This window comes from Ascaphus truei, chromosome 14, assembly GCF_040206685.1.
Source record: "Ascaphus truei isolate aAscTru1 chromosome 14, aAscTru1.hap1, whole genome shotgun sequence".
Taxonomy (NCBI): domain Eukaryota; kingdom Metazoa; phylum Chordata; class Amphibia; order Anura; family Ascaphidae; genus Ascaphus; species Ascaphus truei.
In genome coordinates this window covers 15,973,718-16,092,258 of record NC_134496.1, presented here as the reverse complement: position 1 = coordinate 16,092,258, position 118,541 = coordinate 15,973,718, and the positions used below count along the sequence as shown (strand labels likewise).

General features: G+C 49.9%; 3 protein-coding genes and 1 long non-coding RNA gene across 6 annotated transcripts; 2 read left to right on the top strand and 2 right to left on the bottom strand.

The window, feature by feature from the left end:
• Nucleotides 1–18,222: 18,222 nt before the first annotated feature.
• On the bottom strand, nucleotides 18,223–26,780 carry FOSL1 (FOS like 1, AP-1 transcription factor subunit). The gene is made up of 4 exons (XM_075569828.1): nucleotides 26,607–26,780; nucleotides 24,051–24,245; nucleotides 21,156–21,263; nucleotides 18,223–19,640 (listed from the first exon to the last, which is right to left on the bottom strand). The coding sequence occupies exons 1-4, from the start codon at nucleotides 26,760–26,762 to the stop codon at nucleotides 19,179–19,181; spliced, it is 921 nt and encodes a 306-aa protein (XP_075425943.1). The 5' UTR covers nucleotides 26,763–26,780; the 3' UTR covers nucleotides 18,223–19,178.
• Nucleotides 26,781–40,108: 13,328 nt separating this feature from the next.
• On the bottom strand, nucleotides 40,109–45,878 carry LOC142465663 (uncharacterized). Its single transcript, XR_012787942.1, has 2 exons — nucleotides 45,608–45,878; nucleotides 40,109–42,413 (listed from the first exon to the last, which is right to left on the bottom strand). It is a non-coding gene; the product is annotated as an uncharacterized LOC142465663 (long non-coding RNA).
• Nucleotides 45,879–56,571: 10,693 nt separating this feature from the next.
• LOC142465662 (transmembrane emp24 domain-containing protein 10-like) lies at nucleotides 56,572–63,747 on the top strand. Its single transcript, XM_075569827.1, has 5 exons — nucleotides 56,572–56,925; nucleotides 58,619–58,739; nucleotides 59,009–59,082; nucleotides 61,947–62,073; nucleotides 62,767–63,747. Exons 1-5 carry the CDS (start codon nucleotides 56,746–56,748, stop codon nucleotides 62,886–62,888), a joined length of 624 nt encoding a protein of 207 aa, XP_075425942.1. The 5' UTR covers nucleotides 56,572–56,745; the 3' UTR covers nucleotides 62,889–63,747.
• A 5,423-nt stretch (nucleotides 63,748–69,170) lies between these two features.
• Nucleotides 69,171–112,731, top strand: CTSW (cathepsin W). Of its 3 annotated transcripts, none has more exons than XM_075569826.1 (11): nucleotides 69,171–69,329; nucleotides 91,142–91,196; nucleotides 92,132–92,245; nucleotides 93,255–93,394; nucleotides 96,820–96,916; nucleotides 101,923–102,003; nucleotides 108,103–108,219; nucleotides 109,928–109,992; nucleotides 110,079–110,169; nucleotides 111,659–111,717; nucleotides 112,541–112,731. In XM_075569826.1, exons 1-11 carry the CDS (start codon nucleotides 69,294–69,296, stop codon nucleotides 112,649–112,651), a joined length of 966 nt encoding a protein of 321 aa, XP_075425941.1. In that variant the 5' UTR covers nucleotides 69,171–69,293; the 3' UTR covers nucleotides 112,652–112,731. The 3 variants fall into 3 exon arrangements, with proteins under 3 accessions (XP_075425941.1, XP_075425939.1, XP_075425940.1); XM_075569824.1 differs by lacking the exon at nucleotides 69,171–69,329 and adding an exon at nucleotides 90,126–90,429; XM_075569825.1 differs by lacking the exon at nucleotides 69,171–69,329 and adding an exon at nucleotides 90,129–90,429 and having other exon boundaries at nucleotides 91,145–91,196.
• Nucleotides 112,732–118,541: the final 5,810 nt, after the last annotated feature.

Below are 118,541 nucleotides of genomic sequence, written 5' to 3'. Positions count from 1 at the left end.
TATAATTTCCCCCTACTAGAAATGCCATATACTTCCCCTGTAAGAAATCCTATAATTTCCCCCTATTAGAAATGCCATATACTTCCCCTATAAGAAATCCTATAATTTCCCCCTACTAGAAATGCCATATACTTCCCCTGTAAGAAATCCTATAATTTCCCCCTATTAGAAATGCCATATACTTCCCCTATAAGAAATCCTATAATTTCCCCCTACTAGAAATGCCATATACTTCCCCTGTAAGAAATCCTATAATTTCCCCCTACTAGAAATGCCATATACTTCCCCTGTAAGGCTGCGTCCACGCTGACGCTGAGCGTGCTTGGCGCGTTTACTTGAGTGGATGTGAATCTGGACGGCGACGCTCGCTCGTGCACATACGCTCTCCCAAGCTCGGCGCTTGGGGAGACAAGGAAAATTGATTTTGAAGCGCGCTCAGCAGCAGTCAATGCACACAGCCACACACACACACACACACACACATCACACACACACACACACACACACACACATCACACACACACACACACACACACACACACACACACACACACACACACACACACACACACACACACACACACACACACACACATACACACACACACACACACACACACACACACACACACACACAGAGTTGGTGATGTCACCGCTCTGAAACATGAGCGTGCTCAGCGGCAGCATGGCCGCAGCCTAAGGAATGCCATATACATCCCATTGTACACTATGAGACACCTTAGGGGCCTTGTTCTAGTGACAGACCTGGACTTTTTCTGACTAAATTCTACTTTGACTTGGGAAATTTTGGAAAACAACGGCCCGATCGGCAGATGTAGGTTAAGCCCCCAAAGACCACCGTCAAGGGGTTATATGGTGGAGTTCTTTCACTGTATGGCAAATCCCATAAATAGTATGTGGCTGGTATAGGAGATTTTATTGCTTTCTTACGGTATTGTATTACTTTCCTCTGCCACCAGAGGGAGCGTCTGTACTAAGAGATGGCTACACAGGGATAAAGGATAGGTAAAGAGATATAGAGACAGGTAGGTAGATAATGAGAGAGATAGACAGCTAGGTAGATAATGAGATAGAGATAAGGAGATAGGAAGATATAGACAAACAGATTAGCAAGAGAGAGGGGAGAGAGCAATCAGATAGGCAGATAATGATTTATCTCCCTGTTTGCTTTCTCTCCCTGATAGGGAGAGAATCAGAGATACATAGCTAGTGAAATATAGATAGTAAGATATATATATATCACTATCTATGTATCCCTACCGATATATATATATATATATATATATATATATATACAGTGTTCGACAAACCTATACATTTGCTCGCCCCAGGCGAGTGGATTTAACCCCCGGGCGAGTAAATATTGGCCCAAGCAGCACACGTTTGGTACTAGGTGGCGAGTAGATTTTTTTGTGTGGCGAGTAGATTTTTTGGTGATTTGTCAACCACTGTATATATATATATATATATATATATATATATATATATATATATATATATATATATATATATATATATATATATATATATATATATATATATATATATATATATGAATTATAGATAGAGTGATAGATAGATAGAGTGAGATTATATATATAGAGAGAGGGCGAGTGATATATAGATAGAGTGAGATTATATATATATATATATATATATATATAGAGAGAGAGAGAGAGAGAGAGAGAGAGAGAGAGAGAGAGAGAGTAATATAGAGAGTGACAGACAGTTGGACAGACATACATATAGAGAGTGAGATATAGATAGAGGGAGATTGTTGCAGGGTACATGCAACTACACACGCAGGGTCTCTTGACAAGGCTTATTTATTGATCCTTAAAAACATACAGCACACAAAACAAAATAGCTTCTCTTCAGCAGACAAAACAAAATAGCTTCTCTTCAGCATGGCAAACAAAGCAGCTTCTCTTCAGCATGCAGGACACAGACAGTTCATAAAACATGTACTTTGCAAACAGACCTTATAGCAGTAATCTCCTCAGTATTTCAGTCCTCTCTCCTGACCAGCTAGCCTGCATGTGTGCACAGCCTGGGGGTTTTAAAACACCTTGATCATGCAGCTGGGGTCAGACTAATTAAGATGCCCTTCCCAAATTAACCTCGTCACTGCTGCACTGCAAGCCTAAACATAGGTTTGCCAGGTATATGGCTGGTGACGTTCATTCACCTTGTCACATTCCTCCCATGTTAGTGTGTGGCTGGGGCCACGCACGGCTGAAGCCCGATCATCCACCCCTTCTCTAGAAAAGAAGTCAGCATTTGCATTTTCTTTTCCAGGCCTGTGCTGAATCTCAAATGAGAAGGGTTGGAGGACCATATACCACCTAGTCAATCTAGCATTGGAGTCCATACTATTTAACCACTTCAGTGGAGCATGGTCTGTCACCAGAGTAAAATGGACTCCTGCCAGGTAATGCCTCAAAGCCTCGATTGCCCACTTTACTGCGAGGCACTCCTTCTCAATCACTGAGTGTTTTTTTTCCCTCTGGAACAATTTCCTACTCAGAAAAAGGATCGGATGTTCCACTCCCTCAAACTGTTGTGACAACACTTCCACTAGCCCTATCTCTGATGCATCGGTTTGCACTACAAAAGGCCTGTTGAAGTCTGGGCTTCTAAGGACGGGACCCTCTTATAGACACCTTTTTATGTCCTCAAAGGCTCTCTGGCACTCCCTTGACCATATCACTTGTGTAGGGGCACACTTTTTTGTTAGTGGGGCTGCAACTTCCGAGTAGTTGGGGATGAACCGCCGGTAGTACCCTGCTAAACCCAACAGGGAGCGTACCTGCGTTTTTGTTTGGGAAGTCGGAACTTCTTTCAGGGCAACTACCTTGTTGGCTAGTGGCCTTACTTTTCCACCTCCCACTGCATACCCTAAGTATTTGGTTTCCGCCTTACCTAAGGCACATTTCTTAGGGTTGGCTGTGAGCCCTGCCTCTCTTAGAGATTTGAGGACCGCTTTCAGCCTATTTAGATGGGCCCGCCAGTGTTTACTATAAATGACAATGTCATCTAGGTAGGCTGCGGCATAAGCCCTATGGGGTCTCAGCACTTTATCCATGAGTCTCTGAAATGTGGCTGGGGCTCCATGCAGTCCAAATGGCATTGTCACAAACTGGTACAAACCCATGGGAGTGGCAAAGGCTGTTTTGCACGTGGATTTTCCTCTAAAGGAATTTGCCAGTATCCTTTTGTTAAGTCCAGAGTGGAGATATATTCCGCGTTACCAAGGGCGTCAATTAACTCGTCCACCCTTGGCATCGGATATGCGTCAAACTTGGATACTGCATTGACCTTTCGGAGGTCCACACAAAATCTTATCTTCCCATCGGGTTTAGGGACCATAACTAGTGGACTACACCACTCACTGCATGATTCCTCAATCACTCCTAAGTGTAACATTTCTTGTACCTCCTTCTCTATCAGAGCACTATGACTTTCAGGCAACCTATAAGGACGGGAACGTACTTTTACCCCAGGTGCTGTCTTGATCACCTGGGAAATTAAATTAGTTTGCCCTGGCAAATCAGAAAAAAACATCATGGAATTGTGTAATTATTTCTAACAAGTCCCCTTTTTGTTCAGAGGACAACGGTCTAATCATTGGGATTTTATTGTCACCCACGATGTTCTCCCGTGGGGGCTGAGGACCCAAATCCGTTTCCTCCTCCACCGGGTGGATGAATAGAGACCGCTGCATCTTCCAGGGTTTCAGCAAGTTCACATGGTAAATTTGTTTACCCTTCCTGGACCCTGGTTGAGCGATCTCGTAATCCACATCACCCGTGTGGCGGAGTACTTCGAATGGGCCCTGCCATTTGGCTAGGAGTTTGCTCTCACAACTGGGTAACAACAACATCACCTGATCTCCTGGGTGAAACACTCTCATACGAGCATTCTGATTGTAATGTCTCTCCTGACTGTCCTGGGCTGATCTAAGATTCTCCCTGGCAAAATGCCCGACCACATCTAGGCGCTTCCTAAGGTCCAATACATATTGCAGGGTATTCTTAGAAGGGGACCGCTGTTCCTCCCAGGACTCCTTTAGGAGGTCTAGGATACCCCGGGGTTGGTGGCCATAGAGCAGTTCAAATGGAAAGAATCCCGTGGAGGCCTGGGGAACTTCCCGCACTGCAAACAGCAGAAAAGGGAGAAGTTCATCCCAGGCTCTCTTCTCTGAATCTACAAATTTTCTCAGCATCCCTTTTAGAGTTCGGTTAAATCTTTCCACCAATCCGTCAGTCTGTGGATGGTAGACCGATGTCCGAACAGACTTGACCTCTAGTAATTTTAAGACATCCTGCATCAGTTTAGCCATAAAATTTGTACCTTGGTCTGTCAACATAACCTGGGGAAGTCCAACCCGTGAGAACAGCTCCAACAACTTGTTGGCTACTTGCTTCGCCGTTGCTGTTCTCAGGGGGAACGCCTCAGGATATCTTGTAGCATAGTCAACTATTACAAGAATAAACCTGTGTCCTTTCGCAGAAGGTTCTAGGGGTCCTACCAAGTCTACCCCAATCCTCTCAAAGGGAACTGACACCAAGGGTAGAGGAACCAGAGGGGCTGGTTTTTGTCCCTTCCGACTAGTTAGCTGGCACTCCGGACATGCTGCACATAACTTAGCAATATCACTATGCATCCCTGGCCAATAGAATCGAGATGAAATACGGTCCAATGTTTTATCCCTGCCAAGGTGACCACCCCAAGGGACAGTATGGGCTAGAGTGAACACAGATTTAGCAAACGCCTTGGGAACCAATGTCTGTCTGGTGACCTCCCCTGTTTGTGTCTGCCTATTCACCCTATACAGGATATCATTTGATAATTCAAAATGGGGTGCATTCAATATCTGCTCATCAATTTTTACCACCTTATCATACTGTCTAGCAAGGACTGGGTCTTCCCTTTGCCTCTGGCGAAAATCATGGAGGTATAGGTCTGGTAAATCTCCAGGGCCCATATCCCCCTCCCGCTGGCCATCCCCAGCCATCACTTGTGACTTCTGGCTACTAGAATGGTCACCTTGAGACCCAGATTTCTGCAACCAGTCCTGTTTGTCAGAGCGTCTTTGCTTCTGAGTCTTTGGAACCCAGTGTCTACTGGGAAAAAGGTCTGCCGAGAAGGGGAACAGTTTGCCAGGGTTCTCCTGAGCCATAGGATAAGGCTCCTCGTGAGAGACTGGAGCCATTAGGTCCAAAAAGAAAGGCCAGTACCGGCCGAGCACAACGGGGGCAGGGAGCCAAGCAGCGACTCCTACTTCGAGGTAGGCCTCCTGACTTTTTACCTGTAGCCGGATTTTGGCCGTCGGATACCGTTTTACATCGCCGTGTATACATTCTATACTTCATGGAGAGTCAAAAGAACACACGTTAGGCGGTAACAGTTCCTGGAAGACCAGAGTTTTCCCAGAGCCCGAATCTACAAAGGCCTGGACGTTTTTTCCCCCAACCTGGGCTGGAAGTAGCCAGGGCTTGTAATTTTCTCCAGTGAAGGCCGAGGCGATGGTCCTGCTGAATAAACAATCCATCTGTGGACAGTCCACATGCCGGCGGCCTTGTTCTCCGCAGGCGGAACATGGAGAGGGTTCCCTCGCAGGAGGAGGTCGTGGATAGCGCTCCACTGGACCGGATACTGGAGACCAGGCATCTGGTGGGTCCTGTGGGCGACGTCCTCGGAAGTTCCTCTCATTTGGCGACAAGCCGACATCAGGAAGAGGATGAGGGTCTCGGCGGTGCCCGGCGTTTTGACTTCTTCCTTGTTGGAAGGACTGCTCCTTTCGTGGCACTTGGCGGTTGCGTATGGAGGGGCCGTAGTTTCCCCGTTGTTCCAATCTCCCTCTTTGGGTCTCCGCAAGTGCTGATGAAGTTGGATCCGTCGGGTCCAGGGCACTCGCCTGATCCTCGGCCCCAAGGAAGTTCTCAACAAGTCGGACCGCCAAAGCTAGGGTTTCAGCAGCATCACGTTTTACCCACGAGCGTGCGGAAGGGGGTATTATCTGTAGGAACTGTTCCAAAACAACTTGCTCAAGAATTGCCTCCTTAGTGCGCTCCTTGGGTTGTATCCAGCGAGTACACAAGTCCAATAACCGCTGAGTGAGGACCCGGGGTCTCATCTTAGCGGTGTACTTCAGGTTCCGGAACTGCTGCCGGTAGGTCTCTGGGGTCAGACCTAAGCGATCCAGAATGGTGGCTTTTACTTGTCGGTAGTCCATTGCCTGATCTGCTGGGAGGCCCTGATATGAGGCCTGGGCTTCTCCTATGAGGAGCGGGGCCAAAGCAGTTGCCCAGCGATCTGCAGCCCAGCCCTCAGCTTCAGCAACCCTTTCAAATGTCAGTAGAAAAGCCTCTGGATCCTCGTTCGGAGCCATTTTCCTCAGGAGAACCGGGGGTTTGTTTGCAGGTTCTGGACTGGCAGACCCCTGGAATTGGGTTAACAGCCTGGCCATCCGCTCATCCTGTGCTGCCTGCTGCTGCAATAGTCTTTCATCTCTCTCTGCTTGTAGTTGGGCCTGCTGGCACAGAAACTCTTTTGAAAATTCTTCCATTTTTCTCATTCTTGTGTGTGTGTGTGGCCCTTTTACTGCAGGGGCCTTTCAAAATCCCGGCACTTCTGACACCATATGTTGCAGGGTACATGCAACTACACACGCGGGGTGTCTTGACAAGGCTTATTTATTGATCCTTAAAAACATACAGCACACAAAACAAAATAGCTTCTCTTCAGCAGACAAAACAAAATAGCTTCTCTTCAGCATGGCAAACAAAGCAGCTTCTCTTCAGCATGCAGGACACAGACAGTTCATAAAACATGTACTTTGCAAACAGACCTTATAGCAGTAATCTCCTCGGTATTTCAGTCCTCTCTCCTGACCAGCTAGCCTGCATGTGTGCACAGCCTGGGGGTTTTAAAACACCTTGATCATGCAGCTGGGGTCAGACTAATTAAGCAGCCCTTCCCAACTTAACCTCGTCACTGCTGCACTGCAAGCCTAAACATAGGTTTGCCAGGTATATGGCTGGTGACGTTCATTCACCTTGTCACATTCCTCCCCTGTTAGTGTGTGGCTGGGGCCACGCACGGCTGAAGCCCGATCATCCACCCCTTCTCTAGAAAAGAAGTCAGCATTTGCATTTTCTTTTCCAGGCCTGTGCTGAATCTCAAATGAGAAGGGTTGGAGGGCCATATACCACCTAGTCAATTTAGCATTGGAGTCCTTCATACTATTTAACCACTTCAGTGGAGCATGGTCTATCACCAGAGTAAAATGGACTCCTGCCAGGTAATGCCTCAAAGCCTCGATTGCCCACTTTACTGCGAGGCACTCCTTCTCAATCACTGAGTGTTTTTTTTCCCTCTGGAACAATTTCCTACTCAGAAAAAGGATCGGATGTTCCACTCCCTCAAACTGTTGTGACAACACTTCCACTAGCCCTATCTCTGATGCATCGGTTTGCACTACAAAAGGCCTGTTGAAGTCTGGGCTTCTAAGGACGGGACCCTCTGATAGACACCTTTTTATGTCCTCAAAGGCTCTCTGGCACTCCCTTAACCATACCACTTGTGTAGGGGCACACTTTTTTGTTAGTGGGGCTGCAACTTCCGAGTAGTTGGGGATGAACCGCTGGTAGTACCCTGCTAAACCCAACAGGGAGCGTACCTGCGTTTTTGTTTGGGAAGTCGGAACTTCTTTCAGGGCAACTTCCTTGTTGGCTAGTGGCCTTACTTTTCCACCTCCCACTGCATACCCTAAGTATTTGGTTTCCGCCTTACCTAAGGCACATTTCTTAGGGTTGGCTGTGAGCCCTGCCTCTCTTAGAGATTTGAGGACCGCTTTCAGCCTATTTAGATGGGCCCGCCAGTGTTTACTATAAATGACAATGTCATCTAGGTAGGCTGCGGCATAAGCCCTATGGGGTCTCAGCACTTTATCCATGAGTCTCTGAAATGTGGCTGGGGCTCCATGCAGTCCAAATGGCATTGTCACAAACTGGTACAAACCCATGGGAGTGGCAAAGGCTGTTTTGCACGTGGATTTTCCTCTAAAGGTATTTGCCAGTATCCTTTTGTTAAGTCCAGAGTGGAGATATATTCCGCGTTACCAAGGGCGTCAATTAACTCGTCCACCCTTGGCATCGGATATGCGTCAAACTTGGATACTGCATTGACCTTTCGGAGGTCCACACAAAATCTTATCTTCCCATCGGGTTTAGGGACCATAACTAGTGGACTACACCACTCACTGCATGATTCCTCAATCACTCCTAAGTGTAACATTTCTTGTACCTCCTTCTCTATCAGAGCACTATGACTTTCAGGCAACCTATAAGGACGGGAACGTACTTTTACCCCAGGTGCTGTCTTGATCACCTGTGAAATTAAATTAGTTTGCCCTGGCAAATCAGAAAAAAACATCATGGAATTGTGTAATTATTTCTAACAAGTCCCCTTTTTGTTCAGAGGACAACTGTCTAATCATTGGGATTTTATTGTCACCCACGATGTTCTCCCGTGGGGGCTGAGGACCCAAATCCGTTTCCTCCTCCACCGGGTGGATGAATAGAGACCGCTGCATCTTCCAGGCTTTCAGCAAGTTCACATGGTAAATTTGTTTACCCTTCCTGGACCCTGGTTGAGCGATCTCGTAATCCACATCACCCGTGCGGCGGAGTACTTCGAATGGGCCCTGCCATTTGGCTAGGAGTTTGCTCTCACAACTGGGTAACAACAACATCACCTGGTCTCCTGGGTGAAACACTCTCATGCGAGCATTCTGATTGTAATGTCTCTCCTGACTGTCCTGGGCTGATCTAAGATTCTCCCTGGCAAAATGCCCGACCACATCTAGGCGCTTCCTAAGGTTCAATACATATTGCAGGGTATTCTTAGAAGGGGACCGCTGTTCCTCCCAGGACTCCTTTAGGAGGTCTAGGATACCCCGGGGTTGGTGGCCATAGAGCAGTTCAAATGGAGAGAATCCCGTGGAGGCCTGGGGAACTTCCCGCACTGCAAACAGCAGAAAAGGGAGAAGTTAATCCCAGGCTCTCTTCTCTGAATCTACAAATTTCCTCAGCATCCCTTTTAGAGTTCGGTTAAATCTTTCCACCAATCCGTCAGTCTGTGGATGGTAGACCGATGTCCGAACAGACTTGACCTCTAGTAATTTTAAGACATCCTGCATCAGTTTAGCCATAAAATCTGTACCTTGGTCTGTCAACATAACCTGGGGAAGTCCAACCCGTGAGAACAGCTCCAACAACTTGTTGGCTACTTGCTTCGCCGTTGCTGTTCTCAGGGGGAACGCCTCAGGATATCTTGTAGCATAGTCAACTATTACAAGAATAAACCTGTGTCCTTTCGCAGAAGGTTCTAGGGGTCCTACCAAGTCTACCCCAATCCTCTCAAAGGGAACTGACACCAAGGGTAGAGGAACCAGAGGGGCTGGTTTTTGTCCCTTCCGACTAGTTAGCTGGCACTCCGGACATGCTGCACATAACTTAGCAATATCACTATGCATCCCTGGCCAATAGAATCGGGATGAAATACGGTCCAATGTTTTATCCCTGCCAAGGTGACCACCCCAAGGGACAGTATGGGCTAGAGTGAACACAGATTTAGCAAACGCCTTGGGAACCAATGTCTGTCTGGTGACCTCCCCTGTTTGTGTCTGCCTATTCACCCTATACAGGATATCATTTGATAATTCAAAATGGGGTGCATTCAATATCTGCTCATCAATTTTTACCACCTTATCATACTGTCTAGCAAGGACTGGGTCTTCCCTTTGCCTCTGGCGAAAATCATGGAGGTATAGGTCTGGTAAATCTCCAGGGCCCATATCCCCCTCCCGCTGGCCATCCCCAGCCATCACTTGTGACTTCTGGCTACTAGAATGGTCACCTTGAGACCCAGATTTCTGCAACCAGTCCTGTTTGTCAGAGCGTCTTTGCTTCTGAGTCTTTGGAACCCAGTGTCTACTGGGAAAAAGGTCTGCCGAGAAGGGGAACAGTTTGCCAGGGTTCTCCTGAGCCATAGGATAAGGCTCCTCGTGAGAGACTGGTGCCATTAGGTCCAAAAAGAAAGGCCAGTACCGGCCGAGCACAACGGGGGCAGGGAGCCAAGCAGCGACTCCTACTTCGAGGTAGGCCTCCTGACTTTTTACCTGTAGCCGGATTTTGGCCGTCGGATACCGTTTTACATCGCCGTGTATACATTCTATACTTCATGGAGAGTCAAAAGAACACACGTTAGGCGGTAACAGTTCCTGGAAGACCAGAGTTTTCCCAGAGCCCGAATCTACAAAGGCCTGGACGTTTTTTCCCCCAACCTGGGCTGGAAGTAGCCAGGGCTTGTAATTTTCTCCAGTGAAGGCCGAGGCGATGGTCCTGCTGAATAAACAATCCATCTGTGGACAGTCCACATGCCGGCGGCCTTGTTCTCCGCAGGCGGAACATGGAGAGGGTTCCCTCGCAGGAGGAGGTCGTGGATAGCGCTCCACTGGACCGGATACTGGAGACCAGGCATCTGGTGGGTCCTGTGGGCGACGTCCTCGGAAGTTCCTCTCATTTGGCGACAAGCCGACATCAGGAAGAGGATGAGGGTCTCGGCGGTGCCCGGCGTTTTGACTTCTTCCTTGTTGGAAGGACTGCTCCTTTCGTGGCACTTGGCGGTTGCGTATGGAGGGGCCGTAGTTTCCCCGTTGTTCCAATCTCCCTCTTTGGGTCTCCGCAAGTGCTGATGAAGTTGGATCCGTCGGGTCCAGGGCACTCGCCTGATCCTCGGCCCCAAGGAAGTTCTCAACAAGTCGGACCGCCAAAGCTAGGGTTTCAGCAGCATCACGTTTTACCCACGAGCGTGCGGAAGGGGGTATTATCTGTAGGAACTGTTCCAAAACAACTTGCTCAAGAATTGCCTCCTTAGTGCGCTCCTTGGGTTGTATCCAGCGAGTACACAAGTCCAATAACCGCTGAGTGAGGACCCGGGGTCTCATCTTAGCGGTGTACTTCAGGTTCCGGAACTGCTGCCGGTAGGTCTCTGGGGTCAGACCTAAGCGATCCAGAATGGTGGCTTTTACTTGTCGGTAGTCCATTGCCTGATCTGCTGGGAGGCCCTGATATGAGGCCTGGGCTTCTCCTATGAGGAGCGGGGCCAAAGCAGTTGCCCAGCGATCTGCAGCCCAGCCCTCAGCTTCAGCAACCCTTTCAAATGTCAGTAGAAAAGCCTCTGGATCCTCGTTCGGAGCCATTTTCCTCAGGAGAACCGGGGGTTTGTTTGCAGGTTCTGGACTGGCAGACCCCTGGAATTGGGTTAACAGCCTGGCCATCCGCTCATCCTGTGCTGCCTGCTGCTGCAATAGTCTTTCATCTCTCTCTGCTTGTAGTTGGGCCTGCTGGCACAGAAACTCTTTTGAAAATTCTTCCATTTTTCTCATTCTTGTGTGTGTGTGTGGCCCTTTTACTGCAGGGGCCTTTCAAAATCCCGGCACTTCTGACACCATATGTTGCAGGGTACATGCAACTACACACGCGGGGTGTCTTGACAAGGCTTATTTATTGATCCTTAAAAACATACAGCACACAAAACAAAATAGCTTCTCTTCAGCAGACAAAACAAAATAGCTTCTCTTCAGCATGGCAAACAAAGCAGCTTCTCTTCAGCATGCAGGACACAGACAGTTCATAAAACATGTACTTTGCAAACAGACCTTATAGCAGTAATCTCCTCGGTATTTCAGTCCTCTCTCCTGACCAGCTAGCCTGCATGTGTGCACAGCCTGGGGGTTTTAAAACACCTTGATCATGCAGCTGGGGTCAGACTAATTAAGCAGCCCTTCCCAACTTAACCTCGTCACTGCTGCACTGCAAGCCTAAACATAGGTTTGCCAGGTATATGGCTGGTGACGTTCATTCACCCTGTCACAGAGATATAGTGAGATAGAGAGTGAGATATAGATAGAGGGAGATATATATATATATACATACAGTTGTGTGAAAAAGAAAGTACACCCTCTTTGAATTCTATGGTTTTACATATCAGGACTAGGGTTGCCAGGTGTCCGGTATTGAACTGGACTGTCCTGTATTTGGATTCTCTGTCCAGTAAAAAATGAGAGGTACTGTAATACTGGACATGTGTGTGTCCGGTATTTTCCTCCCTGGACATAGTGACCTGATGCACCTTTCGCCATTGAGTCCAGTATTTTTGGAGAAGCCACCTGGCAACCCTAATCAGGACATAATAACAACCATCTGGTCCTTAGCAGGTCTTACAATTAGGTAAATACAACCTCAGATGAACAACAGCACAAGACATATTACACCGTGTCATTATCTATTTAACAAAAATAAAGCCAAAATGGAGAAGCTATGTGTGAAAAACTAAGTACACCCTTACTGCTTCCACAGGAAGTAAGATGCGAAGTGGCAGATAGGTGCTGCTAATCAAATGCCCTTTATTAATTGATAATCAGCAAGTGTGACCACCTCTATAAAAGCCGAAGTTTTAGCAGTTTGCTGGTCTGGAGCATTGTGAGGTGTGTGCTAACACAATGCCAAGGAGGAAAAACATCAACAATGATCTTAGAGAAGCAGTTGTTTGCTGCCCATCAATCTGGGAAGGGTTATCAGGCCATTTCCAAACAATTTAAAGTCCATCATTCTACAGTGAGAAAGATTATTCAAAAGTGGAAAACATTCAAGACAGTTGCCAATCTTCCCAGGAGTGGACGTCCCAGCAAATTCACCCCAAGGTCAGACAGTGCAATGCTCAGAGAAATTGCAAAATACCCAAGAGTTACATCTCAGACTCTACAGGCCTCAGTTAGCATGTAAAATGTTAAAGTTCATGACAGTACAATTAGAAAAAGACTGAACAAGTATGGTTTGTTTGGAAGGGTTACCAGGAGAAAGCCTCTTCTCTCTAAAAAGAACATGGCAGCACGGCTTAGGTTTGCAAAGTTGCATCTGAACAAACCACAAGACTTCTGGAACAATGTCCTTTGGAAAGACGAGACCAAAGTGGAGATGTTTGGCCATAATGCACAGCGCCACGTTTGGTGAAAACCAAACACAGCATATCAGCACAAATACCTCATACCAACTGTCAAGCACGGTGGTGCCGGGATGATGATTTGGGCTTGTTTTGCAGCCACAGGACCTGGGAACCTTGCAGTCATTGAGTCGACCATGAACTCCTCTGTATACCAAAGTATTCTAGAGTCAAACGTGATGCCATCTGTCCGACAGCTAAAGCTTGGCCGAAATTGGGTCATGCAACAGGACAATGATCCCAAGCACACCAGCAAATCTACAACAGAATGGCTGAAAAAGAAAATATAGAAGCAGGTTTTTTGGAAGGGAGCGATTTGTAGCAGGAACACCCCAAAACAATAAAAAATACAAAAAAGTATTGTGCAGTATAATGATAAGGAGTCAAATGCAGAGAAGATCTTGGCTCTATCAATTGCCTACTTACAAGAGGTAAGTGGTAAAAACAGCTTTGAACAGGACAGTAGGTATGTGATGGACCGCAGCATCCGGGACCCAAACAGCTGGAGGTATGGAGGAGATCTCACTCAAAGCGGGGTTCCAGGCAGAGACCGGGTTCCAGGAAAAAAGCAAAGGGAAACCATAGTGTAGACTGAAGATATCAAATTTATAGATAAAAGCAAGGTATGAAATGTACTTACAATAAGTACATATAAAATGTACACATAACGTTTTCTTGAGGCTGCTGCAGCTGCTAGATGGATCCACTGCTGTTACACCTCCCAGGGAACCTCGCCTCGCAGATCTGCTCCTGAGGAAGCTGTGGTTTGACACAGCGAAACGCGTAGAGCTATCTCCAAAGACCTTTAGCAGCCTGTACAACTGCAGAAAAGCCGAAGGTGCCGAGTTTGCTGTTTTTCCTGCTGCCAGCCCCCGTGTGTTTCCAGACCGGAAGACGTCACTCGTAGCACCGGTTGTGACATCACACGCCATCCATCGCGATCCGGCGAGGTTCCCTGGGAGGTGTAACAGCAGTGGATCCATCTAGCAGCTGCAGCAGCCTCAAGAAAACGTTATGTGTACATTTTATATGTACTTATTGTAAGTACATTTCATACCTTGCTTTTATCTATAAATTTGATATCTTCAGTCTACACTATGGTTTCCCTTTGCTTTTTTCCTGGAACCCGGTCTCTGCCTGGAACCCGGTCTCTGCCTGGAACCCCGCTTTGAGTGAGATCTCCTCCATACCTCCAGCTGTTTGGGTCCCGGACGCTGCGGTCCATCACATACCTACTGTCCTGTTCAAAGCTGTTTTTACCACTTACCTCTTGTAAGTAGGCAATTGATAGAGCCAAGATCTTCTCTGCATTTGACTCCTTATCATTATACTGCACAATACTTTTTTGTATTTTTTATTGTTTTGGGGTGTTCCTGCTACAAATTGCTCCCTTCCAAAAAACCTGCTTCTACATATCCTTGAGGGGGAGCTTTACAGATTCCCCATAGGAAGGTTGAGAATTCGTTTTATGTTACACCTTATATCACCTTTATGTGCATTTAACACTCTAATCACTTTACACTGTCTGTGTACCGCCGGGCTAAGTCACTGGGTTCTGAAAAAGAAAATAATCATGGTGTTGCAATGGCCCAGTCAAAGTCCAGACCTCAACCCGATTGAAATGCTGTGGCAGGACCTTGAGAGAGCTGTGCATAAACAAATGCCCACAAACCTCAATGAACTGAAGCAACGTTGTAAAGAAGAGTGGGACAAAATTCCTCCACAACTATGTGAGAGACTAATAAATTCATACAGAAACAGATGACTTCAAGTTATTGCTGCTAAAGGTGGTTCTACAAGCTATTGAATCATAAGGTGTACTTAGTTTTTCACACATAGCTTCTCCATTTTGGCTTTATTTTTGTTAAATAAATCATGACACAGTGTAATATGTCATGTGTTGTTGTTCATCTGAGGTTATATTTACCTAATTTTTAGACCTGCTAAGGAACAGATGATTGTTATTATGTCCTATGTAAAACCATAGAATTCAAAGAGGGTGTATTTTCTATTTCACACAACTGTGTGTGTGTGTGTGTGTGTGTGTGTGTGTGTGTGTGTGTGTATATATATATATATATATATATATATATATATATATATGTATATATATATATATATATATGTATATGTGTAACGGTGTTTCTGGACCCTCCTTGACCCACCCAATCTCAGATTGGCCCCTGTGGTCTAACCGGTCCCCATTACATGGATATGTCTGGTGGTGCACCTGTTGGCTACAGGACTCCTGAGTCTCCCACATGATGGTAGTGGGGATATCAGCAAGACATGGGCTGAGGTAGTGTGCTGTGAGTCCTACCTATATCGAGTGCAGCGCCTCCACCCCATCAGGATCTCTGCGTCCGCAGGATTATGGATCTCATGAGGATCTCCTTCCTGGTGCCTTCCTCTGCTGAGTAACTCCACACTCACACATGAGGGTTTTGGGGAATAAGGGCATCTTTATTGTCAGGGTAGGCAACTGCCCCACACAGCGGTAGTACTCAGCCGCTCATGATTAGTCTGCTCTTCCCTTCAAAAGGTCTCGTCCTCCTAATGGAGTGGGGTCACCTCTCCCCTCAGGGAAATCACCACCTGTGCCAGGTCCCTGGACACCGTGTAGACACTCTCTCTGTGCCTGCCAGCCTTACTGCTGCAGACCTTGATCAATCTTCCTGCTTACTATAGAACCAAACTCTTCACTGCTAATTGCCAAACTTTTGGGCAGTGCTGTGTCTTATATAACTTAGGGAATAGCCACACCTCCTGTGTCACTAACAGTGGACGCAGAGTATGTTACCACTCCCCTGGTGTACATATGACACCTCACCAGGGTGTGAGGGCAAACCTCCATGATTGATGCTGGCAATCCTGTATACTTACCAGGTTTACTGCCAGCATGAGAGAGAACTGTATACCATTTTTAAACATGGCTACATATATATATATATATATATATATATATATATATATATAGATAGATAGATAGATAGATAGAGTGAGATATAGATAGTAATATAGACCGTGCGATATAGAGAGAGTGAGATATAGAGAGATAGATTTGTTGCCTCCTCCCATCCCACACCGCTTCCTAACTCTCCTCCTGCTTTCCTTGACGCTTTTTCCATTGTCTCAGAGGATGTATTGTTGCTGATCTCCTCTTCTCCCTGTACCACCTTCCCTCTTAATCCCATTCCTTACTATCTCCTAAAACCTCTTGCTCCTACTATAATCCCTATGCTCACACAGATTTTTAACTCTTCCCTCTACTCTGGTTTCCATCCTCCTTCAAGCATGCAACTGTGATACCATTACTCAAAAACAGCAAGCTTGACCCTATCTGTCCTTCTAACTATCGACCTGTCTCCCTCCTGCCTTTTGCCTCCAAACTCTTTGAACGTCTTGTTTTCTCTCGCTTGCTCCATTTTCTCAACACCCATTCTCTCCTAGACCCTCTATAATCTGGCTTCCGCACTGCTCACTCTACTGAAACAGCCTTCACTAAAATAACCGACGACCTCCATGCTGCCAAAGACAGAGGTCATTACACTCTGCTCATATTACTCGACCTCTCTGCAGCATTTGACAACGTGGACCACCCTCTTCTCCTTCACATTCTCCATACTCTTGGTATTCGTAACAAAGCTCTATCCTGGATCTCCTCTTACCTCTCCCATCGTACTTTCAGTGTCTCTTTTGCTAACACCTCCTCCTCTATCGATCTCTCTGTGGGGGTACCCCAGGGATCTGTCCTGGGACCCCTTCTCTTTTCTTTTTACACACTCTCCAGGTAACCTAATCACATCTTTTGGGTTTAAATATCACCTCTATGCTGACGACACACAAATTTACCTTTCAACCCGACCTTACACCTGCTATACAGACCAACGTTTCTGAATGTCTCTCTGGAATATCATCCTGGATGGCCATTCGCCGACTGAAACTTAACATGTCAAAAACAGAGCTCCTTATACTTCCTCCCTAATCTGGCTCTACTACCTCCTTCCACATTACTGTTGGAAATACGATCATTCACCCAGTAGCCCAAGCACGCTGCCTAGGGGTCACACGACTCCTCTCTCACATTCAAAAAGTTTCTAAAACTTGTCGCTTTTTCCTCCGCAATATCACAAAGATACGCCCGTTTCTCTGTTACTCGACTGCTAAAACTCTGACTCAGGCCCTCATTCTCTTCCGTCTCGATTACTGCAACCTCCTGCTGTCCGGCCTTCCTGCCTCTCACCTGTCTCCCCTACAATCTATCCTAAACGCTGCTGCCAGAATCACTCTACTCTTTCCTAAATCTGTCTCAGCGTCTCCCCTCCTGAAATCCCTCTCCTGGCTTCCGATCAAATCCTGCATCTCACATTCAATTCTCCTCCTCACTTTTAAAGCTTTACACTCTTCTGCCCCTCCTTACATCTCAGCCCTAATTTCTCGCTATGCACCATCCCGACTCTTGCGTTCTTCTCAAGGATGTCTTCTTTCTACCCCCTTTGTATCTAAAGCCCTCTCCCGCCTCAAACCTTTCTCACTGACTGCCCCGCACCTCTGGAATGCCCTTCCCCTCAATACACGACTAGCACCCTCTCTATCCACCTTAAGACACATTTGCTTAAAGAAGCATATGAATAGCACTGTGGATAATCCTGGACACATGATACATAAAGCTTGGCCCCCTGCAGACGCACTTACCTGAATGCCCTCCTACTGTCTCTATATGTTCCCCTACCTACCAATTAGACTGTAAGCTCCTCGGAGCAGGGACTCCTCTTCCTTAATGTTACTTTTATGTCTGAAGCACTTATTCCCATGACCTGTTATTTATATTATTTGTTATTTATATGATTGTCACGTGTATCACTACTGTGAAGCGCTATGTACATTTATGGCGCTATATAAATTAAGACATACAATACAATAGATAGATAGAAATTGACAGAGTGAGATATAGAGGGAGATATAGATAGAGGGAGATATAGAGTGACACAGACCGTTGGACAGACATATAGAGATAGATGAGTGAGATATAGGAAGATAGTGAGATATTAATACAGGAACATATATTAGCTAGAGAGACAGACCGGATCTGTGATTAGTACAGGATGCCGTGTGTGCAGTAATCACAAAAGCACAATGTTTTTATTTCTGCGTATTTAATTAATGTCCGGTTATCAAAATGTGCGTTTCCAGCCACAAACCATAACCATATAAAAATATCCTATTATAAATATAGAGAAACCCTATAATAACAAATATATACCACACGTATATCGGCTCTGCCGCTGACTTTACCTGTGACCATATAACAAAGGCCATGCGTCTAAATAAAACCCCTTATAGGGGAAAGCGAAAAGAATCCCTTATAGGGGAAAGTGAAAAGAATCCCTTATAGGGGAAAGTGAAAAGAATCCCCTATAGGGGAAAGTGAAAAGAATCCCTTATAGGGGAAGCAGTGTGATTTGTAACAGGGTAAGTGACTAAGATTTCACATAGGAAAAAGTGCATGGGATCCCTTATAGGGGAAAGTGAATAGCATTCCTCATAGGGGAAAGTTAATAGGATTCCTCATAGGGGATGAAATTAATGGGATCCCTTATAAAAGAGTGAATAGGACTCTTTATACGGGGGATAGGATTTGTTATAGGGGGAAGTAATTAAGATCCCCTATAGGGAATATGTGACCGATTTTGGGATTGGCACCTCTGTTAAACAAACAACACCCTATATCAGGAGTGGCCAACTCCAGTCCTCAAGGGCCACCAACAGATCAGGTTATCCCTGCTTCAGCACAGGTGGCTGAAACAGTGGCTCAGTCAACAACTCCACTTCTCAAGGGCCACCAAACAGGTCATGTTATAAGGATATCCCTGCCCCAGCACAGGTGGCTCAATGAGTGGCACAGTCAGCCACTGATTGAGCCACCTGTGCTGAAGCAGGAATATCACTAGAACCCGACCTGTTGGTGTCCCTGGAGGATTGGAGTTGGCCACTCCTGCCCTATATCATTCTCTTACAACTCAATGTGGAACTTGTAGGATGCTGAAGGTGGCACCCACCCCTGGCCCCGTCCGCCCATGTCCATCCTACAGAACAAACAGCGTGGGAGAGCTGAGGGATCCGGGGCTCTGCTCCCCACTGCTGCAACTGCTGCTGCTGCTGAGCCTGCGGTGGGCCGTGGAGCAGGACTCCCGGGGGCCCGGCCCGGTTTCCTGGAGACTTGGGTAGGTGAAGATTAAGTTTGGGGTAAACGGCGTAATGGACGGAGTCCTCATCAGGGTTGGGGTGTGGAGAGCCTCGGGCTCTAGGAGAGTGTCACTCAGCTGTATCCTGGGCAGAGAGGCTTTGGGGCCCCTAGCGGCTTCTTCGGGGGGCTCCTCCTTAACCGGCCTGGGAGGGTCCCCCCGCTGGTCTTGGCGGTGGGAGTGGGGCACCTTGCAGATGGGTTGGTGGGCTTCAAGGATGAGTTCCAACCTCTCCTTCTGCTTCTGCAGCTCGGAGATCTCCTTCTGGATGGAGCTCTTCTCATCTTCCAGCTTATCTGTCTCCTATTGGGGGGAAGGGGGAGCGAGGGGGGTCAAGGGTCAGCAAGAAGGATCCCCCAACCACCCTTTAGGTAACCTCCAAGGGTGCTCAAAAGTAGGATATGTATGAGAATATGTATTTGGTTTGAATCTCTTTTTTCCATGCTCTCTTTTCTGTCTGACGGTCTCCCTGTGCACTCTCTTACTTCCAGCCCCCTTGCTCTCACCTCCACCCCCTTGCTCTCTCTCACTGCCCCCTCGCTCTCTCTCACCTCCGCCCCCCTCACTCTCTCACCTCCACCCCCCTGCTCTCTCACCTTCAACCCCTCGCTCTCTCTTCCGCCCCCTCGCTCTCACTCACCTCCGCCTCCCCGCGCTCACCTCCGCCTCCCCTCGCTCACCTCCGCCCCCTCGCTCTCTCACCTCCGCCCCCTCGCTCTCTCACCTCCGCCCCCTCGCTCTCTCACCTCCGCCCCCTCGCTCTCTCACCTCCGCCCCCTCGCTCTCTCACCTCCGCCCCCTCGCTCTCTCACCTCCGCCCCCTCGCTCTCTCTCACCTCCGCTCCCTCGCTCTCTCTCACCTCCGCCCCCTCGCTCTCTCTCACCTCCGCCCCCTCGCTCTCTCTCACCTCCGCCCCCCCCCGCTCTCTCACCTCCGCCCCCCCCCCCCGCTCTCTCACCTCCGCCCCCCCCCCCCGCTCTCTCACCTCTGCCCCCCCTCGCTCTCTCTCACTTCCCCCCCCTTGCTCTCACCTTCGCCCCCCCACACTCTCTCTCACCTCTGCCCCCTCGCTCTCTCATCTCCGCCCCCTCGCTCTCTCTCACCTCCGCCCCCTCGCTCTCTCTCACCTCCGCCCCCCTCGCTCTCTCTCACCTCTGCCCCCTCGCTCTCTCACCTCTGCCCCCTCGCTCTCTCACCTCCGCCCCCTCGCTCTCTCACCTCCGCCCCCTCGCGCTCTCTCACCTCCGCCCCCTCGCGCTCTCTCACCTCCGCCCCCTCGCGCTCTCTCACCTCCGCCCCCCCCCCGCTCACTCACCTCCGCCCCCCCCCCGCTCTCTCACCTCCGCCCCCCCCGCTCTCTCACCTCTGCCCCCCCCTCGCTCTCTCTCACTTCCGCCCCCCTTGCTCTCACCTTCGCCCCCCCACACTCTCTCTCACCTCTGCCCTCCCTCGCTCTCTCTCACCTCTGCCCCCTCGCTCTCTCACCTCCGCCCCCCTCGCTCTCTCACCTCCGCCCCCCTCGCTCTCTCTCACCTCCGCCCCCTTTCTCTCACCCCCCTCTCTCACCTCAGCCCCCCCCTCGATCTCTCACCTCCACCCCCTTTCTCTCACCCCCACCCCCCTCTCTCACCTCCGCCCCCCCCCCCTCTCTCACCTCCGCCCCCTCGCTCTCACCTCCGCCCCCCTCGCTCTCTCACCTCCGCCCCCCTCGCTCTCTCACCTCCGCCCCCCTCGCTCTCTCACCTCCGCCCCCCTCGCTCTCTCACCTCCGCCCCCCCTCTCTCTCTCACCTCCGCCCCCCCCCCTCTATCTCTTACCAGCTGCAGATAATCGGTCAGTTCCTTCCGGCGATTCCTGCACTTAGCAGCAGCAACTTTATTTCTCTCCCTCCGCATTCTCCTCCTCTCCTCTTCTTCCGATGAGACCTGTGGGGGAGGCCACGAGGGTAACATTAATATCCCAGAATCCTCTAAGGCAACCAATGCAACCTCAGCTTAAGCAATTACTACCGTGTGTATATTTCATGGTGTAGTAGTGTGTGTGAGGGGAGGCTGGCACTGCCACTGCCCGCGCTGTACCTGTGCTGTGTATACATGTCATGGTGTAGTAGTGTGTGAGGGGGGGGCTGGCGCTGCCTGCGCTGTACGTGTGCTGTGTATACATGTCATGGTGTAGTAGTGTGTGTGAGGGGGAGGCTGGCACTGCCGCTGCCGCGCTGTACCTGTGCTGTGTATACATGTCATGGTGTAGTAGTGTGTGAGGGAGAGACTGGCACTGCCGCTGCCCGCGCTGTACCTGTGCTGTGTATACATGTCATGGTGTAGTAGTGTGTGTAAGGGGAGGCTGGCACTGCCGCTGCCAGCGCTGTACCTGTGCTGTGTATACATGTCATGGTGTAGTAGAGTGTGTGAGGGGGAGACTGGCACTGCCGCTGCCCGCGCTGTACCTGTGCTGTGTATACATGTCATGGTGTAGTAGTGTGTGTGAGGGAGAGACTGGCACTGCCGCTGCCTGCGCTGTACCTGTGCTGTGTATACATGTCATGGTGTAGTAGTGTGTGTGAGGGAGAGACTGGCACTGCCGCTGCCCGCGCTGTACCTGTGCTGTGTATACATGTCATGGTGTAGTAGTGTGTGTGAGGGAGAGACTGGCACTGCCGCTGCCCGCGCTGTACCTGTGCTGTGTATACATGTCATGGTGTAGTAGTGTGTGTGAGGGAGAGACTGGCACTGCTGCTGCCCGCGCTGTACCTGTGCTGTGTATACATGTCATGGTTTAGTAGTGTGTGAGGGGGAGGCTGCCGCTGCCCGCGCTGTACCTGTGCTGTGTATACATGTCATGGTGTAGTAGTAGTGTGTGAGGGGAGGCTGGCACTGCCGCTGCCCGCGCTGTACCTGTGCTGTGTATACATGTCATGGTGTAGTAGTAGTGTGTGAGGGGAGGCTGGCACTGCCGCTGCCTGCGCTGTACCTGTGCTGTGTATACATGTCATGGTGTAGTAGTGTGTGAGGGGAGGCTGGCGCTGCCCGCTCTGTACCTGTGCTGTGTATACATGTCATGGTGTAGTAGTGTGTGTGAGGGGGAGGCTGGCACTGCCGCTGCCCGCGCTGTACCTGTGCTGTGTATACATGTCATGGTGTAGTAGTGTGTGTGAGGGGGAGGCTGGCACTGCCACTGCCCGCGCTGTACCTGTGCTGTGTATACATGTCATGGTGTAGTAGTGTGTGAGGGGAGGCTGGCACTGCCCGCTCTGTACCTGTGCTGTGTATACATGTCATGGTGTAGTAGTGTGTGAGGGGGAGGCTGGCACTGCCGCTGCCCGCGCTGTACCTGTGCTGTGTATGCATGTCATGGTGTAGTAGTGTGTGTGAGGGGCCGGCTGGCACTGCCGTTGCCCGCGCTGTACCTGTGCTCTGTATACATGTCATGGTGTAGTAGTGTGTGAGGGGGAGGCTGGCACTGCCACTGCCTGCGCTGTACCTGTGCTGTGTATACATGTCATGGTGTAGTAGTGTGTGAGGGGGAGGCTGGCACTGCCGCTGCCTGCGCTGTACCTGTGCTGTGTATACATGTCATGGTATAGTAGTGTGTGAGGGGAGGCTGGCACTGCCCGCTCTGTACCTGTGCTGTGTATACATGTCATGGTGTAGAAGTGTGTGAGGGGGAGGCTGGCACTGCCGCTGCCCGCGCTGTACCGGTGCTGTGTATGCATGTCATGGTGTAGTAGTGTGTGTGAGGGGCCGGCTGGCACTGCCGCTGCCCGCGCTGTACCTGTGCTCTGTATACAGGTCATGGTGTAGTAGTGTGATCGGGAGGCTGCCACTGCCCGCGCTGTACCTGTGCTGCGTATACATGTCATGGTGTAGTAGTGTGTGTGAGGGGCAGGCTGGCACTGCCGCTGCCAGCGCTGTACCTGTGCTGTGTATACAGGTCATGGTGTAGGAGTGTGTGTGATCGGGAGGCTGGCACTGCCGCTGCTCGCGCTGTACCTGTGCTGTGTATACATTACATGGTGTAGAAGTGTGTGAGGGGGAGGCTGGCACTGCCGCTGCCCGCGCTGTACCTGTGCTGTGTATACATGTCATGGTGTAGTAGTGGTGTGTGAGGGGGAGGCTGGCACTGCCGCTGCCCGCACTGTACCTGCGCTGTGTATACATGGCATGGTGTAGTAGTGTGTGTGAGGGGAGGCTGGCACTGCCCGCGCTGTACCTGCGCTGTGTATGCATGTCATGGTGTAGTAGTGTGTGTGAGGGGGAGGCTGGCACTGCCACTGCCCGCGCTGTACCTGTGCTGTGTATACAGGTCATGGTGTAGGAGTGTGTGAGGGGGAGGCTGGCACTGCCGCTGCCTGCGCTGTACCTGTGCTGTGTATACAGGTCATGGTGTAGGAGTGTGTGAGGGGAGGCTGGCACTGTCGCAGCCTGTCCCGTGTATGAATGGAGGGATTAGTAGTGTGCCTGTCCCTATGAGTCAGCCATTAATGTGTATCCCGCTCTCCCAGCTGTGGTTTGGCATAGTCAGGCTCCAGCCTGCACCCTTTCCCCCCCTGACTCACCCCAGTTTATCTATGAGTCGCCTATCAAGTGTTTCCGACCCGTGTGTAACATGCTCAGCTCTGGCAGCCATCTTTTTTAACCGTATAATCTCCCTTTATAAATCCTGTGTGAGACGTCCTCTTCTCACAGAATAGGTCCACACTTCTCGTTACTCACATGTTCGCCGTGTCTCCTCCGCCCCACGCTCAGGACGCCCCCCATGCTTCGAATCACCCCGGGGCGAGGGGCATGGTAGGGTGGAAAGGTCAGGGGTCGCACGCTAGGCTGAACCATCCAGCTGAGGTCTTGACTTGATGTAATGGCGTTTAACGTAGGGATGAATGGACTGGAAGAGGTGTGAGGGGGGTATTTCTGTGAGAGAGAGAGAGAGAGAGGAGAGAGGAGAGAGGAGAGAATTAATATTATCTTAAAGAAGACATTTTTTATAGATTCTATACACATATAATCATTATTATACAGCGTGGCTTGTTCTTTCTTTATAGTGTAGAGATACTCATTATCATTATACAGCGCAGCGTGTTCATTATCAGCGTATATTTTATCCTAATCCCAAACTTCACTTCAAAATACCCAACTCAGATCATTTCTACTGGATCTCTTAAATAATGGCCGCCCTTGTGAATTTCCCTAATGAACACCTTACAGCCCCGCTCCTGATCACTGGGGCAGATTTCTTCCCTGATTTAGGGTTGATCCCTCCCCCAGACCCTAATGAGAGCGGTGTGTGGGGTATATTCTGTGGGGGGGGGGGGGTTTGGGGGCTGGATTTGCATCTCATACTGTGAGACGGACATTATAGATGCCAGACAAAAAGGTGTTATATGGCTGAGTGCTTTCTCGGTGCAACGCATGACATTGCAGGACAGGGTGTGTACTGTACCACAGTATATACGCTCCGGCATACACCGGGTTTAATACGCGACTGTCGTCAGCAGTGACTCATTCATTCAGGGATATATATTTTACCTGAGGCTGGAGGAGAACTTGCCCTATAAACACGCCCCGTAAAGGGACAGCGCTGGAATGTGCTGAAGGGCGGCGCAGCGGGTTCATTGGCAGCGTATTGAGATACTCAGTATTATTAAAGTGAACATTCTTTGCTGGCGCCTACCTGGGCAAAAATCCTTGTAACGAAAAACCGTAACGCGGGTGATGTCACGGAACTAATGGGCGCGCGCACAAAAACAGCAACCTAGGCTGCACAGACCTTGCATGCGCACAAGAAGGGGCTGTGAGCCGCACGCATGCGCACAAGAAGGGGCTGTGCGCCGCGCGCATGCGCACAAGAAGGGGCTGTGAGCCGCACGCATGCGCACAAGAAGGGGCTGTGAGCCGCGCGCATGCGCACAAGAAGGGGCTGTGAGCCGCGCGCATGCGCACAAGGGGCTGTGAGCCGCGCGCATGCGCACAAGAAGGGGCTGTGAGCCGCGCGCATGCGCACAAGAAGGGGTTGTGAGCCGCGCGCATGCGCACAAGAAGGGGCTGTGAGACGCGCGCATGCGCACAAGAAGGGGCTGTGAGACGCGCGCATGCGCACAAGAAGGGGTTGTGAGCCGCGCGCATGCGCAATGCTGCCGTCCTGTACCGAGCATGTTCATTATCAGTGTATAGAGATACCCCTCATTATTATATAGTGTGGCGTGTTCATTACCAGTGTATAGAGATACTCTGCATCATTATACAGCGCACCATGTTCTTTATTAGTGAATAGAGATACTCAGCATCCTTATACAGTGCAACGTGTTTATTATCAGTGTATAAATACTCATCATCATTATATAGCGCAGCATTTTCATTATCAGTGTATAGTTACTCTGCATCATTATACAGCGCGGCATGTTCATGATCAGTGTATAGACATACTCATCATCATTATACATGCGCAGCGTGTTCATTATCCGTGTATAGAGATACTCAGTCACCATCGTTAAACAGCGCAACATGTTCATTATCAGCATATAGACATACTCAGCATAATTAAACAGTGCAGCATTTTAATTATCAGTGTAGAAATACTCATCACTGTATAGCTATGTATATACAAAAAGGTATGTATACATGTATATATAAATAAGCACTAACTTACCTCACTACATACACGTAATATCTATATTTTATTGTTAAAATTTAAAAAAAATTATATATATATATACACATACATACACACTATTGTATCACCAATAATACAGTGTTGTTTATAAAGTTTTATATAATACAGTATAGATTAATATATCAATAATATATAAATTATATAGGAACAATATATGAATTCATGAAACATATGTCAATAAGTAATATATGAATTAAACATATTTCAACTAATATCAATAATATATTAATAAATATCACTGGATTAATATATCCCAATATACTAATTCATTAAACATGAATTTGTGACTAATATGTATATTATTACATCAATAGTATAGAAATACATGAATATAGGAATTCATTAAACATATATGAATTAAAATAGAAATTCAAATACCAATACTATATGATATTGTGTGAATTAATATATGCATGAATATATTCATAATATATGATTTCATATTTGAATTACTATATGAATAATACATTCCTTCATATATCAACAATATATTAATATATCAATAATGTTTAATAACATATACATAATACCAGAACTGAATGATATATCACTACTATATAGATTATTATATAGTAATAAATATATTAATAGCACAGACTTACCTGCTGTGTGACCTCATGGGGGGCAGGCCTGACACCCTGTCCCATACTTATTGCCCCCAGCAGTGGGGAAGGTCCTCTATGCGCTGGAGGTTGGGGGCTGTTGCTGCTATACCCTATATCTGGATCATAGTAAGTCCCAGTGAAGTCTCTGTACATTGTCTGAATCCTCTGCTCTTCTCTGTCTTACTCACACTGACTCACATAAATCTCTGCCTCATTCACTTTATGAATGGGGAGTCCTGGACCAAACAACTGCACAGTGCGAGGGGCATTAACCACCAACAACACTCTAGCCCTCCTTTTTAAAACCTACCAGCAATCCCAGCACACCAAATATTATATTGAACTAAAGCATACCGAAACCTTTCAGGGTCAATTATTTGTAAAAAGTGCCTTGTTGCGCTAGAAAAGAAAAATAAAGTTGTCATGCTTCCCCTATGGTGGACGAGGAGTTGGTACAGCCTGGGGATTACCCAATGCTGATGACGTACATGCCCATATATGGTGCAAGCTTCCTCCAGTGAAAGGAATACCCTTTGCTAGGAATTGATGGCTGTTATTGAACTCTCTGCTGTTTCCAGCGTGGAAAGGAAATAAAGGCCATTAGAAACAATAGTATAGCTACACAGGTAGAGAGATAAATACTTCTCAGAAATGATGCTTTCTATATGTGTAACATTCACACACATTGTATTATATATACATTCTCTTGCCATTGAATTGATGGGAAATCCCTGCAGTTTTCATGGTGTTTGGGATTTTTATTTCAGTGTATTTGAGAGGTGGCATTTTCCCTGAGTGGGTTTTCTGTCGCGACACGAGCAGACTGCATTTCATTAGAAACGGAGGTTTATTTGCGTGACACTCTCCCATTTCCTGCGGGTCACGTGCTTTTGCTTTTACACTTGACACTCGGTGTGATTAGTGTTTCATTTGATGTGCAGTGTGTGTGCCATTTCCCCCGTGCACAATGCTGACATGTTTTTATAGATGGTTTTATTTATTTCCTTTATTCCGTATTTTTAAATGTTCATTTAATGTCTCGAGAAGATTTTTATTTTTTTAATTGAGCAGCGCTCTGCAGGTCATTGGCAGGGGAAGGGTTAATGGCGCAGGTCTCTGGCAGGGGAGGGGTTAATGGTGCAGCTCTCTGGCAGGGGAAGGGTTAATGGTGCAGCTCTCTGGCAGGGGAGGGGTTAATGGTGCAGGTCTCTGGCAGGGGAGGGGTTAATGGTGCAGGTCCTTGGCAGGGGAGGGGTTAATGGTGCAGGTCCTTGGCAGGGGAAGGGTTAATGTTGCAGGTCTCTGGCAGGGGAGGGGTTAATGGTGCAGGTCTCTGGCAGGGGAGGGGTTAATGGTGCAGGTCTCTGGCAGGGGAGGGGTTAATGGTGCAGGTCTCTGGCAGGGGAGGGGTTAATGGTGCAGGTCCTTGGCAGGGGAGGGGTTAATGGTGCAGGTCCTTGGCAGGGGAAGGGTTAATGTTGCAGGTCTCTGGCAGGGGAGGGGTTAATGGTGCAGGTCTCTGGCAGGGGAGGGGTTAATGGTGCAGGTCTCTGGCAGGGGAGGGGTTAATGGTGCAGGTCTCTGGCAGGGGAGGGGTTAATGGTGCAGGTCTCTGGCAGGGGAGGGGTTAATGGTGCAGGTCTCTGGCAGGGGAGGGGTTCACTCTGTCCCGCTCTCTTTTCCTCTCTCTATGGACCCCCTGTTCCCAGCTGTCTCTTTCTGCTGTCTCACCCTCACGTGCGTCTGTCTTATTTCCCGTAAATTGTGACTCAGCTCTCCGTCATCTCATGGCACTCTCGTCTTAAAGGCACAGGGGCGTGAAGAGTGGGGGGGAATGGGAATAGGGAGCAGTTATATGGGGTAATAGGAGGAGCTATAAGGGGTAATAGGATGAGCTATAGGGAGGGGTTACATGGGGTAATAAGAGGAGTTATAGGGAGAGGTTATATGGGGTAATAGGAGGAGTTATAGGGAGCGGTTATATGGGGTAATAGGAGTTATAGGGAGAGGTTATATGGGGTAATAGGAGGAGTTATAGGGAGCGGTTATATGGGGTAATAGGAGGAGTTATAGGGAGCGGGTATATATACTTAGATTGTAAGCTCTCCGGGGCAGGGATTTCCTTTCCTATTGTCGTATTTAATCTTATTTGTTGCCCTTATTTTACTATAATTCCCTGTACTGTGTTGTCTCTCTTGTAAAGTGCCAAGTACAGCTGTGGTATATATCTATATATCGATATAGAGAGAGAGAGAGAGCGAGCGCACGCAATGGGCTTAGTTCTAGAAAGCTGTTACATGGAGGTCGTTACAAACATCACAACCTCTCACCTACTGTATGTTGGAAAGTGAAACCGCGCAGTTCTCTTGTGGTTTCCTTATTAGCCCCGTTAGTCGGTGCTGTGGTCCATCACAAATTCCAACAGCGTTTCATATGGTGCCGAGTGAAATTCCCCTTTTCTCTCCTGGATGAGAAGTGCATTCCATAATGATGAGGGTCTCACTCCTCACGGGAGATGGATACTCTGTATCCTCTTGAGTTTCTAAACCCGTGCCAAGGTGGATGAGTAAACAGAAGGGGAAACTGATGAAGGGAAGAGAGATTTGGCAGGAGGACCACGCGTGAGTCTGTTACATGGATCGGTACAAGAATATCTTTGTCACTTTTTCTGCATGCATTAACCTGCACGTGTCCTCATCTTAAGGGGGGCGGGGGGTCTCAGCTCTGTAGATCATAACTCTGAAGAGGTTCCTGCAGGATCTCAGCTTGTACACATTGGATCTCCTGGTCTATATTGAAGAGGTTCCTTCAGGATCTCAGCTTGTAGACACTGGATCTCCTGGACTATATTGAAGAAGTTCCTGCAGGATCTCAGGTTGTAGACGCTGGATCTCCTGGTCTATATTGAGCAGATTCCTGCAGAATCTCATCTTGTAGGCATTGCATGTCAATGTCTATATTGACAAAGGCCCCTGAAGAATCACAGCCTCTAGACACAGTCTCTCACGGTCTATTGTGAGGAGATTCCTGCAAGATCTCTCAGCTTCTCAACAATTTGTTTCTCATGGTCTCTATTGAAGAGGTTCCTGCAGGATTTCAGCTTCTAGACACTGGATCTCCAGGTCTCTATGGAGAAGGTCCCTGCAGGATCTCGGCTTCAGTATCTCATGATCTCGGGGGGAGAAGGTCCCTGCAGGATCTCATGATCTCTATGGAGAAGGTCCCTGCAGGATCCCAGTTTCAGTATCTCATGGTCTATAATGAAGCGGTTCCCGCAGGAGATTCTAGGCACTCTCCTTGTACTCCAACTAGTTTTTTGCATCTGAAAAATGTTATGAATAGGAGAGCCAGAAGAATGTTGTAATTAGAGATGTATTTAAGAAGACTTACAAATATTGTACTTCCATCTTGCAAGCATCCATAATATCTGTATTCTGTATATATACAGTTGTGTGAAAAAGAAAGTACATCCTCTTTGAATTCTATGGTTTTACATATCAGGATATAATAACAATCAGCTGTTCCTTAACAGGTCTTAAATTTAGGTAAATACAACCTCAGATGAACAACAACACATGACATATTACACTGCGTCATTATCTATTTAACAAAAATAAAGCCAAAATGGACAAGCTATGTGTGAAAAACTAAGTACACCCTTACTGCTTCCATAGGAAGTAAGATGCTAAGTAGCAGACAGGTGCTGCTAATCAAATGCCCTTGATTAATTGATCATCAGCAAGTGTGACCAACTCTATAAAAGACAAAGTTTTAGCAGTTTGCTGGTCTGGAGCATTGTGAGGTGTGTGTTAACACAATGCCAAGGAGGAAAGACATCAATCTGGGAAGGGTTATAAGGCCATTTCCAAACAATTTAAAGTCCATCATTCTACAGTGAGAAAGATTATTCAAAAGTGGAAAACATTCAAGACAGTTGCCAATCTTCCCAGGAGTGGACGTCCCAGCAAATTCACCCCAGGGTCAGACCGTGCAATGGTCAGAGAAATTATAAAATACCCAAGAGTTACATCTCAGACTCTACAGGCCTCAGTTAGCATGTTAAATGTTAAAGTTCATGACAGTACAATTAGAAAAAGACTGAACAAGTATGGTTTGTTTGGAAGGGTTGCCAGGAGAAAGCCTCTTCTCTCTAAAAAGAACATGGCAGCACGCCTTAGGTTTGCAAAGTTGCATCTGGACAAACCACAAGACTTCTGGAACAATGTCCTTTGGACAGACGAGACCAAAGTGGAGATGTTTGGCCTTAATGCACAGCGCCCCGTTGGGCGAAAACCAAACATAGCATATCAGCACAAACACCTCATACCAACTGTCAAGCACGGTGGTGGAGGGGTGATGATTTGGGCTTGTTTTGCAGCCGCAGGACCTGGGAACCTTGCAGTCATTGAGTCGACCATGAACTCCTCTGTATACCAAAGTATTCTAGAGTCAAATGTGAGGCCATCTGTCCGACAGCTAAAGCTTGGCCGAAATTGGGTCATGCAACAGGACAATGATCCCAAGCACCCCAGCAAATCTACAACAGAATGGCTGAAAAAGAAAAGAATCAAGGTGTTGCAATGGCCCAGTCAAAGTCCAGACCTCACACCGATTGAAATGCTGTGGCTGGACCTTAAGAGAGCTATGCATAAACAAATGCCCACAAACCTCAATGAACTGAAGCAACGTTGTAAAAAAGAGTGGGCCAAAATTCCTCCACAACGATGTGAGAGACTGATAAAGTCATACAGAAAACGATGACTTCAAGTTATTGCTGCTAAAGGTGGTTCTACAAGCTATTGAATCATAAGGTGTACTTAGTTTTTCACACATGGCTTCTCCATTTTGGCTTTATTTTTTCACACCACTACATACATAAGACTCTTTGCTAACAAAATTTGGCCCATGAGTTGCAAGTTGAAGAGGTCTATACTGAGAAGGTTCCTGCAAGGTCTCTCTTCTACACACTGTATCTAACGATTTATATTGAAGATGTTCCTGCGGGATCTCAGTCCGAGAGACCGAATTTATCAAGTTCCAAGTTGAGAAGGTTCCGGCAGGATCTCATAGACACTCTCAATGGTCAGTATAGAAGAGGTTTCTGCAGGATCTCATAGACACACTCTCATTGTCGGTATGGAAGAGGTTCCTCCAGGATCTCATAGACACTTTCATTGTCGGTATGGAAGAGGTTCCTGCAGGATTTCATAGACACTCTCATGGTCAGTATGGAAGAGGTTCCTGCAGGATTTCATAGACACTCTCTCATTGTCGGTATGGAAGAGGTTCCTCCAGGATCTCATAGACACTCTCATTGTCGGTATGGAAGAGGTTCCTGCAGGATTTCATAGACACTCTCTCATTGTCAGTATGGAAGAGGTTCCTGCAGGATCTCATAGACACTCTCATGGTCAGTAGGCTGCTGAGGTGGGGAGAGGTTGAAGGGCCGCAAGTAAAGCCCCCAGGCTGCCTGTTGCCCACCAATGTTCTCTAGATACTGCCTCTTATTGTCTATGTTGAAGAAACCCTGCATGATCTCAGCACTGTAGGCCAGGCTTTCTTAACTCAAGTCCTCAAGACCCCCCCCAACAGATCAGGTTCTCGGGATGTCCCTGCTTCAGCACAGGTGGTGTATTCAAATACTGAGCCACTGATTGCGCCACCTGTGCTGAAGCAGGAACATCCTGGGAACCTGATCTGTTGGGGGGCTGGGGGGGGAAGGGGTCTTGAGGACTGGAATTGAGAACCCCTTCTGTAGACCTGAATTACTGAAGAGGTTCCTGCAGGGTCTCCCTTCTCTGCTTCACTCCCTTCACCACCTGTTGGATGTGAGGTCAGTTGAATCTGGATTGGGACATGTGACACGGTGACATTCCTGCTCTACTCCCTGCATTTCTGAGAGCTGATTCATCTTTATCCTGCTGCCGACGTTATGACTCACTTCCCCAGAACCAAAGATTCAAAACACTACATGAAAGAGAGACATGAGAACGAGCTCAGTCTCTGCTTCCACCCTCTCTGTATATAAGGAGGCCCACCTCCTCTGTATATAGTGAGGCCCACCCTCTCTGTATATAGTGAGGCCCACCCTCTCTGTATATAGTGAGGCCCACCCTCTCTGTATATAGTGAGGCCCACCCTCTCTGTATATAGTGAGGCCCACCCTCTCTGTATATAGTGAGGCCCACCCACTCTGTATATAGTGAGGCCCACTCTCTCTCTCTGTATATAGTGAGAACGAGCTCAGTCTCTGCTCCCACCCTCTCTGTATATAATGAGGCCCACCTCCTCTGTATATAGTGAGGCCCACCTCCTCTCTGTACATAGTGAGAGCGAACTAAGTCTCTGCTCCCACCCTCTCTGTATATAGTGAGGCACACCCTCTCTGTATATAGTGAGGCCCACCCTCTCTCTGTATATAGTGAGGCCCAACCTCTCTCTGTATATAGTGTGAGCGAACTCAGTCTCTGCTACCCACCCTCTCTGTATATAGTGAGGCCCACCCCCTCTGTATATAGTGACGCCCACCTCCTCTGTATATAGTGAGGCCCACCCTCTCTCTGTATATAGTGAGAGCGAACTCAGTCTCTGCTCCCACCCCCTCTGTATATAGTGAGGCCCACCCCCTCTGTATATAGTGAGGCCCACCCCCTCTGTATATAGTGAGGCCCACCCTCTCTCTGTATATAGTGAGTGCGAACTCAGTCTCTGCTCCCACCCTCTCTGTATATAGCGAGGCTCACCCTTTCGGAATATAGTGAGGCCCACCTTCTCTCTGTATATAGTGAGACCCATCCTCTCTCTGTATATAGTGAGGCTCATCCTCTCTCTGAATATAGTGAGAGCGAACTCAGTCTGCTCCCACCCTCTCTGTATATAGCGAGGCTCACCTTTTCTGTATATAGTGAGGCCCACCTTTTCTCTGTATATAGTGAGACCCATCCTCTCTCTGTATATAGTGAGAGATAGCTCAGTCTCTGCTACCCACCCTCTCTGTATATAGTGAGGCCCACCCCCTCTGTATATAGTGACGCCCACCTCCTCTGTATATAGTGAGGCCCACCCTCTCTCTGTATATAGTGAGAGCGAACTCAGTCTCTGCTCCCACCCCCTCTGTATATAGTGAGGCCCACCCCCTCTGTATATAGTGAGGCCCACCCCCTCTGTATATAGTGAGGCCCACCCTCTCTCTGTATATAGTGAGCGCGAACTCAGTCTCTGCTCCCACCCTCTCTGTATATAGCGAGGCTCACCCTTTCGGAATATAGTGAGGCCCACCTTCTCTCTGTATATAGTGAGACCCATCCTCTCTCTGTATATAGTGAGGCTCATCCTCTCTCTGAATATAGTGAGAGCGAACTCAGTCTGCTCCCACCCTCTCTGTATATAGCGAGGCTCACCTTTTCTGTATATAGTGAGGCCCACCTTCTCTCTGTATATAGTGAGACCCATCCTCTCTCTGTATATAGTGAGAGATAGCTCAGTCTCTGCTCCCACCCTCATTTTATATAGTGAGACTCACCCTTTCTGTATATAGTGAGGCCCACCCTCCCTCTGTATATAGTGAGAGATAGCTCAATCTCTGTATATAGAGGTGAGAGAGCTCAGTCTCTGTATATAGAGGTGAGAGAGCTCAGTCTCTGCATATAGAGGTGAGAGAGCTCAGTCTCTGCATATAGAGGTGAGAGAGCTCAGTCTCTGTATATAGAGGTGGGAGATAGCCCAGGTTTTGCTCTCCCCCTCCTCCTCCGGATAACGTTGTATTAATGGTGACTTTGCAGAGTATTAATATTCATACCTTTGCCAAAGATACTTGGCTTGTGTAAAGGGGAAGCCCCACCCAGCACCTCATTATAACAGCGCGTTCCTACGTGAGCAATGTGATGCAACGCACAGCAAGCGTGTGCAGTATACAGTATACACCCCTGTAATAAGGACAGCCCCGTCCCACTGCCCCGTCCCACTGCCCCTTCCTGTGGGGGAACCTCTTATAAGAACACCCCCTTTATAAGAACAGCTCAGCAGTCCCAACGCGTCCCTTCCTATGGGATTAACCCCCTTTATAAGAACACCCACCCCCCTTTAAAAACATCTGTGTAATAATACTGAGGATCTCTATACAGTGCCAGTCACTGATAATGAACACGCGGTATAATGATGCTGAGTACTGTATCTATACGCTGATAATGAACACACCGCGCTGTATAATGATGCTGAGTACTGTATCTATACGCTGATAATGAACACGCCGCGCTGTATAATGATGCTGAGTACTGTATCTATACGCTGATAATGAACACACCGCGCTGTATAATGATGCTGAGTACTGTATCTATACGCTGATAATGAACACACCGCGCTGTATAATGATGCTGAGTACTGTATCTATACGCTGATAATGAACACACCGCGCTGTATAATGATGCTGAGTACTGTATCTATACGCTGATAATGAACACATCGCGTAGTATAATGATGCTGAGTACTGTATCTATACGCTGATAATGAACACACCGCGCTGTATAATGATGCTGAGTACTGTATCTATACGCTGATAATGAACACACCGCGCTGTATAATGATGCTGAGTACTGTATCTATACGCTGATAATGAACACACCGCGCTGTATAATGATGCTGAGTACTGTATCTATACGCTGATAATGAACACGCCGCGCTGTATAATGATGCTGAGTACTGTATCTATACGCTGATAATGAACACACCGCGCTGTATAATGATGCTGAGTACTGTATCTATACGCTGATAATGAACACACCGCGCTGTATAATGATGCTGAGTACTGTATCTATACGCTGATAATGAACACACCGCGCTGTATAATGATGCTGAGTACTGTATCTATACGCTGATAATGAACACACCGCGCTGTATAATGATGCTGAGTACTGTATCTATACGCTGATAATGAACACACCGCGCTGTATAAGGATGCTGAGTACTGTATCTATACGCTGATAATGAACACACCGCGCTGTATAATGATGCTGAGTACTGTATCTATACGCTGATAATGAACACACCGCGCTGTATAATGATGCTGAGTACTGTATCTATACGCTGATAATGAACACACCTCGCTGTATAATGATGCTGAGTACTGTATCTATACGCTGATAATGAACACACCGCGCTGTATAATGATGCTGAGTACTGTATCTATACGCTGATAATGAACACACCGCGCTGTATAATGATGCTGAGTACTGTATCTATACGCTGATAATGAACACACCGCGCTGTATAATGATGCTGAGTACTGTATCTATACGCTGATAATGAACACATTATAAGGATGCTGAGTACTGTATCTATACGCTGATAATGAACACACCGCGCTGTATAATGATGCTGAGTACTGTATCTATACGCTGATAATGAACACACCGCGCTGAATAATGATGCTGAGTACTGTATCTATACGCTGATAATGAACACACCGCGTTGTATAATGATGCTGAGTACTGTATCTATACGCTGATAATGAACACACCGCGTTGTATAATGATGCTGAGTACTGTATCTATACGCTGATAATGAACACGCCGCGCTGTATAATGATGCTGAGTACTGTATCTATACGCTGATAATGAACACACCGCGCTGTATAATGATACTGAGTACTGTATCTATACGCTGATAATGAACACACCGCGCTGTATAATGATGCAGTGTATCTCTATACACTGATAATGAACACACCGCGTTGTATAATGATGACAAGTATCTCCATACACTGATAATGAACACGCTGTGCAGTGTAATGATGCGGAGTATCTGTATCTATACGCTGATAATGAACACGCCGCGCTGTATAATGATGCTGAGTACTGTATCTATACGCTGATAATGAACACGCCGCGCTGTATAATGATGCTGAGTACTGTATACGCTGATAATGAACACACCGCGCTGTATAATGATACTGAGTACTGTATCTATACGCTGATAATGAACACACCGCGCTGTATAATGATGCTGAGTGCTGTATCTATACGCTGATAATGAACACACCGCGCTGTATAATGATGCTGAGTACTGTATCTATACGCTGATAATGAACACGCCGCGCTGTATAATGATGCTGAGTACTGTATCTATACGCTGATAATGAACACGCCGCGCTGTATAATGATACTGAGTACTGTATCTATACGCTGATAATGAACACACCGCGCTGTATAATGATGCTGAGTACTGTATCTATACGCTGATAATGAACACACCGCGCTGTATAATGATGCTGAGTACTGTATCTATACGCTGATAATGAACACACCGCGTTGTATAATGATGCTGAGTACTGTATCTATACGCTGATAATGAACACACCGCGCTGTATAATGATGCTGAGTACTGTATCTATACGCTGATAATGAACACACCGCGCTGTATAATGATGACAAGTATCTCCATACGCTGATAATGAACACACCGCGTTGTATAATGATGCTGAGTACTGTATCTATACGCTGATAATGAACACACCGCGCTGTATAAGGATGCTGAGTACTGTATCTATACGCTGATAATGAACACACCGCGCTGTATAATGATGCTGAGTACTGTATCTATACGCTGATAATGAACACACCGCGCTGTATAAGGATGCTGAGTACTGTATCTATACGCTGATAATGAACACACCGCGTTGTATAATGATGCTGAGTACTGTATCTATACGCTGATAATGAACACACCGTGTTGTATAATGATGACAAGTATCTCCATACGCTGATAATGAACACACCGCGCTGTATAATGATGCTGAGTACTGTATCTTTACGCTGATAATGAACACACCGCGCTGTATAATGATGCTGAGTACTGTATCTATACGCTGATAATGAACACACTGCGCTGTATAATGATGCTGAGTACTGTATCTATACGCTGATAATGAACACGCCGCGCTGTATAATGACACAGTGTATCTCCATACGCTGATAATGAACACGCTGTGCAGTGTAATGATGCTGAGTGTAGGGACCTGCGGGCTGTGCACACACACCTTAATATGTCCCTGCACATACTGTATTACCATGCAGCCCCATCACGCCCACATTCCCCATTACACAAGGTTCCTGGGTGACGCAGGTCTGAGTTCACATTGGCTAATAGAACCTTACCTCACCTTTATTATACATGGGAAAGTATCACGCCGCGCTGTATCATGTGACGAGTATCTACACACTGATAATGAACACGCCGCGCTGTATCATGTGACGAGTATCTACACACTGATAATGAACACGCCGCGCTGTATCATGTGACGAGTATCTACACACTGATAATGTACACGCTGCGCTGTATCATGTGACGAGTATCTACACACTGATAATGAACACGCCGCGCTGTATCATGTGACAAGTATCTACACACTGATAATGAACACGCTGCGCTGTATAATGATGACGAGTATCTACACATTGATAATGAACACGCTGCGCTGTATAATGATGCAGAGTATCTACACACTGATAATTAACACGCTGCGCTGTATAATGATGCAGAGTATCTACACACTGATAATGAACACGCTGCGCTGTATAATGATGCAGAGTATCTACACACTGATAATGAACACGCTGCGCTGTATAATGATGAAGAGTATCTACACACTGATAATGAACACGCTGCGCTGTATAATGATGCAGAGTATCTACACACTGATAATGATCACGCTGCGCTGTATAATGATGCAGAGTATCTACACACTGATAATGAACACGCCGCGCTGTATAATGATGCAGAGTATCTACACACTGATAATGAACACGCTGCACTGTATCATGTGACGAGTATCTACACACTGATAATGAACACGCTGCGCTGTATAATGATGCAGAGTATCTACACACTGATAATGAACACGCTGCGCTGTATAATGATGCAGAGTATCTATACACTGAGAATGAACACGCTGCGCTGTATCATGTGACGAGTATCTATACACTGATAATGAACACGCTGCACTGTATAATTATGCTGAGTATCTGTATACGCTGATAATGAACACGCTGTGCTGTATAATGATACTGAGTATCTCTATATGCTGATAATGAAGACGCTGTGCTGTATAATGATGCTGAGTATCTCTATACGCTGATAATGAAGACGCTGTGCTGTATAATGATGCTGAGTATCTCTATACGCTGATAATGAACACGCCGCGCTGTATAATGATGCAGAGTATCTATACACTGATAATGATCACGCTGCGCTGTATAATGATGCAGAGTACCTATACACTGCTAATGAACACACTGCACTGTATAATGATGTCGAGTAGCTCTATAAACTGATAATGAACACGCTGCACTGTACAATGATGCAGAGTATCTGTAGACCAATAATAAACACTATGCGCTGTACAATGATGCAGAGTATCAAAACACTGATAATGAACATGCTGCACTATATAATGATGCCGAGTATCGCTATATACTGATAATGAAACTGCCGCACTATACAATGATGCTGAGTATCTCTATACACTGATAATGAACATGCTGCTCTGTACAAGTCTGCCGAGTATCTCTATACACTGATAATAAACATGCTGTGCTGTATAATGGTGCCAAGTATCTCTATACACTGATAATGAACATGCCGCGCTGTACAACGATGCTGAGTATCTATACATTGATAATGAACACGCTGCACTGTATAATGATGCAGAGTATCTCTATACACTTTCAGCCTGTAGTGGTTAAGGTGAGCGTGAGAACATAAGATCACTGATATATTTGATTAACGACACAGTATCATTATGAAGGAAGAGCTGATAATGAGTCACACACACGAATGTTTGAAAGCCGCCGTTTTGTTTTCAGGATTTGGACCGGAGAGTCCTCCAGATAAACCGCGATATCTTTATCTCTGGGGAGTGAGCGGGTCCCACGATACTTGGGTACCACGTAGGTACCGGTGGGAAAGCTCCAACCCAAAGGAAACACAATGACCACTCACCAGTAAGTAGTCACAATGTCATCCTATGGGGCCATTGTATAAATAGCGCGTATAGAACAGCAGTTGCTAGACTGGAAATTATCTCGGGAACTGGGCGTCTAGCGCGGTTTAGCACTGGAAGACCCCCGGGTTCGAATCCTACATAGAAAAAAGGATAGGTGAAATTGGAGGGATTGGTGCCATAATATGCTGTAGCTCTGATGGCTGAGCCGTACTGGTACCCGAGCGTGTACAGGTCGTGGGTAGTAGGACTGACAAAGAAGCAGTTGTGGACCAAACAGCTGCATCACCACCATGATTTGGTGGGGATGGCAGATGGCCAGGCTTTAGCTCTGGAAAAGCCACATATATCCTTTGAAAAGGTTGAGTACAGGTCACCACTATAATAAGCTTGTCCAGCTCCCACTCAAGTGTCCACAAGTCCTCAATGACAGGGTAGCTGGAAGAAGAGGTCAAGATCTCAATTGCTGGTGAGAAAAAGCGTAAATAAGAAACACAGTCTGAGGTTATTTTGAAAACAGAATAACACGTGAATTTATTCAAGTCAAGTGCACAACGGAGACAGCTTCAAAACAAAAGCTCTCTAAACAATAAACATGGTATGCCATATATTTATTCCCTAAATCCTAAAAAGTGTCCTCCCTCAATGGGGGCTTGTGCGTCATTAATATTACCTCATTTTGTAATACATAACAATATTAAAGTCGATGTCATTTTGTAATACATAACAATATTGTATAACTACCTGTCAGCTAGAAACCATTCTGGGGTTAAATGGGATGTGCCTATTCTGCCACCTAGCAATATGTTGTGAGAATTGGTTCTACTGCAAGAATCTAAGCTTATCTCATGGGTTCTCATAACTTTTAGCCTGTCTACTCTTTTAATTTGAAGCTGATTGGATGAGGAAGAGTCAATAAATTTAGCTAGGAGCGAAAATATTCCCTTCTCTGCTTCACACATTTGTTTATACAGAAATGAAACACAGAAATTAGACTCACAAAGATAAGACAAGATGGCGGATTGAAATATTCACACAAAATGGCTTCATCCTAAATGCTGTTATGTTGTTATGCCAGACCCCCTAATATCTCAGCTTTGTCAGTCCCTCCTCTGATTCTTTAAAACATTGTTTTTTGAGAATTATTGGTATGATTTTAGTCCAGAAACACGTTGGGAGTCACAAGGGTGCTCCATCATCTCATAATTCTGCTTGAGGGTATAGGACAATGCACGAGGGTGCCTGCCAAATGTAGTCATAGTCTCGTATGGCGTTATAGCCAAATTCTTTTCCAGAGTTAGAACACTGTACTTGGCATCTTCTGTCTTCAAGGGACTGCTGTAGATTGGTTCAGCAAACAATGGCATCATGTCTGCAGAGGGGGTGGCACATTTGTGGATCATGCCTTTGACAAACGTAACACAAACATAGAAGACAACGAGTATCACAATCACACACATTACCTCATTCAAAAATTTCGCTCCTAGTGATCCTACCAATCCAGTCAGCCCCAAAGGGTCCCAGTCTGTGTCACCTTCCTTCCTAAGTCTTTCTTGAATTTCTTCTATCTTATCTAACTCATGTTGTACCTTGCCACTCTGATCTTGGATGAAAACACAACATTGTTCTTTAATTAGGGCACATACACCTCCTTTTGATGCTAAAATGTAATCTAAAGCCATTCTGTTTTGTAAGGCCATAAGCCTGATCTGAACCTGTTCTTGGTTTAATGATGAAATTAAAAACTACAAAATTAAGACCACATCCTTCCTGTAAATTGTTATCTGACTGAACATACATTTTTACACAGGTTTCATTAGTTGGTGGAGACACTTGACACATAAATTGATTCTTGTTCCTAGTGTGTGATACACCCTTTAAAGAGGTTCCCTTAAAAAATGGGAAAATACAGAAATTATACACATAATACTAAAAACCTTATTTTATGCAAGCAACCTTTCTTTGGATATGCTGTTGCTAGATAAAGGAAATTGCATCTATCTCTATCATCATATATTTTCAGAATCATCACAACATTCTATTACTGAGAATTGAGGGGGTTTGGTATCTGTGGAAGCGAAATGCATGATCCTCACCCCTGCACGCATTATATACATCATTCACTCAGAATATCAGAACAGACAATGTCTGCGATGGTCAACATGGCTGACTTATGATCCTTTCCTTGTGGCTGACACACCCCCTGGGTGACCCCCTCCTCTCGGTGGAGGTGCAACACACTTCTGGATCAAAGTTTAGCTGCACATGACACATACATAGAGAGTGATGAGTACTGCCAAAACACATACAAGAGCTTTCACAAGCCACGCTTCCAGGAAACCAATCCTCCCATCAAGGCTCAATTGTACATACACCTTAAATTTCTAACTTAAACACACTCTAAAGAATAAAAATATTGAGTCTCTGAAAAATGAAATGTTCTGATAGAAATCAGGATTTTATTGAGTCTCCGAAAAAATAGAATGTTTTGAGTCTTTGAAAAAATGAAATGTTCCTGATAAGATCAGGCCTCTGCCTGGTATCTTATTTTCCTCGTTGGTTAACGGTCAAAGTTTATGTCTCGTCAAAACGTTAACTTGATGTGGCTGTGCTTTAGGTGCCTTTGGTCTTTGGTGGAGCTGGAATGAGCTTTACTGTACTTTGGGTCCAGGGAAAGAACTCTTCCACTTTAATTGCTGTATTGGTGGTTAGTTTGGTCCTTTTCATCTGGGATGCAGAGCATGCTTGTTTAGGAACTACTTGACCTTTAACTCCGTCTCGTGTAGGTGCACTTTTATCATACCTTATGCCTAGAGAGACTCAAAAAATATATTAGTGGCATACAATACTTATTAATTGTTTTATTACCAATAGATGGTCCTTAATTTGTTCCTTTGAACTACTGATAGTCATAAGTCATCCCATAAGTGTCCCATAGGGAGATAATTTATACCTAGGAACAAATTCTTGTATCAATGTGTTTACTACTGTCTTAACATCCGCATATAGACAGAGGTATCTCCTATTAATGCTCCTCATATTTAAAACTAAGCAGCTAATGTGGACTTTACTGTACTACAATCTAAGTTCCTAAGGCTTTGGGCCTCAGCCATTGTCAAACCAATTGCTTCCATAATCAACTCTATCCTGTCTACAGGCCATATCCCTAAGACCTGGAAAACTACCAGAGCTGTCCCAATCTTCAAAAGTGGGGACAAAAACACTGTCTCAAACTACAGACCAATATCTCTTCTCCCAATACACACTTGCTCTCATTCATGCCTCACTGTCATCTCCTCCGATGCAAATGGTATCAACCTTTTCATAAAATACTAACTAACCTTAAAACTTGCCCCACAAATTAAACATCCCAATAGCCTGCACTCATGGCTATTATTTCACACACAGTCACTCCTACCACACCCATTGTGGCCAAGCACTGCCATCTACAGCACTTATTCCCTCACCTGCTATCTCTGAAAAATTCCCTTACACCTTAGATTGTAAGCTCTTAAGGGCAGGGATTTCCTCTCCTATTGTCTGATTTTGCTGCACGTATTATTCTATTATAATTCCCTCTACTGTATTCTTTATGAAGTGCTGAGTACATTTTTGACGCTGTATATAAATTCATACACTACTATCCAAAGTCATGGACAAAAATGTGTTCACTCCCAATTAAACAATTACTATACTAAGACAAATGCCCCTAGCCAATTCCAGTCAGGCCTCCACCCCAAACACTCCATTGTAACTATTCTGCTAAAAATGTGAAATGCCTTGCATATAATATATACCCTGCTCACTTATGTAACTGTATTTGCAACTAGGTATCATCTGTCCTTTAACTCTATACCTAGAACATATCCAAAAACGAGAGGTGACTCCTAATGCACCACTTCCTGGCAAAACATTCTACAAATATTTTAACAATAACTACTGCTTATAATAAAATAGAACACCTATGGAAAAAATAAATGGTTAAAAGTTATAAAATATATCACATATTCATATAATAGTCAAATGCTTTTGTATAGGAATTCACACTAAATTTCTTGTAATACAATCTCTTTGCACAGTGCCGTACACACTGACAGCGTTATTATTTTTTAAAGACACTCAGAGAAAAATTTCAGAGCTTGTTTATCTTGGGCAGTTTGCCAGCCCGGGCGTTTCGCCAAAAAAGACCTTGAGTGCAAAGCAGATAACAAAACAGTTTCGCCGTCTTCTAAATATTAATTACTGGATTGAAACTTCAGCTCAAAGTTAAAAATGGAGCTCTCTCCACAGCAATAAAACCGAAAAAATGTATGGCCTCTCAAAAATAAAAATATAGCCTCTCAAAAATAAAAAATATGACCTTTCAAAAATAAAAATATGGCCTCTCAAAAATAAAAATATGACCTTTCAAAAATAAAAATATGGCCTCTCAAAAAATAAAAAATGGGACAATTAACTAAACTGAGGTTAGATCAACTTATGAACACACCCTATATAATTTAAACAATACGTGCAAGCTTAAAATCTCTCCAACATATCCTAATCCTATAGAAATGCAATTGACATGTTTTTACTGGTTTACACATAATACAGAAACCACAATACAGACACACAAAGAACATAGACACAAACTTCTCTCCTACACAGCGAATCAGCTTCTCATATAAATAACCTGCTTTTATTCTCTTTCTAGTTGCCATTAGAACAGAAGGAAAAATAATATTTTCTGGTTCAAAAGACCTATTCGTGTGGCCAGTACGAACAAACCTTTTAAATTCCATTCTTTTTCTTCTACTCTCTCTCTTAGGGCTGCTCTGCAATTACTGGCAACATGTCCTACCTTTTTACACTTATAACACTTTCTGTCCCTTCCAAACACTTTCTGTCCCTTCCAAACAATATATACAGTCTCTAATTGTATCCCAATTTCTGCATATAAACCTGTCATAAAAATAACCCTCAATATCTACTTTCTTTTTCACTTGTTATTATATTAACTTCTTTCCTGGCAATGGTAAAAATTAATGCAGCGGGACCCTTCTGTCCCTCAACATAATTATTTTGACCCATATTAACGTAAGGTATCTTTCCTTGTGGGATTCAAAAACACACGAGACGGCGCTCCCTGAGCTTATCAATCCCACAGAAAAAGACCCCTCTTTCATTTAAACATCTGCGCAATTAGTTGATAATAGTACAAACAGTGCCATTCTCTGGCCAACAAAATATATTTATATTGTCTCTTTTCGGTCTCTGTATTCATTCTTTATTATTTTCGTCTGCAGACACACAATCCTGTGAGAATTTTTGGTTTCCCATTATTCCCCTGTTACAGAAATCAAATTTAATTGACCTGTACAATACTTCGGCTACAGCAATCAACTGTTAATTGACCTGTACAATTTAGCGTTACAATAATCAACGCAAGCTGATTACGTACAACTCTTTTGGCATGTTATTGTTCTGAATAGTGTAAATATGCAGATAAGGACCTGTCACAAGACTGCCCAATCACATTTTCTCACCATAACTATACCAAAGAAAAACTTGAATCACTTCAGCGGGTCCAACCCAGTCCTGATAAACCTTATACTTTTATAACATGGATACAGATAAGACTTTCTAACCAGATATCCATGAACTCACTTGGTATGTAAATGACAAAACAGAGCAAATGTACAATCAGGGACCCGTCCTGCTCAGACAACAAAAATATTTATCACAACCCAGGACGGTCTGAAAACAATCCCTTTAAGCACACAAACACTCACCTTCATCACCAAAACACCAAAACTTTTAACGGGACTCTTACCTTAGCTCCTAACAACTCTTAACAACTCTTACACTTTAAAATGAATACAGGAACAGAGAATAATAAATTCACGTGAAACTGCTAGGGATTCTTACTCGTCACATCAGATAAGACACCGTTCAAAAATCAGCTCCACGCACCACTCAAAACAATTTAATCAGGCTGTTTGTCTAAAAATGCAGGTAGCCTTACCTTGATTCATATGAGCGCTCAGGTTTGAGTGATGGAGGAGTGATTCATCCGGGTGCTCGATTCAGATGATATTGAGTCCCTACTTCGGAATGCGCCATCTGAGAAAAAGCGTAAATAAGAAACACAGTCTGAGGTTATTTTGAAACAGAATAACACGTGAATTTATTCAAGTCAAGTGCACAACGGAGACAGCTTCAAAACAAAAGCTCTCTAAACAATAAACATGGTATGCCATATATTTATACCCTAAATCCTAAAAAGTGTCCTCCCTCAATGGGGGCTTGTGCATCATTAATATTACCTCATTTTGTAATACATAACAATATTAAAGTCGATGTCATTTTGTAATACATAACAATATTGTATAACTACCTGTCAGCTAAAAATCATTCTGGGGTTAAATGGGATGTGCCTATTCTGTCACCTAGCAATATGTTGTGAGAATTGGTTCTACTGCAAGAATCTAAGCTTATCTCATGGGTTCTCATAACTTTTAGCCTGTTTACTCTTTTAATTTGAAGCTGATTGGATGAGGAAGAGTCAATAAATTTAGCTAGGAGCGAAAAAATTCCATTCTCTGCTTCACACATTTGTTTATACAGAAATGAAACACAGAAATTAGACTCACAAAGACAAGACAAGATGGCGGATTGAAATATTCACACAAAATGGCTTCATCCTAAATGCTGTTATGTTGTTATGCCAGACCCCCTAATATCTCATCTTTGTCACTGGGGACTCAGAGTAGCTGGTCGTTATCCCTTTCTCAGCTTTTGGATATGAACGCCTTCATCCCCAGTAACACACCGACAGCATGGAATGTTTACAAGTCCAGATTCTGGGGGTCCATGGATAACATGTTACAAATAGCGAACTTCAAGAGCGTCACACCACAATCATGGCCTGAGAACTCATGCGTTACGATGGCTACACAATCTTCTGAATGGGTAAACAGTAAGAAGATTGCTGCGACGTGGCAGAGTTGGTTTTGCAATCAAGAACACACTCAAACCAATTTGTTCCATATCGGCATGAACGTGCATCTCTTGACTGTCCGTCTCAAACTGGTGGGAAACCAATACACCACTGTCATCAGCACATATGTCCTGACTCGTGACACAGATGATGAACCAAAAATTGATTCAACGCCAACCTTGACAAAGTTATCTCTGTTGTTTTGGATGGGACTTGATTCTTCTTCTTGGTGACTTCAATGCCAGAGTTGGAAGAGACTCGAACCTCTGAAATGGAAGCATCTGAAAGAAAGCAGGTCAACTCTAACAGCATCCATCTCTTAGCCAAATGTGTGGAACATGGACGTACCATCACCAACTTCCTGTCCCTCCAGAAAATAAACACGACATGAAGGCAACACCCACGATCTAAGCATTGGCACTTGATCGACTATGGAATTGTTCACGCTCATGATCACAAAAATGTCACCAGAGCTATGCTAGGAGCTGAGGACTGCTGGATCGATCATCAATCTAAGCACTTGGTCATACCCATCAAATTGGTTTTCAAGCGACGGCTGCAGCAGAAGTGATGCCGACGGAAAATTCGTGTCGAAGGACTCAAGCGAGGCCTCTTCCACCAGTTCCCCAACAAAAAACTGGTTAATTCTAAACAGCAACAGTGGCAAGAGGTCAGCAGAGCGTGGGGTGCCTTCAGCAGATCCTGTGAAGAGACACTTAGATTCTCAACCAGGAAACACCAAGACTGGTTTCAGGACAATGACCGGGAGGTCCAAGGCAAGGGTCCAAAGGAGGACATGTGATATGAAGAATAGATGGTGGGAAGACAAGGCGAAGGAGATCCAACATCTCGCTAAAAACAACCACGCATTTTTTTTCAGTGCCACCAAAGCCATCTACAGTCCCAGCAATCAGAGATCAACCTCATTGAGACCTAAGGATGGGTGAGATCTGGTCAAGTGGAAGTGATCGACGCTCACTATAAAGAGCATTTCTCAATGAAGTCTCTGCTGTCAATAAGAGCGTTCTCAATTCCCTCCCACAACACCTGGTCGGAAACAAGTTCAGAATCCCTCCAACCCTTGACGAGGTAAGGAAAGCCATCAAGCAGATGAAGATCAGCATGGCATCTGGAGCTGGTGGAATCTATGCTGGAATCTGCAAGCGCGGGCAGAGGAGCTCGCGTCACAGATCGACGCTCTCATCTTGAAGATCTGGAATGACAAGTAAATCACAGGTGACCTCAGGGATGCCACGATCGTGACAATCTTCAAGAAAAGTCTCAGACTGTATCGCAGGACAGATAATTGTGAAAACCCTTCCACTTGCTGAAGAGCCGTCAATGTTGGTTTAGATTAGAACATCGAGAGGCACAACTGACACGCTCTTCACTGGTTGCCAGCTGCAGGAAAAAGGAGACGGAGCAGCTCAGTGAGTAAAGACACTGACTCTGGCACTGAGTTTGCTGCAGGGGAAGCTGGTTCACTTCCCAGTGTCAGCTCCTTGTGACCTTGGGCAAGTCACTTTACCTCCCTGTGCTTCAGGCACCAAAAACATAGATTGTAAACTCCACTGGGCAGGGACTGTGCCTGCAAAATGTCTCTGTAAAGTGCTACTTAAAACTAGCAGCGCTATACAAGAACAAACAAACAAAACAAAATAATGTCCAGGGCAACAGAAACCACTCTACGTGGCCTTCTTTGGCCTTTACGAATGTCTTGGACCACGGAGCACTGTGAAGAATCCTGTATTTTATTTACTTGGCTTACAACACACAGAAAAACATTTTCATCAACACTTAAGTGCTGTTTGTCAATATGTCACGCCCGACGAGTCTGGATTCGTCACGTTTCGGAGGTGGAGTTGAACATTTTATTGGACTATCAACAAAGGAACAACGTGGGACAAAATGAAACCAGGAGAGTGCGGGGAAAACAGGAAACAGACAGGGTGAAGAGCAGCAGGTCAGTATTATCAGTATGAACTCAACGCAGTTCCGAGAGTCAGACACCAAAAGGCGTAGCGCCACGGCAGAACCGCTGCGGAACCTCCATTTTGGTGTATGGTGGTCTCCCGTTCTTGGAGGGATTTTAACCGTTCCATTCTTGGAATAAAATATATCATGTCCTGCCAGAGTTTGAAAGGAGGATTTATCTCGTGATTCCAGTTGCCCGCTGATCAGGCGCGATGACCGGCATCGCAGCTTTATGACTAACGTCTTGTAGGTATTGAGCTTACTCTCGCATTGCCGCCATCTTGTGGCGAGAACGATGCTGACATGTTGGGACTCAATGGCTTGTCGCCCGTATATGAAAGTTCTTAACATTGTCGCCATCTTGTGCTGAGAATGAGGCTGACATCTTGGAACGCAATAGCTTGTAGGTAAAGAGTAGGGGATTTCAACCTTTTTTTTGGTTAAGGAACCCTATAATTATATTGAGAGATTCTGTAGAACCCCAACCCTCTCTAATAGCGCGTCTGAGATCAGATGCAGTGTAAGGAACCCCAACCCTCTCTAATAGCGCGTCTGAGATCAGATGCAGTGTAAGGAACCCCAACCCTCTCTAATAGCGCGTCTGAGATCAGATGCAGTGTAAGGAACCCCAACCCTCTCTAATAGCGCGTCTGAGATCAGATGCAGTGTAAGGAACCCCAACCCTCTCTAATAGCGCGTCTGAGATCAGATGCAGTGTAAGGAACCCCAACCCTCTCTAATAGCACGTCTGAGATCAGATGCAGTGTAAGGAACCCCAACCCTCTCTAATAGCGCGTCTGAGATCAGATGCAGTGTAAGGAACCCCAACCCTCTCTAATAGCACGTCTGAGATCAGATGCATTGTAAGGAACCCTGACCCTCTCTAATAGCGTGTCTGAGATCAGATGCATTGTAAGGAACCCCAACCCTCTCTAATAGCGCGTGTGAGATTGGATGCATTGTAAATTCTTCTGTATTTGATATACTTTTCAAATGACCTGAAATTTGCAGGGAACCCTTTAGGGACGCCCGGGGAACCCAAGGATGCCTAGGAACCCCGGCTGAGAAACACTTGTATAGTGCTTATTCACATTGTTACAATCTGGGGGTGAGAAAGTGATTTATACCCCCTACGCAAAGGCTTGTAGGTATAGAGATTTCACAATGCCCAGCCAAACTTACTAAAACCCAACATCTCATCATTTTTAACCGTTCCTTATTACTTCTATCATGTTGCAAAAAAGCCTGAAAATCCCATCAATTTTTAATATTTTATTTCAATTGGGATTTTAGTTACATATTTTGGACAAAGTATGATTAACTTGCCCATCACACCAACCCGAAACCAGGCAAGTCCTAACGTCTAATTTACATATTCTTACCATGTCCTCAGAGCCAAATTCCTTCTGCTTCTCGCTCTCATTTTCATGGAGGACGGCTCTGACATGAAACAGCATACCCAAGGCAACGAGGCATTCCCAGAGCCCCCAGAGCCCCCAGAACACACACCATCACCACTTCCAGGCTGCTCGTGCGCATGCGCGATCGGCACTTCCCGGCTGTTCATGTGCGATCTGCATTTCCTGGCTGCCCGTGCGCGATCGACACTTCCCGGCTGCTCATGCACATGCGCGATCGGCACTTCCCGGCTGCTCGTGCGCATGCGCGATCGGCACTTCCCGGCTGCTCATGCGCATGCGTGATCGGCACTTCCCGGCTGCTCGTGCGCATGCGCGATCGGCAGTTCCCGGCTGCTCGTGTGCGATTGGCACTTCCTGGCTGCTCGTGCGCATGCGCGATCGGCACTTCCCGGCTGCTCGTGCGCGATTGGCACTTCCCGGCTGCTCGTGCGCATGCGCGATCGGCACTTCCCAGCTGCTCATGCGCATGCGTGATCGGCACTTCCCGGCTGCTCGTGCGCATGCGCGATCGGCACTTCCCAGCTGCTCGTGCGCGATCTGCACTTCCAGGCTGCTCGTGCGCATGCGTGATCGGCACTTCCCGGCTGCTCGTGCGCATGCGCGATCGGCACTTCCCGGCTGCTAGTGCGCGATCTGCACTTCCCGGCTGCTCGTGCGCGATCTGCACTTCCCGGCTGCTCGTGCGCATGCGCGATCGGCACTTCCCAGCTGCTCGTGCGCGATCGGCACTTCCCGGCTGCTCGTGCGCGATTGGCACTTCCCGGCTGTTCGTGCGCATGCGCGATCGGCACTTCCCGGCTGCTCGTGTGCGATTGGCACTTCCCGGCTGCTCATGCGCATGCGTGACCGGCACTTCCCGGCTGCTCGTGCGCGATCGGCACTTCCCGGCTGCTCGTGCGCATGCGCGATCGGCACTTCCCAGCTGCTCGTGCGCATGCGCGATCGGCACTTCCCGGCTGCTCGTGTGCGATCGACACTTCCCGGCTGCTCGTGCGCATGCGCGATCGGCACTTCCCAGCTGCTCGTGCGCGATCGGCACTTCCCGGCTGCTCGTGCGCGATCGGCACTTCCCGGCTGCTCGTGCGCGATCGGCACTTCCCAGCTGCTCGTGCGCGATCGGCACTTCCCGGCTGCTCGTGCGCGATCGGCACTTCCCGGCTGCTCATGCGCATGCGTGACCGGCACTTCCCGGCTGCTCGTGCACGATCTGCACTTCCCGGCTGCTCGTGCACGATCTGCACTTCCCGGCTGCTCGTGCGCGATCGGCACTTCCGGCTGCTCGTGCGCGATCGGCACTTCCCAGCTGCTCGTGTGCGATCGGCACTTCCCGGCTGCTCGTGCGCGATCTGCACTTCCCGGCTGCTCGTGCGCGATCGGCACTTCCCGGCTGCTCGTGCGCATGTGCGATCGGCACTTCCCAGCTGCTCGTGCGCATGCGCGATCGGCACTTCCCGGCTGCTCGTGCGCGATCGGCACTTCCCGGCTGCTCGTGCGCATGCGCGATCGGCACTTCCCAGCTGCTCGTGCGCGATCGGCACTTCCCGGCTGCTCGTGCGCGATCGACACTTCCCGGCTGCTCGTGCGCGATCGGCACTTCCCGGCTGCTCATGCGCATGCGTGACCGGCACTTCCCGGCTGCTCGTGCGCGATCGGCACTTCCCGGCTGCTCATGCGCATGCGTGACCGGCACTTCCCGGCTGCTCGTGCACGATCTGCACTTCCCGGCTGCTCGTGCGCGATCGGCACTTCCCGGCTGCTCGTGCGCGATCGGCACTTCCCGGCTGCTCGTGCGCATGCACGAACGGCACTTCCCGGCTGCTCGTGTCACTTGCTGACTGCGCTTGCGCGAACAGCGTTTTCCAGACGCTCATGCACAATCGGAGCTTGCCGGTCGCACGTGAGCAAGAGCAGCCAGCGGGACAGAATATGGTGTAGCTATAATTAGTTTACTGCTCTATTACTCTGAGGTTTGTATTACAATTAGCTATCTGTTTTGGACGTTATTTGTTCATACCTGTACCGTTACCCATCACATTTGGGGATTTTAGCATGCACTGAGGTGCATTTTTATAGTGTTTCGTCGTTTTTATAATATACTATTAAAGTTTTTGTTATTTTTCTTTGAGAGTTACCTTTAGGCGGTGCATCCTCTGCAAGGATTTGGCTAATATTAAGCCAGTTACTAGTGGACAATATACGGTCATTGTCACCTACCTTGAGTGCAACAATAGGGGGCTATTTGTAATCTTCGGATTATTTGTGTCTTTTTGCCTTGTTATTTCTCCCTTGCACCAGGTAGACTCTTGTTTGCTATTGTATATGTATGTGTGTCTGGTGTAGCGACGTGCCCCTTGTGTAATAGTTCCAACAGACTGCTCATGGTCCCAAGGCTCAACAAAGTATCCGACCGCTCCTCCTTCTCTTACCGTGCACCCCAAAACTGGAACAACCTACCGGAGACTCTCACAGCCGCCACCAGTCTAAGTTCTTCACAACTAAAGCTGTCTCACAGTTTAATCTGGTCTGTAACTGTTACATATGCCCATAATATATATTATCTTTACATGAACAGTTAATGTCTTTATATATAATGTATAACCTCGGTTCATTTAATGTACCCGTGTATTGTTATTATATCTCTGTACCCAGGACATACGCGAGAACGAGAGGTAACTCTCACTGTGTTTTCTCGCTGGGAATTTTTTTTATAAATACATTAATTAAATATTCTTATATCGCCACGTCGTGGCTGACACCTCACAACCGGGGACTGGCACAACTGGTGTGTGCAAAATATGTTAATTAACCACGTCTTGGTGAGTGTGTGTGTGTGTATTTAACATCAAGATACCAGGATTCAATAGTAGGATTAAGAATATGCAACCATCTTCAAGAATACCATAACTTATTTGGTAAGTTATACCTGTGTATAAATATATACATTATTTAGGTTTTGCTGGATGAAAAGGTGACTAAAAACCCTCCACCGTATAGCATATAAAAATATTACTTGTGAGCACATTCACATGTCTTAGACAGGTCTGCAACCCTGCCTTTCAACCATTATCACCTAGCATACAGCGCTTCCACTGCAGCAAGGGATTCTGGGAAATGACATGCAAATGAGCACACAGTGCCACCTTTTGAAACACACACACACACACACACACACACACACACACACACACACACACACACACACACACACACATACACATATATACACATATATATACAAAAACAATGAAGTAGTGCTACAACTTTTACCTAGTGTGTGTGTATATATATATATATACATACATACATGTGATAGCTAGGTAAAAAACCAGTATAAAGGTGTCATTATATTGCACAGTATATATAACAACTGTGAAAACCTAAAACTATATATATTGACCTATAACAACAACAATAAAAATAATTAGGTGTTAAATAAAATATTCAAAAAAAATAATAAAAAAAATAAAAATAGAGCAATATAAAATAAAAAAGATAAAGTCCAGAGGATAATAGCGGATCCGGAATGGAGCAAGCTGCAGTTTCAGAAGTGATGTTGCCACACCTGAATATCTAAGAGAAAAAAAGAAGCGCAAGCTCCATAGTGTGATACTGTATGAGTTAGTTTTAATGTTGCAAAAATATAAAAGGCACCTTGGACATGCACTCACAAGAGGACTAGAATAAAACAGCATTTGTGAGATAAATCTCAGTAGTAGTGACGTCACCGTGGAAGTTGACAGCAGTCCCAATCGCTGGTAAGACAGGGAGCCCCAGTCAGATATACGCTGAATCTGAGGGGGATACACAGAGTGCCAGAGTGCTGGATAATAGAGGACACTCGAGACCCTCCACCGCAGGAGCCTCAATGCAGTCCCAATTGGACTCCACCACACCACAAGTTACCCGTGTCGGGTTGGAGGGGAAGGTACTTTGCTTCACGCTGCGGCAGGAGTGTCCGAAAACCACCAAGATCCCACAGCAGTTTCAGTAGTTCAGTGTGTGCTTGTCTCCTCGTGGATTTGTGAGCGGACTGTGGTGACGTCAATGCGCAAAACGTGGCGTCCTGACGCGTTTCGTCACGTGCTGTGACTTCATCAGGACTCTGGCAGTGTGTGTATCCCCCTCAGATTCAGCGTATATCTGACTTGGGCTACCTGTCTTACCAGCGATTGGGACTGCTGTCTACTTCCACGGTGACGTCACTACTACTGAGATTTACTGTTTTATTCAAGTCCTCTTGTGCGTGCATGTCCAAGAAAGCCTTTTTTATTTTTGCAACATTAAAACTAATTCATACAGTATCACGCTATGGTCTATCTCTCTTCTCTCTCTCTCTCTCTCTCTCTCTCTCTCTCTCTCTCTCTCTCTCTCTCTCTCTCTTTCTCTCTCTCTCTCTCTCTCTCTCTCTCTCTCCCACAGATTAGAAATCCCGCTAAAAAAAGGGAGCAAAATATACAACCCGGCACAAGAAGATAGGCTTGCACATCACATCACTCTCCGCCCCTTGCACCTCACATTACTGCCCCCCCCCTGCATCACCCCCGGCCCCCACCACATCACCCCCCGGCCCCCACCACAGACTGTCACACACACACACACACAGTGTCACACACACACACACACACACAGACAGGAGTAAGAGGCAGTGTAACACACACACACAGTGTAACACACACACACAGTGTAACACACACACACACACAGTGTCCCACACACACACACACAGTGTCACACACACAGTGTCGCCCCCCCACACACAGTGTTACACACACACACACACACACACACAGTGACACACACAGTGACACACACACACACACGTCACCTCTCCTTCCGTCCGCCGCCATCTTACTCCGCGAGGGAGGAAGGGGGTCCTTCCGGGCGCCGCCATCTTAGGCGCCGCGTGTCCACTGCCTGTCGGAGCACCTGGGGGGAGGTGAGTGCAGCACCGGGGGGGAGGTGAGCGGAGCACCGGGGGGGAGCTGAGCGGAGCACCGGGGGGGAGAGCTGAGCGGAGCTGCGGGGGGGAGAGCTGAGCGGAGCTCCGGGGGGGAGAGCTGAGCGGAGCACCGGGGGGGGAGCTGACACGGGGAGAGGAGGAGAGCGCGGGGGCGCGCGGCGCGTGCTTGAGAGCCGTGGGGGGTGTCCCGGACGCTCGCTCCGCTCCCCCACTGACTGTAGCAGCGCCGGGGGGGGGGTGTGTGAAAGCGGGGCAAACAGGGAGACACGGGGAGAGGAGGAGGTGCGCGCGGGTCACGATGACTTGGAGGGTGTGTGTGTGTGTGTGTGTGTCGTCACTCCGCCTCAGGCCAATGAGAGGTGCGGGGGCGGGCAGCCCAAGGGACCAATGAGATTTCCCCTAGGGACACAGGAAGATGCAGACAGGCATACCGTGCTTTCACTAATATAAAAAGATAGATATCTATTAAATAAAATGGTCTTTTAGTTGAACATTTTGGCCAAATTGTTGTAAGCCCCTGAGCCACTACACGGCAGACCACATCTCAAGGGTCCCTAACACTAATATAAATTCTTAATAACCTGTGCATTACCAGGAAGAATGATTTATAATAAATCTGTCAAAATTAGTTGCATAGTTTATTATAAATCACTCTTCCTGGTAATGCACAGGTTATTAAGAATTTATATTAGTGTTAGGGACCCTTGAGATGTGGTCTGCCGTGTAGTGGCTCAGGGGCTTACAACAATTTGGCCAAAATGTTAAACTAAAAGACCATTTTATTTAATAGATATCTATACATATATATTTAGGCACTGTACCGTGTATGAGTTTCACCGGATGTGCTAAAAACTGAGCTCTGTCTGTGTTTTATGTTCTGTCTCTGGTTTTAAATATATATTGCCATGCTCAGTAGCACTCCTCTGTGACACTTATATGCTTATATATATGTTGTGGTTATTTTGGGGGTTCAATATGAGCTTGTAGGTGTCCTGTATGTTTTATAGATCTTTTCTATCCTGCAGACTCACTTGATAAAACAGAAAAGGTATTCCTGACAACTTGTATCAAATGAGCCACCGGTCGAAGCACAAGAAGATGCTAGACTAATTACGAAATGAAATTAAGCTCAAATTTCTATTACTCGGAAGCATTGGTTATGATAAGGTGTATATATCTAATACAGTTTATGTATATTACGGAGTGTTAACTAAAGTGGCATACATGTAATTTGGACCTACCTAATAAAAAGATTGAAACAAAAACAAAAAACGGATTCTTTATTTTATAGCAGTGATCAATATAAATGATATTATTATTCATTATTTTTTACAACGGAATTAAACTGAGGTAGAAAATAAATATGATAAATACACTGTAATGTACAATTGTGCGCGTTTAAATAAAGTTTTGCGCATCAATTTGCCTGAGTCACGCGTCGCCAGCTTCTTCATTGCCTTTTATTGGTCGAATAAAAAAGCAAGCCAGTCAATTGTAGCGAGGCTTGGAACGCAGCATGCCGAGACACACAGCTGCCCAATGACGCGCAAGCAGGGATTTCAAGGTGACACGCAACAACGTTTTGGCACGCACAACTACCAGGAACCGGAAGTGAGGGCGCGAACTGCCCACTCACACTAACGCGCATCACCGGAAGTGGCTTCTACACCTGAGAGTGTCCCTAGAAACAGCGCCACGTCGCTGTAGAGCGCCTCGGGTTCCGGCAGCAGCGATCACCCCGGGAAGTACAGGCCGCACGTCACACAGGGATCGCAGCAGGTTTTTAGCCCGGACACTTTCCTGCAGCCATGATCCGGCTCCTGCTGCTCTTCCTCAGCCAGGGCTTCCTCCTTCCGGGGGCCGGAGCCATCTCCTTCTACCTACCCCCCCAGGGCAAAAAGTGTCTGAAGGAGGAAATCCATAAAGATGTGCTGGTGACCGGGGAGTATGATGTGACCGAGCAGACGGGGCTAACGTCACACCTTAGGGTATATATATATATGACTAGTGTGTGTGTGTGATGTATACAGTAATATACATATACTGTGGGTGTGGTACAGTATATAATGTTGTACTGTATGTCATGTTCTTAATATTTAAAATACTATATATATATATGTATGTGGTGATTACCTACTCTTTAATCTCATCTGAGCAAATGTCAGCGACCAACCTCACACTGATGATACCCATCAAGGTTGAAACATGTCTGTGAGTGGGTTTACTGACTTTCCATCTCCCAAGCCCTTGCTTAAAAGCTGTGTCTAAAGCAGCATGCATTGGCTAAGGGTTGCTCATGTAATGTGAGCATGAGATAAAAGGTGGCACTGTGTGCTCATTTGCATGTCATTTCCCAGAATCCCTTGCTGCAGTGGAAGTGCTGTGTGCTGGGTGATAATGGTGAAAGACAGGGTTGCAGACCTGTCTAAGACATGCACATGAATATACAGGAATATTTACAGTTGCTTTATGCTTTACTGTGGAGGGTTTTAGTCACTTTTTTTACCCACCATAACCTTAACTTACACCTGCTGTATAGACCAAAGTCTCTGAATGTCTCTCTGCGATATAATCCTGGATGGCCCTCCGCCGACTGAAACTTAACATGTCAAAGACGGAGCTCCTCTTACTTCTTACCAAGCCTGGCCCTACTGCCCCCATCTATATTACTATTGGGAATACTATCATACACCCAGTATCACAAGCACGCTGCCTAGGGGTCACATTTGCCTCCTCCCTCAAATTCTCACCTATTGTGTTTTTTCCCCGTAACATTGCAAAGATTCCTCCTTTCCTCTGTAATATTACAAAGATACATCCTTTCCTCTGTAATATTACTAAGATACACCCTTTCCTCTGTTGCTCTACTGCTAAAACTCTAACACAGACCCTCATTTTCTCTCTTCTTGTCTATTGAAACTGCCTGCTGTCCATCATTCTTGCCTCTCACTGTCTCCCATACAATCTATCCTAAATGCTGCTAGAATCACTCTACTCTTTCCTAAATCTGTCTCGGTGTCTCCTGGTGAAATCCCTCTCCTGGCTTCCTATTAAATCCTGTATGTACAAAATTCTCATCCTCTTTTAAAGTTTTACACTCTTCTGCCCCTCCTTACATCTCAGCCCTAATTTCTCGCTATGCACCATCCCGACTCTTGCGTTCTGCCCAAGGATGTCTTCTCTCTACCCCCTTTGTAACTGAAGCCCTCTCCCGCCTTAAACCTTTCTCACTGAGTGCCCCACACCTCTGGAATGCCCTTCCCCTCAATACCCGACTAGCACCCTGTCTATCCACCTTTAAGACTTCTCTTCAAACACACCACCTTAGCGAAGCATATTGGTAGCTCCGTGGGTAACACCATACATCGACCGTGGCCCTTTGCAAACTCGCCAGAACACCTTCCTACTGTCTCATTTGTTCCTACTTGCCACTTAGATTGTTTGCTCTTCGGGGCAGGGACTCCTTTTCCTATTGTTGCTTTCATGTCTGAAGCTCTTATTCCCATTATGTATTATATTATTATGTCACGTATCGCTGCTGTGAGGCGCTATGTACATGGTGATATATGTGTGTGTGTGTGTGTGTGTGTGTGTGTGTGTGTGTGTGTGTTTACAGTTGATATATAGATAGATATAGATATACATGTGATAATGACACTTCTGTCCCCTCCCCTCACACAGGTGACAGACTCCGCTGGTCACATCCTGTACTCTAAGGAGGAGGCGAAGAAGGGGAAATTTGCCTTCACCACTGATGACTACGATGTGTACGAGGTCTGCTTTGAGAGCAAGGCTGTATCCGGTCAGTGTCCGTTAATGACCAGTCACTGGCCCTCCGTGGGACTGACCCTTTAACCCATTAAACACGTCCCTGTCATTAGGTCACTTTGCGCCTCCGTGGGACTGACCCTTTAACCCATTAAACACGTCCCTGTCATTAGGTCACTTTGCGCCTCTGTGGGATTGACCCTTTACCCATTAAACGCGTCCCTGTCATTGGGTCACATTGTTCCCTCACCGGACTGACCCTTTAACACCCTGAACATGTCACTGATCTGTTCCTTGTCACAGGTACCTTCCGATTCACTGACCAGCTGATCACACTTGATGTCAAACACGGGGTGGAGGCGAAGAATTACGAGGACGTAAGTGTTGCCTCTCGCAGGGCGCCCACTTAATCCTGGTCACTCCCAGCTCTGCCCTCTGCAGTAAGATCACTCTGCAAAGCCGTGCTGGCCTCCGTGGCAGTGAAGGAAAAGTGATTTCCCCTCCCTCATCCACCCCCCCCCCCCCCCCCCCCCACAGGTCAAGTTTTCAATCAGAGGCTCAGTCTTTGGGATATCCTGAAAACCTGACCTGTTGGGAGGGGAGAAGGACGGGAGCCGAGCCCCCCCTGGATAAACTGGCAGGAGGTTGTCAAAGAAACCTAATAGATTTTTGTTTCTGACTGGGTGACTAAGGTAATGGATCAGGGTGGAGCAGTAGATTTTAGTGAGGCCAGTGCCACTGTCCCTCAGACTAATATACACGTTGCAGTGCTTGGGATTGGGCAGTAAGAGGGTAGAATGGGGATCTGCTGGGATCTGTGCTCTTTTTTATATGTTTATTAGTGATAATACACACAGTTTTGGAGGGGAAAGTGTATTTCTGCACATGACACACAGATTTGCAGCAGGGTGACACTCCAGGCGGGGTAAAGGAAATGACCAATGATTTAGGCAGATTACAGGTATAAAGGCGCTATAATGTCCCCTACTATAAGGGAAAGGGTCATGGGGGACATTATTTCATGTGACTTAAAGTAGGCAGCAATGGGGAAAGCCAGCTGGGTGTTGGGGTGTATAGGGAGAGGTATTAGCAGCAGTATGTTGGGGTGTATAGGGAGAGGTATTGGCAGCGGGATGTTAGGGTGTATAGGGAGAGGTATTAGGAGCCGGGTGTTAGGGTGTGTAGGGAGAGGTATTAGCAGCAGGGTGTTGGAGTGTATAGGGAGAGGTATTAGCAGCAGGGTGTTGGAGTGTATAGGGAGAGGTATTAGCAGCGGGATGTTAGGGTGTATAGGGAGAGGTATTAGCAGTGGGATGTTGGGGTGTATAGGGAGAGTTATTAGCAGCGGGATGTTAGGGTGTATAGGGAGAGGTATTAGCAGCGGGATGTTGGGGGGTATAGGGAGAGGTATTAGCAGCGGGATATGGGGTGTATAGAGAGAGGTATTAGCAGTGGGATGTTAGGGTGTATAGGGAGTGGTATTAGCAGCGGGATGTTAGGGTATATAGGGAGAGTTATTAGCAGCAGGGTGTTAGGGTGTATAGGGAGAGGTATTAGCAGCGGGGTGTTAGGGTGTATAGGGAGAGGTATTAGCAGCGGGATGTTAGGGGGTATAGGGAGAGGTATTAGCAGCAGGGTGTTAGGGTGTATAGGGAGAGGTATTAGTAGCAGGTGTTAGGGGGTATAGGGAGAGGTATTAGTAGCGGGATGTTAGGGTGTATAGGGAGAGTTATTAGCAGCAGGGTGTATAGGGAGAGGTATTAGCAGCGGGGTGTTAGGGTGTATAGGGAGAGGTATTAGCAGCGGGATGTTAGGGGGTATAGGGAGAGGTATTAGGAGCCGGGTGTTAGGGTGTATAGGGAGAGGTATTAGCAGCAGGGTGTTAGGGTGTATAGGGAGAGGTATTAGCAGCAGGGTGTTAGGGTGTATAGGGAGAGGTATTAGCAGCGGGTGTTAGGGGGTATAGGGAGAAGTATTCGCAGCGGGGTGTTAGGGTATATAGGGAGAGATATTAGTAGCAGGATGTTAGTGTGTATAGGGGGAGGTATTAGCGGCAGGGTGTTAGGGTGTATAGGGAGAGGTATTAGGAGCAGGGTGTATAGGGAGAGGTATTAGGAGCAGGGTGTTAGGGTGTATAGGGAGAGGTATTAGCAGCGGGTGTTAGGGTGTATAGGGAGAGGTATTAGCAGCGGGTGTTAGGGTGTATAGGGAGAGGTATTAGGAGCGGGATGTTAGGGTGTATAGGGAGAGGTATTAGGAGCGGGATGTTAGGGTGTATAGGGAGAGGTATTAGCAGCAGAAAGAGTGATGACACTTTATAGATCTTTGTTGAGACCTCACGAGTTCTTTGTTCAATTCAGGAGACCAGATCTCTGGAAGAATATCACTAAATTAGAGGCTTGCTGTGAGGGGTTTCTGAAATGGTGCCTGGTCTGTAAAGCTGATCAGGAAATACTTAAGAATCTATCTGTTTATCTTTATATTTTCTCTCAAAAACAAGACACCGCGCACCAGAAATGAATGTAATATGTGTACTATAAACCACACAACAAATACGTGAACTTACATGTAAGGAAATTAAAGTGAGATCCACATAGTCCAAGTGAGAGCTGGGCGTCAATGATGTAAATCTGCCAGGACGCCGTGCTCCAAGTCCCGGACTGCCTGCTCGATCTGAAGGGGGGAGGGGAGAGGGGGGAGGGGGAAAAGGGGAGGGGGAAAAGGAAAAGGGGAGAGGGGAGGGGGGGGAGGGGGAAGAGGGGAGGGGGAAGAGGGGAGGGGGAAGGGGGGAGAGGGGAGAGGGGAGAGGGGAGAGGGGGACAGGAGCAAAGCATATTTCAGAGAGCCGTGTGAGAAGAGCTGACGCTCTGAAGCTTGAGGGTGTCGGGGTGGTGAGAGGAAGTACTACTTCACAGGTGGTGGATTTGTTGAACGGCCTCCCAGCAGAGGTGGCAGAGACGATTACGATAATAAATGTAATGTTATCTGAGGTGGGACAGCAGATTAAATGGTGGACGGGGGAGGGGGTCCATCTGTTTTTTTTTCTCTTTCCTTCCCCCCTTTCTCTTCCTCCCCCCCCGATACTTAATTTTCACTCATCAATACACTCACCATCTTCACCCTAATAATGTCATTATTTAGAAAAGCCGTTGCTAAAGATGGCGGAGCCCTTCCAGCCCCTGGTGGCTGCGTTTGCCTTTCCGTGCTTACTGTATGATTTCTCTTCCTCCCGGGCAACCAGCTGGCGAAGGCGGAGAAGCTGAAGCCGCTGGAGGTGGAGCTGAGACGCTTGGAAGATCTGTCCGACTCCATCGTAAAAGACTTTACATACATGAAGCAGAGAGAAGAGGAGATGAGGGACACGAACGGTGAGGGGGGGTAGAGGCGAGGGACACGAATGAGGGGGAGAGAGGCGAGGGACACGAATGAGGGGGAGAGAGGCGAGGGACACGAATGAGGGGGAGAGAGGCGAGGGACACGAATGAGGGGGAGAGAGGCGAGGGACACGAATGAGGGGGAGAGGCGAGGGGCCACGAACAGTGAGGGGGGGGAAAGGCGAGGGGCCACGAATGGTGATGGGGGGGGGGGGGCAAAGGAAGGCGAGGGGCCATGAACGTTGAAAGGGGAGGAAAGGCTAGGGACACGAATGGGGGGGGGGGGGGGGAAGGCGAGGAACACAAATGGTGAGGGGGAAGGTGAGGAACACGAAGGGTGAGGGGGGAAGGTGAGGAACACGAAGGGTGAGGGGAAGGCGAGGAAAACGAATGGTGAGGGGGAGGAAAGGCGAGGAAAACGAAGGGTGAGGGGAGGGGGGGAAGGCGAGGAACACAAATGGTGAGGGGGGAGGCTTGGGACACGAACGGTGAGGGAGGGGTGGGTGGAGAGAGGAGAGGGACACGAATGTTGAGTGGGGGGAAGAGGTGAGAGGGACACGAATGTTGAGGGGGGGAAGAGGCGAGAGGGACACGAATGTTGAGGGGGGAAATCATGGCCACGGTTTGGGGAAGAGGAAGGGAGTATGTGTGCCCCCCCCGTGCTTCTCACCCCCTCTTTCTTTCCAGAATCCACCAGTCTGCGTGTGCTTTACTTCAGCGTGTTCTCCATGTTCTGTCTCGTCGCTCTCGCTACCTGGCAGGTCTTCTACCTGCGGCGGTTCTTCAAGTCAAAGAAACTAATCGAGTGAGGAGGAGGTCGTGGTGAGAAGGCGAAGATGCCATGGGCCGCACAGCCTACCATCCCACCCGGGGGCTACCCAGTGCCAGGGGCCACCCAGCCCACCATCCCACCCGGGTGCTACCCAGTTCTATGGACAACCCAGCCCACCCTCACCCACCAGGGTGCCACCCAGCTCACCCTCCCCACCAGGGGGCCACCCAGCGCTATTTTATATGGGCTCCTGGTTATGGGATTTTGGGTTCAGTGTGGGGGAGTGTTTAATCACTCAGCACTGTAAGGGTTAAAGCAGACTGAGTATTAACCCCTCCTCTGCCAGTGAACCCTGCAATTCAGTGTCCATTTCTCTGTCAGGGTGTGTGTATCCTATCTCCTACCTCCTCTGACGTCTTTTCTCTTTCCTTCCCTCCTCATACACTCTTGCTCCCCCCTCTATCCCTCTCCTTCTTGCTCTCCCGCCCTTCTTGCTCCCCCCTCCTCCTCTTTCCTTTGATCTCTCTCTGCCCCTCTATCCCTCTCCCTTCTTGCTCTCCCCCTCTATCCCTCTCCTTTCTTGATTTCCCCCCCCCCCCCCCGTGCTCTCCCCATCTATCCATCCCTTGCTCTGCCCCTCTATCCTCTCCCTTCTCGCTCTCCCCCCTCCTCCCTCTGGCCTCTCTGTCGTCACGTGTACATTCTCAAGGAACTTTCTCTGTTCTAAAGCCACTTACAGTATCTCCGATGGGGATACTGAGCCCCACAAAACAGGGACAGAGAGCGGCTTAACATGACTACTGTAGAAATCAGAAGTCCAAAAAACAATTTAACTCTTTATAGGGGTTTTGTTTAACGATCAAGGGAACAATTTGAAATAAATGGTAGAAAATGAATCTGTGTTTTTTATATTTTCTTTTAGGATTTATCTTTCAGATATGTAGGAATAAAGTGACCAAATGACAGGGATGTGGTTAAAGGGACAGTCCCACGTAGGAGCAAAGTGACCTTATGACAGGGACATGTTTAATGGGTTAAAGCAGACCTGCACAACACGCAGCTCGCCGGGCCTCGTGCGGCCGGCGGCGGCTTTCCCCCTCCTCCCTCCCGAGTCCGCTCTCCGCCTCGAGCCGAGCCCGCTCTCCCCCCCAGCCCGCTCTCAAGACTGCACGCTCTAGCAGTGCGGCACTTCCGGTGCCCGCTGCTTGCGAGCGTGCGCAGTCCTGTCTGCTCTGCCGCCGTGAGGTGCAGGGGCTGATGTGAGGTGAGGAGGTGCAGGGGGGGTGGAATGTGTGTGGTCTGCAGGGGGGGTATTGTGTGTGATGTGGAGGGTGAGTATTGTGTATGGGTGAGGGGGGAGTATTGTGTATGGGTGAGGGGGAGTTACAAACATTGATGGGTGCTGGGGGGGATATGGTAATGAGGGGTGCTGGGGGAGATATGAGGATGAGGGGTGCTGGGGGAGATATGAGGATGAGGTGCTGGGGGAGATATGAGGATGAGGGGTGCTGGGGAGATATATCAGGATGAGGGTTGCTGGGAGAGATTGAGGGGTGCTGGAGATATGATGATGGTGATTTTACCCGTGCGGCCCGAATCTGTATTCCTTGGAGCAGTTCGGCCCTTCTTACTTGACAAGTTGTGCAGGCCTGGGTTAAAGGGTCAGTCCCACGTAGGAGCAAAGTGACCTAATGACAGTGATGTGTGTAATGGGTTAAAGGGTGAGTCTTGTATTATTTCTGAAGATCTTTTGATCAATGTATAATGACCAGATAGCAAAAAGGTTATGGGAGAGAGTGTGATGAGCACTTGGGAATAATATATGGGGATATAAGAAAGAGATGACATACAAACACATCACACCTAATATAGCCTTATTTACAATGCTTGTCACAGGCAGTTATAGATTATTCATCAGATCTCGTGTAGAGTCCTGTGTTCTGGAGGTTCCATCTCCACAAGGATATAGGGTGGTGGCGTTACCATGTTCTAGATCATTGCTCAGAGCTGGTCTATATTCCTGTGTCCAGTTCTAGAGGTCACATCACTTTACAGATCATATGCCTCCTCTAGTGTTCTTTGGTCCTCGTTTGGCGTTTAAAACTGTTAAACCACTTTAAGGGATCCATACTAAAGTAGATAAAAAGCAAAACGATACCCGCTCATTTGGATGCTATTACCCAGAATCCATTGCGGCCAGGCAGTTTCTGAGGACCTGTCTCATGGCTGTGCTTGTAAGTGGTCTGCTTTACCATTGCTGTGCCCAGTTCTGGAAGTCGCGTCTCCATCTCGCACCTTCCACATCCTTCCGTGACCATTTCTGGCACTATAGCAGGAAGGCGATCAGAGACGGTGAGCTGCACTGAGGTCTCCGTCCGTAATGGAAACTTCATCGGTGTAGAATAACGGGAAAATTGAAGTATATTTACTCACGGGAATGTGTATCCCGGGGCGCGCGTAGTCGGAGCCTGCCGCGGCTGCAATGCCCGTGTCACTGCGCCTCACATCGGCACATATCCACAGGCGGGAAGCCTGTTAAGGTTGAAATAAAAGTATGTCGTGGTGTCGCCATAACAGCCCTGAGACTAACTCTGCTAATACCACAACACTGTGTATTTATACGTTAAAGCAGCTACTATATATGGGAATGAACACGAGAGCGATTAATACGCTTGGATAACTACGCCACAATTCCTGCTTAATATGGGAAACTCAGAAGTGATGCACCTTGTCAGTTACGTCACCCTTTTCTGACTGAATGATCCCAAGTTCTTTATCCCTCCATCTCGTGGCTTTCTATATATCACATATTCTGTTTAGAGTTTCAGTGCCCCCAACTGGGGATATTATTATCCTCCCGGAGAAACGATATTGGTATATAGCCGTACACTGCTTACAAATAACCAGCAGATCAACAAAAGGAAAGTAACGCCTTCTCATTAAATAAAACAATATAACATACATGGATTGGAAATAATCAGCTACACATTTGCACAAAGCTAACGGAATATTTATATCGCCTCCCGGCCCTTTAAAGATGCAGTTCAGTCAATATCCTGCATGTGTGTTTTTTTTAATAAATCAGTTCTGTAGTAAGAAAAAATACTTTTAGCATTTTCTGTTTTTAAAAAAACAACTTTGAAAGACCAATTTTCTTGTATTCTATTTTAACAGCCATTTGCTAAGGCACTGCCCCTTCATGTCCTGTCACAAGCTCTGGCACACCCCTTTGTCAGCACTGCCCTCCCTCTAGCACATGTCAGTGCAGGAGTGCTCATGAATATTCATGAGCTTCCACTGACAGACTGAAGCAGAATATAAACAGATCCCTTCACTAATTATGTCACCAAATTTTGCCTATCAATACATGGAGAATGAATTGACTGGCAGCTATACAGTTCTTTAGGTAATTAGAGATTGCACACATGAAACTATTGAAGTAAAAAATAAAATAAAAAAAAGACTGAACTGCAGCTTTAAAGCAGCACCCAGCTGCCCTTTGTTTTTTATTTCCCCCCTTTAATATGTGCATCAATACAATCCCCACAATGATAAGTAATTAGCTAAGTTGCCGATCGATCCGTTCTCCTGTGATCGATCGGCGAAGATTCGGCTTGGGGGTTCACTAAATGGCGTTGGGGTTGCACGGTACGAGCATCGGGGTTGTACGGGGGCGTCAGGGTTTGCACGGAACGAATGTCGGGGTTGCTCAGTACGGGAACATGATACACTTGTATTGCTTTTATTGCTCACATGTGATGTGCGTGCGATACTCGCCACTTTCTCACGTCTTCCTGTAATTGAACGTATTACGCTATGAGAGCTGTTGGGCGCTGCTTGTTCTTCCTTCTTTTTTCTATACTCATCTAGAGTTCGTTGACAAGTCCGAGAGGTCACGTCTCCAGAAGGTTGCAGGGCGGTGGGGATGTTACCTGCGATATCATTGGGTAGACTTTATCTTGAGGGATGATAAGCTTGACACAGAGCCTGGCTGTAAGTTTGGCTCCCACACCTAGTTTGGGAATCAGTGGGAGGCTCCCCTCGTTTGGAGGGGCTTCTTTGTAATAGTGTACCAGGCCATGGGATGCACACATTGTGCGGTCAGGTATTGTATTGTATTGTATGTCTTTATTTATATAGCGCCATAAATGTACATAGCGCTTCACAGTAAGGTAAAGGATCCATATCATTTTTTACACAAGAAGTCATTGTAAGATCTCCATCTCCTCCTTTTCCCCCTCCCCCCCTCTCTCTTCTCCCCTTCCCCCTCTCTCTTCTCCCCTTCCCTTCCCTCTCGCCGTCCTTCATTCCTCACTCTGTCTCTCCCTCGCCTCTCCTCTCTCTTCCCCCTCCCCCCCCACCGTCATCACTTTCCTGTGTGGGGAGGTCTGTATTCTTACTCACAAAAACCACTATTACGTGCAGTGGTTTCATTTCCTGACCTGGATATAACTGTAAATGTGTAATCAAAATGTATCTTTAATACTAAATAACTGAGTATTACAACTAAGACAATTCTTCAAACCTCTCCATATAACCGCTCCCTATAACTCCTCCTATTACCCCATGTAACCGCTCACTATACCACCTCCTATTGCCCCATATAACCTCTCCCTATAACTCCTATTACCCAATATAATCACTCCCAATACCACCTCCTATTGCTCCATATAACCTCTCCCTATAACTCCTCCTATTACCCCATATTACCTCTCCCTATAACTCCTCCTATTGCCCCATATAACCGCTCCCTATAACTCCTATTACCCCATATAACCCCTCCTTATAACTCTCCCTATTACCCCATATTACCACACCTTATAATGCCTCCTATTGCCCCAAAAAACTCTCCCCCCTTCTCTCTTTCCTGTGCATGTAGGTGGTGGGAGGTATAGCGATGGTGTAAGATAGAGACTCATCTCTCTATTCTGTGCAGTGGTTTCATTTCCTGACCTCAATCTAAATTAAAAGGTGTGAAATTAGAATGTGCTTTATATATATTTATTTATATATTGAGCATTGCAATGAAGACATTTCTTATAACATATCTATAATCACCCTGTAATCGCACTGTATAATCGCCCTGTAATCGCACTGTATAATCACCCTGTAATCGCACTGTATAATCACCCTGTAATCGCATTGTATAATCACCCTGTAATCGCACTGTATAATCACCCTGTAATCGCACTGTATAATCACCCTGTAATCGCACTGTATAATCACCCTGTAATCGCACTGTATAATCACCCTGTAATCGCACTGTATAATCACCCTGTAATCGCGCAGTATAATCACCCTGTAATCGCACTGTATAATCACCCTGTAATCGCGCAGTATAATCGCCCTGTAATCGCACTGTATAATCACCCTGTAATCGCACTGTATAATCACCCTGTAATCGCACTGTATAATCACCCTGTAATCGCACTGTATAATCACCCTGTAATCGCGCAGTATAATCACCCTGTAATCGCGCAGTATAATCTCCCTGTAATAGCGCAGTATAATCACCCTGTAATCGCACTGTATAATCTCCCTGTAATCGCACTGTATAATCTCCCTGTAATCGCACTGTATAATCACCCTGTAATCGCACTGTATAATCACCCTGTAATAGCGCAGTATAATCACCCTGTAATCGCACTGTATAATCTCCCTGTAATCGCACTGTATAATCACCCTGTAATCGCACTGTATAATCACCCTGTAATCGCGCAGTATAATCACCCTGTAATCGCACCGTATAATCACCCTGTAATCGCACCGTATAATCACCTTGTAATCGCGCACCGTATAATCGACCTGTAATCGCGCAGTATAATCTCCCTGTAATCGCACTGTATAATCACCCTGTAATCGCACCGTATAATCACCTTGTAATCGCGCAGTATAATCTCCCTGTAATCGCACTGTATAATCACCCTGTAATCGCACCGTATAATCACCCTGTAATCGCACCGTATAATCACCCTCTAATCACGCAGTATAATCACCCTGTAATCACGCAGTATAATCACCCTGTAATCACGCAGTATAATCACCCTGTAATCACCCTGTAATCGCACTGTATAATCACCCTATAATCACCCTGTAATCTTCCGGGAATATCTGTCCTGAGTAAGGTCTCAGTTTTGCAGAGCACAGAACTCAGACACAACTCTCCCAGTACTCGGACACAAACCCTTTGCCATTCCCTCGCAGTGGTGAGAGGTGAGGCAATTGCCAGCCCCATGGTAGTTCCGGGTCCTTCCGGACTACAGGAAGGGCCCGCCAACTCTGGTGATGAGTGGGTGTCGGCTCTGGTGGATAGGGGAATAGGGAACAATCCCCTAACTGGTGCTACAAACGTCACTATGTGGTATAGGAATATGTTAAACAAATCCAGAATCCATGCAGCATGAAATGACCAATCAATCCAGGTGCACAATGAGGTGTGTAAATGAAGGCAATCTCCCTCCTATTAAAGCCCCATAAGGTAAGACCAGTGGGGGGGGGGGGGGGGGGAGGGGGAGTCTGACTGTGCTGACAAGGGCAAGTGAAGAGAAATCAACACTTACCCTGTGTGAAAGCAAAATGAAAGTATTGGGACTATGAGCGCTGCCAAACAGGGTAAGGCTGGAGGCAAGGTGCAATAAGAAAAAACTTTATTAAGGCATATGAGCCAAGATTAAAAAGACATAAAGAAAAATCCTCTGACGCGTTTCGTCCCTAGGGACTTTACCAATTACCGCCCTGTGTGAAAGCACAGGCCGCTGCCCGGCGGTCTGGATGGCGGGAGGGAGGTGAGAAGCACACTGGCAGCCGAAGGAAGTTCTGTGTAAATAAATAAATAAACTCACGAGGTCAGCTGGATCCCGGTGAGGCTTCAGTCCAGGTAAGTGCAGCAAAAGTGCAAAGAAGGGACTGATCACAGCCAGTGATAGGGCTGGAGGCAGATACCAATAAAAAAGTATTTATTTAATTAAACAGCATAACAGCAGACAGGTACAGGGTCCTCTGTCGCGTTTCTCGCCCGTCAGGGGACCCTGTATCTGTCTGCTGTTATGCTGTTTAATTAAATAAATACTTTTTTATTGGTTACCTGCCTCCAGCCCTATCACTTGCTGTGATCAGTCCTTTCTTTGAACTTTCGTAGGCTCTGGTGGGGCCGCCTGCAGAGGAGGGGGCCCGAACCAACACGAGCTCCTGGTGGCCAGCCACAGCGCCTACCAGCACCTACCGAGTTCGTCCATGAATGGCGGTGCTTCAGGTGCAACCGGATGGGGCACATGAAACGTGACTGTCCCAAGCTTCAGCAGCCCTGGGTGCAGGGGCTGGGCAACGTACCCCAGCATCCCGGGCCTGGATAGGCAGCCCAGATTATTCAGCACCTTCACCTACATTCCCAATCCCAGTCGCAGCGACCAACTCCCTTGTTCCAACTGAACCAGCTTCCCAGGTTGCCACGGTCGGGCTTGGTCCCATTGACGTCCGGATCAAGCACCTCCGACTTTGTCGCATAGCATATGAGACCCTTATCTGGTGCCACTCAGTCTGGGCAGCATGACATCTTGCCAGGATGGTTTATTGAAGTTCTCCTCCCCTACCAAGCAAGCCAACAAATGGTTTAACACCTCCATATCCTGGATTGCCTTTGAAGCTTAGGCCTTGACCCCGCTGCCTACTACAGCGTCCGCCACATGGACGAGAGCCCTCCCCTCAATGGCGCCGGGCCCGCTGCGAGGGGGGGCCGCAGCGCTGGGGCGAGAGCAGGACTCGCGTCGAGTGATACGGCACGCCCCCCGGCGGTTCAGCCAATGAGGGCGAACCTGCCGAGTGACGTCATGGCCGCGCCCCCGCCACGCCCCCCCCGGTCTCTCTTCCTGCAGTGAGCTGCAGACCAGGTAATCGGCTGCACGCGCCGCCAATCTCGCGGGTGCGCGTTGCAGCGGAGATACCGGGGCCTTAGCCTTAGAGGGTGGAGTAGCCACTCTGTCTCCCCTGCAAATGGATTTTTACCCCTATTGAACATTACTGTAACTTAAAAACATATACATCTCACCACCTTATACCTGGTGAGAGATGTACTGAACCCCACACTGGGTTCTGGGGTTTGTGGGCATATACCAGGGTACCGTGAATGTGATTCCTATCCCCTGCCTAGTCTTACTATTCTGGTCTGTGCTGAAGCAGGGAGATTTGGCGGTGAGCTGCAAACTAATTTCTAGAGAGGATTTTATCCGGTGGTCTGTGTTCCTCATGTCCTCCGGAATCTGGGGAGATTCCTGAGTACATGTTTCGGGGTAACCCGCAACACTGGCCCCCTTCTACCCAAACACACCCTGACAAAATGTTACCGTAAAATCACCCCCTGCACATCCCCGCTGGTTGGCACCCCTGAAGCGCACGCCTGGCGCATCCCGCTGGTTGGCACTCCTGGAACAGTAAAAATACACATACACCTTTATTACCAATGCAGTTACATGCCATGATTGAAGGAAACTTCATAAATCCTTAATTAAGCCCCCTGGAAGACCAATAATATCGGGGATTGGCTCCTTGACTCAAAATTTTTCGGCATATATAGACACTTTATTACAGCCTGCGGCGAAAGAACTGCCATCCTATTTAAAAGATACAACACAGGTGATACAAACACTAGATCTCATTGCATGGCAGTCTGACTATATATTGGCCACGTGTGACATCACATCACTCTACACATGCATAGATCATGTGCAGGGATGCAATGCCACACTGTACTGCTTGGAAAAATATCTGGAACTAGAAGATATGCAACAAAACTTTCTAATAGACGGGATTAGTTTTATCCTTCACCACAATGTTTTCTGGTTTGGAGGTGAATTTTATTTGCAAAAAAGAGGGACCGCAATGGGCACCAGGTTTGCTCCCAGTTATGCAAACCTTTTCCTTGGATGGTGGGAAGACCAAGTAATCTGGCCCAACAAGGAATGGGAGGCAAACCTGGTGCTCTACAAACGCTACATTGATGATATTATCATCATATGGAAGGGCGACTCGAATCATTGCAAACCTTTTTTTCTAGCATCAACTCAAATAATTTAAATTTAAATTTTACGTACAATACGAGCACAGTGGAGGGGATATTTTTAGATTTAGACATTTTTATCGAATTAGGAATGATCCACACTAGAACACATTTTAAAGCAGTCAACTGCAACAATTTTATCAAGGCAAACAGCTGCCACAAGAAAACTTGGCTGGAGAATGTTCCCTATGGGGAGTTTAGACGCATGAAGCGGAATTGCACAAAGCAGAGTGACTATGAAAAACAAATAATACCAATGAAGGAGAAATTCCTGGAGAAAGACTATAAAGCACAGACAATTGACAATGCAATAAAAAAGGTAGGGGATATAAATAGAAAAGACATGTTAGTGTATAAAGATAAGAAGACTAATAGCCACTCAGATGCTTTTATTCCTTTTATTACAACTTTTAGCACAAACTCAAGACAGATAGAAGGGATTTAAAAAAAAACACTGGCATATTTTAAAACAAGATGATTTCTTAAAAGAGGTCATTGGGGATAAACCTGCCGTAATCTTTTCTAAAGCCCCAAACATTAAGCAAAAGCTAGTACCCAGTTTTTTGCCCCCCAAAAATACAAACTGTTGGCTAGATAACCTATCTAAGGGTTTTAAAAAGTGTCTTAAGTGTAAGGCGTGGAAGAACAATGCCTCCACTAGCAGCAAAACCACTTCCTTTAGCTGCACTGTATCCACTGTAGACTTTGCAATAAAATCACACATTACTTGTGACAGTAAAGGTGTGGTATATGTACTACAATGTGGGTGCAATCTACAGTATGTAGGCAGAACAATACGCAAATTAAAAACAAGAGTGGGAGAGCATATAAGAAACATAACTAAAGGTTTAGAGACCCATAGTGTCTCAAACCATTATAGAACTAAACATAATAAAAACCCGTCCTGTTTAAAATTTTATGGCATTGAAAAAGTGGATGCAGAGTGGAGGGGAGGAGATTATATTAAAAAGATTAACAAAAGTGAATCCTTTTGGATTTTCACTCTCCAAACCCTAGGACCAAAGGGTCTAAATTTGGAAATGGAAGTGTCTGCCTTCCTCTGAACCCCCGTAACTATTCCAGCGTTACACAATTCACCACTTGAGTTAGAAACTCTCTTTGTCCATATAAGAATTCATAAGTTATAAACACACATAATGCTACATAATAAAACATAAAGAAATACTAGAGGTCCAACTAGCTTATGTCTCTAAGATCGCCACAAATAATTCTCATAACGTTTGCCAAATTGTAACTTTTGTAATATCTGTTATTAGGTTTATGTGAAAATCTCCCTACAATTGTGCAAACTTGTGACATTCTCAAAAAACTTGGGACCGCAGTGAGAGTTAAATGCCTGCAAGAATTTTATTACTACTAGTGACACACCTTCAAATCCTATTCATCAATCAAATTTTAATTGCATAAGCAAGGAACTATCACTTTACATTTTTATCCACATCGTATGTGCTACAATTCAGCAATTTTTAAGTCCACTTGCTAGGTACTAACACTTATTGAATTAAATCAATTATAAACCATCCCTAGAATTGACAACCCAAATTAGTCTATACAATTTTGAGTCTATCTCAAAGTGATCATCTTCATCTTTAGGGATAAGTAATCCCCAGCAGAATGTCTGCAGTTTTTAAGTTTGCCATTTGTTTAAAGGAAGGCATTAAGAGGAAACAATTTTTTTTATATGTTAATGTACAATTTATATTATGCCCAAGATGCTTATACGCTTCACAGTTGTGATAAGAAAGGGTCTGTAGAGCATTTTGACACTAATAAGGCTGCCTGTTAACAACCAGCGAATCCACAGCTAAGTGTCAATTGTTGAAGGTATAAAGGACTGCTGCTACCCCGGATATGCCTACGTCACTGAGGAAGCTAATGCGAAACGCGTCTGACGGTTTTTGGTCATCACAGGCCACCGTAGGGAGGAAGTTGGATTGCCAGTTTTGGCCAGCATCTCGCCGGGAGCGCATGCGCATGCGCGAAGGACCGGGGGCTGTGTAAGGAGTGTGCAGGGAAGAAAGCAGACGAAGGAGGACCCAGCCCGTGCACAGGCGTTAGGAAACCTACCCTGCCGTTTGCTGAACCGTACACACTATCCAGAAGACACCTCCAACTGGAAACAGTCTACACATGACAACCCATCTCTGAGAGGGACGCTCTGTGGAGTCTGGATCCATCTCCTCCCTATGCCAAAAACTTTTGGCCGCTTGTGAGTTTTAATCTCTATTTTTTGTATGGTATTAAACGTTATTACACTATTTTTTCCCTTTTTCTTATTCTCTGAGGCGTCATCAGGGGGTTTCCCCTCACCCCCAACCCACCCTCCACCCAGAGGAGTAGTCATCTGATCAAGACCAGATACCTAGTGTGAGTGTGTCTCCTCCCCTATTTTATTCCCCTAAAATCAAGGTATATATGTATGTTGAACTTTCCCTCATTGTGGCCCCCCTCTCTCTTTTATTTTCTACGTCCATATATGTCCTGGGGCCACAAGCAGAAGAACGCGCCTGAGGATTCCTCCCCTTTTCCCTTCTATACATGCCATGATTGGGTTGAAAAGCTGACAATTACAATGCCCCCACATGGCTCAGGGGCACCCGGGCATAATACCTTTATTGCTGGCCTGGGTATCCCTTCACCGTCACAATACCCGCTCCCTATATCCCATGGTATTGCCCTATATACCCGCTCCCTATACCCCCTGATATTGCCCCATATACCCGCTCCCTATACCCCCTGATATTGCCCCATATACCCGCTCCCTATACTCCCTGGTATTGCCCCATATACCCGCTCCCTATACCCCCTGATATTGCCCCATATACCCGCTCCCTATACCCCCTGATATTGCCCCATATACCCGCTCCCTATACTCCCTGGTATTGCCCCATATACCCGCTCCCTATACCCCCTGATATTGCCCCATATACCCGCTCCCTATACCCCCTGATATTGCCCCATATACCCGCTCCCTATACTCCCTGGTATTGCCCCATATACCCGCTCCCTATACCCCCTGATATTGCCCCATATACCCGCTCCCTATACCCCCTGATATTGCCCCATATACCCACTCCCTATACCCCCTGTTATTGCCCCATATACCCGCTCCCTATACCCCCTGGTATTGCCCTCTCTCCTGTGTGTATAAATGGATGGGCAGGCAGGGAGTGGCTCGGTGAGTCAAACACACTGAGTGACACTGAGAGTTTGTAGCAGGGGAAATGGTTCAATTCCCGGTGTCGGCTCCTTGTGACCTTGGGCAAGTCACTTTATCTCCCTGTGCCTCAGGCACCAAACACATAGATTGTAAGCTCCACGGGGCAAGGACTGTGTCTGCATAATGTATCTGTAAAGCGCTGCGTATAACTAGCAGCGCTATACAAGAACATGCTTTATTATTATTATTAAAGGAAAGTTGGAGCCCCCCTGCAAACAGTAGGAAACAATGGGACACACTCTCGCAGTTTCTCGTTTTTTCGCCTGTTCGCAGGGTGCTCCAGCGTCCCTTATTCTGCCTGTCCGCAGGGTTCTCCAGCGTCCCTTTGCTGCCTGTTCACAGGGTGCTCCAGCGTCCCTTATCCTGCCTGTTCGCAGGGTGCTCCAACGTCCCTTATCCTGCCTGTTCGCAGGGTGCTCCAGCGTCCCTTTCCTGCCTGTTCGCAGGGTGCTCCAGCGTCCCTTATCCTGCCTGTTCGCAGGGTGCTCCAGCGTCCCTTATCCTGCCTGTTCGCAGGGTGCTCCAGCGTCCCTTATCCTGCCTGTTCGCAGGGTGCTCCAGCGTCCCTTATCCTGCCTGTTCGCAGGGTGCTCCAGTGTCCCTTTGCTGCCTGTTCGCAGGGTGCTCCAGCGTCCCTTATCCTGCCTGTTCGCAGGGTGCTCCAGCGTCCCTTATCCTGCCTGTTCGCAGGGTGCTCCAGCGTCCCTTTGCTGCCTGTTCGCAGAGTGCTCCAGCGTCCCTTTGCTACCTGTTCGCAGGGTGCTCCAGCGTCCCTTTGCTGCCTGTTCGCAGGGTGCTCCAGCGTCCCTTATCCTGCCTGTTCGCAGGGTGCTCCAGCGTCCCTTATCCTGCCTGTTCGCAGGGTGCTCCAGCGTCCCTTATCCTGCCTGTTCGCAGGGTGCTCCAGCGTCCCTTTGCTGCCTGTTCGCAGGGTGCTCCAGCGTCCCTTATCCTGCCTGTTCGCAGGGTGCTCCAGCGTCCCTTATCCTGCCTGTTTGCAGGGTGCTCCAGCGTCCCTTTGCTGCCTGTTCACAGGGTGCTCCAGCGTCCCTTATCCTGCCTGTTCGCAGGGTGCTCCAGCTTCCCTTATCCTGCCTGTTCGCAGGGTGCTCCAGCGTCCCTTTGCTGCCTGTTCGCAGGGTGCTCCAGCGTCCCTTATCCTGCCTGTTCGCAGGGTGCTCCAGCGTCCCTTATCCTGCCTGTCCGCAGGGTGCTCCAGCGTCCCTTATCCTGCCTGTTCGCAGGGTGCTCCAGCGTCCCTTATCCTGCCTGTTCGCAGGGTGCTCCAGCGTCCCTTATCCTGCCTGTTCGCAGGGTGCTCCAGCGTCCCTTTGCTACCTGTTCGCAGGGTGCTCCAGCGTCCCTTTGCTGCCTGTTCGCAGGGTGCTCCAGCGTCCCTTATCCTGCCTGTTCGCAGGGTGCTCCAGCGTCCCTTATCCTGCCTGTTCGCAGGGTGCTCCAGCGTCCCTTATCCTGCCTGTTCGCAGGGTGCTCCAGCGTCCCTTATCCTGCCTGTTTGCAGGGTGCTCCAGCGTCCCTTTGCTACCTGTTCGCAGGGTGCTCCAGCGTCCCTTTGCTACCTGTTCGCAGGGTGCTCCAGCTTCCCTTATCCTGCCTGTTCGCAGGGTGCTCCAGCGTCCCTTTGCTGCCTGTTCGCAGGGTGCTCCAGCGTCCCTTATCCTGCCTGTTCGCAGGGTGCTCCAGCTTCCCTTATCCTGCCTGTTTGCAGGGTGCTCCAGCGTCCCTTTGCTGCCTGTTCGCAGGGTGCTCCAGCGTCCCTTATCCTGCCTGTTCGCAGGGTGCTCCAGCGTCCCTTATCCTGCCTGTTCGCAGGGTGCTCCAGCGTCCCTTATCCTGCCTGTTCGCAGGGTGCTCCAGCGTCCCTTTGCTGCCTGTTCGCAGGGTGCTCCAGCGTCCCTTATCCTGCCTGTTCGCAGGGTGCTCCAGCGTCCCTTTGCTGCCTGTTCGCAGGGTGCTCCAGCGTCCCTTTGCTGCCTGTTCGCAGGGTGCTCCAGCGTCCCTTTGCTGCCTGTTCGCAGGGTGCTCCAGCGTCCCTTTGCTGCCTGTTCGCAGGGTGCTCCAGCGTCCCTTATCCTGCCTGTTCGCAGGGTGCTCCAGTGTCCCTTTGCTACCTGTTCGCAGGGTGCTCCAGCTTCCCTTATCCTGCCTGTTCGCAGGGTGCTCCAGCGTCCCTTTGCTGCCTGTTCGCAGGGTGCTCCAGCTTCCCTTATCCTGCCTGTTCGCAGGGTGCTCCAGCGTCCCTTATCCTGCCTGTTCGCAGGGTGCTCCAGCGTCCCTTATCCTGCCTGTCCGCAGGGTGCTCCAGCGTCCCTTATCCTGCCTGTTCGCAGGGTGCTCCAGCGTCCCTTATCCTGCCTGTTCGCAGGGTGCTCCAGCGTCCCTTATCCTGCCTGTTCGCAGGGTGCTCCAGCGTCCCTTTGCTACCTGTTCGCAGGGTGCTCCAGCGTCCCTTATCCTGCCTGTTCGCAGGGTGCTCCAGCGTCCCTTATCCTGCCTGTTTGCAGGGTGCTCCAGCGTCCCTTTGCTACCTGTTCGCAGGGTGCTCCAGCGTCCCTTTGCTACCTGTTCGCAGGGTGCTCCAGCTTCCGTTATCCTGCCTGTTCGCAGGGTGCTCCAGCGTCCCTTTGCTGCCTGTTCGCAGGGTGCTCCAGCTTCCCTTATCCTGCCTGTTCGCAGGGTGCTCCAGCGTCCCTTTGCTGCCTGTTCGCAGGGTGCTCCAGCGTCCTTTATCCTGCCTGTTCGCAGGGTGCTCCAGCTTCCCTTATCCTGCCTGTTTGCAGGGTGCTCCAGCGTCCCTTTGCTGCCTGTTCGCAGGGTGCTCCAGCGTCCCTTATCCTGCCTGTTCGCAGGGTGCTCCAGCGTCCCTTATCCTGCCTGTTCGCAGGGTGCTCCAGCGTCCCTTATCCTGCCTGTTCGCAGGGTGCTCCAGCGTCCCTTTGCTGCCTGTTCGCAGGGTGCTCCAGCGTCCCTTATCCTGCCTGTTCGCAGGGTGCTCCAGCGTCCCTTTGCTGCCTGTTCGCAGGGTGCTCCAGCGTCCCTTTGCTGCCTGTTCGCAGGGTGCTCCAGCGTCCCTTTGCTGCCTGTTCGCAGGGTGCTCCAGCGTCCCTTTGCTGCCTGTTCGCAGGGTGCTCCAGCGTCCCTTATCCTGCCTGTTCGCAGGGTGCTCCAGCGTCCCTTTGCTACCTGTTCGCAGGGTGCTCCAGCGTCCCTTTGCTACCTGTTCGCAGGGTGCTCCAGCTTCCCTTATCCTGCCTGTTCGCAGGGTGCTCCAGCGTCCCTTATCCTGCCTGTTCGCAGGGTGCTCCAGCTTCCCTTATCCTGCCTGTTCGCAGGGTGCTCCAGCGTCCCTTTGCTGCCTGTTCGCAGGGTGCTCCAGCGTCCCTTATCCTGCCTGTTCGCAGGGTGCTCCAGCTTCCCTTATCCTGCCTGTTTGCAGGGTGCTCCAGCGTCCCTTTGCTGCCTGTTCGCAGGGTGCTCCAGCGTCCCTTATCCTGCCTGTTCGCAGGGTGCTCCAGCGTCCCTTTGCTGCCTGTTCGCAGGGTGCTCCAGCGTCCCTTATCCTGCCTGTTCGCAGGGTGCTCCAGCGTCCCTTTGCTGCCTGTTCGCAGGGTGCTCCAGCGTCCCTTATCCTGCCTGTTCGCAGGGTGCTCCAGCGTCCCTTTGCTGCCTGTTCGCAGGGTGCTCCAGCGTCCCTTTGCTGCTTGTTCGCAGGGTGCTCCAGCGTCCCTTTGCTGCCTGTTCGCAGGGTGCTCCAGCGTCCCTTTGCTGCCTGTTCGCAGGGTGCTCCAGCGTCCCTTATCCTGCCTGTTTGCAGGGTGCTCCAGCGTCCCTTTGCTGCCTGTTCGCAGGGTGCTCCAGCTTCCCTTATCCTTCCTGTTCGCAGGGTGCTCCAGCGTCCCTTTGCTGCCTGTTCGCAGGGTGCTCCAGCTTCCCTTATCCTGCCTGTTCGCAGGGTGCTCCAGCGTCCCTTATCCTGCCTGTTCGCAGGGTGCTCCAGCGTCCCTTATCCTGCCTGTCCGCAGGGTGCTCCAGCGTCCCTTATCCTGCCTGTTCACAGGGTGCTCCAGCGTCCCTTATCCTGCCTGTTCGCAGGGTGCTCCAGCGTCCCTTATCCTGCCTGTTCGCAGGGTGCTCCAGCGTCCCTTTGCTACCTGTTCGCAGGGTGCTCCAGCGTCCCTTTGCTGCCTGTTCGCAGGGTGCTCCAGCGTCCCTTATCCTGCCTGTTCGCAGGGTGCTCCAGCGTCCCTTATCCTGCCTGTTCGCAGGGTGCTCCAGCATCCCTTATCCTGCCTGTTCGCAGGGTGCTCCAGCGTCCCTTATCCTGCCTGTTCGCAGGGTGCTCCAGCGTCCCTTATCCTGCCTGTTTGCAGGGTGCTCCAGCGTCCCTTTGCTACCTGTTCGCAGGGTGCTCTAGCGTCCCTTTGCTACCTGTTCGCAGGCTGCTCCAGCTGCCCTTATCCTGCCTGTTCGCAGGGTGCTCCAGCGTCCCTTTGCTGCCTGTTCGCAGGGTGCTCCAGCTTCCCTTATCCTGCCTGTTCGCAGGGTGCTCCAGCGTCCCTTTGCCTGTTCGCAGGGTGCTCCAGCGTCCCTTATCCTGCCTGTTCGCAGGGTGCTCCAGCTTCCCTTATCCTGCCTGTTTGCAGGGTGCTCCAGCGTCCCTTTGCTGCCTGTTCGCAGGGTGCTCCAGCGTCCCTTATCCTGCCTGTTCGCAGGGTGCTCCAGCGTCCCTTATCCTGCCTGTTCGCAGGGTGCTCCAGCGTCCCTTATCCTGCCTGTTCGCAGGGTGCTCCAGCGTCCCTTTGCTGCCTGTTCGCAGGGTGCTCCAGCGTCCCTTATCCTGCCTGTTCGCAGGGTGCTCCAGCGTCCTTTTGCTGCCTGTTCGCAGGGTGCTCCAGCGTCCCTTTGCTGCCTGTTCGCAGGGTGCTCCAGCGTCCCTTTGCTGCCTGTTCGCAGGGTGCTCAAGCGTCCCTTTGCTGCCTGTTCGCAGGGTGCTCCAGCGTCCCTTATCCTGCCTGTTCGCAGGGTGCTCCAGCGTCCCTTTGCTACCTGTTCGCAGGGTGCTCCAGCTTCCCTTATCCTGCCTGTTCGCAGGGTGCTCCAGCGTCCCTTTGCTGCCTGTTCACAGGGTGCTCCAGCGTCCCTTATCCTGCCTGTTCGCAGGGTGCTCCAGCTTCCCTTATCCTGCCTGTTCGCAGGGTGCTCCAGCGTCCCTTATCCTGCCTGTTCGCAGGGTGCTCCAGCGTCCCTTATCCTGCCTGTCCGCAGGGTGCTCCAGCGTCCCTTATCCTGCCTGTTCGCAGGGTGCTCCAGCATCCCTTATCCTGCCTGTTCGCAGGGTGCTCCAGCGTCCCTTATCCTGCCTGTTCGCAGGGTGCTCCAGCGTCCCTTTGCTACCTGTTCGCAGGGTGCTCCAGCGTCCCTTTGCTGCCTGTTCGCAGGGTGCTCCAGCGTCCCTTATCCTGCCTGTTCGCAGGGTGCTCCAGCGTCCCTTATCCTGCCTGTTCGCAGGGTGCTCCAGCGTCCCTTATCCTGCCTGTTCGCAGGGTGCTCCAGCGTCCCTTATCCTGCCTGTTTGCAGGGTGCTCCAGCGTCCCTTTGCTACCTGTTCGCAGGGTGCTCCAGCGTCCCTTTGCTACCTGTTCGCAGGGTGCTCCAGCTTTCCTTATCCTGCCTGTTCGCAGGGTGCTCCAGCGTCCCTTTGCTGTCTGTTCGCAGGGTGCTCCAGCTTCCCTTATCCTGCCTGTTCGCAGGGTGCTCCAGCGTCCCTTTGCTGCCTGTTCGCAGGGTGCTCCAGCGTCCCTTATCCTGCCTGTTTGCAGGGTGCTCCAGCGTCCCTTTGCTGCCTGTTCGCAGGGTGCTCCAGCGTCCCTTATCCTGCCTGTTCGCAGGGTGCTCCAGCGTCCCTTATCCTGCCTGTTCGCAGGGTGCTCCAGCGTCCCTTATCCTGCCTGTTCGCAGGGTGCTCCAGCGTCCCTTTGCTGCCTGTTCGCAGGGTGCTCCAGCGTCCCTTTGCTGCCTGTTCGCAGGGTGCTCCAGCGTCCCTTTGCTGCCTGTTCGCAGGGTGCTCCAGCGTCCCTTATCCTGCCTGTTCGCAGGGTGCTCCAGCGTCCCTTTGCTACCTGTTCGCAGGGTGCTCCAGCTTCCCTTATCCTGCCTGTTCGCAGGGTGCTCCAGCTTCCCTTATCCTGCCTGTTCGCAGGGTGCTCCAGCGTCCCTTATCCTGCCTGTACGCAGGGTGCTCCAGCGTCCCTTTGCTGCCTGTTCGCAGGGTGCTCCAGCGTCCCTTATCCTGCCTGTTCGCAGGGTGCTCCAGCGTCCCTTTGCTGCCTGTTCGCAGGGTGCTCCAGCGTCCCTTATCCTGCCTGTTCGCAGGGTGCTCCAGCGTCCCTTATCCTGCCTGTTCGCAGGGTGCTCCAGCGTCCCTTTGCTGCCTGTTCGCAGGGTGCTCCAGCGTCCCTTATCCTGCCTGTTCGCAGGGTGCTCCAGCGTCCCTTATCCTGCCTGTTCGCAGGGTGCTCCAGCGTCCCTTATCCTGCCTGTTCGCAGGGTGCTCCAGTATCCCTTTGCTGCCTGTTCGCAGGGTGCTCCAGCGTCCCTTATCCTGCCTGTTCGCAGGGTGCTCCAGCGTCCCTTATCCTGCCTGTTCGCAGGGTGCTCCAGCGTCCCTTTGCTGCCTGTTCGCAGGGTGCTCCAGCGTCCCTTTGCTGCCTGTTCGCAGGGTGCTCCAGCGTCCCTTTGCTGCCTGTTCGCAGGGTGCTCCAGCATCCCTTATCCTGCCTGTTCGCAGGGTGCTCCAGCGTCCCTTATCCTGCCTGTTCGCAGGGTGCTCCAGCGTCCCTTATCCTGCCTGTTCGCAGGGTGCTCCAGCGTCCCTTTGCTGCCTGTTCGCAGGGTGCTCCAGCGTCCCTTATCCTGCCTGTTCGCAGGGTGCTCCAGCGTCCCTTATCCTGCCTGTTCGCAGGGTGCACCAGCGTCTCTTATCCTGCCTGTTCGCAGGGTGCTCCAGCGTCCCTTTGCTGCCTGTTCGCAGGGTGCTCCAGCGTCCCTTTGCTGCCTGTTCGCAGGGTGCTCCAGCGTCCCTTATCCTGCCTGTTCGCAGGGTGCTCCAGCGTCCCTTTGCTGCCTGTTCGCAGGGTGCTCCAGCGTCCCTTTGCTGCCTGTTCGCAGGGTGCTCCAGCGTCCCTTATCCTGCCTGTTCGCAGGGTGCTCCAGCGTCCCTTTGCTGCCTGTTCGCAGGGTGCTCCAGCGTCCCTTTGCTGCCTGTTCGCAGGGTGCTCCAGCTTCCCTTATCCTGCCTGTTCGCAGGGTGCTCCAGCGTCCCTTATCCTGCCTGTTCGCAGGGTGCTCCAGCTTCCCTTATCCTGCCTGTTCGCAGGGTGCTCCAGCGTCCCTTTGCTGCCTGTTCGCAGGGTGCTCCAGCGTCCCTTATCCTGCCTGTTCGCAGGGTGCTCCAGCGTCCCTTTGCTGCCTGTTCGCAGGGTGCTCCAGCGTCCCTTTGCTGCCTGTTCGCAGGGTGCTCCAGCGTCCCTAATCCTGCCTGTTCGCAGGGTGCTCCAGCGTCCCTTTGCTGCCTGTTCGCAGGGTGCTCCAGCGTCCCTTTGCTGCCTGCTTGGATTTCGCGGAGAAACGGAAGCACACACCTGTGGAGGAACATCACACAGAAGACCACACAAATGTGCGTTACATTACTCCTGCACACTGTGACGATGGAGAGGATTTGGCCCGGGATTAAAGGGGTTACACCCCAATTGGCCACTCTCTAACCTCACCAGGGAGACAAGGGGTTAACTGGGCTGAGGCCCAGACGTGTGATTTAACCCTTGTCATAACCTGAAAATGTATATTCCCTGTTCCCCCATGGTTTATTGTTAATCAGTGTCTGCATCACACACACACTAGAATCCATCCGGGAGCACAAGGGTTAATAGTCCTTTAATGATTATAGCTCTTTGTGAAGTTTTCCCGCCTTTTCAGGCACCATTTTGCAGGTCCCCATTGGCCGCCATTAGGGCTCCATGCATTCCAATGGAGAATCTTGTTGTTTTAGTCCTGTTTCCTGTAAAGACCAGCAGGTGGCGACCGAGAGGGAGAGCGGCGGTTTCCCATTGAAAGTCAATGGGCTCATCGACTTCAATGGAGGTTCCTCGAGGTAACTTTCGAAGAACGAGTTGGCTGCCGTCCAGACCGCAAACCGCAAAGCGGATACAATGTCCTTTAAAAGAGTTAAAATCACTTGAGTCAAGTTCAACGTTAATTGGCGTGGGAATAAACAGTTCTGGGGGCCTGTGGCAGGACGGCCTCGCGGCGGGGTCAGTAAGACACTAGACACGGTGGGAAACGTTCAACTATAGTGGTTTATTAAAATAAATACGGGTGCACTGTCCCTTTAAGAAACTACTTTCTTGCAAATTAAAGCCTAGTCCCGTTAAGGACACTAACTCACTTCTTGAGCCCTTACTAACAGGACAGCCAGCTAATCTGGTCATGCCCAAAACATGCTACACAAACGATAACCAATAAGCATAATAAGAATAAAGTCTTATCTGTTTCAGCTCCAAACAGCAAACAGGAACACGGTTCCGGGGAGCAGGCTGTGTCCAGCCTCGCAGTAATGTTTATCTTTATCCTGGGTTGGGGTCCCAGCTGGTCCCAGCAGCAAAGCTCCTCGCAGGACTGGGGACCAGGGCAGCAGCAGCTGCTACGGCTTCCAAGCCGGGAGAGTTCTCTCCACCTTCCTGTGGAAAAACAAGCTCACCTTGTGTGAGCAACTTCCTGCTTTTTAAAGCACTTGTTTCACTGATAGTTCAGCCCCTGTTTAATTAGGATGCAGCTGTGCTTTCTCTGTCTGAGGAGATTAACACTCAGTGATCTGGCTGCAGCATCTCTCTTTGACTCAGTAGGCTGTGACAGTGAGTGACTCTGTCACATATCCCTCTCCCCAGCGAAACATTGTCCTGTGGAGCGGCCCGTTCAACATTCCCGTGCACCAGCATCTTTGTCGCCAATGTCTGACGTCGGCCCTTCCCTCCCCCTTTTTTTTTTCTTGCCTTCCAATTTAGGCATTTTCTTTTTGGGGTAATTACCAGGCCATCTGGGCCTGAGGACTGGTACCTCACTATCTCCTTTAATTCAGATGCAAGACTGAAATCTTGTAAAACTATGGAGTCCTCCAAGGCTTGTTTGGCTTCGTTAAGCTGCACTCTTAAATCTGCAATCTTTAACTGTAATTTCCTTGATTTCGCGGCATCCGCTGGTATATCCACGCTAACAATTGGCTCTCGCAGCTCAGAGACTATTTCTGCCACAATCTGAATTCTCCGGTCATCATCTTTAACAATACGGAGCAATAATTCCACTAGACACGTTATAAGGGAAGTTGGTGTATTAGGTATCACAAGCATCTCTTGTAGGACAGCAAGAAGGCGTTTCCTGCCTCCTTCTTCACTGGTATCTAGACAGCCGACTATAAGAATCAGCTGCTGACCTATAAATTCTTTAATCAGCATGGCTTCAATTTGTGTCATATCCGCTTTTTGTTCTTCTGTGAGAACAGCAGGGTTTTGAAGATAACTTAAGAGATAGTCTGCATAGACAGCGGGCTCTGGTAAAACATGTTCCAGTGCAGCCTCCCCTTCATCATCCTTTGACTTTATCTCTACCGCCACCTTTTCCTTGGACTGCTTCAGTGACCCAAACGTCTGTCTTGGGCTTGTAAGCTTTTCCTCCAGCTACTTCTGAGAAACCTCCTGCTGGGCAGCAGTAGAGTCCAACGTAGCGTCCCGCTCAGACTTTAGAGACTCGAGCTCCTTGACCAGGTCACACTTTTGTTTCTCCGCCATCCTGCGGCCAGCCCGCTCAGACTCCAGATCCTTCCTCAGGTCTTGAAGCAGTCCTTCTGCCTTTCTTCTTTCACTCAGTGCGGCTGCTAGTTCATCTTCGTTAGAATTGAGTTGCGATTCTATGTCTCCTAGCAGACTCAGAGCAAGGCTTAAATCTGTCTCTCTTTCTTTATTCTGGACCTGCAGCTGCTGGTGCTCCTCCCGGACCTTGTCTAGCTCCAGCTGTAGCCGGGCCCCCTCATTGGTCGTGTAGTCCAGCCGCTTGTGGATATCAGCCATCTCAGTTTCATGGTGCAACATCAGGCAGGCCACCTGACGGACGGACACCTCCTCCGTCTTGGCGCGCTGCGTCTCGTGCTCAGCCATCTGCGTTTGCAGCTCTTCAATCTGATGCTGCCAGTCCCCTCTCAGGGCCTTCACCTCTTCCCGGTGCTTACTCTGGGTTTGCATCAACGCCTCCTCCATCTTTTTGAGCTCTGCAGTTCTTGTCGCCAGTATCGCTGTTGCTTCTGTCTTCCAGGCTTCTTTCTCCTTGGCATACTGACTCATGGAGATGGAGTTGCCTCTCTGCTTCTCCAGCTCTTGCTCCAGTCTTTGGACCTTCTCATGTTCCCTCTCACACAGAGTCACCTGGCTTCTAAGCTCCGCCTCCAGCGATGCTCTTGTGGCGCTCAACGTGATCTTCAGCTGCTCCAGGGCAAGGCATTCTTTTTCCAGCATTTTCTCTGCATTCTGCAGAGCAGCCTGTACTTCATTTTTTTCTTGCGCCAATTGCGTCTTCACTTTCTGCGCTTGGTGAAGCTTCTCAGTCCCATCACTGACCTGACCAGTCAGGTTTAAAACCTCTTCCTTCAGGTTTATATTCTCAATTTTCACAGTCTCTATATCCCTTAGGACCGTTTCATTGGCTTTCTTCAAAGTACCCAGCTCTGCCCCTAGCGATTCTCTTGTGGCGTACAGCGTGGCCCTCAGTTCCTCATGCTGTTCTGTGGGGACATACTGGGTACTCAGCCGTTCCTGTAGCACTCGCTGCTTCTCCTTGGCTGCTTGCAGACTTGCATGTAGCTCTTGCAGCTGGCTCCGCCATTAGTGCATTGCCTGTGTGTGCTGCTGCAGGGAGACACGTTGCATCCTCTCTGCATTCTGCAGTGCTTCCTGCACCTCTAGCTTTTCCTGGATCAATTGCTTCTCCACTTTTCCTGCTTGGTGGAGCTTCTTATCACCTTTACTGATTTGATCAGTCAAGTCTGAATTTTTCTGCGTCAGACTTACATTCTCCTTCCTTACAGTCTCTAAATCCCTCAGGGCATTCTCATGGGTTTCCTTCAACATACCCAGCTCTGTGTTTAGACTGTGGCCCTCCTGGCGTGAGAGCTCCAGCTCTGTTTTGAGCATGCTAGCTTCTTGGTGAGAAACTTCTAAGTCTCTGATGAAGTTTTGCACATCTCTCTGGGACATCTGATAGCACAGTCTCCAGTCAGGACTTGTTCTCTCTGATTCCCTGTTAGCAATTGAGGTGTTGGCTTTATTCAAGCTTGTCGTCAGCTCCTCCAACTCACTCCGCAAGAGATGCTCTGTTTTCTTTAACTCCTCATACTCAAGTATAGCTGGGAGTATACACCTCTGTACCTCTGCATTAGCTTCTCGCTCCCTATTCAATTGTTTCTGCAAGACATCATAATCACGCTGGGCAGTTTGGAGTGCAGAAATTAAGGCCTCTTTTTCCTGGCTCAAGGATTCAGCTTCCCTTTGCTCCTCCTTTTCCTTTGCCACTGCTCCTGTGACAATTCTGCCCATCACTCCGGTCTGCAGCACATCTCGGTGGCTTGCTGACGCCTGTTGTCCTGATATCGCAGGCTCAAGTGGTTTGGTCACTTCCTCTGTGACTTGAAAAATATTTTTCTTTTTCTTCTTTCTCTTTGTTTTATGCGTTCCAGAGACATCAGTGGTACTGGGCACACACACACTGGACACTTTTTTGCAGCTTTCATCTGCGGGTACGTCTCTCTTCTCGGGGCCACATATGCGTCATCATCATAATCATCATATGGCCTGAAGGGACACTGTTTTGTATGGTTATGTACATTGCAAAACTGACACTTGACGGCGGCCATTTTAAAACCCCGTTTTTCTTTGTTTTTTGTTTTTTACACCCGACGAGGCAGACTTTGCACAACACACGTAAGTTGTTCTTGCTTTACAATATTTGAACCTTCTGGGTTCTTCTTAGGGCAACTTCTTTGCAAAAATCCATTTTTACTTTCTTTTTTACCAGACAGGGCAAACTTTGCTCACAGCACTTGCTAGCTGCAAATTCACTCACTTCAGCAAAAGGTATTAGCTTTACACAGCAATCCTTTCATACCCGACGGGGCAAAATTTACACTCAGCGCTTGCTAGCTGTAACTTCCACGCTTCAGCAAAAATCATTTTTTTTCCGCTTGAGTTCAGTGTCTCAACACATCTTCATCTACTGACCCCCAGAGGCGTAGCATCCCACTTCTGACACCACCTGTGGCAGGACGGCCTCGCGGCGGGGTCAGTAAGACACTAGACACGGTGGGAAACGTTCAACTATAGTGGTTTATTAGCCACAACCAAAATAAATACGGGTGCACTGTCCCTTTAAGAAACTACTTTCTTGCAAATTAAAGCCTTGTCCCGTTAGGGACACTAACTCACTTCTTGAGCCCTTACTAACAGGACAGCCAGCTAATCTGGTCATGCCCAAAACATGCTACACAAACGATAACCAATAAGCATAATAAGAATAAAGTCTTATCTGTTTCAGCTCCAAACAGCAAACAGGAACACAGTTCCGGGGAGCAGGCTGTGTCCAGCCTCGCAGTAATGTTTATCTTTATCCTGGGTTGGGGTCCCAGCTGGTCCCAGCAGCAAAGCTCCTCGCAGGACTGGGGACCAGGGCAGCAGCAGCTGCTACGGCTTCCAAGCCGGGAGAGTTCTCTCCACCTGCCTGTGGAAAAACAAGCTCACCTTGTGTGAGCAACTTCCTGCTTTTTAAAGCACTTGTTTCACTGATAGTTCAGCCCCTGTTTAATTAGGCTGCAGCTGTGCTTTCTCTGTCTGAGGAGATTAACAGTCTGTGAACTGGCTGCAGCATCTCTCCATTCACTGTCACAGCCTACTGAGTCAGTGACTCTGTCACAGGGCCCTAGAAATAAAATTCATTTTGCCCCTAGTTCCTAGGCTTCCCCCCACTCGACCACAACCGGGTCCCCGAATCCTGGACCCCCGATAAGGGTCGAACCGAGAAGAGCGGGTCGCGCCATAGGCTTCAATGGCGGCGGCAGAAACAGCTCCGAAAAATGACTAAGTGTGAAATGCTGTCATTTAGGAATCCATATCTCCGATTCCGGAGGGACCAGAGGATCAAGGTTTGGGGTATCTGTAGTCACTGCTCCGGCATCACTGCAGAACCATCCTTGACCCTCTTGGACGAACCCGACGGAGTATGGACCCCCTTGAAAGTTCGGGACTTTTTCCCATTGATTCTAATGGGGGAAAAGCCGCATGGTGAAAAAATGACTAAGTGTAAAATGTTGAAATGTGTAAGTCCATATCTCCGGTTCTGGAATGCCCAGAGGGATGGGATTTGGGTGACATGTAGCCAAGGTTCCGGCTTTAATGCATGCCCATTTCCAGCCCCCTCAGTCCAACCAGACGGAGTATGGACGACTGTAAAGATTTGTGGATTTTCTCATAGACTTCAATGGCGGCGGTTCCCCATTGAAAGTCTATGGTAGGAAACCCCATTGACTACAACGGCGGAGTTGCTTCATTGAAACCCATGGCGGCGGAGCCCGTTGTTTTCAATGGGGATTTAGTGAAAGGCTGAGATTTCTTTTAGCGGAGATTTTTGTATTAAAATGAAAAATGATTTAATGTGCATTTGTGTAACTCCGGCTCCATAGGTCGTAGCAAGTCGCTTTTTGGATCATATGGTGTCCCAGTTCTGGCAATGAGAACTGGGAAGTTTGGACCTGCTAGACCCAACGGAACCGGATATTTTAATATGTCTATGTTTTATGCTTAATACTGTATTCTAAGGTATGGATAAATTCCAGAGGAAATTTCTTTGGCCATAATGTAGCAGATGGCCCGAGAGGTGACCGAATGTCTAGGACTTAAGTATTGTTCAAAGAGTTTTGTCACCCTCACTGTTTATTTGAAGCTCAAACCAGAGCAGTTTTTAAGTGTTCCATTTAACACCTTCCAACAAAGGTTTTCCTGCCAGAAAGCCAAATGGGTAGGCTGGCTGGTATTCCCTTTGCATATGTGGGGCTACAGAAATGAGACCCCAGAGTTCTACTGCGCATGTGCCAACCAGCAGGGGGGCATGGGTCAGAATGCTTTCCCACGTTAGTGAGTGGCTGGAGGTAATTGAAAACCAATCCCCTGTACTTAAGGTTATGGATAGGGCCACAAAAGGTATATAATCTGTGGTCAAGCCCTTAGCCATTGTTCTTCATGTTCTGCAAGTTCTTCAAGTGTTCAGTCTGTTCTATACCATCTTGATTGCTGAGAGAAACGCTATGCACTGTCTTCCTGCCAGAGGTCTTTTCATGCTTTTGGTGTCTTGATGACTATGAAGAGTGCTGTATGAACTGCCAGTCCAGATGTGACTGCTTCATCATTTCCATTTTAACTAAGTGTCTATATTTTGCCTGTTATTTGTACATTATTGTGTGTTCACCTTTATCAAGGAATAAATTATATTTTATCATATCTAAGTCTCGTCCCAGTTCAAACCCAGGTATATATATATTTATATATAGTTTTGGTGTAAATTACAGCCTGTCACAAGCTACCGTGACACACACCATATTACTTGTCCACATCGATGCTCATATGTCTGGACACTAACCAGGGGGAGTTTTTACAATTCAAGAGGTGAAACTCCATCCAGCTATTCGATTCATACTGGACAGCGGTGTGGTCATTATCTGATAATTGGTCTATACATTCATGTGTGATACTTCGAGGATTTGAACAGTGGAAATGTATTGTCTCAATGATGTGCTTATATAAGCTATTGATCTTCGTTTGGGCACCATACAGCTTTCTCTCTCTGTATAAATGGATGGATGTGGGGCTTGTGGTTTCCCAGTCACACCCATTCTGGTCACTCGTAATCTCTCTGACTCACTCTCTCTCACAGAGATTTCTCTAGCACACTTGTATAGCAGTCTCTCTCTCACGTGCAGCCACCTCGCTCTCTCTCACATATAGCCACCTCGCTCTCTCTCACACACACGTATAGCAGTCTATCTCTTTCTCTTATAGCAGACTTTCTCTCTCTCACACACATATAGCAGTCTCTCTCCCTCTTATCATGTCTCTCCTGTGCACTCTCTGTGTTCTGGCGGCTCTTTTTGTAGACACAGTCTCGGGTACTACGAACATGGTGACTGTCCCATTATACCTTGCACTCTAACTCTCTGTAACTCTCTCTCCCCACCTTTCTCTCTCACCTCTAACACAGTCCCTTATTTCTCCATCCTTCCCTCTAACTATCTATAAACTATCTATCCTATATATATATATATATATATATACTTTCTCTCCTTTAAACCTCTGTTCCTCCCTCACTTTCTCCCCTATCTCCCCCTCTCTATCTCTTCCCTCTCCTTCCCACCCTCTCTCGCTTGTTTCTCCCACACACCTCCTATCCCCCTCCCTCTCTCTTCTCTCCCCTCTCTCTCCTATCTTCCTCTCTCACACATCCTTCTCTCTCTGTCTCCCTCTCTCCTATCTTTCTCTTTCCCTCTATCCCTATCCTATCTCTCTTGCCCCCCCTCGCCTTCTTTCACCCGCTCCTCTCCTATCTCTCTCTTTCCCCCCTCTCCCTCTCTCCTTCCCCCCTCTCTATTATCTCTCTCTCTCCCCCTCTCCTATCTCTCTCTCTCCCCAACTCCCTCGCCTATTTCTCCTCCCTCTTTCTCTCCCTCTCACACTCTCTATCCCCCCCTCTCTCTCCTATTTCTCCCCACTCTTTCTCTCCCCCTCACTCTCTCTCTCTGTCCCCCCTCTCCTATTTCTCCACCCTCGCTCTCTCCCTTCACACTCTCTCCCCTCACTCCCCCCTCCTCTCTCTCATTTCTCTCTCTCTCTTTCAGAAGCAGTTTGACATTTTTATTCTTCAGTTTAACAAGACGTACAGGAGCAGAGAAGGTAAAAGCTGAGTGACGCTCTGCAGGGAAGGAATCAATGGAGCAATGCTCTGCAGATGTCTGGCAAGGGAAGGGTTCATGGAGCGATGCTCTGCGAGTCTCGTAGCGATCAGGGTAAGAAAGCGATGCTCTGCAGACAGGATGTTTAACTTACACCTTATCGTGGCTTTCACACCGTGGCGGTGTCAGTGAGAAGGCAGAGGTGCGAATGTTACACCCCTCCCCTGCCAAAGACCCGCAGAGCATCGCTCCATTACCCCCTCCCCTGCCAGAGACCCGCAGAGCATCACTCCATTACCCCCTCCCCTGCCAAAGACCCGCAGAGCATTGCTCCATTACCCCCTCCCCTGCCAGAGACCCGCAGAGCATCACTCCATTACCCCCTCCCCTGCCAAAGACCTGCAGAGCATCACTCCATTACCCCCTCCCAAGCCAGAGACCCGCAGAGCATCGCTCTATTACCCCCTCCCCAAGACCCGCAGAGCATCGCTCCATTACCCCTTCCCCTGCCTAAGATCCGCAGAGCATCGCTCCATTACCCCCACTCCTGCCAAAGACCTGCAGAGCATCGCTCCATTACCCCTTCCCCTGCCAGAGACCCGCAGAGCATCGCTCCATTACCCCTTCCCCTGCCTAAGATCCGCAGAGCATCGCTCCATTACCCCCACTCCTGCCAGAGACCCGCAGAGCATCGCTCCCTTACCCCCTCCCCTGCCAAAGACCTGCAGAGCATCGCTCCATTACCCCCTCCCCTGCCAGAGACCCACAGAGCATCGCTCCATTAACCCCATCCCTGCCAGAGACCTGCAGAGTGACGCTCCATTAACCCCACCCCTGCCAGAAACCTGCAGAGCATCACTCCATTAACCCCTCCCTTGCCAGGGACCTGAGAGCGTTATCTGCGTTCTTCACCATTACACCGCTCTCACCCCGCAGAGTTTCAGCGCCGGCTGCTGATATTCTCCGACAATCTGCTAGAGGCGCGTCGCCTGCAGAGAGAGGAGCGCGGTACAGCACAGTACGGGGTCACCAAGTTCAGTGACCTCACAGGTAGGACGCTGTTATTATCATTGTTTATTTGTAAAGCGCTAACATATCCCGACGCGCGGTACAAAGGGGGCACAGAGAGATGGAAGTTACAGAAACTGAATGACATACAAGGAAGGAGAGACGTTCACAGATACAGGAGGTACTGACTGGTCCCCAGAGCTTACACTCTACAGGGAATAAGGGGCAATGTTGAAATAAAAGGTAAAGTGGCTGCTCATTGTGGGACGGAGTATACATCAGGTTGGAGTATGTTCCAGCCACACAGCTGATTCCAATGGGGTTGGGGTTGGGCAAGGGGGGGGGGGGGGCGAGTCGGGTTCCTTAAAAATGTGAGTTTTAACATCTGAGAGCTGGGGAAGAGTCTGATGGTGTGTGTGGAGAATCCAAGAGAGACAAGGAAGCTCTGCCACTGACTGTCTGTGTGACCTCGGTCATTCCTCTCCTTCCCGGCTCTGCCACTGACTGTCTGTGTGACCTCGGTCATTCCTCCCCTTCCCGGCTCTGCCACTGACTGTCTGTGTGACCTCGGTCATTCCTCCCCTTCCCGGCTCAGCCACTGACTGTCTGTGTGACCTCGGTCATTCCTCCCCTTCTCGGCTCTGCCACTGACTGTCTGTGTGACCTCGGTCATTCCTCCCCTTCCCGGCTCTGCCACTGACTGTGTGACCTCGGTCATTCCTCCCCTTCCCGGCTCTGCCACTGACTGTCTGTGTGACCTCGGTCATTCCTCCCCTTCCTGGCTCTGCCACTGACTGTCTGTGTGACCTCGGTCATTCCTCCCCTTCCCGGCTCTGCCACTGACTGTCTGTGTGACCTCGGTCATTCCTCCCCTTCCTGGCTCTGCCACTGACTGTCTGTGTGACCTCGGTCATTCCTCCCCTTCCCGGCTCTGCCACTGACTGTCTGTGTGACCTCGGTCATTCCTCCCCTTCCCGGCTCTGCCACTGACTGTCTGTGTGACCTCGGTCATTCCTCCCCTTCCTGGCTCTGCCACTGTCTGTGTCCACAGACGAGGAATTTCGCAGTTACCATCTGCCTCCGAGGATTTTCTTGACTCCACCCCCTCGGAGGCGTGTCACATCAGAGGCTCCGCCCCCTTCCACATGTGACTGGCGCAAGAGAGGAGTCATATCAACGGTCAAACATCAGGTGAGAAATATTAGTGTAATAATCACAGTGAAACACACAGAACCCCTACAAGCTCATATTGAACCCCCAAAATAACCACATATATATATATATATATATATATATATATATATATATATATATATATATATATACGTATAAGTGCCAAAGACGAGTGCTACTGAGCATGGCAATATATATTTAAAACCAGAGACAGAACATGAAACACAGACAGCTCAGTGCTACATCCTATGACACAAATACACAGTACATTGCCTAAATATATATATATATATTGTGGCAGGACGGCCTCGCGGCGGGGTCAGTAAGACGCTAGACACGATGGGAAACGTTAAACTATAGTGGTTTATTAGCCACAACCAAAATAAAGTACGGGTGCACTGTCCCTTTAAGAAACTACTTTCTAGAAATTAAAGCCTATTCCCATTAGGGAAACTAACTCACTTCTTGAGCCCTTACTAACAGGACAGCCAGCTAATCTGGTCATGCCCAAAACATATGCTACACAAAGGATAAGGGCTGGGACCCGCTGCGCCCGGTGGCGCAGGCGGCGGCGTGAGCGCAACTCACCATTGCGTTTTAAACTCACGATCCGGTCCCAGTCCCTCCTCACTGCCAACTGACTACGTACTGTGACGCGTCAGCCAGCAGGGGATACAAGAGAATGGTGTTCCCGTGCGGCGACACGTCACATGGTACGCGAGTCGAGGCCAATGGGGAGGAGGGGACGGAACTAGCTAGATGGGAGGCGCCATGGGCGGGGAGCAGGGAAGGAGCTGCGGTTATTAAAGTGTGTGTGTATGTATGTGTGTATGTGTGTATGTGTGTATGTGTGTATGTGTGTATGTGTGTGTGTATGTGTGATGTATGTGTGTATGTATGTATGTATGTGTGTATGTATGTATGTGTGTATGTGTGTATGTGTGTGTGTATGTGTGTGTGTGTGTGTGTATGTGTGTGTGTGTATGTGTGTGTGTGTTGTGTGTGTGTGTGTGTGTGTGTATATGTGTGTGTATAGTGTGTGTGTGTATGTGTGAGTAGTGTGAGTATGTGTGTGTGTGTATGTATGTGTGTCATGTGTATATATGTGTGTATGTATGTGTGTGTGTATGTGTGTGTGTATGTGTGTGTGTGTGGGGGGGGGTGGACGGCACCACGACCAGATCCCGCCCCTCCCCCTCCCCCTCCTGCCCCCCTCCCCTCTCCTCCCTCCCCGCTCCTCCCTCCCCCCTCCCCTTCCCCTCTCCCCTCCTCCCTTCCCTCCTCCCTTCCTCCCCCCTCCTCCCCCCCCTCCTCTCCCTCCTCCCCCCCCTCCTCTCCCTCCTCCCCCCCCTCCTCTCCCTCCTCCCCCCTCCTCCCCCCCCTCCCCCTCCTCCTCCCCCTCCCTCCTCCCCCCTCCCTCCCCCCTCTCCCTCCTCCCCCCCTCCCCCCCCTCCCTCCTCCCCCCCTCCCCCCCCTCCCTCCTCCCCCCCTCCCCCCCCCTCCCCCTCCCTCCTCCCCCTCCCCCTCCCTCCTCCCCCTCCCCCTCCCTCCTCCCCCTCCCCCTCCCTCCTCCCCCTCCCCCTCCCCCCCTCCTCCCCCCTCCCCCCTCCCCTCCCCTCCCCTCCCCCCTCCCCCCCCCTCCCCCCCCTCCCCCCCCCCTCCCCCCCCTCTCCCCCCTCCCCCCCCCTCCCCCCTCCCCCCCCCTCCTCCTCCCCCTCCCCCCCCTCCTCCCCTCCCCCCCCTCCTCCCCCTCTCCCCCCCCTCCTCCCCTCTCCCCCCCCTCCTCCCCCTCTCCCCCCCCTCTCCCCTCTCCCCTCTCCCCCCCCCTCCTCCCCTCTCCCCCCCCCTCCTCCCCTCTCCCCCCCCCTCCTCCCCTCTCCCCCCCCCCTCCCCCTCCCCCTCCCTCCCCTCCTCCCCCTCCCCCCTCCTCCCCCTCCCCCCCTCCCCCCCCCCTCCCCCCCCTCCCCCCCCTCCCCCCCCTCCTCCCCCCCCTCCTCCCCTCCTCCCCCCCTCCCCCCTCCTCCCTCCTCCCCCCCCCCCCTCCCCCCTCCTCCCCCCCCTCCTCCCCCTCCCTCCCCCCCCTCCTCCCCTCCTCCCCCCCCCTCCTCCCCTCCTCCCCCCCCTCCTCCCCTCCTCCCCTCCTCCCCCCCCTCCTCCCCTCCTCCCCCCTCCCCCCCTCCTCCCCTCCTCCCCCCCTCCTCCCCTCCTCCCTCCTCCCCCCCCTCCTCCCCTCCTCCCCTCCTCCCCTCCTCCCCCCCTCCTCCCCTCCTCCCCTCCTCCCCCCCTCCTCCCCCCCCTCCTCCCCCTCCTCCTCCCCCTCCTCCCCCTCCTCTCCCCCTCCTCCTCCCCTCCTCCTCCCCCCCCCTCCTCCCCCCTCCTCCTCCTCCTCCCCCTCCTCCTCCCCCTCCTCCCCCTCCCTCCTCCCCCTCCCTCCTCCCCCCCTCCCTCCTCCCCCTCCCCCCCTCCCCTCCTCCCTCCTCCCCCTCCCCCCCCTCCCTCCCTCCCTCCCCCCCTCCCTCCCTCCCCCTCCCCCCCCTCCTCCCTCCTCCCCTCCTCCCCTCCCCCCCCCCTCCCTCCTCCCCCTCCCCCCCCCTCCCCCTCCCCCCCCCCTCCCCCTCCCCCCCCCTCCCCCTCCCCCCCCCTCCCTCCTCCCCCCCCCTCCCTCCTCCCCCTCCCCCCCCCTCCCCCTCCCCCCCCCTCCCTCCTCCCCCTCCCCCCCCCCTCCTCCCCCTCCCCCCCCCTCCCTCCTCCCCCTCCCCCCCCCCTCCCTCCTCCCCCTCCCCCCCCCTCCCTCCTCCCCCTCCCCCCCCCTCCCTCCTCCCCCTCCCCCCCCCTCCCTCCTCCCCCTCCCCCCCCTCCCTCCTCCCCCTCCCCCCCCCTCCCTCCTCCCCCTCCCCCCCCTCCCTCCTCCCCCTCCCCCCCCTCCCTCCTCCCCCTCCCACCCCCTCCCTCCTCCCCCTCCCCCCCCCTCCCTCCTCCCCCTCCCCCCCCCTCCCTCCTCCCCCTCCCCCCCCCTCCCTCCTCCCCCTTCCCCCCCCCTCCCTCCTCCCCTTCCCCCCCCCTCCCTCCTCCCCCTTCCCCCCCTCCCTCCTCCCCCTTCCCCCCCCTCCCTCCCCCCTTCCCCCCCCTCCCTCCTCCCCCTCCCCCCCCCTCCCTCCTCCCCCTCCCCCCCCCTCCCTCCTCCCCCTCCCCCCCTCCCTCCTCCCCCTCCCTCCTCCTCCCCCTCCCTCCGGTTTGGCAATACTGACATTTTCTTTCGTTATGCCAATAAAGCTTATTTGATTTGAATTTGCCGCTGTAATATACCCAGTGACCACAGGGTGTCACCGCTACTGTATGATACCCATAGTGATATACAGGTGTAATATACACAGTGACCACAGGGTGTCACCATCACTGCATTAATACATTGCAGCTGTAATACTCCCTCTCTCTCTCTCCAGGGAAAAACATGTCGCTCGTGTTGGGCTTTTGCCACTGTGGGTAACATTGAGGCACAGTGGGGGATTCTAGGGCTTCCTAAAAATTTATCCGTGCAGCGTAAGTATCCCCCTGCCCCATGACTCTCTCTGTGCCTCTCACTGCCTCTCTCTGCCTCTTTCTGCCTCTCACTGTCTCGCTCTGTCTCTCTCTGCCTCTCACTGTCTCTCACTGTCTCTCTCTGCCTCTCACTGTCTCGCTCTGTCTCTCTCTGCCTCTCAATGTCTCTCACTGTCTATCTCTGCCTCTCACTGTCTCTCTCTGTGCCCCTCTATGTCTCTCTGTGCCCCTCTCACTGTCTCTCTCTGTCCCTCTCACTGTCTCTCTCTGTGCCTCTCACTGTCTCTCTCTGTGTCTCTCTCTGTCTCTCTCTGTGCCCCTCTCTCTGTCTCTCTCTGTGCCTCTCACTGTCTCGCTTTGTCTCTCTCTGTCTCTCACTGTGTCTCTCTGCCTCTCTCTGTGCCCCTCCCTGTCTCTCTGTGCCCCTCTCTGTGCCCCTCTCACTGTCTCTCTCTGTGCCTCTCACTGTCTCTCTCTGTGCCTCTCACTGTCTCTCTCTGTGCCTCTCACTGTCTCTCTCTGTGCCCCTCTCACTGTCTCTCTCTGTGCTTCTCACTGTCTCTGTGTCTGTCACTGTCTCTCTCTGTGCCTCCCACTATCTCTCTCTGTGCCCCTCTCACTGTCTCTCTCTGTGCTTCTCACTGTCTCTGTGTCTGTCACTGTCTCTCTCTGTGCCTCCCACTATCTCTCTGTGCCTCTCTCTGTGCCTCTCTCTGTGCCTCTCACTGTCTCTCTCTGTGCCTCTCACTGTCTCTCTCTGTGCCCCTCTCACTGTCTCTCTCTGTGCCCCTCTCACTGTCTCTCTCTGTGCCCCTCTCACTGTCTCTCTCTGTGCCCCTCTCACTGTCTCTCTCTGTGCCTCTCACTGTCTCTCTCTGTGCCTCTCACTGTCTCTCTCTGTGCCCCTCTCTGTCTCTCTCTGTGCCCCTCACTGTCTCTCTATGTGCCTCTCTCTGTCTCTCTCTGTGCCCCTCACTGTCTCTCTCTGTGCCCCTCACTGTCTCTCTGTGCCCCTCACTGTCTCTCTGTGCCCCTCTCTGTGCCTCTCACTGTCTCTCTCTGTGTCCCTCACTGTCTCTCTCTGTGCCCCTCACTGTCTCTCTGTGCCCCTCACTGTCTCTCTGTGCCCTTCACTGTCCCTCTCTGTGTTCCTCACTGTCTCTCTCTGTGCCTCTCACTGTCTCTGTGCCTCTCACTGTCTCTCTCTGTGTCTCTCTCTGTCTCTCTGTGCCCCTCTCTCTGTCTCTCTCTGTGCCTCTCACTGTCTCGCTTTGTCTCTCTCTGTCTCTCACTGTGTCTCTCTGCCTCTCTCTGTGCCCCTCCCTGTCTCTCTGTGCCCCTCTCTGTGCCCCTCTCACTGTCTCTCTCTGTGCCTCTCACTGTCTCTCTCTGTGCCTCTCACTGTCTCTCTCTGTGCCCCTCTCACTGTCTCTCTCTGTGCTTCTCACTGTCTCTGTGTCTGTCACTGTCTCTCTCTGTGCCTCCCACTATCTCTCTGTGCCTCTCTCTGTGCCTATCTCTGTGCCTCTCACTGTCTCTCTCTGTGCCTCTCACTGTCTCTCTCTGTGCCTCTCACTATCTCTCTCTGTGCCCCTCTCACTGTCTCTCTCTGTGCCCCTCTCACTGTCTCTCTCTGTGCCCCTCTCACTGTCTCTCTCTGTGCCCCTCTCACTGTCTCTCTCTGTGCCTCTCACTGTCTCTCTCTGTGCCTCTCACTGTCTCTCTCTGTGCCTCTCACTGTCTCTCTCTGTGCCCCTCTCTGTCTCTCTCTGTGCCCCTCACTGTCTCTCTCTGTGCCCCTCACTGTCTCTGTGCCTCCCACTGTCTCTCTGTGCCTCTCACTGTCTCTCTCTGTGCCTCTCACTGTCTCTCTCTGTGCCTCTCACTGTCTCTCTCTGTGCCCCTCTCACTGTCTCTCTCTGTGCTTTTCACTGTCTCTCTGTGCCCCTCTCACTGTCTCTCTCTGTGCCCCTCACTGTCTCTCTGTGCCCCTCACTGTCTCTCTGTGCCCCTCTCTGTGCCTCTCACTGTCTCTCTCTGTGTCCCTCACTGTCTCTCTCTGTGCCCCTCACTGTCTCTCTGTGCCCCTCACTGTCTCTCTGTGCCCTTCACTGTCCCTCTCTGTGTCCCTCACTGTCTCTCTCTGTGCCTCTCACTGTCTCTGTGCCTCTCACTGTCTCTCTCTGTGTCTCTCTCTGTCTCTCTGTGCCCCTCTCTCTGTCTCTCTCTGTGCCTCTCACTGTCTCGCTTTGTCTCTCTCTGTCTCTCACTGTGTCTCTCTGCCTCTCTCTGTGCCCCTCCCTGTCTCTCTGTGCCCCTCTCTGTGCCCCTCTCACTGTCTCTCTCTGTGCCTCTCACTGTCTCTCTCTGTGCCTCTCACTGTCTCTCTCTGTGCCCCTCTCACTGTCTCTCTCTGTGCTTCTCACTGTCTCTGTGTCTGTCACTGTCTCTCTCTGTGCCTCCCACTATCTCTCTGTGCCTCTCTCTGTGCCTCTCTCTGTGCCTATCTCTGTGCCTCTCACTGTCTCTCTCTGTGCCTCTCACTGTCTCTCTCTGTGCCTCTCACTGTCTCTCTCTGTGCCCCTCTCACTGTCTCTCTCTGTGCCCCTCTCACTGTCTCTCTCTGTGCCCCTCTCACTGTCTCTCTCTGTGCCCCTCTCACTGTCTCTCTCTGTGCCTCTCACTGTCTCTCTCTGTGCCTCTCACTGTCTCTCTCTGTGCCTCTCACTGTCTCTCTCTGTGCCCCTCTCTGTCTCTCTCTGTGCCCCTCACTGTCTCTCTCTGTGCCCCTCACTGTCTCTGTGCCTCCCACTGTCTCTCTGTGCCTCTCACTGTCTCTCTCTGTGCCTCTCACTGTCTCTCTCTGTGCCTCTCACTGTCTCTCTCTGTGCCCCTCTCACTGTCTCTCTCTGTGCTTTTCACTGTCTCTCTGTGCCCCTCTCACTGTCTCTCTCTGTGCCCCTCTCACTGTCTCTCTCTGTGCCTCTCACTGTCTCTCTCTGTGCCTCTCACTGTCTCTCTGTGCCTCTCACTGTCTCTCTCTGTGCCCCTCTCTGTCTCTCTCTGTGCCCCTCTCACTGTCTCTCTCTGTGCCCCTCTCTCTGTCTCTCTCTGTGCCCCTCACTGTCTCTCTCTGTGCCCCTCACTGTCTCTCTCTGTGCCCCTCACTGTCTCTCTCTGTGCCCCTCACTGTCTCTCTGTGCCCCTCACTGTCTCTCTGTGCCCCTCACTGTCTCTCTGTGCCCCTCTCTGTGCCTCTCACTGTCTCTCTCTGTGCCCCTCACTGTCTCTCTCTGTGCCCCTCACTGTCTCTCTGTGCCCCTCACTGTCTCTCTGTGCCCCTCACTGTCTCTCTGTGCCCTTCACTGTCCCTCTCTGTGTCCCTCACTGTCTCTCTCTGTGCCTCTCACTGTCTCTGTGCCTCTCACTGTCTCTCTCTGTGTCTCTCTCTGTCTCTCTCTGTGCCCCTCTCTCTGTCTCTCTCTGTGCCTCTCACTGTCTCGCTTTGTCTCTCTCTGTCTCTCACTGTCTCTCTGCCTCTCTCAGTGCCCCTCCCTGTCTCTCTGTGCCCCTCTCTGTGCCCCTCTCACTGTCTCTCTCTGTGCCTCTCACTGTCTCTCTCTGTGCCTCTCACTGTCTCTCTCTGTGCCCCTCTCACTGTCTCTCTCTGTGCTTCTCACTGTCTCTGTGTCTGTCACTGTCTCTCTCTGTGCCTCCCACTATCTCTCTGTGCCTCTCTCTGTGCCTATCTCTGTGCCTCTCACTGTCTCTCTGTGCCTCTCACTGTCTCTCTCTGTGCCTCTCACTGTCTCTCTCTGTGCCCCTCTCACTGTCTCTCTCTGTGCCCCTCTCACTGTCTCTCTCTGTGCCCCTCTCACTGTCTCTCTCTGTGCCCCTCTCACTGTCTCTCTCTGTGCCCCTCTCACTGTCTCTCTCTGTGCCTCTCACTGTCTCTCTCTGTGCCTCTCACTGTCTCTCTCTGTGTCTCTCTCTGTGCCCCTCTCTGTCTCTCTCTGTGCCCCTCACTGTCTCTCTCTGTGCCCCTCACTGTCTCTGTGCCTCCCACTGTCTCTCTGTGCCTCTCACTGTCTCTCTCTGTGCCTCTCACTGTCTCTCTCTGTGCCTCTCACTGTCTCTCTCTGTGCCCCTCTCACTGTCTCTCTCTGTGCCTTTCACTGTCTCTCTGTGCCTCTCACTGTCTCTCTCTGTGCCCCTCTCACTGTCTCTCTCTGTGCCCCTCTCACTGTCTCTCTCTGTGCCTCTCACTGTCTCTCTCTGTGCCTCTCACTGTCTCTCTCTGTGCCCCTCTCTGTCTCTCTCTGTGCCCCTCTCTGTCTCTCTCTGTGCCCCTCTCACTGTCTCTCTCTGTGCCTCTCACTGTCTCTCTGTGCCTCTCACTGTCTCTCTCTGTGCCCCTCTCTGTCTCTCTCTGTGCCCCTCTCACTGTCTCTCTCTGTGCCCCTCTCACTGTCTCTCTCTGTGCCTCTCACTGTCTCTCTCTGTGCCCCTCTCTGTCTCTCTCTGTGCCTCTCACTGTCTCTGTCTGTGCCTCTCACTGCCTCTCTCTGTGCCTCTCACTGTCTCTCTCTGTGCCCCCCACTGTCTCTCTCTGTGCCCCTCACTGTCTCTCTCTGTGCCCCTCACTGTTTCTCTCTGTGCCCCTCACTGTCTCTCTCTGTGCCTCTCTCTGTCTCTCTCTGTGCCTCTCTCTGTCTCTCTCTGTCTCTCTCTGTGCCTCTCACTGTCTCTCTCTGTGCCCCTCACTGTCTCTCTCTGTGCCCCTCACTGTCTCTCTGTGCCCCTCACTGTCTCTCTGTGCCCCTCACTGTCTCTCTGTGCCCTTCACTGTCCCTCTCTGTGTCCCTCACTGTCTCTCTCTGTGCCTCTCACTGTCTCTGTGCCTCTCACTGTCTCTGGGCCTCTCACTGTCTCTGGGCCTCTCACTGTCTCTCTGTGCCCCTCACTGTCTCTCTGTGCCCCTCACTGTCTCTCTGTGACCCTCTCAGAGCTGATAGACTGCGGGCAGTGTGGTGATGGCTGTAATGGAGGAGACACGTGGGACGCATTTATGACTGTTCTGAGGCAAGGTGAGAGGGAGCGCAGTCTCTGTATATAGGGGTGAGAGGGAGCTCAGTCTCTGTATATAGGGGTGAGAGGGAGCTCAGTCTCTGTATATAGGGGCGAGAGGGAGCTCAGACTCTGTATATAGGGGCGAGAGGGAGCTCAGTCTCTGTATATAGGGGCGAGAGGGAGCTCAGTCTCTGTATATAGGGGCGAGAGGGAGTTCAGACTCTGTATATAGGGGTGAGAAGGAGCTGAGTCTCTGTATATAGGGGTGAGAGGGAGCGCAGTCTCTGTATATAGGGGTGAGAGGGAGCGCAGTCTCTATATAGAGGTGAGAGGGAGCGCAGTCTCTGTATTTAGGGGTGAGAGGGAGCTCGGTCTCTGTATATAGGGGCAAGAGGGAGCTCGGTCTCTGTATATAGGGGCGAGAGGGAGCTCGGTCTCTGTATATAGGGGCGAGAGGGAGCTCGGCCTCTGTATATAGGGGCGAGGGGGAGCTCGGTCTCTGTATATAGGGGCGAGAGGGAGCTCGGTCTCTGTATATAGGGGCGAGAGGGAGCTTGGTCTCTGTATATAGGGGCGAGAGGGAGCTCGGTCTCTGTATATAGGGACGAGAGGGAGCTCGGTCTCTGTATATAGGGGCGAGAGGGAGCTCGGTCTCTGTATATAGGGGTGAGAGGGAGTTCGGTCTCTGTATATAGGGGCGAGAGGGAGCTCAGTCTCTGTATATAGGGGCGAGAGGGAGCTCAGTCTCTGTATATAGGGGCGAGAGGGAGCTCAGTCTCTGTATATAGGGGCGAGAGGGAGCTCAGTCTCTGTATATAGGGGCGAGAGGGAGTTCAGTCTCTGTATATAGCAGCGAGAGGGAGCTCAGTCTCTGTATATAGGGGCGAGAGGGAGTTCAGTCTCTGTATATAGCAGCGAGAGGGAGCTCAGTCTCTGTATAGAGGGGCGAGAGGGAGCTCAGTCTCTGTATATAGGGGCGAGAGGGAGTTCAGTCTCTGTATATAGGGGCGAGAGGGAGCTCAGTCTCTGTATATAGGGGCGAGAGGGAGCTCAGTCTGTATATAGCAGCGAGAGGGAGCTCAGTCTCTGTATATAGGGGCGAGAGGGAGTTCAGTCTCTGTATATAGCAGCGAGAGGGAGCTCGGTCTCTGTATATAGGGGCGAGAGGGAGCTCAGTCTCTGTTTATAGGGGCGAGAGGGAGCTCAGTCTCTGTATAGAGGGGCGAGAGGGAGCTCAGTCTCTGTATATAGGGGTGAGAGGGAGTTCAGTCTCTGTATATAGCAGCGAGAGGGAGCTCAGTCTCTGTATATAGGGGCGAGAGGGAGCTCAGTCTCTGTATATAGGGGCGAGAGGGAGTTCAATCTCTGTATATAGGGGCGAAAGGGAGCTCAGTCTCTGTATATAGGGGCGAGAGGGAGCTCAGTCTCTGTATATAGCAGCAAGAGGGAGCTCAGTCTCTGTATATAGGGGCGAAAGGGAGCTCAGTCTCTGTATATAGGGGCAAGAGGGAGCTCAGTCTCTGTATATAGGGGCGAGAGGGAGTTCAGTCTCTGTATATAGGGGCGAGAGGGAGCTCAGTCTCTGTATATAGGGGCGAGAGGGAGCTCAGTCTGTATATAGCAGCGAGAGGGAGCTCAGTCTCTGTATATAGGGGCGAGAGGGAGTTCAGTCTCTGTATATAGCAGCGAGAGGGAGCTCGGTCTCTGTATATAGGGGCGAGAGGGAGCTCAGTCTCTGTTTATAGGGGCGAGAGGGAGCTCAGTCTCTGTATAGAGGGGCGAGAGGGAGCTCAGTCTCTGTATATAGGGGTGAGAGGGAGTTCAGTCTCTGTATATAGCAGCGAGAGGGAGCTCAGTCTCTGTATATAGGGGCGAGAGGGAGCTCAGTCTCTGTATATAGGGGCGAGAGGGAGTTCAATCTCTGTATATAGGGGCGAAAGGGAGCTCAGTCTCTGTATATAGGGGCGAGAGGGAGCTCAGTCTCTGTATATAGCAGCAAGAGGGAGCTCAGTCTCTGTATATAGGGGCGAAAGGGAGCTCAGTCTCTGTATATAGGGGCAAGAGGGAGCTCAGTCTCTGTATATAGGGGCGAGAGGGAGTTCAGTCTCTGTATATAGGGGCGAGAGGGAGCTCAGTCTCTGTATATAGCAGCGAGGGGGAGCTCGGTCTCTGTATATAGGGGCGAGAGGGAGCTCGGTCTCTGTATATAGGGGCGAGAGGGAGCTCGGTCTCTGTATATAGGGGCGAGAGGGAGCTCGGTCTCTGTATATAGGGACGAGAGGGAGCTCGGTCTCTGTATATAGGGGCGAGAGGGAGCTCGGTCTCTGTATATAGGGGTGAGAGGGAGCTCGGTCTCTGTATATAGGGGCGAGAGGGAGCTCGGTCTCTGTATATAGGGGCGAGAGGGAGCTCAGTCTCTGTATATAGGGGCGAGAGGGAGCTCAGTCTCTGTATATAGGGGCGAGAGGGAGTTCAGTCTCTGTATATAGCAGCGAGAGGGAGCTCAGTCTCTGTATATAGGGGCGAGAGGGAGTTCAGTCTCTGTATATAGCAGCGAGAGGGAGCTCAGTCTCTGTATATAGGGGCGAGAGGGAGCTCAGTCTCTGTATATAGGGGCGAGAGGGAGTTCAGTCTCTGTATATAGGGGCGAGAGGGAGCTCAGTCTCTGTATATAGGGGCGAGAGGGAGCTCAGTCTGTATATAGCAGCGAGAGGGAGCTCAGTCTCTGTATATAGGGGCGAGAGGGAGTTCAGTCTCTGTATATAGCAGCGAGAGGGAGCTCGGTCTCTGTATATAGGGGCGAGAGGGAGCTCAGTCTCTGTTTATAGGGGCGAGAGGGAGCTCAGTCTCTGTATAGAGGGGCGAGAGGGAGCTCAGTCTCTGTATATAGGGGTGAGAGGGAGTTCAGTCTCTGTATATAGCAGCGAGAGGGAGCTCAGTCTCTGTATATAGGGGCGAGAGGGAGCTCAGTCTCTGTATATAGGGGCGAGAGGGAGTTCAATCTCTGTATATAGGGGCGAAAGGGAGCTCAGTCTCTGTATATAGGGGTGAGAGGGAGCTCAGTCTCTGTATATAGCAGCAAGAGGGAGCTCAGTCTCTGTATATAGGGGCGAAAGGGAGCTCAGTCTCTGTATATAGGTGCAAGAGGGAGCTCAGTCTCTGTATATAGGGGCGAGAGGGAGTTCAGTCTCTGTATATAGGGGCGAGAGGGAGCTCAGTCTCTGTATATAGGGGCGAGAGGGAGCTCAGTCTGTATATTGCAGCGAGAGGGAGCTCAGTCTCTGTATATAGGGGCGAGAGGGAGTTCAGTCTCTGTATATAGCAGCGAGAGGGAGCTCGGTCTCTGTATATAGGGGCGAGAGGGAGCTCAGTCTCTGTTTATAGGGGCGAGAGGGAGCTCAGTCTCTGTATAGAGGGGCGAGAGGGAGCTCAGTCTCTGTATATAGGGGTGAGAGGGAGTTCAGTCTCTGTATATAGCAGCGAGAGGGAGCTCAGTCTCTGTATATAGGGGCGAGAGGGAGCTCAGTCTCTGTATATAGGGGCGAGAGGGAGTTCAATCTCTGTATATAGGGGCGAAAGGGAGCTCAGTCTCTGTATATAGGGGCGAGAGGGAGCTCAGTCTCTGTATATAGCAGCAAGAGGGAGCTCAGTCTCTGTATATAGGGGCGAAAGGGAGCTCAGTCTCTGTATATAGGGGCGAGAGGGAGTTCAGTCTCTGTATATAGGGGCGAGAGGGAGCTCAGTCTCTGTATATAGGGGCGAGAGGGAGCTCAGTCTGTATATAGCAGCGAGAGGGAGCTCGGTCTCTGTATATAGGGGCGAGAGGGAGCTCAGTCTCTGTTTATAGGGGCGAGAGGGAGCTCAGTCTCTGTATAGAGGGGCGAGAGGGAGCTCAGTCTCTGTATATAGGGGTGAGAGGGAGTTCAGTCTCTGTATATAGCAGCGAGAGGGAGCTCAGTCTCTGTATATAGGGGCGAGAGGGAGCTCGGTCTCTGTATATAGGGGCGAGAGGGAGCTCGGTCTCTGTATATAGGGGTGAGAGGGAGCTCGGTCTCTGTATATAGGGGCGAGAGGGAGCTCAGTCTCTGTATATAGGGGCGAGAGGGAGCTCAGTCTCTGTATATAGGGGCGAGAGGGAGCTCAGTCTCTGTATATAGGGGCGAGAGGGAGTTCAGTCTCTGTATATAGCAGCGAGAGGGAGCTCAGTCTCTGTATATAGGGGCGAGAGGGAGTTCAGTCTCTGTATATAGCAGCGAGAGGGAGCTCAGTCTCTGTATATAGGGGCGAGAGGGAGCTCAGTCTCTGTATATAGGGGCGAGAGGGAGTTCAGTCTCTGTATATAGGGGCGAGAGGGAGCTCAGTCTCTGTATATAGGGGCGAGAGGGAGCTCAGTCTGTATATAGCAGCGAGAGGGAGCTCAGTCTCTGTATATAGGGGCGAGAGGGAGTTCAGTCTCTGTATATAGCAGCGAGAGGGAGCTCGGTCTCTGTATATAGGGGCGAGAGGGAGCTCAGTCTCTGTTTATAGGGGCGAGAGGGAGCTCAGTCTCTGTATAGAGGGGCGAGAGGGAGCTCAGTCTCTGTATATAGGGGTGAGAGGGAGTTCAGTCTCTGTATATAGCAGCGAGAGGGAGCTCAGTCTCTGTATATAGGGGCGAGAGGGAGCTCAGTCTCTGTATATAGGGGCGAGAGGGAGTTCAATCTCTGTATATAGGGGCGAAAGGGAGCTCAGTCTCTGTATATAGGGGCGAGAGGGAGCTCAGTCTCTGTATATAGCAGCAAGAGGGAGCTCAGTCTTTGTATATAGGGGCGAAAGGGAGCTCAGTCTCTGTATATAGGGGCAAGAGGGAGCTCAGTCTCTGTATATAGGGGCGAGAGGGAGTTCAGTCTCTGTATATAGGGGCGAGAGGGAGCTCAGTCTCTGTATATAGGGGTGAGAGGGAGCTCAGTCTGTATATAGCAGCGAGAGGGAGCTCAGTCTCTGTATATAGGGGCGAGAGGGAGTTCAGTCTCTGTATATAGCAGCGAGAGGGAGCTCAGTCTCTGTATATAGGGGCGAGAGGGAGCTCAGTCTCTGTTTATAGGGGCGAGAGGGAGCTCAGTCTCTGTATAGAGGGGCGAGAGGGAGCTCAGTCTCTGTATATAGGGGTGAGAGGGAGTTCAGTCTCTGTATATAGCAGCGAGAGGGAGCTCAGTCTCTGTATATAGGGGCGAGAGGGAGCTCAGTCTCTGTATATAGGGGCGAGAGGGAGTTCAATCTCTGTATATAGGGGCGAAAGGGAGCTCAGTCTCTGTATATAGGGGCGAGAGGGAGCTCAGTCTCTGTATATAGCAGCAAGAGGGAGCTCAGTCTCTGTATATAGGGGCGAAAGGGCGCTCAGTCTCTGTATATAGGGGCAAGAGGGAGCTCAGTCTCTGTATATAGGGGCGAGAGGGAGTTCAGTCTCTGTATATAGGGGCGAGAGGGAGCTCAGTCTCTGTATATAGCAGCGAGAGGGAGCTCAGTCTCTGTATATAGGGGCGAGAGGGAGCTCGGTCTCTGTATATAGGGGCGAGAGGGAGCTCGGTCTCTGTATATAGGGGCGAGAGGGAGCTCAGTCTCTGTATATAGCAGCGAGAGGGAGCTCAGTCGCTGTATATAGGGGCGAGAGGGTGCTCAGTCTCTGTATATAGGGCGAGAGGGAGCTCGGTCTCTGTATATAGGGGCGAGAGGGAGCTCGGTCTCTGTATATAGGGGCGAGAGGGAGCTCGGTCTCTGTATATAGTGGCGAGAGGGAGTTCAGTCTCTGTATATAGGGGCGAGAGGGAGCTCAGTCTCTGTATATAGTGGCGAGAGGGAGTTCAGTCTCTGTATATAGCAGCGAGAGGGAGCTCGGTCTCTGTATATAGGGGCAAGAGGGAGTTCAGTCTCTGTATATAGCAGCGAGAGGGAGCTCGGTCTCTGTATATAGGGGCGAGAGGGAGCTCAGTCTCTGTATATAGCAGCGAGAGGGAGCTCAGTCTCTGTATATAGGGGCGAGAGGGAGCTCGGTCTCTGTATATAGGGGCGAGAGGGAGCTCAGTCTCTGTATATAGCAGCGAGAGGGAGCTCAGTCATCCCTTTGATCTTCTTTATAGGGGGCCTTGCTAGGGAAGATAAATACCCGTACACCGGTAAGAAGCAGGAATGCCGGAAGGGTCTGAGTCCTGACGCATTGATCCACAGTTTTGAGATGCTGCAGCGGAACGAGAAAGGTAACCTGTGTCACGATGGGCACAACTATTAACACATTTATATTTTGTGGATCCCAATTGAGCAGAACAAGTTGAGCAAAATAAATTGTCCTTTATTTCCTTGATAGACAGACACACGACAACCTTAGAATACACTTAATAAAAACACTTACTGAACAGAGAAACGGGATAGAATGTGCAGAAAGGTGCAAAGCACCAGAACATTGTCCTTTAAAATGCAGTCCTGTTGCAAGGTCGCAAATTGCCAGCCCAATCCTTCTGTGACAGTGCAAAGTCTTTTCTGGTTCTTTGAGGTTCGTTCTGGAATCCCCAGGGCTAACAAAATCCTGAAGCAGGGCAAGTTTCCTTGTTGCGATGTTTTTAACCCCTTGCGTTCTGGAATCGAAGCCGCTGTACTTAGATCTTATCCGTTTGAAGAAATCAGGTAACAACCACAACAACACAGGAATGACACAGGAATGAGGGTTACAGGCCTCTTTAAGGACAGGGGCCCTTGGAGTTTTACATTAGCCTCATCCCATTGGCAAGGAATTATCTTCCTCCTATCAGAGCCTGCCATGTCACGTGTGAAAATCCACCAGCCAGCCCAGGTAACTCTGAGCATGCTCAGTAAGCAGCTTGGTAGCACTGCTAAGTAAAAAGGGGCCACTCAATTCTGGGGACACAACGTCTGGAGTTTGGTCCCAAGGTGTGAAATAGCCAGGATGAGTAACAGGATCTGCTACTCAGAAACATCCAGGTTAAGTCACACTTTTAAGACTCTGTGGTCTTTAATCCCCCAGACCCATTGGCATCGCCTCAACAGGGGGCTCATGTATGCATAACATTTGTTCCTTAATGCATTACAAAGGCAGGCAGAAAAATAGCATCCTGCCTGTACATTTTAAACCTGCAACAGAAAGGCACTTCATCAAAAATATATGTTTCACTTATGACAAAGTTATATTTTTAATATGTGTGTGCTTGGGGGGTTACACTGAGTCGGCACATCAAAAATCAGGGTGCTGGCTCACTCCGTTCCTAAATTAGCAGTCTTAATGGAACGGCTCCTGTTATTCAACACTGCAGGTAGAGACTAGTCTGCAAAAAGGGGACAACAATGCATAGAGGGGAAAATGGTACATCGGAACAGCATATAAAATTAACCCCTTCATCCCCAATACGAAATAGGGGTAACCAGCTGAGCACACTGCCTTTATTAATGCGCTGATTACGCCCATTTTTGTCACACCCTGCTTCTGGCAAGGAAGGGGTTAATGGAGCAACGATATACAGGTCCTTCTAAATGAGACAATTCAATGTCACCTTGCGGGGGGAGGGACAGACTCATAGCTCCTTCTGTCTGTGTCACTGTGTCACCCTGCGGGGGGAGGGACAGACTCATAGCTCCTTCTGTCTGTGTCACTGTGTTACCCTGCTGGGGGAGGGACAAACTCATAGCTCCCTTCTGTCTGTGTCACTGTGTTACCCTGCTGGGGGAGGGACAGACTCATAGCTCCCTTCTGTCTGTGTCACCCTGTGGGGGGAGGGACAGACTCATAGCTCCCTTCTGTCTGTGTCACTGTGTCACCCTGCGGGGGGAGGGACAGGCTCATAGCTCCCTTCTGTCTGTGTCACTGTGTCACCCGGGGGGGGGGGGGGGGGACACAGACTGGATGTCCCAGGGCTCAGTGTTGCACATTATACCTCTGAGTTTTTTCTCTGGCAGTGATGGCGGCTCATCTGGCTTACAAAGGAACCCTGACCGTGATTCTTAACCAGGACCCACTGAAGGTGAGTGACTACTCAGTAAGGTTTGGGACACTACACTCCGCGTTCCTGAAATGAGCCTCACGCTGCCCCCTCTACCTCTCTTACAGCATTATAAGAAGGGAGTAATGCAACCTACAAATGCCAACTGTGACACATCCAGATTGGACCACGCAGTGTTACTAGTGGGATACGCCGGAGGTAAGAGAAGGATCATTATATCGCCGCATTCTGCTTTACTGCAGGAGCTTGGGTTTGGCCATTCAGATTATGACTGTTAGGTTGACAAATGTTATTAATGGTTAATTCGTCAGTTTAGCTCCTTTCTGTCTGTGTCACTGTGTCATCCTGCGGGGGGAGGGAGAGACTCATAGGTCCCTTCTGTCTGTGTCACTGTGTCACCCTGCGGGGGAGGGATAGACTCATAGCTCCCTTCTGTCTGTGTCACTGTGTCACCCTGCGGGGGGAGGGGCAGACTCATAGCTCCCTTCTGTCTGAGTCACTGTGTCACCCTGCGGGGGGAGGGACAGACTCATAGCTCCCTTCTGTCTGTGTCACTGTCACCCTGCGGGGGGAGGGACACTCATAGCTCCCTTCTGTCTGTGTCACTGTGTCACCCTGCGGGGGGAGGGACAGACTCATTGCTACTTTCTGTTTGTCACTGTCACCCTGCGGGGGGAGGGACAGACACATAGCTCCCTTCTGTCTGTGTCACTGTCACCCTGCGGGGGGAGGGACAGACACATAGCTCCCTTCTGTCTGTGTCACTGTCACCCTGCGGGGGGAGGGACAAAACTCATAGCTCCCTTCTGTCTGTGTCAGTCACCCTGCGGGGGGAGGGACAGACTCATAGCTCCCTTCTGTCTGTGTCACTGTCACCCTGCGGGGGGAGGGACAGACTCATAGCTCCCTTCTGTCTGTGTCACTGTGTCACCCTGCGGGGGGAGGGACAGACTCATTGCTCCTTTCTGTTTGTCACTGTCACCCTGCGGGGGGAGGGACAGACACATAGCTCCCTTCTGTCTGTGTCACTGTCACCCTGCGGGGGGAGGGACAGACTCATAGCTCCCTTCTGTCTGTGTCACTGTCACCCTGCGGGGGGAGGGACAGACTCATAGCTCCCTTCTGTCTGTGTCAGTGTGTCACCCTGCGGGGGGAGGGACAGACTCATAGCTCCCTTCTGTCTGTGTCACTGTGTCACCCTGCGGGGGGAGGAACAGACTCATAGCTCCCTTCTGTCTGTGTCAGTGTGTCACCCTGCGGGGGGAGGGACAGACTCATAGCTCCCTTCTGTCTGTGTCACTGTGTCACCCTGCGGGGGGAGGAACAGACTCATAGCTCCCTTCTGTCTGTGTCAGTGTGTCACCCTGCGGGGGGAGGGACAGACTTATAGCTCCCTTCTGTCTGTGTCACTGTCACCCTGCGGGGGGAGGGACAGACTCATAGCTCCCTTCTGTGTGTGTCACTGTGTCACCCTGCGGGGGAAGGGACAGACTCATAGCTCCCTTCTGTCTGTGTCACCCTGCGGGGGGAGGGACAGACTCATAGCTCCCTTCTGTCTGTCACCCTGCGGGGGGAGGGACAGACTCATAGCTCCCTTCTGTCTGTCACCCTGCGGGGGGAGGGACAGACTCATAGCTCCCTTCTGTCTGTGTCACTGTGTCACCCTCATGTCTTGTTTTCTGTCTAGGGACGGGTATTCCTTTCTGGACCCTGAAGAACAGTTGGGGAGAAGATTGGGGAGAGAAAGTAAGTAGCGTTCATTTTATGCAATCCCTGTGATAGCCCGCAGTGTGCCTGGCACTGTATCCCTGTGACAGCCCACTGTGTGCCTGGCACTGTATCCCTCTGACAGCCCGCAGTGTGCCTGGCACTGTATCCCTGTGACAGCCCGCAGTGTGCCTGTCACTGTATCCCTGTGACAGCCCGCAGTGTGCCTGGCACTGTATCCCTGTGACAGCCCGCAGTGTGCCTGTCACTGTATCCCTGTGACAGCCCGCAGTGTGCCTGTCACTGTATCCCTGTGACAGCCCGCAGTGTGCCTGGCACTGTATCCCTGTGACAGCCCGCAGTGTGCCTGGCACTGTATCCCTGTGACAGCCCGCAGTGTGCCTGGCACTGTATCCCTGTGACAGCCCGCAGTGTGCCTGGCACTGTATCCCTGTGACAGCCCGCAGTGTGCCTGGCACTGTATCCCTGTGACAGCCCGCAGTGTGCCTGGCACTGTATCCCTGTGACAGCCCGCAGTGTGCCTGGCACTGTATCCCTGTGACAGCCCGCAGTGTGCCTGTCACTGTATCCCTGTGACAGCCCGCAGTGTGCCTGGCACTGTATCCCTGTGACAGCCCGCAGTGTGCCTGGCACTGTATCCCTGTGACAGCCCGCAGTGTGCCTGGCGCTGTATCCCTGTGACAGCCCGCAGTGTGCCTGGCGCTGTATCCCTGTGACAGCCCGCAGTGTGCCTGGCGCTGTATCCCTGTGACAGCCCGCAGTGTGCCTGGCACTGCATTATGCTTTGATACCACAGCTGCTCCCTCTATCATATTGCGTCCTCTTCCCTCCTCTCTTTCAGGGTTATTTCCGATTGCTTCGTGACAAGAACACGTGTGGCATCAGTACGTACCCACTGACTGCCATCGTAAGCAATTCGGGTGGCAAGAAGCCGCCACGCTGCCCACCCTAACACCTACAGACCGCCGTATGCCAACGCAAAACAAACATGGCTTCTCTCATGCCAAGCAATAAAGAGTCGGTTATAAGGAGCAGACGTCCTGCGTCATTGTCCCTAACAACACGGCTAATTAGTATAGGGTCCAGGTTCTATCAACCTCATCTGCTGGGGTTAATGGAGGTTTTAGAGCTGGGCTGGCGGGGGAAGGGGGAGGTCCTGCAGGGGGGGGGGGGGGGCGGGAGGACCTTAGAGAGGACCTGCGGGGGGGGGGGGGGAGGACCTGCGGGGGGGTGGGGGGGTTCCTGCCATGTTACCAATTTTGTATTTTTATTTCCTTAGCTGTCATAGTAGTAGATATGATGGCGAGGGGGGGGGGGGAGGGGGGAGGGGGGAGGGGCTGAGTCCGCCCCCTACATAGGATAGTGAATAACTAGCCGACAAGACTGGGGTCAGAAAGCAGAGTGGCGCGTCGCTTATAAGTAACATAAAGGCTTTATGCGCCGCCCCTCCTTTGTGACGCTAAATCAAATAATGGAGACCACACAATGTTGGAAGAAAAGGTCACAGCTTTATTTTAACATCCGCTGTTAAAATCCTACCAGCCTGCCCGCCAGCCAAGTATGCTCCATGCAAAATGGGGAGGAGGGGGAGATCCCTGCCGACAGCCAGCAATTGGCCCGCTCCCTCCCCCAGCCCGTATCATGTGCATAGGGGGGGGGAGATCCCTGCCGACAGCCAGCAATTGGCCCGCTCCCTCCCCCCGCCCGTATCATGTGCATGGGAGGGAGATCCCTGCCGACAGCCAGCAATTGGCCCGCTCCCTCCCCCCGCCCGTATCATGTGCATGGGAGGGAGATCCCTGCCGACAGCCAGCAATTGGCCCGCTCCCTCCCCCCGCCCGTATCATGTGCATGGGGGGGAGATCCCTGCCGACAGCCAGCAATTGGCCCGCTCCCTCCCTCCGCCCAAAAGCACTGTAAAATGGGAGGGGGAGATCCTCATTCAGCCGATGTTGGGCTGCTTCCCTCCCCCTCCCGCCCCTAGGGTCAGCTTAGGCCCAGCCCTAAAGCTGGCGCCCAGCCTCTTACCAGCGTTGATTGGGCATAGGCCGGCCCGGCCCTACAGCCGGCGCCTCCAGCCTGCCGCGCTGTTCTAGGGGCTCCAGCTGAGGGACAGACCCTAAAGTCCTCGCCCTTTCTTCGTCTCGTGAGCTTGGCTGGCGCGGCAGCTCCGCCACCCGGAGGCCCCTCTGCCGGGCACTGGCTACCCTGGGGCCGACACGCCCACCCAAAGCTGCGACCTCTGATCTTAATTCTTCCCGCAAAAAACCCTTGATGTTACTTGAGAACACCTCCAACCCCTTTGGTGATAGATGCACACAGTCCCTTCTGTGCCAGCTGCACTCCTTGGTGTCAGTCTCTCTGCGCTTTAAGAGTTTTACCGCCGCTAGAGGATGAATTTTGCCCATGGCCTTATTTACCTTCCTCCTAGCTTTCTCTTTCCGTGGCCCTTTTAAAATTTGCTTTGGACTAATTACAGACCAAATGATTAAAACCTCACTCCACAGCGCCTTCAAGTGGGCGCATTCCTGCTGTAACCGATAAATCAACTCTAGTGTTTTGGTGTTGGCTGGGTCATTCCCCACGAGGTGTAGCAAACTAACATCCGGTTTCACCTGAAATTCTGCTCACTCCTTGTCCAGAGCCTGTTACAGATCAACCAAGCACCTTCCTCTCTTCCCAAGCCAACGCCAATTCACCCCCTCCCCCGTACACCACAGCTGCTGGCCGCACCGCTGATCCTTCGCCCATACGTGCGCCCACTGAACGAAAGGAATGACCCATGATCCACACTTCCAGGGTCTTTTGTGCAGCTGTCTACTGAGAGGGAAAAACATGTTAATCTTCTTGGCTCCGCACGTTGCTGTGCCCTTAGGCCCTGATGTAACCCCCTATAGGCGCTGGGTTTCCACCTCCCCGGTTTCCACATTTGGTCCGGCATACAGCCGTTCTCAGCTACCGCTGTTGCGGCACCAATTCTAAAGCAATGGGTAACAAATACACTGGGATCCATCCCCCTTAGCAGCAAGGCGCCGCCTAAAAACGCTTTGAAATTGGTACCTTGTGAGTGGTGTTGCGTCCTGATGAATGATGAAATTGCTCCCAACCTTGGGCCTGTGCCTTACGTACCCCTTACTCAACGCCACTGGGCAAACTTCCGTTATCCTCTATAGTGAGGTGGACCCACGCTCCCCTTCCCGCTTGGTCGGTTTTAGACCTGCGAATCTTCCATACCACTGACGTAGCATTGAGAATCATGCTCGCGAAAAACAAGCCCGAACCCTGGATTGTTTAAGATGCCGCCACTAGCTCGCCAACCCTGGAGGCACCAAGAAAGCCACGGCAAATACTACTCTGAACAGTTCCCTTTTTCGCTGTACTGAAACATAGCTCTTTTGCTGCCCTCATCAATACCTTGAAAATGAACGCGGTGACGTTCGAAACGCATTGTATGGGTCTTTTGTCACATTAAAGTGCCCTTTTATTTAGTTATTGTTGAATCTGGGTCCTTCCTGCTCAGTTTTTGCTAGTGCGCTTTTGTTCTCCATTTTCCCGTTATACTGCATATCTGTAGCTGCACAGCCTGCCTACCGCTCCTAGGATGTGAGTATTGCTTATGTTCAGGGGAACCTGCCAATGAGACTGAGGGTGAGTGGCTTGTACCATCTACCACCTAGGGATGAATCTCCGGGAAGCGCAGGGATATGTGAAAACAAAAATGTATATAGATAGTGCAATATTGCTGTGACAAATTAAATAAATTGGCTGATCTAATGCAGATGTACTCACAAGTGTGAGAAGGTTAAAGGCACGTAAAGGTATCTTTCCCAGAGTATGGATGTCACACTGTATTCAGGAAATCAATCTCAGCCCCATATAGAATCCAAGAGACCTTAGAAAAGAAGACTGGACATAGCGCAGACTGTATACCAAGGATTTATAAAAGGTAAGTGAAAGGTATTACACTCACATGATTTCAAAAGTTTAAAAGCATTTCGATCACACGCAGTGGATCTCAGCAGCCGGATAGATGGTGTATCTGGTTCCCCTCCTTCCGTGGCGTGCGTGTCACTGGTTTGCGTTCCAACTGCACAGGAAGTGATGTCATCGGCTTCTAGGGGTTCCGGCCAGTAGTACAGACGTCACTCTACGCGTTTCATCTCATCGATTTCATCAGGAGTCAGACAAATTTTAAAGAGAGAACCACTAACTCGCCTTTTACCCTTTCTTGCAACCACGACTCCTCCATGAAGCTGCCTGAAAGCAGCAAGCTGTGGGGCCGTCTGTGGCTGGCGGGTATTAAAGAAGGCTTTTCATATAGAGAGGGGTTTTAATCCACGCCGTCCCAAAACCCTGCCACGAGACGTCCCAAAACCCTGCCACGAGACGTCCCAAAACACTGCCACGAGACATCCCAAAACCCTGCCACGAGACATCCCAAAACACTGCCACGAGACGTCCCAAAACACTGCCACGAGACATCCCAAAACACTGCCACGAGACATCCCAAAACCCTGCCACGAGACACCCCAAAACCCTGCCACGAGACATCCCAAAACCCTGCCACGAGACATCCCAAAACACTGCCACGAGACATCCCAAAACACTGCCACGAGACATCCCAAAACCCAGCCACGAGACATCCCAAAACACTGCCACGAGACGTCCCAAAACACTGCCACGAGACATCCCAAAACACTGCCACGAGACATCCCAAAACCCTGCCACGAGACGTCCCAAAACACTGCCACGAGACATCCCAAAACACTGCCACGAGACATCCCAAAACACTGCCACGAGACATCCCAAAACACTGCCACGAGACATCCCAAAACCCTGCCACGAGACGTCCCAAAACACTGCCACGAGACATCCCAAAACACTGCCACGAGACGTCCCAAAACCCTGCCACGAGACGTCCCAAAACACTGCCACGAGACATCCCAAAACCCTGCCACGAGACATCCCAAAACCCTGCCACGAGACATCACAAAACACTGCCACGAGACATCACAAAACACTGCCACGAGACATCACAAAACACTGCCACGAGACGTAAAACACTGCCACGAGACATCCCAAAACCCTGCCACGAGACGTCCCAAAACACTGCCACGAGACGTCCCAAAACACTGCCACGAGACGTCCCAAAACCCTGCCACGAGACATCCCAAAACCCTGCCACGAGACATCACAAAACACTGCCACGAGACATCCCAAAACACTGCCACGAGACGTCCCAAAACACTGCCACGAGACGTCCCAAAACCCTGCCACGAGACATCCCAAAACCCTGCCACGAGACATCACAAAACACTGCCACGAAACATCCCAAAACACTGCCACGAGACGTCCCAAAACACTGCCACGAGACGTCCCAAAACACTGCCACGAGACGTCCCAAAACACTGCCACGAGACGTAAAACACTGCCACGAGACGTCACAAAACCCTGCCACGAGACGTCCCAAAACCCTGCCACGAGACATCCCAAAACACTGCCACGAGACATCCCAAAACCCTGCCACGAGACATCCCAAAACCCTGCCACGAGACATCACAAAACACTGCCACGAGACATCACAAAACACTGCCACGAGACATCACAAAACACTGCCACGAGACGTAAAACACTGCCACGAGACATCCCAAAACCCTGCCACGAGACGTCCCAAAACACTGCCACGAGACGTCCCAAAACACTGCCACGAGACGTCCCAAAACCCTGCCACGAGACATCCCAAAACCCTGCCACGAGACGTCACAAAACACTGCCACGAGACGTCCCAAAACACTGCCACGAGACGTCCCAAAACCCTGCCACGAGACATCCCAAAACCCTGCCACGAGACATCACAAAACACTGCCACGAGACATCCCAAAACACTGCCACGAGACGTCCCAAAACACTGCCACGAGACGTCCCAAAACCCTGCCACGAGACGTCCCAAAACCCTGCCACGAGACATCCCAAAACCCTGCCACGAGACGTCCCAAAACCCTGCCACGAGACGTCCCAAAACACTGCCACGAGACGTCCCAAAACACTGCCACGAGATGTAAAACACTGCCACGAGACGTCCCAAAACACTGCCACGAGACGTCCCAAAACACTGCCACGAGACGTCCCAAAACACTGCCACGAGACGTAAAACACTGCCACGAGACGTCCCAAAACACTGCCACGAGACGTCCCAAAACCCTGCCACGAGACGTCCCAAAACACTGCCACGAGACATCCCAAAACACTGCCACGAGACATCCCAAAACACTGCCACGAGACGTAAAACACTGCCACGAGACATCCCAAAACACTGCCACGAGACATCCCAAAACACTGCCACGAGACGTCCCAAAACACTGCCACGAGACGTAAAACACTGCCACGAGACGTCCCAAAACACTGCCACGAGACGTAAAACACTGCCACGAGACGTCCCAAAACACTGCCACGAGACGTAAAACACTGCCACGAGACGTCCCAAAACCCTGCCACGAGACGTCCCAAAACCCTGCCACGAGACATCCCAAAACACTGCCACGAGACATCCCAAAACACTGCCACGAGACATCCCAAAACACTGCCACGAGACATCCCAAAACACTGCCACGAGACATCCCAAAACACTGCCACGAGACGTCCCAAAACACTGCCACGAGACGTAAAATACTGCCACGAGACGTCCCAAAACACTGCCACGAGACGTCCCAAAACACTGCCACGAGACGTCCCACTGAAGAAAGAGACAGCTGGGAATTTGCGGAGAGTATTCAGTAATAAACCCAACATTTCCCAGCACTGAACGCTCTTTAAATAGTGACATTTGCCGTGTTCCTATATAC

Excerpts from the sequence above, each read along its gene's own strand:
- LOC142465662 (XM_075569827.1), top strand. The coding sequence starts at position 56,746 with ATGATCCGGCTCCTGCTGCTCTTCCTCAGCCAGGGCTTCCTCCTTCCG. Across the intron at positions 56,926-58,618 it reads GGCTAACGTCACACCTTAGG|GTGACAGACTCCGCTGGTCA; the intron begins GTATATATATAT and ends CCCCTCACACAG. Across the intron at positions 59,083-61,946 it reads AGGCGAAGAATTACGAGGAC|CTGGCGAAGGCGGAGAAGCT; the intron begins GTAAGTGTTGCC and ends CCGGGCAACCAG.
- CTSW (XM_075569824.1), top strand. The coding sequence starts at position 90,358 with ATGTCTCTCCTGTGCACTCTCTGTGTTCTGGCGGCTCTTTTTGTAGAC. Across the intron at positions 91,197-92,131 it reads GACGTACAGGAGCAGAGAAG|AGTTTCAGCGCCGGCTGCTG; the intron begins GTAAAAGCTGAG and ends CTCACCCCGCAG. Across the intron at positions 93,395-96,819 it reads TATCAACGGTCAAACATCAG|GGAAAAACATGTCGCTCGTG; the intron begins GTGAGAAATATT and ends CTCTCTCTCCAG.
- FOSL1 (XM_075569828.1), bottom strand. The coding sequence starts at position 26,762 with ATGTACAGAGACTTCACTGGGACTTACTATGATCCAGATATAGGGTAT. Across the intron at positions 21,264-24,050 it reads GGAGGAGACACGGCGAACAT|GTCTCATCGGAAGAAGAGGA; the intron begins GTGAGTAACGAG and ends CCTCCCCCACAG. Across the intron at positions 19,641-21,155 it reads TGACCGATTATCTGCAGCTG|GAGACAGATAAGCTGGAAGA; the intron begins GTAAGAGATAGA and ends TCCCCCCAATAG.